Below are 112,839 nucleotides of genomic sequence, written 5' to 3' on the forward strand. Positions count from 1 at the left end.
TTGCTCCTGGGCGTGTGGGAATCTTAGTTCCCTGACCAGGGGTTGAATCCACATCATCTTGCATTGCAAGGTGGATTCTTAACCACTGGACCACCCGGGAAGTCCTGATTTCACTTACACTTCTGTCATGAGGTCTCAGACTGTTAGACCACAGTCCAGGGCTGCACACCTGTTGGGTTTTGCCTGCACAGTGTTCTTACATTTTTGTTAACTAGCTGCCAATACTTTTAAGTGAGGATTTCTATGTGCTTTTTTTTTTTTTAAAGAACTTTCAGTTTATTATTATTTTTTTTTTAGTGGCTATGTTTTATTTACAATTTACATTCTCTTTAGGATAGTGAAAAATCAAGCCCCGTAGCTCCTTAAACCAGTATGTATAGCATAACAAAACTTCTGGAAGAGCTTTCCCAGTATTAATAGTATATACATATATTCTTTTTTTTTTTAATCTTTAATTCTTACATGTGTTCTCAAACATGAACCCCCCTCCCACCTCCCTCCCCATAACATCTCTCTGGGTCATCCATGTGCTTTTAAAAATCTGATTTCTAACTTCTACTGAAAAACCAGACTACGTGGCACAGTCAAATGAAGCTGAGGGGTGGCCGTCGCTCTAGGTTGGGCCTCTGTTTGCCCCCAGCTCCACCAAACCCCCGAGGGCGATGATGTCATCAACTCCCTGTATCACATTTCTGATGTTCATATGGCTCTCCTCCTTGGGGAAACTGGAGGAACACGTCTACCCCCTTACACATGCCACCCATCTGTGTCAGTTTTCCATGGCTGCTATAACAAACAAGTTGGCTTAAGACAACAGAAGTTTTTTCTATCACATTTCTGGAGGCAGGAATCTGAAATCCAGGTGTCAGGAGGGCTGTGCTCCCCTCTGAAGACTCTAGGAAAGACTCCTTCCTCACCTCTTCCAGCTGCTGGTGGCTCTGGCGAGCCCTGGTGTCCTCAGCCTACAGCGGCTCCAGCCTCTGCCTCCATTGCACATTCCCTTCTCCCTGTGACTCTGTGTCTCCAGACCTAAACCTCCCTCTCTTTTGCCTTCGAGGGCACAAGTCATTAGATTAGAACTCCCTGCTCCCAATCCAGTGAGATCTCACCTTAACCTGATTGTTCGGTCACTAAGTCATGTCCGATGCGACCCATGGACTGCAGCATACCAGGCTCCCCTGTCCTTCACTATCTCCCAGAGTTTGCTCAAATCCACATCCACTGAGTCAGATGCTATTTAACCATCTCGTCTTCTGTTGTCCCCTTCTCCTTTTGCCTTCAATCTTTCCCAGCATCAGCATCTTTTCCAATGAGTCAACTCTTCACATCACGTGGCCAAAGTATTGGAGCTTCGGCTTCAGCATCAGTTCTTCCAATGAATATTCAGAGTTGACTGCATCTACAAAGACCCTATTTCCAAATAAGGCCACATTCATGAGTGCCAGGTGTTAGGACTCAGACATGTCTTTTCAGGTTAGTGCTCACCACTAATCACACTCCCCTCCACCTCAGTTCCTATCCTTCCCCTTGCCCATCCCAGTTGCCCACCACAACCCTCAGAAGCCCTGCTCTGTCCCTTGAACCTTCTCAGAGATGCTGTTCAGCATTCCTCCTCCTGGCCCCCATCTCAGTCCCAGCCCAGCCATCACTTCTCCTGGGAAGCCTTCTGACCCCCAGTCCCGCTTTAAGCGGCCCTTGTCTTTTCCCAAGTCACACACCATGTCTTGAGGTTGCGTTTCAGAGTCTCTCTCCTACCACAGTCTGTAAACTCCGAGGGAGTTTATCCACTATTTTCACTCTAGTGTGCAGCACTCTGTGAATGTGTAGCAGTTGCTCAGATGCTTGTTAAATGAATGAATAAGAAACAGAACGAATGGAAGGGAGAGCATGAGGAAGAAGAGGGGCTGACAGTAACATGTATCACAGCTCAGATTTACAAGGATGGATGCTGTGGCAAGAGAATCTTTAAATAAGATGCCTAGATTGTCAGGAGCTGCTCGGCACTTTTTATGTCCTCTCTTGATCAATACTGCCCCATCTCGGTGCTTGATCCTGTCTCATTAACATTTATCAACAAGCTCGATGATAACATGGGCTTTTGCAATTGTTTCCCGGCTCTGAATTTTAGTTCATTTTGCAGGCAGCCCATTTAGCATCAGGCGAGGACAAACGCTTCTTCTAATCTGTATCGCACAAGCGACATGGGATTTATCACTGTCATTCCCACCCCAGGCTGGCCCTCCCTCCTCCTTTGGAATTATATCGATCTGAAGAATCCTTCATAATCTAAGCTGACGCTCCATCTTACTCTGTCATACCACCTTTTTCGTTGAGAGAGGGAGGGTCCGCCTCCATCCTGCCTGGCAGTGATGTACAAGAGAGCGATTCCCGTTTCTTCTGTGGGACAGACATTGGCAGGTACTGAGTACATTTCAAAGAGCAGAAGGAGCTGCATTTGCAGAGGGGAGGCGGCGGGGGCGGGGGGGGGGGGGGCGGGCTCTGGAGACAATCCAGACGCCCCCAGGGGTTTCTTCCCCTGCAGTGCCATTAGTGGAGCTGTGAGCATCTGCCACAGGCCCAAAGGGGTCTCAGAATGACCATCTCGGCTTGCTCCCTGGCAACGACCTCATTACACTCAAGCTTTCGCTGAGAAGGATCTAGAGACCTCAGGGTGAGTGGCGTTTTGTGTCTAGCTGACCTTGACTTCTATATGGCTTGCTATCAAGTGTACCCCACGGCCCTGTGTGCACAAAGAGACTGCTTTTCTGCACAGGTGACTGGTAATTTGGTTCTTGGCACCTCACACCAGCTTCTCTGAGCCTCCTCCTGCAGAACTGAGACAGCATTTGTGTTGTTTCAGAGAGCCTCTGACATCTGGTAGATTCCCCCCCTAAAAAAAAAAAAAAAAAAAAAAATCACCACTTAAAATTCGTCTTCTCTCTGGGTTTTATCCCATCCAAGACTTATTTCCCTTGGCCTGCAGTCTGCGGAGCCACTGGGAAGAAGCACACGGGTGCTACTCTATCCCTGTGGTCCCAGCTGTTTCTCAACTGCCTCTCTGATCATGGCACCTCGTATTCCAACTCACGGCTGCGAGGTCTTAGATAGGGAGGGGGAGGGCTGGGGGGCGGCAGACACTGCATCAGGAGGAAGAGAGAAAAAAGACTCTAAACAACCAAGTCTTACCTTGGTCATGGCTGGATGGGAGACTGTAGCCCCAACAAAGCTGGACAAAGTTCTCACACTTCAGACAAAGTTCTCACACTTGCCTCTCAGCCTCCTCCATCCTAGCCCAACACCGGGCTCCCTCGAACTCTGGGAGGCACTTATCTGTTTTAATCCCTCCTCCCCGCCCCTGCCCACATCTGCTCATCTGGGAGGAAGGAAGCTGTGGTAGGCAGAATTCTAAGACGGCCCCAAGATTCCCACACTCTGGTGTCCATGGCCTGTATAATCTCTCCTTGAGTGTGGTCAGACTCTGCAATTAGGTTACATGGCAAAGGGGAAGGGATTTTCTGATGCAATTAAGGACCCTGATCAGTTGACCTGGAGCTAAAAGAGAGACCATGAATGGGTGGGCCTGACCTAATCAGGGAAGCCCGTTAGAGCAGGTGAAGTTTCAAAGAGATCCACCCCCTTGGCCTTCAAGGAGAAGCAGAGAGTGATGCTGCAAGCTGCCTGTGGAGAAAGGGGCAGCTTCTAGGAGCTGAGGGCCTCAGACCCACAACCACAAGAAACTGAATCTGGCGCACAAACTGAAAACACTTAGAGGAATAGCCCAGGCCTCAGATGAGACCCCTGCCTCAGCTGACACACTGACTGTAGCCCGTATGACCCAGTTAGGTCCTGCCCAGGCTCTTGACCCATGGAAACAGTACCGTAAAAAAAAAAAAAAAAAAAAAAAGTGCTATTTTAAGCTGCCGAGTTTGTGTTAATGTGTTGCCCAGTAATAGAAATTTAATACAGAAGTAAACTAACCCTTTTGACCATCGGTGGAAGTTACTTCCACTCCCTCTTTTTATCTCAGCTCTGAAAAATGGATGCTTTTAACTCCGTTTGTGGCAGATAAGTCTGAAGCCCAGGAAAGCGATGGAATTTACTGAAGGCCGCCTTGCTATCTGACACCTGAGCTAGAACTCAGCCCCAAGCCCAGCAAATAAAGTCCACAGTCTTCAAGACACCCACTAAGTTTTGCCCCTCCCCCTCAGCCTTGCTCTTCAGAAACCTGTTCCTTCAATGAGAAATCTCAACCAAGAGTTTCAAGGTATCGTACTCTTAATTCTGACAAAGTTGAGTAACCCCCAGATCAACAACAACAGTAATCAATAGTATTTTGAGCCCGTTTGTCTCCGTCACTGGGCCATTCCCTCAGGGATAGATGGTATTATTACTGTTCTTGTTGTTACCTCCACATTACTGATGATGCCTGAAAAGGTAAAGGAACTTGCCAGAGGTCACACAACCAACAAGCCGTGGAAATAGCACCTGAACCCAACCCGCCTTAACCATCACACCGGACTGTCCCCCCACAAACCTCTCAAGTCTGACATTCTGAACCAAGTGGGCGCCTGATCATAGCTTGGAAACACACATATCTTCTGAAGGCTAGTGGATGACAATTTGCTTCAAACGTGTAACTCTGCTCAGCCTTAACGTGACAGCCTGGATGGGAGAATGGATACAGGTATACGGATGACTGAGTCTCCCTGCTGTGCACCTGAAACTGTCGCGACTCTGCTCCAATATGAAATAAAAAGTTAAAGGAAAAAACTTGAGGGGAATCACAAATAAGGAACCATATGTAAGTGAGTTCTTCTGTGTAACTGAAGAGCAATGAGGCTGTTCACAAATATTTTGGCTCTCCTTCCAGGCACGTGGAAGTTGGGCGTGACGGTGTGATTTTTTCTTTTGTCCAATAAAACAAGAGCAGACGTAACGAGTGTTGTTTCCAAGCAGAAGACTGTGTGATTCCCCTGCACTAGTGATCAAGGAGACATACACAGATGCACCGTCCATCAGCCTGCAGCCCTGAGTGTCTAAGAATGGACGGATTACCCCCTAAAATGCCTAGATATACGCCAGACACATACCATGACCGAGAATAAAACTTGGGACACTGAGCCACTATGATCTGGGGATTGTTGTTACAGCAGCACAAACCACACCATCCTGCCTAATACACTGCCCTAACTAGGGCTTCTTGCCAAAGACTAAGACAATCTTTGAGTTGATGACAATGTGAATAACAGAGCAAATACCAATAAAATCTGCTACTTTGTCAGGCTAATGAACCCAAATGGAGCCAACAGACATAAAAGCAACAAATCATCAGATTGGAAACAGAACTGTCAAAAGAGGCACAACTGACTAATTAAGCTATTGGCGAAGAACATCAGGCAAGACACAGATGTTGTCATCATCATCATTTATTGTATCCCCAATTGCACATAATGTCTGACGAAGGAAAACACCAAGTGTTTAATCTCATTATCTATAGTTCAGAGAAGCAGCTCTCCATTTTATTTATTTATTTTTTTACCCCTTCACTCTAGATTTCTTTATCGGGCAACTATCGTGTGTCAAGCACTGTGCTGGGTGCTCTTGCTAAAACGCTGAACAAGGTAGGCATGCCCCCACCCTTGAGAAGCTTATGGGCTATTGGGGGAGACAAATGAAAAATAAGGAAGTCCATGCAGAGTAGCAAGAGGCTGAGGTGGAGAATAATAAGGAGTTCGCTTTATAAAGGGGGTCAGGAAAGACCTCTCTATGGAGTGGACATTTTTTTAAACATGTATTTACTTATTTGGCTGTGCTAGATTTTAGTTGCAGTACATGGGATCTTCGTTGCCACGTGTGGGATCTTTAGTTGTGACATGCAGGATCTAGTTCCTGGACCAGGAATTGAACGTGGGCACCCTGCATTAGAAGCATGGAGTCTTAACCACTGGATTGCCAGAGAAGCCCCTGGAGCAGATATTTAACCTAACACTGAAAGGATGATCAGAGACTAGTTTAGGGAGGAGCAGAGGAAAATCATTCCCGGCTTAAACAACAGGTCCTGGGGTAGGAAAAAGTTTGTTGGGTCCAAAGAACCAAAAGGTCAGTGTGACTGAGAAGAATAGGAAAAGGAGAGGAGGCAGGGGGAAGTGGGGAGCTGGGCAGGAGCCTGCAAGAGGCCCAAGGTCTGGATTTTATTCTCCACACAGTGGGAAGCCAAAGCAGGAACCCTAAGATCCTGTTAGCTTCCAAGTAGAAAATGGATTGCTGAGGGTTGAGAGCAGGGGCAGGAACACCGGTTCCAAGGCTTCTGCCATAGCCCAGCTGAGATATGATGTCCTGGGCTAAGACAATGGCAGCAAAGATGGAGAGAATGGAAAAGTTGAGATCAAGTTCAGAATCACAGGACTTGGGGATGGTGGGGAAAGGGGGAAAGAGGACAGTGCCTGGGTTACTGCCTTGAACAGTCTATGTGCTATTTAAGGAATGGGAGACACGACTGGGGCCCAGGGCACGAGGGGAGGAAGAGCGAGGGTCTAGCTTTGGTGACTTTGGACATGTTAAGCGTGAGATGTCGACGACTGACAAGGAGGGAAAAGGCAAGAAAAACAGTGGATGCATAAGCTGGTGATTAAAGGAGAAGTGTGAGCTAGAGATGGACCTTTAGGAGTCATCGGCCAAGGATTGGCAGATTAAGCAGTGGAGGTGGATGGACCCACCTAGGAGCAAGTCCAGAGGGAGAAGGAGAGAGTGTCTGGACTAGACTGTGAGAACAGCCAACAGGTGAGAGGTGATTATGTTGGACAAGCAAAGACGTGATCCGGTGCCATCCCCCTCCCTCCCAACCCTGAACATGCCAAGATGTGGCTCAGCCTCTGCGGACTTCCAACGAGCCCCCGGGTATCTCTCTTTCTTCTGAGACCTTTCCCAAAACCTCCCTTCCACACTTAGTGAAACAGGATTCTCAACATACCTGCCTTCTCCTCCCCCATCCAACCTAAGCAAAAACTTTTGAGTATGAGAGGAATAAAGAAGCCTTCAGCGTCTGTTCTGCACTGCTAATTCCATCAGATTTCTCGTTATTCACGCCTGGCAGTCTAATTTTCTTCATTCGACTCTCCCAGCACAGTCATCGCCTTAATTATTGACCTTTTCACTCTCCTCGCACCACCCCTTCCTTCGTCTTTGTTCTCAGAAAGTTCTGCTTACACAGTTATCTGCTGGTTCCTTACCTGGGGATAGAAACTGTTTTCTGTGGACAAGTCCTCCCCGCTTCCAATCTCAATCAGACAAGTCAGAAATCTCTGTACATCAGACATTAAGTTCATGCTCGACAGGCCATGCCCCTGGTTTCTTTCAGCCCATGGGTGAATAGGTTTACATCCTTCTCAGAGATGTCTCACCAAATTTTCACAAGGTTGGAGTGTCACCCTTACAAGGGTGACAGTCGCTCCTGCTCTCTTTCTCCTGCTCAAAACACAGCAGGAAAGAGTGTTACATCATCACATCTGTGGAGCACATGCCTTGTTCTCAGGGCCACATTTTAGGAGAGGTGGACAAACTAACAGGCATTCAGAATATGATTGCCACGATGGAGAAGAAAATCAAAGATACACCAAAGAAGCTCGAAAGAGTTAGAGATATTAAGTCTAGACAGAACATGCTGGTGAGGGGTCAGGAAAATTGCGAGCTACCATTTTTTTTTTTTTACAAATAAAATTTTATTGGAACTTAATAGCCACGTCCATTTGTTTACATATTGCCTATGGCTGCTTATCATGCTGCAGCGGCAGAACTGAGTAGTTGTGACAGAGATTGTCAGGCCTGCAGGGTCTATCTGGGTCATCACAGGAAAGGTTTGCCGACCCCTGCTCTGGAAAGAAAAGGGAATGAAAGAAGGAAGGAAGGAGGGAGGGAGGCAAGAGAGAAGAGACAGAATATGGCTGTATTCCAAACATCTACTGTAAGAAAGAGGAATTTGATTTCTTTAGCATGGCCCAAGATATCATAAAGAAAGCTGAGTGCCGAAGAATTGGTGCTTTCGAATTGTGGTACTGGACAGGGCTCTTGAGAGTCCCTTGGAGTGCAAGGAGATCCAACCAGTCAATCTTAAAGGAAATCAACCCTGAATATTCATTGGAAGGACTGATGCTGAAGCTGAAGCTCCAATACTGTGGCCACCTGATGCGAAGAACTGACTCACTGGAAAAGACCCTGATGCTGGGAAAGACTGAGGACAAAAGGAGGAAAGAGCAGCAGTGATGAGATGTGAGAGGGCATCACCGACTCAATGGACATGAGTCTGGGCAAACTCCAGGAGATAGTGAAGGACAGAGGAGCCTGGTGTGCTGTAATCCATGTGGTCGCAAAAAGTTGGGGTGACTTAGTGACTGAAAAACAACAACAACAACAAAGATATCAAACAAGGAGCAACAGATTCGAAGCTACAGGACAAGAGTTCAGCCTGTCCTTGCTCACAAGGATGAGCTCTCCAGCTGGCAGGATTCCACACCCGAAGGGCTGCCTGGAGCAGTGAAGATGATGTCACTGGGTGTGTCAAGTGGACTAAGGACCCGCAGAGGCATGCAGGTTTAGCTAGAGATTTTGCTAAAGGAAGCACGCAAGCTGAAGAGGTTTGGAAAGGCAGGGTGAGGTTGGAGAAAGGGCTGTGGCTACAGACAGCAGAAGGGAGAAATTATGGGGAGGAGGGAGAGTGAGGTAGCCATAGAGTGAGGAACTTTACGAAAGAGGCTTAACTGTGCGATGTAAGACATAATCTCTTTGGGACTTCCCTGGTGGTCCAGTGGTTAAGAACCCACCTTGCAATGCAGGGGATGAGGGTTTGATCCCTGGTCCAGGAACTAAGATCTCACAAGCCTTAAACCTGCATGCTCTAGAGTCCACAAGGCACAACTATGGCTCCCACATGGTCCAACAAAAGATCCTGCATGGTGCAGGAAAGATCCCACGTGCTGCAGCTAAGACCTGGCACAGCCAAATCAATTACCTGGTTTTTTTTTTTAATGACAATCTTTTCTATATTCTCCCAAAATCTTCTGTTAAAGGAATATTAATATTTTTTTCAGTGCTTCTGGGGTTGTATTTGTGAAGATTTCCAAGAGTGGATGAAATGTGGCATTTGTCTTAAGGAAACAGCATATTAACCCAAAGAGACCTGGGTCCCTTCCCGCTGAACCAACACTTGCAGGTAAGTCACAGATGCTGGGAGGCCATTCGAATCCTGCCAACCCTGAGGCTGAAGGAGTCTGAAAACATGATCTGGCTTAACACTAGCACTTCGCAAAACACTCAACGTGAACCTTGCCGAATGAAACCACAGGAATACCTTTTTTTTTTACCTTTTCTTTCATTTCAGATCCTTCTTTGGAATTTCCAGGGCTCAACAACATGTGAAAGATTCCAGAAAGCAAAATAATTTCTGAGCTTTGGAGTTTCCTTGAGGATAGTCCAAACCTGTGAAAATTTCACAGAAATTCACCCCAAACCCATACAATGGACAACACTAAGAGGGAACTGTAAAACTATAGACTCTGGGGGACTATGATGTGCCAGTGCAGGTCCATCAAGTAGAACAAATGCACCACTCGGTGGGGATGTTGGGCGTGGGGGAGGCGGTGCATTCGTGGAGCAGCGAGCATATGGGAAGTCTCTGTCCCTTCCTCCTGATTTTGCTGGGAGCCTAAAACTGCTCTAAAAATGTTGTCTTCAAAGAAAATTTTCATAAAACTTTCAAACAAAAAGGACATTGAGGACATAAGTTGGCTCTGAGTTGGATCCTAGGAACTCATAGATCTTCATCAGATGGGATCTGTGTACCCGACAAGTTCACACCCTCGTGGGCTATTTCTATAGCACCCAAAACTTAGTAACGTTGAACCACAACCATTTACTATCTCTTGTGATTCTGTGAGTTGGCTGGGCATTTCCTCTGCTGGTTTTATCAGGGCTCACTTGCAGCTGGAGGTCCAGCTGGGCTGGAAGGTCAATAATGGCCTCACAGATGTGATTGGCAGATGGTGCTGCTAGTGGCCGGGAACTTGGTTTTTCTTCATGTGCCCTCTCATCCTCCAGAGCCCGTCTCCACCTGGCCCCTTGAGCAGGAGAGTCAGGGCTTACTTGGTGCTGCCTGCCGCGAGAGCAAAAATAAGGGAAGCTTGAAGGGTTCTCAAGACGCAGGACCAAACGTCAGACACCATCAGTTCAGCTGCGTTCTGTTGATCAAAGCAAGTCGTAGGCCAGTGCAGGTTCAAGAAGAGGGAAATAAACTCCACCTCTTAATGAAGAATTTGCAATCAGAGTACAAAAAGGCATTTCTGGGGGGTTGCACTCATCTTTGGAAAATACCTAACAGACCCACACACTCCTTTATGTGCAACCATCCCTCCAGGTACATCTGTTGCCAGCCAGACCCTGAACTGGACAGTACTTGATGGAAGAAAGAGATGAGAGTGTCCTGCATGCCAGCTCTCCTCTTGCTTGACTTCAGCCCTATCGTAAGCAGACCCCATCAGAGTTTACTTCCCTTGAGAAGCATTGTAATTGATCTTTGGATCAGTTGGTAAGTATTTGAATCTGCAGCAACAGCCTGCCCATAGTAAACAGTTCAGCCCATGCTAGGTTTTTCCCTGCTGCTAAATCAAGCTGAGAGAACCACAGTGTGGTTTTATATCCAAATAAATGTTCAAAGCCCCAATCATCAACAGGTTTAACAGGATACATCTCCTAATCCTTTCCTTTCATCACAGATATCTCTCTCTCTCTCTTTTTTTTTTTTTCAGCCTACCACCCTCCCTTCTATTGAGATTTTCATCTCTTCCTACCATAGTCACATGGCTCTGGTGGGGTTCGCAAAGAGCTGGATAGGACTGAAGCAACTTAGCACACATGTTCCATGTTCTTACTTGACTCCACCCTCCCCCACCCCCTCACTTCCCAGCCCCCATGCAGTTGATTGGTCCAGGGATGGCAATCTGACTCAAACAGGCCAATCAGAGTTCTTCCCTCAGGTTTCTTTTTCCTAGCTGGAACTGGGAATACACAGTCATCCTCTGTGATGACAGGAACTATGGAGTGAGACAAAGAGGAACTTCTGTGGCCACACTCCTCACTTTTGGAGAAAGCCAGTCCCAAGCAAGAGGAAACTGAGGTGATATGCAGACAAAGTCAGACACAGAGATGGGGCGAGAGATCTGGGGTATGAGTCCCTGGAGCCAAGCTGCGACCCTGCCTTTCTGCAGAGTGACTTCCGTGACCTGGGAAATTACACCCAGAAAGGCCACATGCAGATGCCATGTCTGCAGCCCATGGGCACTAACTGCTCTAGACCTACATACACCCCAGGCTGAAACTCCCCACAATGGCCTTCTTCCCTGCCTCGAGTCACTTCCCCATTCCCCCGTGGGTACTCCCTTGGGGATGGGCCCAAATAAGCCACTTGCACTCCCATCCTTGTTTCAGGATCTGCTTTGAGAGAAAACGAGACTAAAGCATGGTCCCTTTTCTTACCTACCCTAGTAAGAGGTAGGTTTTTGTCATTTGCAACTAAGAGTTCTGACCATTACCTTCTGCTGGGATGATTTCTAAAATGTGTTTGGAAATTTCCTCATCTCCATTCCAGTGACTATGTCATAAATATATTTTATTCTTAACAAAGTTTAATGGGATTTCAACCAAAGTTTCACAAAATGCACTGCACTTCTGTACAAATTCCCAGTGACTGATACAAATGTCATGCAAAAGAAAGTAAGAGTCAAAGGTAGCTCTACTGGGCTAGCAAAAAAGAATCTAGTCCAAGACGGCACGGGTGGGAGATGTTTCCAGAACTGGAGAGCCCTCAAGCCTGCATGACCCACAGCTGAGTGCTAGAACAGCTTGAAAACATAGTGGCCAGGAGAGATTTGCCCTCTCCTCCATATCTCATCCTCCACCACATCCAAACTGCTCAACAGATATTTGCTAAAACAGATGATGGATTTACACCTTCCAAACTAGAGCTCAACAAAGAGAAAGCAAGATATCAGCGCTGTGACAATAAGCATCACAGTGGCCACCATTAGAATTCTCTCTAGCCAGCCTCCTCCACCAGTCTCTGCTGATTGCACCAAAGGTTGCACTTTGGGGAAGATTCAGGAGACATGGTGGGTTGTTGCATGACTGCTGGCTGTTTTGTATGTGTTTTCTGTATTTCCAGAATGTTAAGATGTATGTGGATTGTTCCTAAAAGGGCCTAAATGATTAACAAACAATTCTCAAAGGGCCAAACTACTTAGTACAAATATTCACATTCCCTCCAAGAATCTACACACCAAGGACTCAAGGTTCTCTTTGAACCAAAGAATGCCAGGCCTGGGACAGTCCTGATCCCAGCATCAACGGCAGCTCTCCTCCAGGCCTGGCTTTCCCAGAGCAGCATACGCTGTTCTTTGCCACCAAGGATATCCAGGGACACAAACTAAAGATAATGATGCTTTATTGGCCCTCAGTCATCTGTCCTTTCCATGTGCTGGAAGGAGTGCCAAGTCCAATTTGTCCAAGCACAGAATAGCATCATTGGCATCATTAGATCAGATATGGAAGCTATCAGTGGCAATTCATTATTGTATAAAAAGTAAACAACATTTAACCAGTACTTAACCAGTACTAAGGACCAATGTAAGTGCTTTACCTGCTGCATTAACAGGGTAGACTGTTATACCACAGTAACAAATTATCCCAAAATCTCAGTGGCTTGGCAACAGAGGCTGACCTCTCACATTGCACATCCACCATGGGTTAGCTTGGAACTATGATCTGTTTGATCACTCAGAAACCCAGCATGATGGAAATTCTGGCGTCTCAACCCAAGGCTTCCACAGTTCCTGTGGCAGCAACTGACAAGGTGAGGCGGTTATGCACCAGTCCTTGAGAGCTTTAGGCTGGAAGCCATACATGTGGCTTCCACGCAAAACACAAGGGCCATCATTACAAGGGGGATGGGGAGTGGCGGGGGTGCGGGTGGGGGCAGGTGGATATCCCATGAGCAGTAAGCAATCATGTCAACATACATCATTTCGTTGGCGGCTCATGACTTCAGGAAATATATCATTATTCCTTTTGTACGGAGAAGGGAAGAGAGGCACAGAGAGGTTATAATATTTTCCCCAAGTGTAAAATGTAAGCCCAGGGCAGAGCTGTGAGCCCAGCCTGCAGGCTGCAAAACACTCTCAGCTGCTTCGCTGCACACTCATCACAAAATTCTATAAAATTCCATCCTAGAGTAAAACACCATGCTAATTAATAAGAGAGGCCAAGTTACGCAAATACAGAGTGGAGCTCTCCTGATGCTCCACCTCCTCACCCCAAAAACTCAACCTAAGCAAATACCTGGATCAAAATTCTCAGGGAGTTTCAGGAAGAGGGAAATGGGTCACCTCATCTGGGTCTGATATCCTGCCTGCAGTCCACCCACATCAAGACAAAAACCTTCTGAAAACTTCACCCGAAAACCTGGGCAGACTGTCACCTCCTGTCACTGGAAAGTCCACTGGTGACAGCTTTATACAGCTCACAGATCCTTCAAAGCAGAAAAGGTAAATGTCATCCATGTACTTGTAGAAGGTGGCCACAGGCAGCTCTGTTAGGAGAGGGTTGTCACATCCAGATGAGCACCCAAAGTTAGATGTTACCAACAGGCTAATTCCTCCCAGCCTGCGAAACCCAAATCTAGTGCCACCTCCTCCAGGGAGCCCTTCTCTGTCTGGCTTCCCCAGGTGAGGACCCTCTCCCTGTGCTCCCAGCCCCAATGAGCACCTGTGGCAGGATTCCCCTTTATGTGTCTGCCTGTTCCCTGGACTCTGAGCCACACAGGCAAACTCTGCATCTAAGCTTCTGTGTATCTGGCACCTAGCATATATCACATGCGTTCTCAGTCACTAAGTCATGTTCGACGCTTTGCGACCCTATGGACTGTAACCCGCCAGGCTTCTCTGTCCATGGGATTTTTCCAGACTAGAATACTGGAGTGGGTTGCCATTTCCTCTTCCAGGGGATCTTCCTGACCCAGGGATTGAGCCCACGTCTTCTGTACCTCCTGCACTGGCAGGCAGATTCCTTGTCACTGAGTCACTGCGGAAGCCCATAGCACATGGAACATGCTCAGTAAATGTGGGGTGGAGGGATAGATGCTTAAGCCTGTTCACAGCCATTTGTTCCCTTGGGGAATTTTATATCCCTGTGTGCACCAAACATGTAGCCAAGTATTAAAAGGACAGTCACAGCCTCACTTCCGCTGGGTGGCCTTGGAGAGGTTCTATAGCCTCTCTGAGCTGCTTATTCAGCTACAAAGTAAAAACTGCCTCATAGATATGTTGTACAAATTAAATGGAAAGTGGGGAGTATTCAAACAAAAGCTCATATGCAAATGTTCACAGCAGCACTATTCACGACAGCCAAAACGTGGAAGCCAAATGCCCATTAGCTGGTGAACGGATGTATAAAATATGGAACATCCACACAATGGAATATTATTCGGCCATAAATGGAGTGAAGTACTGATGCATGCCACTGTGCCATGAAAGAACCTTGAAGACGCGGTGCTCGGCAAAAGAAGCCAGACACAGAAGCTCAGGTGCTGCATGACTCCACTTACATGAAGCGTCCAGAATAAGCAAATGCAGACAGACAGAAAGCAGATTAGTGGTTGCTGGGGCCTGGGGGAAGGGAAGAATAAGAGACCGCTAACATGCATGGATGAAAACAGCCTGAAACTAGAGAGTGGTGAATGTGAATGGCCTAAAGGTCAGCCCTGTGAATGTCGCTGAGACTGTCCACTTTCAAGTGGTTAGAATGGTAACCTTTATCTTTTGTGTATCGGACCACAGTGATTTTTTTTTTTAATTCTTATGGGTAATGTTCAACTTAATAACCTTTCTAGAATTTCAAAAAACAAATATTAAATGGGATAGAATAGATGATGTACGTACAGTTCCCAGACCTCGTGGGCACGCAGTCCACAGTGGCTGTTTTCATAAGGAACAGTCATTTGCTCTCCCTATAAAAACAGGCTATATCGAGTAAAGGAAAGCACCAACCTAATTTGTTCTCCAAGTGTTCGCAACAGTGGAATCTGTACGAGCCCAAACCATCTCACATGGCTGGCCTCTTCCCATCACGGTAAGATGCGCATAACCCTGAGCACTTTCACCATTTCAGAGCGCACGGGGCCGGGGCACTAAGCGCATCAGGTGTGCAACCCCCACCACCACCCGCCTCCAGAGCTCTTCCGTCATGTCAGACCTGGGCCATCTCATTAGGTTCCGGGTGTTCTGATCCACAGTCGAGCTGGGGCAGAATTATCAATGTGGACTTTGCTCAACCGCAGATAAAACAAGGCAGAAAACGGGAGCAGGCTGTGACCCCGGCGGTGAGAGCGTGGGAGGCGCTGGGACATGACAGGGCCCCAGGCCCTCGCACTGCTGCTGCTGCTGCTGCTGCCCATCCTGCTGGGCTGGGCCGGCGGCCACCCCGTCCCCAGGACGAAGAGCTTCCACAAGCTGCTGCTCATCTCCTTCGACGGCTTCCGCTGGGACTATGACCAGGACGTGGACACCCCCAACATGGACCGCCTGGCCCAGGAGGGGGTCAAGGCCAAGTACCTCACGCCGCCCTTCGTGACCATGACCTCCCCGTCCCACTTCACCACCATCTCGGGTAAGCTCTGCCCCGCAGCCAGGCCACTGTGCCGGCAGAAGCCTGGCATCCGCCGTTCCCTGAAACAGAGAGCAGCTTCTCTGGCACCTCTGGGGAGACTGAGGCAACCCACGCGACCTGGGATCACTTCCCTGGAGGAAGTGCTAGCTTAGCATGCCTGGGGATACACAGGGTTGTTTCTAGGACCCATGGCCTGCAGACAGGATGGGGACCACAGCTGCAGACTCCAAAGGCATCTCCCCGATGCCCTAGGCCCACCCTACCCTTCATCCTGCCTTTCATATCATGGCCGGTGATCTTGTATACAGTAAATCATTAAAAGAGTTTTATTGAGAATAATAAAATATTAAAGCCTAAAGTAATCAGTTAGATCAGGTAGGTCCCCTGCTTAATGCTGGTACACTGGAGGGACATGTATGATCTTTGAAGAGAAGTTAAATCTTGTCTTTCAATGACCCAGAAGGTCCCCACTGCCTGGCCCCTGACCTGCTCACTCCAAGCCTCTCTCATCTCTCTTCCTCTCACAAGCTTCCCTCCAGATCACGAAGGCCCCCTGCACGTGCCTCCAACCAGCCCCCACCTGCCTTGGGGTCTTGCCCAAGCTGGCCCCTCCAGCTCACCTGGGGCATGCAGGTCACTGGGAGAGACAGACATCAGAGCAGTAAACACAGGCATAGATGTCATTACAAGCCAGAGAGGCACCAAGACGGAAGAAGGCAGCCTCTCTGGGAGAAGACAGCAAGGGCAGAGGGACTTGACATCAGAGAGACAGGAAAGGGCTCCTTGGAGGAAGGTGAGCTGCCCATGAAGGAGATGTTGGGGGACTTTTTGGCCATCTGGTGGCTGAGACTCAGTGCTCCCAAAGCAAAAGGCCTGGCTTCATCCCTCGTCAGGGAATTAGATCCACATGCTGCGACTGAGAGCTTGTATGCCGCAATTAAAGATCCCCATGCTGCCAAAAAGATCAGAGATCCCATGTCCTTCCCTGGTGGCTCAGTGGTAAAAAGTCTGCCGGCCAATGCAGGAGACACGGGTTCAATCCTGGGTCCAGGAAGATCCCCCAGGCCGCAGAGCAGCTAAGCCCGTGCACCACAACTACTGAGCCTGTGCTCTAGAGTCAGGGGCCGCAACTCCTGCACCCACATGCTGCAACTACTAAAGCCCGTGTGCTCCAGAGCCCGTGCGCCACAGCAAGGAAAGCCACCACAATTAGCAGCCTGCGTAGCAGTGAAGACTCACCACAGCCAAACATGAATAAATAAAAAGAAAGAAACCTCGGGGGTCCAGAGGCAGGAAAAGTGTTCCAGGCAGAGGGAAGAGCATGTAAGAGGTCTCTGCGACAAGAAGGAATGTGATGGATCCAGAATGCCAGTTGCCACTAAGCAAAGAGATTCCAGTCTAAAGAGGCAGGGGAGGAGGCAGTCAGGATGCGAAGGGCTCGCCTGTAATTAGACTAACAGTAGCTTCCGTTTCAAATGTGAGCCTGATGTCAGGCTCTGTGCCACAGGCTTTGCCTTGGGTATCTTCAGGACAACACTGCAAAGCAAGTTTTCTCATCCACAGGTGAGAAAACAACAACTCCACAAGGCAGAGTAACTGACCAGCCACATGGTCAGAAAGTGGGGAGGGAGAAGCCAGACTAGGAACCAGGGTGGCCCTGGACACACGGAGCTGGTTCTGCTCGTTCTGAACTGGGAATCGGCAGACCCCTCTCGCAGGGCAGGGAGGGGCGCTAGTAATGTGAAACTCACCCACACACACACACCCAGAGAACCACTTGCTAGGGTCCAAGGGCAGCTCTGGGAACCTCTGACATAATGGGCAAACTGCTGGTGCCTTTTAGCTGGGACTTCCACCCAACTCTCAAAGGGACCCTTGAATCAGAAACTCGAAAAATAAAGCTAAGTAACCACTCAGAGGGAGATTTGCTGAGAGGGATTTTCCTACATGTAAACTCTTCCAGACGCAAGTCATTCGGGAACCATTAGTACCAGGAAGCAGGAATGAAAGAGCACTTTTCTCTACTCCCCAGCGGCATTAACTTCATAACACTTAAAGATCTCCCATGGGCAGATTCTGGGTCCTTGAGCGCTGAGAATACAAGGGGCACAAAATATTGTAAGGCATGCTCACCTTTTACTGATCCCCAGAAGTCTTTTGATGAGATGATACACACGGTGAGAGCAAATTTTTTTAAATTACAAAATCATGCCAACACTACTGCCAGCAGGAAATGGAAAACTTACAGCTTCAGTGGAAGGTAATTTGCAACATCTCATACATTACAAACACACAAACTTTCTTATTTGGCAATTCTACTTGTAGGACTCTATCCTACCATTACTAATTTGCTTGGTGGAAAATGACACACATACAAAGTCATGCATTACATTAGTTTGCAACAGTGAAAGAAAATAGAAACAACCTATCCATCCAGAGGGGAGTGGCTAAATAAAATACTGGACATGCATAGAATGGCATACTCTGTCACCTTTAAAAGAAAAACTGAGAGGGGTTTCCCCGGCGGTCCAGTGGCTGGGACTCTGTACTGCCGCTGCAAGGGGCACAGGTTCAATCCCTGGTCAGGGAACTAAGTATCCCACAGGCTGCACAGGATAGGCAAAAATATTCTTTTTTTTTTTTTAACTAAGAAAAACTGAGGAAGCTTTTTGTGTCTGGTAGGAAGTTATCTCCAAGATGGATTAAGTGACAAAAGCAAGATGCAAAGAATATGTGTAGCATGCATATGCGTGTGTATACGTGCATATAGTTGCTTATAGATGCACAGAGAAACTCTGAAGAAATAAACAAGGAATTGGTAACACTGATTCCTCCAGGAAGGAGACAGAGCAGAAGGGAGACTTTAGATTGTACATTCAGCGTACCTTTTGGATCTTGGACCATGTGTATGTATTGCCTATAAAGTACTATAGGTCTATAAAATGCCTATATACATAAATTCACCACTTTATAGAAAAAAGCATGTTTTTCTATCCTTCTTATTTATAACCAACCTGCCACTTTTTGAGGTGGTGAACAAGTCACTGCCTTAAAACAGGTTTTGCAGCCTCAGCACTGTTGGCATTTGGGACCAGAAGGCCCTCTGTGGTGGGGATGGTCCTGTGCAGTGTGGGATGTTGGGCAGACTCCTGGTGTGCATCATCTAGGTGCCAGGAGTGTCTCTTCCTCCCCGACAACCAAGAATGTCTCAGACATTGCCCAACACCCGCTGGGGGACAAACTGGCCCTCAGCTGAAAACCCCTGTCTTAAGTGACTTAACCACAACCTGGCTTACAAAAATGCTCAGTAAGTACCACAGTCACCATATCCTTCAATTCTCATAGCAGTGATAAAAAGTCAGAACAGATGAGATATCCAAGACCCATGAATGCACAAATCTTTCCTGAGGTCCCATAGCAGACCTTCTGCTGAATGGCAAAGCAGGACTTGAACTCAGCCCTGGATGGTCCCAGACACTGGTCCTCTCTCCCTACCTTTAGCACGCCTACAGCCGTTTGGTGTTCTTCCTTCTAATTAAGTCAGTCAGTCAGTCAGTTCAGTCGCTCAGTCATGTCCGACTCTTTGCGACCCCATGAATCACAGCACGCCAGGCCTCCCTATCCATCACCAACTCCCAGAGTTTACTCAGACTTATGTCCATCGAGTCCGTGATGCCATCCAGCCATCTCATCCTCTGTCGTCCCCTTCTCCTCCTGCCCCCAACCCCTCCTAGCATCAGAGTCTTTTCCAGTGAGTCAACTCTTCACATGAGGTAGTCATCCCAAACACCTTTGAATGTTGCACATACTCAGAGCTTCCGGGCAGCAGGGAGACATCCTGAATATGTCGTATTAATGACACAGAGGCCACCCTGGACCCAGCAAAAGCACCAGCATCTGTCTTCGTGAGCTGAGCTCAAGCCGACCTCTGTCTGACTCCACTGTGGAAAAGGATCATCCGTAATAGAAAAAAATAATGGATAAAAATTGGTGTTGCCAGCACCTGAAGACCTCTTCAGATTCCAGGGGGTAGGCCTGACACAAAGTATGATGAAAGGGGCTCTCTGGGCCCAACGACTAATTAACTGGAGTTCTTACAAACACCTCAGGGCCAGTTAAGTCAGGAGAGGGGTGGGGAGACGACGCTGCTGTCCTGCTGCTCAGCTCAGCTGCACCGGCGGCTGCTCCCACATGGGTTCCACGCAGCCCAGAAAGGCAAGCAACCACTCCTCCAAGCTTCCCAGACAGAGGCCAAGAGATTAGAGACCAGGCGGTCCCAGGCAAGGAGTGCAGCAGGGAGAGGCCGTGGCCCAGCCGTGAGACGTAGCTGACTTGTCTGGTGAGGTCGGAACTCTGAGCAGTAGGGCCTCTTCGTGCCTGGAGCTGTCAGGTGTGTGGTATCTGGGCCCTCATCCCAGACCTAGAATCCCTCATCGGTTGTCCTGATGCTGGTGGAGAAAGTCTTCCTGGAGAGTTTGTTAGGACTGTATTCATCCTGTCAACTGACGAATACTGTTGGAGCATCACTGTGGAGCCGAGCAGGGTAGACGACGGCCAGCTTCCCACTAACGTGTCTCCAGAGTCTGGCCCTCTTTGCAGGGCTTGACGCACACAGTCCCAGGCTCCCGCCCACTCTGTTCCCAAACTCCACACATCTTTTGGGAGGTTTCACTTCCTTCTCGCTGGAACTCCACCAGAGTCAAGGACAAGGAGCCCCCTCCTTGGCGATCCTTCTGCCTCTGGGCTTCCTTTCTCAGGGAACCAGACAGGAGGGATTTGTTCTTACTCCCGTGTGTCCCCCTCAAACTTTTCTCTACACCCCAACTCCTCCGTGTCTCCCATAAGAGGCTTATGTGAAACCCCAAAGCCAAAAGGAGTCTCTGATTTCTCCACTTTCTCCCATGGGATCCTTTCCTCGGGACATGAAAACAGAAATCCTGACTGCTTAAATGAAGGAAAGACTAAAGGAGAGAAGTTTGGTTTTTTTGTGTTTTTTTTTTTTAAATATTTATTTGACTGTGTCGGGTCTCAGTTGCAGCATGTGGGATCTTTGATACTCACTGAGGCATTGCAGGATCTTTTGTGGCAGCATGCGAACTCTTGGACACGACATGTGGGACCTAGTTCCCTAACCAGGGATTGAACTCAGGCCCCCTGAGCTGGGTGCATGGAGCCTTAGCCACTGGACCACCAGGCAAGCCCCAGGAGAGAGGATTTTAAAAACAAAGCTGGCTATTAATTTAAAATATCCCACCTCATTATCACTCCACGTCAGAAGATCTTTGCATCCTTACAAAGTGTGTGCTTTTCCTCCAAGTATTTCCGCCCAGCACCACCTGCAAGTGGGACTTCTGGGCAGGATGGAGGCTCCTAAGACCTGGGTAACATTCTTCCTCTAGTCCCGCAGGGCCGGGCACTGGGCAGGGCTGCATGTTGATCGAGCTGCTTCCCTCTCTCATTGGAAGGGCTATTACTTCCTCCAAGGTAGTTTTGTTCTTTCCACCTGGCTCCACCCTGCTCCTTTCATCAACCCCCACCTCCTTGAACACACACAGACACACACACACACCCAGTGGTCTTGGCCACAGCACCTAACCATTCCTTTAAATGGAATGCCACATTGGTTTTCTATGGCTGCATAACAGCCACACAAACTTAGCAGCTTAGGACTGCTGCTGCTACTGCTGCCAAGTCGCTTCAGTAGTATCCAACTCTGTGAGACCCCATAGACAGCAGTCCACCAGGCTCCCCAGTCCCTGGGATTCTCCAGGCAAGAACACTGGAGTGGGTTGCCATTTCCTTCTCCAATGCATGAAAGTGAAAAGGGAAAGTGAAGTCACTCAGTCGTGTCTGACTCTTAGCGACCCCATGGACTGCAGCCCCCCAGGCTCCTCCATCCGTGGGATTTTCCAGGCAAGAGTGCTGGAGTGGGGTGCCATCGCCTTGGACAACACCCATTTATTTTCTTTCAGGTCCTGTGGTCAGGACTCTGAGCACAGCTGACTTTAGTCCTCTGCTCAGGGTCTCACAAGGCTGCAGACAAGGTGCCGGCTGGGGTGGTCTCATCTGAGGCTCGGGGTCCTCTCCCAAGGTTATGCAGTTGTTACAAGACTTCCCTTCCCCACAGCTGCAGAACCCAGGCAGCTTGCTCCTTCAAGGCCAGTAGGAGAAGATCGCCTCCAGACTCTCTGCTAAGAGCGCACCTGCTGAGGTCAGGCCCAGCAAGGATAATCACCTCTGGATTAACTCAGAGTCAACTGGTTAGGGCCCTTAGTTATCTCTGCAAAATCCCTTCAACTTTTCCATGTCCACTGGTTAGAAGCCAGGCACAAGTACCACCCATGAGCAAGGGAAGGGAATTCTACAAGCGTGTATATCTGGGGCATCAATCCCAAGGCCATCTTAATTCTGCCTATCATGAGTAGGTCATGGTTGGGGCTCAGACAACCGGGGTGGGGGGGGGGGGGAAGCATCGGTCTTTGTGGAAAGGTGACAGGTAATAGGGGATGGTGCCCCAGCATGGAGCCCCAGAAAGCCCCAGAATTATAGTCTAATCCCTAATGCCAAAGGGCACACTGACTGACCATGGAGGCCGGACTACCCCATATCACAGTCTCCACATCCATAGGAGACCCTCTCTGTTGCTTAGACAAAAGTGATGATGATGATGGTGATTCTGAACAAGGAGAAGGAGGAAGACATCTAATTTGAAAGTACATATACTAATCTCCTAGGGCTGTCATAAAAAAGCACCACCAAACCATGTGGCTTAAAACAACAGAAAATTATTGCTTCATGGCTCTAGGGGCCAGAAGTTTGAAATCAAGGAGTCAGCAGAATAATAAAGTTATGGTTTTTTTCCAGTAGTCTTTTACATACATGAGAGTTGGACCATAAAGAAGATGGAGAGCCAAAGAATTGATGCTTTCAAACTATGGTGCTGGAGAAGACTCTTGAGAGTCCCTTGGTCTGCTAGGAGGTCAAGCCAGTCCATCCTAAAGGAAATCAACCCTGGATATTGACTGGAAGGACTGATGCTGAGCTGAAGCTCCAATATTTTGGCCGCCGGATGCAAAGAGCCAGCTCACTGGGAATGACCCTGATGCTGGGAAAGGTTGAAGGCAAAAACAGAAGGGGGACGGTTGCAGATGAGGTGGTTAGATATAGCATCACCAACTCAATGAACATGAATTTGAGCAAACTGGGTGATAGTGAAGGACAGGCATGCTGCAGCCCATAGGGTCGCAGAGAGTCAGACACAACTTCGCAACCGAACAACGAACAAGAGTGATACTCTGAAAGCTGTAGGAATCCTCTGTCTCCTCCAAGCTTCTCGTGGTTTTCCCATGATCTTTGGCATTCCTTGACTTGTAGGTACACCCCTCCAGCCCTCCATCCAGCCCGTGGAGTTCTTCCTACGTCTCTGTCTTCACGTGGCTGTCTTATTAGGACACCAGTCACCTGGACTAGGGGCATACCCTCCTCTCTAATGACCTCACCTCTGCAATGACCATTTCCAAATAAGGTCACATTCTGAAGCTCTGAGGTTTAGGACTCCAAAATATCTTTTTTGAGGAGCACAGTTCAAACCCATATTCCCAAGATTGACTCTCCAGGCACCAGTTTGCTTCTCAGAACCAATCTCTGTGGCCAGGGGGACGGAATGATGCTAATCACGTGCCCACACCCCGGTCAGGGTGGGGAATGGCAAGCCTGACACAAACCATGTCACCCGTGGGGGACTAATGGGTCCCAGGTGGAAAGTCATGGGCTGTCATCAGAGAAGCAACAGAAGAAGGACTGGCATGAACCTCAGGGATGTACCACCCAGCCTGGGCCCCGTGGTGTGGGGATGTGTGGTTGCAGTCGGTGACCCAAGACCGAGTCCCAAGAAATCCCAACTCCGTCCATGGGTCTGTCCACAGGGCAGGAGTGCCCAGTGGATTCAGTGACCACACCTCCCAGCTCTGTCCCTCTGTGTCCCTGAACTCTGTCATAGTTTCCCTCAGACCGTGCTGAAATGAAAAGCCATTCTCTGGGGGCAAGCAGCTCATTTCGCTAGTTTAAATCACACAATTCCCTCTCTCTCTCCAGAAGCCTGTACTTACTGCTCCATCACTGGTAATGACAATGAACATTTTCTGCAATCTCAGTTTTTATTGCAAAGTGATTGAGGACCAGCAAGATTAAGTTATGCTGCTGAAACTAAGGAAATCCCGCCAAGCAAATAGTGGGTGGATAGGAAGTCTTATGAAAGCATGCATTTCCTCCCCCAAGGAGCTGACTGAAAATAAGAAGCTAACACCACCACATTTCAGATGAAAGCCACAATACTGTAATCTGACAATTTTAGATCTAGTCAAATGGATATGGCCTGGGGGCGAAAGAAGATGCTCTATAATGAGATGAAAGTGAAAAAGTGAAAGTGTTAGTCTCTCAGTCATGTATGACTCTTTGCGACCCCATAGACATTAGCCCGCCAGACTCCTCTGTCCATGGAATTCTCCAGGAAAGAATACTGGAGTGGGCAGCCGTTCCCTTCTCCAGGGGATCTTCCTGACCCAAGGACTGAACCCACGTCCCCTGCATTGCAGGCAGTTTCTTTACCGTCTAAACCACCAGGGAATGAAGGTCTAGAATAAAGCAAGTGAGGTCCTCACAGTTCCACATTTCCTCTTTTCTTGAAAGGACACTCAACAGCATTCTTAGGGCCTCTGGCAGCCAGAATAAAAAGTCTCTCTCAGTCCCAGAAGCACCAGGGCAACCCCAAAACTGGAGCAACCACTTATGGCTTTGTGGACTCTGTGCTGCACAATTTTGAGGGGGTTGTTTTCATTAATATTATATGGACGGTGCCCCCTGGAAGTGTGCAAGGCACCACTTGCACAAATGAGCAATCACATTCTATCCCAAAATCAACCTATGAGTAAATATTCCTCATTGATACTCAGTCAGTCGTGAGTCCACCTCTCCTTCATGAGGCAAAGCAAAAAAGTGTGGCCAAAGGCACCTGGATGATTTCTTTTCTTTTTTTCTTTTTTTTTTTTTGGTGTGCAAAGTCTTTGCTGAGGCATGTAGTTCTCTGCACAGGGATTGAACCCAGGCGCCCTGCATTGGTAGTGCAGAATCTTAACAACTAGATCACCAAGAAAGTCCCCACTTGGATGATCTTTAAGACTTGATCAGGGTTTCTCATTGTCCTGCTATTGATATTTGAGGCTAGATCACTGTTTGTCTTGGGGGGTGGCCTGTACTGTGCATTGTAGAGGGTTTAGCAGCATCCCTGGCCTCTACTCACTAGATTCCAGCAGCATCCCTCTCCTAGTGCCTGATGTTCCTTAGGAGGTAAAACCACCCCCTCATTGAGAACCCCTGAACTAGAAGTATAATATGCAAATCACATGTAAATCAGAGACCTGAAGGTCATATACGTGACACTGTAGCCAGTGGACAAAAAAGACCGAATGAAAGAGGTAGGAGAGGTAGGGAAAGAGAAAGGAAATCAAATTCCTGCTGCTGGTAACAACATAAGCCCAGCAGATGTTGCTGGAAACCCAGTCAGATGATGCCATAAACCGTCATCAGCTCCCATCCTGCTCCCCTGGAAACAACACTCTGACGAAAACGTCCTGAAAGCCAACAAAACCCACAAACATGAAGACGCAAAGCAAAGAAAACCACAGACTGAGATAGAAGAGGTGTCCCTCCAACACCAGGCATTTCCACAAGAGGATAAAAGTGGGACTCATGGGGAAAAAACTAAAGATAAAGGATGGCTGGGAAAACAAGGCATTTCCTAACTTTTCATTGTGGAAATTTCCAACTTGTAGAAAAAGTAGAGAGAATCTCACAATGAAGCTCTTTGTACCCAGCACCGAACTGCAAAAATGTGTCCACATTCTGCCTCACCTGTCCTCCACTGTCCCCACCCAAGGCCCTGTCTTTCCTCCTTCCTTCTTTCCTTCCTTCTTTCCTTCCTTGAATCTTTTAAAGCAAGTTTCAGACATCAAGTCACTGCATGCATGACACATTGGCGTGCCATTCTATCCTAAGCATTTGGTTTGTAGCTACAAAGCTTCCACTTCATATTTAACAGATCTGATATGAAGAAACTAGAATCCTTGCAGGTAGAGAAGAGATCTGATTGTCACCATACAGTTTATCCTACTAGAGCTTCTCAAATTTGAACATGTATATGAATCATCTGCACTTCCCAGGTGGCTCAGTGGTAAAGAACACGCCTGCCAGTTCAGGAGACACAGTTTCAATCCCTGGGTCAAGAAGACTCCCCAGAGAAGTAAATGGCAACCCACTCCAGTACTCTTGCCTGGGAAATCCCATGGTCAGAGGAGCCTAGCAGGCTACAGCCCCTGGGGTCACAAAGAGTCAGACATGACTTAGCAACTACACAACAACAAGCTCCCAGATGCTCCCAGTGCCGCAGATCCATGCATCACACAGAGGAAGTGAAGTGAAGTCGCTCAGTCAGGTCCGACTCTTTGCAACCCCATGGACTGTAGCCTATCAGGCTCATCCGTCCATGGGATTTTCCAGGCAAGAGTGCTGGAGTTGATTGCCATTTCCTTCTCCAGGGGATCTTCCCGACCCAGGAACTGAACTCAGGTCTCCTGCATTGCAGGCAGATGCTTTACCATCGGAGCCCGAAGGGTTAACCCAAAACACCAGAGCAGTGAAGCAAAAAATCAGGACTGCTCGGGATCCCAAGGCCTTGAGTGAGAGAAGAAGCTGGGACCACTTGAGACTGAGGACTCAGGTGTATTGGTTACCTGCAGCTGCTGTAACAAAGAACTGTAAACTGGGTTGCTTAAAGCAACAGAAAGTCTGGAAGCCAGAAGTCCAAAATCAGGGTGCCAACGGGCCAGGCCCTCTCCAGAGGCTCTGAAGGAGGAGGCTTCCTCGCCTCTTCCACTTCTACTGGCTGCCTGCACTCCTGGTGTGTGGCCACATCACTCCAGTCTCTGCCTCTGTGGTCACATTGCTTCCTCCTCTTCTATCTGCGCCTTCTTCTCTTCTGCCTCTCATAAGGACACTTGCTCTTGCATTTAGAGCCCATGCAGATTGTTTTTGTTGTTCAGTCGCTAAGTCCTGCCCAACTCTTTTCAACACCATGGACTGTTCCATGCAGTCTTCCCTGTCCTTGGCTATCTCCCAGAGTTTGCTCAAACTCAAGTCCATTGAATCAGTGATGCCCTCCAACCATCTCATCCTCTGTTGCCCCCTTCTCCTCCTGCCCTCAATCTCTCCCAGCACCAGGGTCTTTTCCAGTGAGTTGGCTCTTCCCATTAGGTGGCCAAAGTATTGTAGCTTCAGCATCAGTCCTTTCAATGAATATTCAGGGTTGATTTCCCTTAAAATTGGCTAATTCGGGCTCTTTGCTGTCCAAGGGACTCTCAAGAGTCTTCTCCAGCACCACAATTAGAAAGCATCAACTTTTTGGTGCTCAGCCTTCTTTACGGTCCAACTTTCCCATCCGTACGTGACTACTGGAAAAACCATAGCTTTGACTATACAGACCTTTTTTGACAAAGTAATATCTCTGCTTTTTAATATGCTGTCTAGGTTTGTCATAGCTTCCCTTTCAAGGAGCATGCATCTTTTTAATTTTGTGGCTGCAGTTCACCATCCACAGTGATTTTGGAGCCCAAGAAAAGAAAATCTGCCACTCTTTCCACTTTTTACGTATCTATTTGCCATGAAGTGATGGGACCAGATGCCATGATATCAGTTTTTTGAATCTCCTCATCTCAAAATCCTAAACTGAATTACATCTGCAAAAACCCCGTTCCCAAATAAGGCAGCACGCCTAAGTTCTGAGAATAAGAATATGGACGTATCCTTGAGGAAGGGTGGGGGGACCATTCAGGCCACTCCACGAGTAAGAAGGGAAAATGAATTGAGGAAAAATGCAAAACAGAGGACAGATCCCATTTCTGTGACAGTGGCCGGTAAGGTAGGCCAAGGGTAGAACTGGGTGCTAACAGTTCCCAGACGGAACGCAAGTGCGGCTGTCCACTGCCAGCTTCTTGAAGAGAGAATGTTTCTGTTTCTGACAGAGGATGAAAGGAAGAGGTGGGGAGTGAGAAAGCTGTTCTCTGCTGGCCTAGTTACTGAGGAATTGGGCCTCTGCCTTCGGCCCATTCTCAAGTCCTGTTCAGGGATAGAATGATTTATTGATGGTCATAATTAAAAAGCAATGCCAAAAAAGAAGCAGTCAGCACTTTTCATCTGCACTTACACATGAGAAAGAGCAGTTTACTAAAATGGACGCTAGTGTCTTACTTCCCCGTCCAGAGAAAGGGCTGCCATTGTGGGGTGCCCTGCTGGGGTCAAGCCTCATGACTGCAGCAGTTGATGAGGTTTTAAATTTTGAATGGTACACTGAGCCACCTGTTCTTGTCCCCAGCAATTTTATTGCAGGTCCAGTGGATCATCCATGTGGCACTCTGAGTGTGTAGACTTCGGTTGAGTGTACTTTTGAGCCCCACTGTGGGTTGTTTACCCACCAAGGTCTTGGCTGTAGGTCTGACTGAGCTTGTCTGCTCCAGACTGGAGCATGGGTTGATTTAAGGTGGTTGACTGACTTCATTTAAAGGCTGTTCTTCCTCACTGATTTCATATCAGCTGGTTAAGAAGACCTTTCTTCTTTGGTTTGGGGAATGTGAACTTAATGAAGTACTGGACCCCACAAATCGGGAGGAAAATGAAGATATGCTTATAGCTTAATATGGTAGGTTGGTTCAGAGGAATTACTGACTGACACACAGTAGGTCCTTAAAGTGAAAGTCGCTCAGTCATATACGACTCTATGCAACCCCAATGGACTATACAGTCCGTGGAATTCTCCAGGCCAGAACACTGGAGTGGGTAGCCTTTCCCTTCTCCAAGGGATCTTCCCAACCCAGGTCTCCCACATTGCAGGCGGATTCTTTACCAGCTGAGCCACAAGGGAAGCCCAAGAATACTGGAGTGGGTAGCCTATCCCTTCTCCAGGGGATCTCCCCTACCCAGGAATCAAACCGGGGTCTCCTACATTGCAGGCAGATTCTTTACCAACTGAGCTATCCAGGGAAGCCCAGTAGGTCCCTAAAATATCGTTAAATAAATGAAAGCATGACAAAGTGTGTCTATGCCCATACAATCTATTGGCAGATAGTTACTGTTGCACCTGAAAATTTGTGGTAGGAACTGAGCAAATGTTTGGGGGCATGCGTGTATCATGAATCCCTACAGCTGTGTCCGACTCTTTGCAACTGTAGCCTGCCAGTCTCCTCTGTCCAGGGGATTCTCCAGGCAAGAATACTGGAGTAGGTTGCCATGCCCTCTTCCAGGGGATTTTCCTGACCCAGGGATTGAACTCACATCTCTTATGTCTCCTGCATTGGCAGGAGGGTTCTTCACCACTAGCGCCACCTGGGAAGCCCCCTGGGGGGCAGCGGGATGCTCTTATTGAATATACTAAGTTATGCATTTTATTTTAATTCCACTAAAGGTTTATTTTATAGGTTTATTTAGTGATTTTAACTATTCTTTATAGGCTTATTTTCATCCCGCTACAGTCATTTTTTTCCCAAATTGAGTTTGGACTAAATCAAGGTCTGCTTCCTACTTGTCCAGTTAGTACTGGCCATCTATGATTGGGGCAGAGGGTGGGAGGAAATTTGTTCAATTAAATCCAACAAACATTTGTTGACTGCCTACTGTGGGCAAAGGTCTACGCTTTGTGCCAGGGAGACACCAAAATGAATGAGGCACAGCCCTACTCTCAACCACATCAGGGAGTAACAACTGTAAGAAACAGAAATCCATTCATACTAGCACAAGGAAAAGGACCGCAAGGCGAGGCTCTTCATGGGCAAACTCGTGATCATGGGAACCAAATTAGAGGCAACCGGGAAACAGAAACTGCAGCTACAGAAACCAAACTTCCTCCTCTGGCTCTCAGAGGCCCTGTGGTCTCTTATCTGCCCCTTGGGCTTTCTTGTCTCTGCTTCCCTCACTTGTGACCACCTTTCTCTTTTCACTCCTGGTTCATCGTGGGAGACACCAGAGCCTACCACCAGCTGATTCGTTACTGTGTCTTTGGTTCAAATTTTAAGAAAAAGAGAATTGGGTTTCTGGCCATCCAACTGAACAAAGGGAGGAGACTTGGGGCAAACACGGTATACCTTGACATGTCTGTTAGCAGGGCCTATTAGTAGAGGAATTCCAAGAAAAAAAAATAGCTGTGAGTATTAGAAGCACCCAGAATACATTCTATTTTTAACTCTCTCCCGCCCCCTAGAGTATAAATACCATGAGACAGTCTGCCACAGTACTTGGTTCAAAATATCTGAGAAGGAGAGAAAAGAAGGGATAGAATTCAACTCTGGTTTCCTAAACCATATTTGAGAAATAAATACACATCAGTCCCTGAGAACCAGGCGAAGGAGTTGAATGTAGCTGGGTTCGCTCCGAGACCTGAAACGCTCAGCTGGGTGACTTACCTGCACCTTGCCGCAACGGATACAGTGTGGGAGTCTGCACTGTACCCTAATTAAAGTGTAATTAGCAAGCAGCAGGAATCCCATTCACTAGAAGAGCTCATCCTACTTCCTGTTTCACTTGCATAATTACCTTCCTCGCCAGACACTGAAATGACAGCGATGACAGACTCTCAGAATGATGGAGCCTGGAAGGCCCTTGGAAACCATTAACCCCGCTCGTTCTACAGACAGGAAAACTGAGGTCTGGAGAGAGATCAAGGGTTCACAAGCCCAGCCATCCGCCCCCCCACGCACACACACTCCGCTTGTGCAGCATCGTGGGAAACCAGCAGGCTCTGGAAGTCTAGGCACAGACAACGGCGTTTGCTGCCTTCACGCAGTATTCCCAGCCAGGCCCTCCTGATTGTCTCCAGAGAGTGTGCGTGCTCAGTCGCTCAGTCATGTCCAACGCGGCGACCCCATGGACTGTAGCCCACCAGACTCCTCTGCCCATAGGAGTCTCCAGGCAAGAATACTGGAGCAGGTTGCCATTTCCTACTCCAGGAGATCTTCCCAATCCAGGGATTGAACCTGTGTCTCTGTGTCTCCTGCATTAGCAGGTGGATTCTTTCCAACTGCGACACCTGGGAAGCCCCAGAGTATAAAGCAGAGAAAATGCAATTCAAGTAAAACTGGGGTGGCTGCTCCCGGCAGCTGTGTGTTTCCTAGTTTCCAATCTCCTCCGTCTTCTTTTGCTCACGTTCCATAATTGGCCTTTGACCAGGGTAAAGAGGCTTGAGCAGCGAGAAGGAGGAACCTATAGGGCAATGGAAACCTCCGCTGGGTGATGAGTGGTCCCCAGCCACTGGCTGGGTTGCCTTTAAGTGTCAGGGTGGGAATAACCCAACCACTGCAGAGCTGATTCCGTTTGTACAATTACTTGGAATGAGCCATGCCACAGAATGGAAGGGTCATCCTCCCTGAGCTCATTTTAGGTTAGTTGTTTGAAACTCAGGTAATATTATTTTGAGGGGGAAATGGATGCTATGATTGGTTAGCCTACTAAACTGATGTTCCAGGGCATGGAAGCCAGAATTTGTAGGGTGTGGGAGGAGACAAGTTTCTGTGCCTGCAGTGTGTGTGTGTGCATGCTAAGTCACTTCAGTCGTGTCCGACTCTATGGACCCTAGCCCGCCAGGTTCCTCTGTCCATGGGATTTTCCAGGCAAGAATACTGAAGTGGATTGCTGGGCTCTCCTCCAGGGAAATCTTCTTGACCCAGGGATCAACCCACGTCTCTTGCATCTCCTGCACTGACTTCCTCCAGTCCCTCCTCCCATGTCCTCCTCGTGGCTCTAGACACCCCACCCCCACATTTCCCCAGATACCAGAATGATCCAGGGTCCGAGGGCTCCCTGGTCCCTTAGGGAAGAGGGCGTGGGGCTACAGTCAACCCAGATTTTGGAGCAAGGGGCAGTCTGCTGGAACTAATCCACATGCCTGTGTGAAGGACTAACATCCCTGAACCAGTGGTTCCGACATGTCAGTGTGCACACAAACCACCCAGATAGGTTGTTAAAATGCAGACTCCTGGCCCCCACCCACAGCTCTATGTTCAGCAAGGATTAGAGTGGGGACCCAGGAATTTGTGTTTTTAACAAGCAACTCAATTGATTCGAACGTTGATGGTAGTCAATACCGTGGATAAACACTAGAATGGGTGAAATGGTAGGCATTCGTAATTCCACGTGATTTGCTCTTTCCTGGGTGAAGAATCACATAGAACAGGATTCAGGATATTATAGGTTTTTTAAAAAAAATAAAGGCAAAAGAGAGCTCCCTGGGTGTCTATGTCTGTGTTTCCATGTCGTCTGCTGCGATGACATGGCTCAGTCATCAGGAAGCTGTAACAAGAGGGCTCCTGGTAGATTTCAGAAGGCTTCCATTATTTATTTGTGAGGCTCCAAGGATTCTTGCCCATGTGACCTCTACCTGCTCCTAACAGAGTACTCTCACTCATGGTATTCACAGGCTGCAAAGCTCAACATCGTCAGGCATTCGGGAAATGCAATTCAGAACCACAGTGAGTTACTCACACCTGCTAGGCTGGACACCCACTCCAGTATTCTTGCCTGGAGAATCCCAAGGATGGGGGAGCCCGGTGGGCTGCCATCTCTGGGGTCGCACAGAGTCGGACATGACTGAAGCGACTTAGCAGCAGCAGCAGCAGCAGCAGCAGCAACTAGGCTGGACATAATCAAAAAGAGGAAAACAGCAAGTGTTGAACATTGCTAATGGGACAGTAAAATTATGCAGCCACTGTGGAAAATAGCTTGGTAGTTCCTCAAAAAGTTAAACATAGAGTTGTCATATGACCCAGCAATTGTACTCTTATGTATTTACCCAAGAGAATTGAGAGCAGGGACTCAAACAGATACTTGTACATGAATGTTCATAGCAGCATTATTCACAGCAGCCAGAAAGTGGAAACAACTCAAATGTCTCCCAACTGATGGATGGATGAATAAACAAATTCTGGTCTATCCAGACAATGGAATATTATGCAGCCGTAAAAAGGAATGGAGTATACATCCATGCTACAGTGGGGATGAAGCCAGGAAACATGAAGCTCAATGAAAGAAGCCAGACACAAAACACCACAGACTGAATGAGTCCATTTCTATGAAACGTCCAGAATAAGTACATCCATAGAGATAGAAAGCAGATTAGTGGCCACCAGGAGGTGTGGAGTGGAGTGCTGCAGAGTGACTGCTAATAGGCAGAGTCCCTTTCAGGGGTGATGAAAATGTACTAGAACCAGAAAGAGGTCTTGGTTGCACAGCATCATGAATGCACTAAATGCTGCAGAATTGGTCACTTTAAAATGTTAATAGTTTTATGTCACTGCTGCTGATGCTAAGTCGTTTCAGTTTTGTCAGATTCTTTGCAACCCCATGGACTGTAACCCACCAGGCTCGTCTGTCCATGGGATTCTCCAGGCAAGAATACTGGAGTGGGTTGCCATGTCCTCCTCCAGGGGATCTTCCTGATCTGGGAGGAATTCGACCCAGGGATCAACTTCGTGTCTCTTATCTCTCCTGCTTTGGCAGCCGGCTTCTTTACCACTGGCGTTTTATGTGAATTTTACCTGGGGGTAGGGGGAGCAGGGAGTTGTAATTAAACCTCGCAGGTTCCGCCCCCAGCTCTGCCACATGACCTTGAGCGAACTCTGTGCCTCCATTTCCAGCAAAGAGTGAAAGCGATATAATAGTTCCTACCTTGCAGGGCTATTGGGAGCTTCACATGAGCTAATGTTTCCAAAGTACTCGAAAAAAGTGTGTGTTGTATATGGCATTCTGAAGGAGATCAGGCCTGGGATTTCTTTAGAGAAAATGATGCTAAAGCTGAAACTCCAGTACTTTGGCCACCTCATGCGAAGAGTTGACTCATTGGAAAAGACTCTGATGCTGGGAGGGATTGGGGACAGAAGGAGAAGGGGACGACCGAGGATGAGATGGCTGGATGGCATCACTGACTCGATGGACGTGAATCTGAGTGAACTCCGGGAGTTGGTGATGGACAGGGAGGCCTGGCGTGCTGCGATTCATGGGGTCACAAAGAGTCAGACATGACTGAGAGACTGAACTGAACTGAAGTGATATGGCTTAATGGTGAACGTGTGCCATGATTCCCTCACACAGACCCTACCCCTGTTGCACATGCAAATCAAGGGTTTTTCACGAGCACACAGCAAGTTAAGAAGCCAAGTCAGGAGGGGAACTGAGCTCTCATGGATTCGAAGTCCATGCTCTTTACCTGTCAACTGTCTGACCTAATCCCTAACCAGGAATCTTGACATCTCCAGGCCCCAGTCCCTGGCAGCAGCACAACTTACTTCTGGTGACCCCACGCCTGGCTGGCTGTCAGGCCTGCCTGCAAGGCAGAAACAATAAAGCCACAACTGGTTTTGCTTCTTCCCCATTGAAAGCCTTGGCCTTGGCCACCCTAGGGGGACTTTACCCATCAGCAGTCTGGCAGTGACTCTGACCCAGCAGAGAGCATTTCCCTTCTCTGTGCTCAGGACCACAAGCCCCAGTCACAGCCTGTCTTTCTTAGTGTGGACATGGGAGGAATCATCACTGTCTTATGAACAGCAGGGTTACCCAGAGGCTTCATTGTCCCAGGAGGAGAGGGGCATGGACCCTCAGCTCTCCCCTTGAACCTTTCAGCTCCCCTTTAGACTGACCCTCACATGCAGTCCCCTTTTCCCTGGTACAATGTAACAGCACAGGGTTTTCTCCCCAAATCTGGTTCAGTCCCTATGTGTTCAACAACAACCTAGCTTACTCATATTCCCCAGTACCTGCCTTTCTCCCTTAAGCAGAGAGAAATAAGTCTGCCTCCATCTACTGACATGTCTAGAAACCCTTCCTGGGACCTCCCTGGTGGTTCAGTGGTTAAGACTCTGTGCTTCCAATGCAGGGGGCATGGGTCCAATTCCTGGTCAAGAAACTAAGATCCCACATGCCATGCAGCCCCCCAAAAAAAAATTTTTTTTTTTAACCAAAAAATTTAAATCCTTCCTGATTCCCTTGGTTCCCTCAAACAGCCAAGCCTGTGGGAATCCTGGGAGAAACCCTGGGATGTTTGCATGGACTCAAGCCCACTGGAGATTCCAGGTCATCCGATGAGGAAAACCATCCCACAGGAAATGTCCCATTCCCAGACTCTTAGCTTCTGGACACAGAACAACCTGAGGAACTTGGCCTTCCTGTGCCCTGCTTCCCACCTCCCTCATCAGCTTCCACAGCCAACACTAACTTCCCCCAGTACTGTGAGGTCTGTTCCAGGAAGCAAATCCAATCTGGCAAGTCTGAGATATAACGACACTTCCTTCGTGGCTGCCAACGTTTGCACCTCAGAAAAAACAAGTCTGAAGCCCATAGGGTCAGCCCTCAGATTAAGTAGGCCAACCGGAAGGATGTTGGGAGGGGCCATCTTAAGAACACGTGGACACTCCTGGCAGCAACATTCATAGAACTTACCAATACCTTCCCTCCTTTATTCACCCCCAAGGTCGCTGGATCGAAGATCACGGAGTCATTCACAACATGATGTTCAACACAGAGACACTCTGGAAGTACTCCTTCAAGACCACACAGAACAAGACTGAGTGGTGGGACAATGGCGTTCTCCCCCTCTGGATCACAGCCCAGAGACAGGTATCGCCAGAAACCCTGGGCTGACTTCCTGGGACGTCACCTCTCATTCCTAGGCGTGTTGTGGGCTGGGGGGTGGGGGGTGTTAGAAACTGCGTGGTCTTGGGCAGGGACTTAACCTTTCTAAGCTCCTGTTTCCCTCAATGTGGCACAGGCATCATCATAATGTGCTCATTTAATGGAGCTGGTGTAAGGATTGAATACAATGTGTACTTTATGCATAGCTCAGCAAGTTTCAGCTGTTATGGACGGATAAGTCCCCATGAGGGCAGAGTCGGCTGGATCTCAACTGTACCTCCAGTAGCTCATAGGGTCTGGACCCAGCCACTGTTTAATAAATATCTCTTCTCTTGCCTCTGGCTTAGGCATGAAAGCCCTCAGGAGTGAAGCTGACCACTTAGTGCATGAAAAGCTCTAATGAGAACATTCACTTGCAAGGAGTAATATCCCAGCACCCATTCACTATTGCTTCAAAAAGGCAAAAATCAGCTGTACTTTGAAATCCAAGCTCCAAGCCTATTGCCAGTTTTGTGTTTTCTCTGTGAGCTTCCAAAGTCATCACTTCAGAACAGATCCTTCTCCTCTTCCCCCAAGACACCAGCCTTGGCTCCAAGCTTCCCTTCCTCTCTGTGCTCCCAGCCCACGCCGTGCATGCTACATGGCAAAGGGGCGTGACTGCAGCAGCTCAGAACACAGGCTGTGGACTCTGACTCCCAGAGCAGATCCAGCCAGCCCCACCCTTCTCCTGCAGCCTCACCTCGGGCAATGACCTCTGCTCTCTGCTTCATTTGCTCCCACCCCTAGAATGAGGGTTGTCAGACTTCGTGCTTCACAGGCTCATTGGGAGGATTAACTGTGATAACGCACGTGAGTTGCTTAGTGCTCACTGCTCGAAATGATCAGTCACTATCATGAATGGAAGCTGAGGCACTTTAGCAGGACTTCATCTGGTCACTAGAGCTTTAGGCCAAGACTACCCAACAGAACATTCTGTGATGATGGACATGTTCTATTCTGCATGGTCCAATATGAAAGCCACGAGCCACAGGCGGTAATTGAGCCCTTGAAATGTGGTGAGTGAGACTGAGGGACTGAATGTTCATTTTCATTAGTTTCTATTTAAATCTAGGTACTACACAGGTGGGACTCCCACACAGGACAACACAGCTCTAGAAGAATCACAGGAGGCTGGCCATGACCCTTCTCTACCTCAGGTTCATTTTCTCCCCCTATTTGTTGTGCCCTAGCTTCCTTCCCCAGAGAAGGCAAGGGCACCACACTCCAGTACTGTTGCCTGGAAAATCCCATGGATGGAGGAGCCTGGTGGGCTGCAGTCCATGGGGTCGCTAAAAGTCAGACACAATGAGCAACTTCACTTTCCCTTTTCACTTTCATACACTAGAGAAGGAAATGGCAAGTGTTCTTGCCTAGAGAATCCCAGGGATGGGGGAGTCTGGTGGGCTGCCGTCTATGGGGTCGCACAGTCGGACACAACTGAAGAGACTTAGCAGCAGCAGCAGCTTCCTTCCCCAATTTGTCACATTTAAAAATTTTGAGGAATAGACCATGCAAATAAACCCTGTCCTTCTAATAAAAATAACATCTATAACACTCACTATGTGCCAGCAACTGATTTAAGTGCTTTACATATATTAATTTATCACAACCCTGAGGTGGTGCTAAGGTTATGCCCCTTTAACAGATGAGTAAACTGAGGCACCAAGTGACACCATAGCTTCTCAAAGTCACAAAACTAGTGAGAGGCAGGGCTGGGATTAGAACTCACTCTGGGTTCAGCAACTCTTTAACTCTAACCATGACATAATATTTCTTCTGTGGCCAAAGCATTTAGTCATGGACTTCAGAGTGATGCTTATATCTGCCAGGCTGCTAAGAATGTCTGTAAAGCCCTGATTAATTCACTATTCAAAACCCAGAGCCTCTCTCGCTATAGAATTTGTTCACTGGCACAAGGCTTCTGGTGGCATTCTCCCTTCCTGGCACTTTCTTATGCATGGTTCTTGTCTCCTTGTCGTTTATTTGCAGGACTTTTTTCCTCCTGCTCAATTCATAATCAGAGTGCTTTTCCTCTTTACTGAATTCATAAGTGGTTGTGCAAAATAAGGATCTGGTGCAGGGCCAGGCAGCTGACAACACACCACTCGTTTGGCAAGCAAATGTCAAGTTGGTGTATCTCATCCTGCCCAGGAAGGGCCATTCAGCCAACTCCCTGAGGAGCTGGCACAAAATCTCCTGTAATCAGAGCAAGCCTGTGGTCCCAGGTCAGCACCCCGCCCCTGCCGAAACAGGGTGACAGATGCCAGACGCCATGGGGCGGGCACATTTGCATTGCCAGTGGGGTTGCAGGAAGGCGGCCCGCCCTGTATCCATCACTGGGAAAATCCATCCTTCTTCTGAGTCTCTTCCAGGCAGGCTCTGTGGATACTGATGCATTAGCCTTTAATAGGACTAAAATGTTTTTCTTCAGTGACACTAACGCTGCCAGAGTCCATCAAGGTCCATAAGAATCAGCGACTCTTGGCAGATGATGCCTGTGAGATAGGATTCTCAACCACCTTTGCATCCAGTCTCCACAGTCCATGAGTGTATCCTCACACCACCCGGACTTCCCCAACAGTCAGGCTATGAAAGGAGAGGCTCCACTGAAAGCAAGTTGGGACTTTTTTTGGGCCTGCACTAGGTCTTAGTTGCAGAGAAGGCAATGGCACCCCACTCCAGTACTCTTGCCTGGAAAATCCCATGGACGGAGGAGCCTGGTGGGCTGCAGTCCATGGGGTCGCTAAGAGTCGGACACAACTGAGCAACTTCACCTTCCCTTTTCACTTTCATGCACTGGAGAAGGAAGTGGCAACCCACTCCAGTGTTCGTGCCTGGAGAATCCCAGGGACAGGGAAGCCTGGTGGGCTGCCGTCTATGGGGTCGCACAGAGTCGGACACGACTGAAGCGACTTAGCAGCAGCAGCAGCAGGGTCTTCGTCACAGCACGCGTGATCTTCACTGCCATGTGCAGGATCTGCTTTGAAGTATGTGGATCTTTAGTTGCAGCATGCTGGATCTAGCTCCCTGACCAGAGATCGAATCCAGGTCCTCCTGCACTGGGAACACAAAGTGTTAACCACTGGACCACCGGGGAAGTTCCAAAGAGCAGGCTGGAATTTCAAACAAGCTCCTAGGATAACTGAACCTGATCAACGACTAAGGTGTTTCACCAAGTTCAGAAGGCCTAATTCTCAGAGAAAGGCAGGCAGCTATGGATAGGAGACCCAGGAAAGTGAAAGTGTTAGTTACTCAGTCGTGTCCAACTCTTTGCAACCCCATGGCTGTAGTCCACCAGGCTCCTCTGTCCATGGGATTCTCCAGGCAAGAATACTGGAGTAGGTTGTCCTTCCCTTCTCCAGGGGATCTTCCTGACCCAGGGATCAAACCCGGGTCTCCTGCATTGCAGGTGGGTTCTTTACCACAGTACTACCTGGGAAGCCATGAAAACCTAGGGGCATGTTTCTCCTGTTATGGAGGAGACACAGAGAGTATTAAGTTGTGAAATGGTGTGGATGAGATACTCATGTCTGCCAAGAGTCTGTAACAGGACCGCAGTAGGCTGCCACCAGGAGGGGATTTGGAGAGATGGTGGGGAGGGCAGCTAAGATTCTCAGTGTCAGCCAGATCTCCTAGACAAAAGCTTCCGAACTTGGAAAAGCTGTGAGAAAGAGGGTGCCAGCAATTTTTGCTTAGAAGAGCATTAATAGAAACATAATGCATCCCAGTACTGGTACAAATTGTGTCTCCATCACGCATCATAAAGGTTCTAAGAATAATACTCCGACCTCCAAAAGGGCATGGGAGGGGGTAAAACACAGACTCTTGGCCCTCTCTATTCCTTCTGTTCAGTGACGCCTCCAGAACACAGAAGAGCAATGAAAACACTCAGAACCAACGTATGATTTCAAATATTGGATTGGTTAAAAAGTTTGTTCGGGTTTTTCCATAAGCTATTACAGAAAAACCCAAATTTTTTGGCCAGCCCAATACATGGAGTCCATATCTCTCCACTCAGTCATTCCCAAGAACGTGTAACTAACTCCTTTCCCTAAACCACTAAACATACTCTCCATCAAAGTACAATGGGATGAACACTTCAGGGACCTTCCTAAAACCTATGCACCTTGGTGACATTAATGCTGTCCACTAAAAGAAGAGACAAGACAAAACACAAAACCAAACTGAAACTCTTTCACTAATGATTGGTTCTGAAGAGTTCTATAAAGTATTTGTGGCTCAGTCGTACCCAACTCTTTGCGACCCTATGGCCTATAGTCTGCCAGGTTCCTCTGTTCATAGAAATCTCTAGACAAGAATACTGGAGTGGGTAGCCATTTCCTTTTCCAGGGGATCTTCCCAACCCAGGGATGGAACCCAGGTCTCCTGCATTACAGGCAGATTCTTTACTGTCTGAGCCACCAGGGAAGCCCCGAAGAGTTCTGTAGATTCTATACAAAAGCCAACACTCAGGCTTTGCCCTAAGAAGTATCAACTATTGTTTTAAAGCAGCAGCTTAAGAGTAATAGCCACACTGATGCAATAGTACACTAAGGAAGAATAATGCACCTAATAAAACTAGCGATTTTCCAATTGCTATTGCTTCTGGAAACACTGATTATGCTAATTAAAGGGTAGAATAGTAAATACCCACTCTTTTGCATCCAATTAAGTGCTCAGATTGCTTCTCAGAAGTATTTGTTGAAAATAGCACTTTTGATTATCGTAGATCCCAAATAAACAGAGTCAAGTGTGTGTGTATGTATGTGTGTGTGTACACATGCTCACATATATTTTTCTCTCTGGAGCTCATTTCACAAAGCATCATAAATCCTAAAATTTCTATGAGACCAAGTGAGAAAAACCATAGCTTCCTAAGACTACAGCTTGGATACCTTTAAAGAAAGAATATGTGTTAAGAATATAGCACGAGAAAACAATTTCAAGTTGGGAACATCTGAGATGTAACAGGCAAATACCTAGGAACTTAACTAATATGCAGTGCTGCCTAAGTCCCTCACAATGTCAATGTCAGCTTATTCTAAATAATAAAATAGCCAAACTGTGTTCTACAAAACGTTAGAAGTTTCATCCTTCCAGTCAATCCATACTTGAGAGCAAAGTCAATTTACACTTAGAGTTAAACAAACTACCATTGCTAAAAACTGAGAATTATGTCTAATGCCAATCAGAAATGCAATAAATAAATATTAGAGGATTTGCAAGTTAAAGCAACCATAGAAATTCTATTATCAGAAAGGAAAATGTGTTACCTGTAGAGGTTACAAATAAGATACTAGAACCCAAAAGAGAAAGCATTTCTGAAACTATTTCCATAAGTTAATCAAGAGAGAAGGTGGGTTTCCTGCCCCTAAAAGGAGATGTGATTCATGCATTCATTCAGCATGCACTTAATCAGCAGTCAGCACTTAAGTCTGAACCAGGCCTGTCCTAGGTCCCAGGAAAAATGCACTCAACGAGAACAGCCACACTTTCTAGAGGAGGGAATTAGATACTTTTCAAAGCAAGCAAATTAAGGTAATTTCAGGTTGGGGAAAGTGCTTTAGAGAAAATAAAACTGGATCCCAAAATAGGAAATGAATGCTGGAAGGCAGAAGGGACAATATTTCACCTACAGCTATGGACAGCAGAGTTTCTGGAACTGTGCAAAGCGCTTAGTGTTAGGACTTCTGTCTTGGGTCAAGCTTCCTAAAAGCAGAGCCTGAGGCAGGGACGTAGTGCACGTAACATATGGAGAGAGAGCTCTCAGGAGACGCGAGTAAGGAAAACTGCCGTGGCAGGAGAAAGAGCTAAGTGAGATGTGCCCTCTGCTGGACACCAGCTTCAGCCTGATCCCCCAGGAAGCACAGGAACATGAATTGCACCCCCACGTTATCCCACCCTGAAGCCAGGGAGCTGGCTTTATGTCCTGCTGCCGGTCACTGGCCGTGGGCTCCTGAGGATAAAGGAGCGGTATAGGCTACCAACTCAGGTGAGGCAGGTCTGGCCACTTGGCAACGGGATTTTTCCAGAACATGGAGGAACAGTGAGACATTAGCAGCTACCCTCACAGAAATTGATATGGGTGCACAGGCCCAATAAGAGGATCTGGATGGGGCCCCAACGGCATTCCCTACAACCTCCAAATAGCTTACCTGTCTCTCTCTCTCCAACGGTACATGGTAAGTTTGGCATTACGCTTGGTTATACTTTTCTGCCCAGTTGTATGCCACATAGCCATGACCCAGGTGCTAATACCCCACAGTTCTTCCCATAATTTATTCCCTGTACCAAATTGACACCATTACATCGGCACCCTCTCTTGGCTCTCAGTTCAGTTCAGTTGCTCAGTTGTGTCCGACTCTTTGAGACCCCATGAATCGCAGCACGCCAGGCCTCCCTGTCCATCACCAACTCCCAGAGTTCACTCAGACACATCCATTGAGTCAGTGATGCCATCCACCCATCTCATCCTCTGTCGTCCCCTTTTCCTCCTGCCCCCCATCCCTCCCAGCATCAGAGTCTTTTCCAGTGAGTCAACTCTTCACATGAGGTGGCCAAAGTACTGGAGTTTCAGCTTTAGCATCATTCCTTCCAAAGAAATCCCAGGGCTGATCTCCTTCAGAATGGACTGGTTGGATCTCCTTGCAGTCCAAGGGACTCTCAAGAGTCTTCTCCAACACCACAGTTCAAAAGCATCAATTCTTCAGTGCTCAGCTTTCTTCACAGTCCAACTCTCACATCCATACATGACCACTGGAAAAACCATAGCCTTGACTAAACGGACCTTTGTTGGCAAAGTAATGTCTCTGCTTTTCAATATGCTATCTAGGTTGGTCATAACTTTTCTTCCAAACTTTTTAGTAGAGCTCTTGGCTCTACTAAAGCCATTGAACTGTAGAGAGTCTTTCAGAATATCCATGTCTTGGGTAATACAAGAAGAGTCACAGAACAGCCCTCAAGTTAACAGCCAAGAAGGAAAGTAGTTGCTCCCCAAATAAGCAGGTCAGTCATTTATGGAACCAGAAATGTATCAAGTGCCTAGTATGTGCCCAGTCCTGGTTGAGGAGCTGCTTTACAACAACATATTTAGTGAGATGGGTCCATCTTACTGTTAACTAGTTGGTGAGTGTACATAAAATTATTTTATTTTCCTAACAATTTTACCAGGCTTTATCCAAAAAAATGTTTTTTAAACCTTTCTGCTGAGGAGAGTTATCACTTAATATTTTCATGACTTTGAAATTACTCGTGTTGCTAACACAGCCTCATTTTCGGTCTGAAGACTCAGTTCCACTCATGGTAAAACCTTGATCTCAGATATGAGTCAAAGCTCTGACCCCCAGCACACTCCCTACCCCACCACAGACTCTCTGGTGGCCCCAGCTGCCTGGGAAAGAAGGAGCGTGACCCATGGTCCACTCTCTCGAGCCCCCACCCCACCCCTCTTTCCCCGGTTTACCCACTGGAGACAAGGAGAGGGAAGAGACAAGCAGCTCTTCCCATGACGGCTTTGAAGGAGGCTTTGAAGCAGGCCAGGGCTCTTCTTCTGTTGGCTCTAATCTACTGCCCTGCCTGGTTTCCCACAGCGTGACAGACAGCATGAAGGTGGCTGGGCCACTGACAACCATTTCAAGGTCAAGCAGCAACCCCAGGCCCTGGTCAGGCCTTGCAAGATTCAGCCACATGTCATGGATGACTCACCACCTTCCTCGGACGTTAGGAATCCCACGCTCCCTGTTGCAGCCATTCCTTCCATGACCAGAGGCTCCAACCTCAACTTCCTTCTACAGACCCCAACCCTGGGGTCTACAGGCACATTTCAGTTCCACCTTCAGTGCCCCTCAGGAGACAGAAACTGGAGGAAATAATCATTGCCCCTCTTTACCTGACCGTGCGGTTGGGCCCAATGCTCTTTGTTCCTCACCAAAAGCTGAGCTCACTGAACGCTTACCCATGTGCTTCACGTGCATTTAGTCCCCGCAACCACCCCACGAGGTGGCATTAACATCCCCACTTTACAGATGAGGAGACAGAGGTGGAGAGCATTTGGGTAACACACATCCAAATGAAAGAGAAAAGATAAACCCAGGCAATCCAGCAATAAGCACACCTTTACCTGCTCTGTTGCCTGCCTCTGGGTCCAGCATCAAGCAGACATCTGCACAGGGAATAAGACGACAGCCTCCGCTTATGCAAACACCCCAAAGTCTATAAGCATTAGAGATGGGAACAGCTAGGCAGAGTCTTTCATCTCTAACAGCCCCAGAGCAAGTCCCCAGGTCTCATCTCATTGGCTCTGGCTGGGACACAGGCCCAAGGCTCAACCAACTGCTGTGGCCAGGAGACACAGTGTCCCCTGACTGGCCAGCCCAGAGCCACACCCCACCTCTGGAGCCTAATGTGGAACCAACATACCCTAAACCAGACATGGAGCAAGAGCAGGGAGGAGAGCCTCCAGGGGATGTCAGATGCTCCAAACCTGCAGACGGAGTGGGCGCTGGGCAGGCAAACATATTAACTGTCCACTGCACACACTGGACACACTGGGGAAGGCTTGTGGTGGCTTGTTAGGTCTAGAGACAATGAAAAGAGCACCTGCCAAGTGCCCACAATCCCCAACACTCTATCTTAAAGCTACCGGGATTAATCCTCAAGAAAGTCCCATCAGCTTCTTGGCATTTTACAGGTAGAAACACTGAAACACTGCGAGATTAAAGAACTCACTCACCATTGCCAGTTTAGAAAGTACCATTTCTCCCCCAATCTAAGGAACTTTTTTATTTTTCATTTTGCCATCCCAAATTGGAACACATCTTCTGGTCACTGAAGTGTCAGCGGTTTCACTGGCAGCATTTTTCTTCGCAGAAGTGCATGAAATAAGGGCACATCTCCCAATTATCAGTGTTTTAGATTCCAGGAGATCCTGGTAATGCCAGGAATGAAGCCCAGTCCCATCTTCCTCCAAAGCCCACATGTTTTCTATGCATGTTTCTGGACTGGGGCAGGGCTGCCGACAAGCTGGGCTTTGCACATGATGAGAAAGACAGAAGAAACGGCTCTAACAGGCTTTTATTCTTGCACTTCCAGGGGAGGAAAACAGCGTCATTCCACTATCCTGGGGGAGGCGCCAAGTACCAAGGGGAGGCTGTCCAGCGGTCCCTGGTGGAGTCGTACACCCACCCCAATGGCAACGAGACGGAGTGGAGACAGAACATTGACATCGTCATGAACTGGTTCACCAAGGAAGACTTTGACTTCGTGACCCTGTACTATGGAGAGCCGGATAACGTGGGACACCTCTACGGACCTGACACAGAGAAGAGGAGGGCGATGATTCAGCAAATCGACAGAACCATCGGGTATCTGTTGGAAGCCATTGGGAGGCACAGCTTGACTGAGCACCTCAATGTCATCATCACGTCAGACCACGGCATGACCACCATGAAAAAGAAACCCAACATCACCGAGATCCTCCTGAGCAACTACATCAGCCTCAAGGACTTGGTCCAGTTTGACATTGTGGACTATGGTGGCTTTGGGATGCTCCTGCCCAAACCGGGGCAAGAGGAAGCCGTTTACCAAGCACTGAAGAACGCTCATCCTCACCTCAATGTCTACAAGAAGGAGGATTTTCCAGAACGCTTCCATTTTGCCAAACATGAGCGGGTCCTGCCGATCGTGATGTACGCCGACTCTGGTTATAGCATCAGCGGGGTGAGTGGATTCTAAACCAGAGTCCATCTTGGGTGTGGAAGGCAGCCAGTAGGGAAGGACTGTTCTGAAAAAAATTAAAACATAAGGGCATGCATGATGAGTTAGTAGTAACCCACTAATCCAGCTCCCCACATCCCACCCTACCCACCCTGCTCCATGTTACCATTATGCAACGATAATGACATATATCTCTGACCAAGGTTGTGTCTATGGCTGTGTTAAAAATTTAACATGAGTTATTTCATGTCTGGGCTTCCCTGGTTGCTCAATTATCTACCTCAATGCAGGAATTATAGGAGATGTGGGTTGGATCCCTGGGTTAGGAAGATCCCCTGGAGGAGGAAATGGCAACCTACTTCAGTATTCTTGCCTGAAGAATCCCATGGACAGAGGAGCCTGGCAGGCTATAGTCCATAGGATCATAAAGAGTCAGAAACAACTGAGCGACTGAGCACACACACACACACACACACACATTTTATTTTTGTTTTCCTAACAACCCTAAAGGTTGATTCTCTTATCTTCCCTTTGTAATGAGGAAGAAACCAAAGCTGGAGAGGAGTGACTTGGTATTAGAAATGTAAGGCTGATGTACAAACCCAAGCCTATGTGTTGGATCAACAAGAGATTAACACCCCTCCCTCCCCCCAAAAAACACCTTCTAGTTCCTATTTGCATATAGTCAAAAGAAAAAAGGCAATCCTAATCACATAAAAATTTATACACAGATGCCCATGGCAGCTTTATTCATAATAAACAAAAGGTGGAAACAACCAAAATGCCCATCAGCTGATGAATGGATAAACAAAACAGGGTCTAGCCATACAGTGGAATACTATGTAGCCATTAAAAGGAACTGAAGTACTGAAACACATTATCATTTGAATGAACCTTGAGAACACAAGGCTCAGTGAAAGATGTCAGGTAGGAGAGACCACATATTGTATGATTCCATTTCAATGAAATGTCCAGAATACACAAATCTATAGATATGGAGCATCGATTGGTCGTTGTCTAGGACCAGAGGAAGTTGTAGGGAGATTGGGGAGTAACTGCTGAAGGGTATAGGCTGTCTTTTTGGGGTGATGGAAGTGTTCTAAAATTGATTGTGATGATAGTTTCACAACTCTGTGAATACACTAGATACCATTGAATCGTATACTTTAAATGAATACATTGCATTGTATATGAATTATATCTCAACACAGCTGTTATGAAAAAAAAGAAGTCTAAAGAAGAAAATACCAAAATCAATGCTAATTGTGAGACATACATGAGGTCTTTTTTTAAAAACTACCAACCAGTAATTCATGACAGAACAAAGTTTCAGTGATGTTTCAATATCACATGACAGAAGACTGTCTCAGGTACAACCTGAAGAATCCTTGTCTAAGGCTATGAACAGAAGCCAAACATCATAATTACATTTGCAATCTGTATACTCTTAGGTTGCTGAAAGTCCAGAGTATAACAGGTCTGGGAAAGCTCATAAGGTTATTGTTTAATATTGGTGGAAACATTTACAGTAAAATGCAAAACTTAACTGGTATTTTGCAAGCCCCCAAGTGGCCGGGGGCAAAGGCCCTGCCAAGAAGTTTCCATAGCACTGACCTCTTTGTAAACCTGGTTAATGATGTCACAGTTTGAGAGGGATGATAAGACATTTAATTGGACAGTCATATTCCTAGCATGACCAACCAGATAGTTTAAGGGATGGGATGCAGTGATCAGTTTAATCTTCTGGCAAACTGTCTGTTAGACTGAAAATCTTTTGTGTCTCAATGCTCTAATTGAGTCCACTGCTCATATTCCCACCCACCTGCCTGCCTTGATGTGCAGAGCAGAGTGGGTGTGACTCTTCTCTCTTAGGATTAGGGAGCTTGCAAAGAACATGAAGGCATTACTGGGATCACTTAACTGTTTTTAACAGGCTGCCCCATGGCATCAAGTTCTTCCCAGGTGGCACAGTGGTAAAGAATCTGCCTGCCAATGCAGGAGACACAAGACATGGATTTGATCCCTGGGTGGGGAAGATCCCCTGGAGTAGGAAATGGCAACCCTGCTCCAGTATTCTTGCCTGGGGAATCCCATGGACAGAGGAGCCTGGAAGGCTACATGGGGTTGCAGAGCTGGACATAACTGAGTGACTGAGCACAAGAGCACAGCATGGCCTCAAATGCCTTTGGACTGGTTTCTTTAGCCAGGTGAGGGAGCCTGAGCTGAGCAGACAGGCTCAAGACTATGAGACCAACTTTTCAATACCCAGAGATCACATGTCTGACATGCCAGAGTATCTGTTGGTCCCAAGAAAATAAGAAAATATAAACAGTGCTGTGGTGTGACTGATGTTACCTTGTCACTTGAAAAGGGGTCAGACAAAAGTCTATCTAGTACTCATTAAACAATTACCTACAGTCTTGATACCCTCTTCTTTAATCCTTCTCTCCCCACCTCCCACAAAAAAAAACATATACGCAATTTTGTGCCATAAGAAACAACATACTTGGGGACTTTCCTGTTGGTTCACTGGCTAAGACTCTGAGCTCCCGATGCAGGGGGCCCAAACTCAATCCTTGACCCCACAAGCCCCAACTAGAAGTGTGCCACAACTAAAACCTGGCGAAGCCAAATAAATAAATAAATATTTTTGAAAAAGAAAATAAATGCTCCTAGCTCTAGACCCAGTCTGGGTTCAAATACCTACTCCAACATTGGCTACTACATGACTCAGGGTAGGTTATTCATCTGTAAAATGGCAGTGACGAGGATAGAGCCTTCACTTTATAAAACATTCAGAACAGTTCTTGGTGCACAGCAAGCCCTCTATGTTTGCACCTATCAGGACCATCAGTATTACTATCTTATTACTGTTTCTACTGCTGCTACTGCTAAGTCACGTCAGTCGTGTCTGACTCTGTGAGACCCCATAGACAGCAGCCCACCAGGCTCCTCCATCCCTGGGATTCTCCAGGCAAGAATACTGGAGTGGGTTGCCATTTCCTTCTCCAATGCATGAAAGTGGAAAGAGAAAAGGAAGTCACTCAGTCTGTCCGACTCCTAGCGACCCCATGGACTGCAGCCTACCAGGCTCCTCCGTCCATGGGATTTTCCAGGCAAGAGTACTGGAGTGGCGTGCCATTGCCTTCTCCTTTACTGTTTCTAACAGGTGTGCTTTTCTTTGCAAAAGAAAGTGTTAGTCACTCAGTAGTGTCTGACTCCTTGTGACCCCACACACCAGGCTCCTCTGTCCACAGAATTCTCCAGGCAAGAATACTGGAGTGGGTTGCCATTTCCCACTCCAAGGTATCTTCCTGACCCAGGGACTGAACCCAGGAATCCCAAATTGTGGGCAGCTTCTTTACCATCTGAGCCACCAGGGCAGTTGTGAGCTTTATTCTCTTCCTTAAAGATCTTCCATTCCTGCTCCTCTCTGCCACTGCAGAGAGAAGTGTCCTTCCTTGTCATTTAAACGCTCAAAGATTTCCTGGATCTAACAACTATGGAATTAACTAAGGGGCAATTTTCTTTCAGAGGACTGGAATCTTAAATGACTGTTTCGTTGCTATTATTTTTCAGCGAATTATACTATATTTCAACAAAGGAGATCATGGTTTTGATAATGTCTACATGGACATGAAGACTATATTCAGAGCTTTTGGGCCTGATTTCAAGAAGAATCACCTGGCTGAGCCTTTTGACAGCATCCACATCTACCCCCTCATGTGTAAGCTCCTGGGGGTTACCCCTGAGCCCCACAATGGCTCCCTGACAGTCACCCAGGAAATGCTGGTAGACACTTACGACCAGCAAACAGGTGAGACACAAAAGCCACCACCAAGAGATTGGTAGTGTGGCCTGTTGTCCTAAGATAGAGAAGATTCCAAAAGGGGTTTTCTGAATGGGGGAAATATCAAGCAGAACAATCCTGTTTCCTGGCAGCTTCAGTGCCCCCAGCACAAGATTATCATCAGCAGCTGTGAACAGGTAGCAGATGAAGGAGGAAATCCCTCACTGTGTTGGTGACATTTTATACAGTGCCTACGGGGCAAAAAGGAAGGCTCTCCATAAAGGAAACAAGGCAATAATCCCTCTGAGCCTCAGAGTAGAGTCTGCCCCTCAGAGGCCCCTTGTAGATTCTGAAAAGTGGCCTTCCTTCAGCAACTCTGTGCATGCTGGTACCCAGAGGAAAGCTGCTCACAGGAGAGGAACAAGCTTTAGTGCTCTTCTCATGGCTAGAAATGGGGGCAGGGGTTCCTGTAAATGAGGTTGAGAATCCTTAAGACTTCAAAAAACTAAATCTCAGTGATATAAAGGAAGAAAGGAAGCATCTCTGGGAATTCGGCTGTTTACAAACACTCACCAGCATTTCTTCTGTGGGGAGACTTAGTGCCCAGTGATTTATCAGATGCTTAGAGCAGCCACACTCAATCGAAATGGAATACAAGGAACAGCTCCCTGCACTCTTCCCTTCCGCCAAGCCACTACCCACATCTTCCCTAGTGGCTCAGACGGTAAAGAATCTGCCCGATGCGGGAGACCTGGGTTTGGTTCCTGGGCTGGGAAGATTCCCCTGGAGAAGGAAATAGTTACCCGCTACAGTATTCTTGCCTGGAGAATACCATGGACAGAGAAGCCTTGCAGACTACAGTCCATGGGGGTCACAGAGTCGGGGACACAACTGAGCAACTTGAAACTAGACCCACAATCTTCATGTGAATGCAGGATGTTCTGCAGAAAACTAAATGAATGACAATTCTCTAAGTTATTGAGAATTTCTTTTTAAGTTTTAGAGTTTTGCTACAACTCTTTGGCCCCTACACCTGCCCCATATGTAATCCTGGGAGCCTGGGATGAGGTGTGTTTGATCATCCGTTATTGATAAGCAGGACATCCCACCAACTGATTTTCAGCAAATTGGCTTTTAGCAAATTGGTCATTTGGCAAAGTGGTCGTTAGGCAAATGGGTCATTTGGCGAATAGGTCATTTAGTAAATCGGCTTTCAATGACTTGTCCTATGAGATTTCTCTACAGTGAGCACTTTCTTGGGTTAAATGTACATTTCGTTTCCATAATTAATATTCACCAGTGCCTGGATAGGAAACTTCCCAGAGACCCAGGAGCAGCCTCTTAATCAGATCATTTAAAACTATCTGATTTTTTATTAACAGGAGCAGAGATGAAGAGGGCATCTGCTCTCCAAAACACAGCAATCGGTCTCACAGTTGTCACAGGAGTCCTTGTGGTTCTGTTTGTCGCTAGTGTGACATTCACAGTCTTTTGTCGGAAAAAGATGTGAGTAGTCTGAGAGTTTTCTGTGATTGATCAGTGCACACTGTAATAACCCATTTCAACCACTTTCTGAGTGTGTCAGGGTCCAGCACTTTGAGGACCCAACAACCAGGGATATCTTTGTGAACTTGCAGTCTGGGCAGTGGTACAGGGACCAGGACTCAGAAGAGTCCCCAGCTTGGTTTGATCTCAAAAATCTTGATTTTTAACAAAGACTCCATTTTCATTTTGCACTGGGCACCAAAAACTATGTTCCAGTTGCATTCGTTTCCCAGGACTGCCATAACAAAGCACCACATACTGGAGTGCCTTACAACAATAGAAACTTGTCTTGTGGAACTGGAGGCTAGAAGTCCGAGATCAAGATATTCACTTGATCCCTCTGAAATGTGTAGGGGAGAAGTCTTCCTGGCTTCTACTAGCTCCTGTTGGTTGCCAGCAATCCTTGGCATTCCTTAGCTTGTAGACACAATCTCTGCGTCCACCATCACGTGGCCAGCTTCTCTCTGAATCTGTCTTCATATGGCATTCTCTCTTCTTAAAAGGACTCCAATCATGGAATTCACAGCCACTTGTATTCCAGTATGATCTCCTAACTTAATTACACCTGCAGAGACCCTACTTCCAAATGAGGTCACATTCCTAAGTACCAAGGGTCATGACTTCCAACACATCCTTTCGGGGGAACACAGTTCAACCCATAGCACTGGTCCTGCCATCAACAAAAGCACTCGATGGCCCTGGTACACTGCTTTCTACATCTCCATAGTTACATCAGGAGACTGAGCCTCTCACATCCCATGTGACACTCAATCCTGACCATGCCTCTGCTTTCAAAGAGCTCCTGTCTCAACAGTGTGGAGGCCTCCTGAACACCATAAACAGCCTAAGGAAAGTCAGAACTTTACTTAACCTTAACTCCATTACAAAGCCCACATTTAATGTAATTTATATTTGAACTATAAAATTTTCCTATAAGTTGAAACATGACCTATAAAAGTCTCTATACCCTGAAGCAACATTTTAGAAAGAAATCAATTGGTCCTTTTCTGCAGAAACCATTAGCCATAGAAGAGAGAAAGGAAAAACCTCAAGGTACTGATTGAATGGTCATTCCCACAGCATAATTTCTAAAAGATAACCATTTCATATAGTTAAAATGTATCGGTTTTTCATCATCCACCATCACCATCATCATCATTATTAAAGAAAGTCTCAAATCCAGAAGTTGAATCTTTACTATAGTGTATGCATATATGCATGTCTTCTGCCACTGAAAGGACTGTTTAGATATACCCTAAAGCTTCTCTCCACATCAATACCACTGGAATTTTCACTTTCTATGTTCAATAGCAGACCTAATCTTCACTAACACCTCTACACACCACATCTGTGAGGTCCATAGGCCATTACAAATCCCTTCAGTGCCTTGATCCTTCCAAGCTCAGGTGTGAGATATATTACCTATGACCTTTGTCCCTTCCAAAAGCCCACAGACAAAGATACAGGTATCGTCTGTGTGCAGGTCAGTGGTGTGGCCCACTCAGGGGCCTTCCACAATCTGCCTCCCATCTATGGTGTCAGGGAGGCTAGACAAGCCTAGATTTATTAATATCTTAGTATAACATCATGCAGCATCACTTACTCTGGTATTGACCCTGTATGACCTTTGGTTCCTCAGAGGAAAGATAATTAATAGCTATTATGTGTGTTAATAGAAAGCTTGGTATTCATGAGTTTGACCCATTCCCATTGGTTTCCACTCTCCACTGCAGGCAGAGAGCTGACCAAAACAGCACAAGTGAGCCAGTATGCATGACTGGGCTCTAACATCATTCCTTCAGGACCAAGATCCAATCATCTTACATCAGATGTTTCTACCCCAGGATGCTGTGACTCAGGATTTATGCAATGTCTCAGACCCAGAAACCTTTAATTCCTTGTAAAAACACAGTGACAACCACAGTTCACACTCTTTACTTCAATCAACTGTTGATGGAATAAAAGACAATTTTTGTCAGATCCTGTGCTCACATGGTTCTTGTAGAAGAACAGATATAAGAGAACAAACGCATTCAGTTAGAATTAATTTTCCTCTCGTTCTCATAGCCGAGCAGGGCTCAAGTGTTTCTCATCTGAAAGGGGTAATAAGACTCATCTGTCCCCATCAACTGCATTGTGCAAGTATATTTAACAAATTAGCTCCCAAGATGCTTCCAAATAGTTATTTCAAGAGATTTATGAAGGTAAACTTATTAGATTCTGAACACAGTTCAAACTCCAGGGGCAGCACCAGTGCCTTTCACTGTCCTGCTTTTTACTCAAGACATAATAAGGTCAAATGGAAGTAACTTTTTTTTTCTTCCCCATCCCCACCTGTGTACCATTCTGACTCTTCTTCCAGATTCCTTTCCCTGCAAAGTCAAAGTTCCCACTGTAAGCCCCCATAGTTCCATGTGCTCACTGGCACTGTATATATTGCCATTGTGCTTCTATATTTATTTGTGTGATAAGTAGATCAATACCTATTTCCCCCATGAAACCCTGAGCCCCTGGATGGCAGGGAACCACTCCTGGTTCTTCTCACTGTTGCATCCTCAGTGCCTGATAGTACCAGGCACATGAGGTGAGGTATTAGTCGCTCAGTCATGTCCAGCTCTTTGCGACACCATGGACTATAGCCTGCCAGGCTCTTCTGTTCATGGAATTCTCCAGGCAAGAATAATGGAATGGGCTGCCATTCCCTTCTCCAGGGGATCTTCCCAACCCAGGAATCGAACCTGGGTCTCCTGCATGGTAGGCAGATTCTTTACTACTGAACCACCAGGGAAGCCCTACCAGGAACGTAGCTTATGCTTAAAAAGTATTTGGTGAATTAAAGACTCTGGGTTAGAGACAGATCCTAATTGGGGTCTCGGGGAGCAAGGGTTCCTATCTGTGTTGGGAGAAATCAATGTAATCAGAGTAATCATGGTTAAACCCATAACACCTATAGCCTGCCTCCACTGTTCAACTTCACTTTATTTGATGCTACAAATGATTTTCACATACCCCCAAGCCTAAACAATAAAATGTTCACCCAGGTTGTTTTCCAGGAAGTTGGAGTCAGCTGTGTCTAATTCAAGCCAGTTAAGACTGATTAGGACCATCAACCCTCCAACTGGGCATGGGGGAGCTTGGTGATCTTTGACGTCAAAGGGTCAAAAACTCCACCTTCAGAACCTGCTATTTTTTGAACAATGGTCTCATGAAGAAGCCTATAGTTTAGTTGCCCTTGCATGAAACAACTATGACCTCACCTTTTACTTATTTCCAATCACCTCACTCCACACCCACCTTGGTGCCAAACCACCCTGCTTCTTTAGTCCATAAACACCCCACAGCCCCTCCCCTGCCCGTCCACAGGGAGGCAGATTTGAGGTTTGTTTCCTCATATCGAGTTGCTGCCTCATGAATAAATCCCTTCTCTGCCTCAAATCTCAGCATCTGGCAAATGAGCCTGGTTGGGTAATGAGGTGAGCCTCCTAGCTGCACCCAGGGCCTCCTCATCCCTCTCCCGCCCTCAGAAATATGGCCTGCCCACGGTTCCCACAGTAGAAGTTGTTTCAGGAATGCAACCTTGAGAGAGCGAGGCGCTGAGGAGACACTGGACCACGTGCTGACTGGACCCTGTGAAGGCCCCCACATACACTGTTAGGGTTCTGTCAGGAGGCTGTGGGGGTCTATTCACCTTGGGTGCCCAACACAAGCCTCTTAAGCAAGCTCCCTCACGTATTAAAACTGCCACCCACCAACCTGGAGGGGCCTGCTGTCCTCTTCGGTCTCTCCTAGCCCTCCGTGTACGGGGCAGGGCTGAGGTAAATGTGCAAACCAACACCTTTACCTCAGCGCCCTTGGCCTAGGAGAGGAAAGGGCAGCGTCGGCCTGAGCCCACCCTCGCACCCGAGGCTGGGCTTGAGGCCGAAGTCCCAGAGGAGTCGGGGGAGGGATAAGATAAGGCTCAAGGGACGACGCTTCTGCCGTAGGGCCTTGCCAAAAAGACTGTCGAAAAAGTGCTGGAACAACGAGAAGGATTACCCGGCCCTCGGCTAGACTGAACGCTCTCCCGGGGAGCGCTCGCTGCCCCGCCCAGCGAAACTTGGCGCTAAATTCTGACTCCGCCCCACCGAAGCCATGGCCCCGCCCCTTCTGCCGTGGCCCCACCTCCAAGGCCCAGAGCCCGCCTCCAATTTCCCCTCGACGCCCCGCCCACCACATCACGAACCACCGGCTGAACTGCACCGCCTCCTGAACAGGTTCCTTCCTTAAGCCCCGCCTCCTGAGCTCTGCGCCCCGCCTCCCAGGGCCCCGGCGGTGCTTGGCCCCGCCCCGAGCCCCACCCCGGCCCCGTGCGCCCGTCTCGGGCCGCCTCGAATCACAGCCCTGCTCCCGCTCAGTCTCCCGGGCAACGCCGCGGCCCCGCCCCACCATGGCGCCGGAGGAGAGAGCGGATGCCGCGCGCCTGCTGCGGGGTTTCGAGCGCCGCTTCTTGGCGGCGCGCGACCTGCGCTCCTTTCCCTGGCAGGTGGGCGGCAAGGGGAAGGTGGGTTGGGAAGCACCGGGGGTGCGCGGTGAGCGGGGCTCCGGACTCACACCCCCGTCCTCCCTGCCACGTGATGGCCCCTGCTACCTCGCTGGTCCGAGCGGCACGTCCGGTCCCCCGGGATCGCCGGGGCCGCGCGGGCTGGTGGCGAGGGGGCAGGCGCTCCACCGGCTCGCCCTTGGGCCCACCCTGCGCTCAGCCCTCAACAGCCTCTTTCGCTGGACCCTCGCCGCCATTCACCGCCTTTGCAGACACAGCCCCACGAATTGGAGGAATGTGAGATTTCCTCCCAACTCCCCTTTTCTTTGGGTTTTTTAGGGTCATGGACAGTTGGTTAAAAAAAAAAAAAAAAAAGGTTTTTTAGCGTGTTACCCTGGCCATTGGGTAACAGTTGCTGCTGCTCGTTTAAACAGCCAGCATGCTCAGGACAGCGGGAGATCACGCTGTGTTGAGTTCAGTGACCAGGTCACAGGCCCTCTCGGGCCTCCAGCTTTTCATGTGTATCAGCAGCTTTGGACGAGTCCTCTCAGAGGCAGCTGATGGAAGAGGCAGGGAGGTACAAAACAGTCCTGAAGAGACAGAAGAGCTCACATCCCTGCCCTAGGGACCTGCCATTTGCACACAGGCTCAGGGCCGGGGTAGCAGCTTTATTCTGCCAAGGCAGGGGCTCTAATAACACTGCGTCCTTCATAATTCACGTGCGGTGAGCTCACTGGGATGACTCAGTTTGGACACAGAGTCCTCCCCAGGTCTGCCCCGTCTTAAGAGGGGAGGTCAGTCATCTGTGTTCTTTCACTGACATAAATCATTTGGCATCCTAGGAGATCATTTCCCGTTAGGAATATGTACGTTTTTTAACCCAAAATTTAAACCTTTGTAATTGCATCTGTGAGGCCCCATGTGTATCGCCTGTAATTGTTTACAGTGCTTAGTCTTCACCAGGCCCATGCTAAGTGCTGGCATAGCTCACCTACAGCACCCATGCGGTGGGGACTATTCTGTCATTGGTTTGACTAGAAAAGAAGTCAGAGCTCAGATCTGAGAGACAGCCTGCCAGCTCTGAATCCTGGGCCGACCCCACAAGCTGTGTGACCCTGGGCAAGTGACTTTGTCCAGGGACGCGACACAGGAGCTAGGACCTGCGCAGTAAAGCAGCCCGCCTGCCACGGGGAGGTCTCAGGGAGTCCATCAGGTGTTAAGGCCATGGCTCCCCCCATAATTCCTGGCCGACCAGTTTAGTCACAGAGCTGGTCTGTGAGACCCAGGTGAGACTAAGCTGTCGTGGCTAATGCAAACCAGCAGCCTGTCTTCTGACATTTTCTGTGACTCATCCGGGTGTAACTCGGGACTTCTCAAGGTCAGGCTTTCAGCTGCCTGTGGCTTCTGCATCATTTGGCCCCAGGTCCCTGGGGAGAGATCACTTAGCACTTTGCCAACATGTCCTGTTGCATGTTTAATGTTGCTGTGATAATGCCCTTGAGATTCGTTTCTCTCTTACTGCCTCTCTCTCTTTGGATAGAGCCTGGAAGAGAAACTAAGAGACTCGTCAGGCTCTGAGCTGCTGCTGGATATTTTGCAGAAGGTAAGAATCACAGAATCCCTGGAACGCATCGCTGGCCTGATTTCCTCGCGAAGAGGTAACAGAAGCACCCAGGGTGCGCATGTGACCTTTAAAAAGAAAGACGTTGCATCTGGCATGACCGGCTCAGACAACTTGGGCTGTTTTGTTTTCTTAGATAAAGACATCAGAATACACAATACACTGCATGAGAGGAGGGAATCTGGGGGATGTTTTTAAAACCGTCCACAGAGGAAATGGGGATGACAGCTGTAGGTACATCTAGCCTTTACTCGCTGCTCAGAGACTTTCTTCTTTGCGTTTAAAGGGAAAATAAACAGGCACGTCTTGCCCACCGGGTCTTTTTCTAGTTGTGGGTTAGCCCCTGCTTTTTGGAGGTGGGGTTTGGACATACCAAGGGGTATATCTTAGTCTTGGTGTGACAGAACATGACACACTGTTTGGCTTATAAACAATAGGAATTTCTCTCTCACAGTTCTGGAGCCTGGGAGGTCCAAGATCAAGACTCCAGCAGATTCAGTGTCTTGTGAGGGCCCACATCCTCATTCATGGAGGGCTGTCTTCTTGCCATGTCCTCATATGGCTCAGAGGGCAGAGGGAACTCTCTTGAGGTCTGTTTTATAAGGGCACTAATTCCACTTATGGAGGCTTTACCCTTATAGTATAATCACACCCCCAGATCACGCCCCTCCTGATAGCCTTGGGTTGTTGGAGCCAACATGTTGATCTGGGGTGGACACAGATATTCGGCCTGTAGCAGGGTATTAGCATGAATCCACGTGCTCCATGTTCCTGCCCAGAAGGGGCATTAGAAACACTGCCTGGACTGTGCCAGTGTTGTTCAGTCACTAAGTCGTGTCCAGCTCTGCAACTGCGTGGACTGCAGCGTGCCCGACTTCTCCTTCCTCCAGGATCTCCTGGAGTTTGCTTAAATTCATGTCCATCAAGTCAGTGATGCCATCCAGCCATCTCATCCTCTGTCGTCCCCTTCTCCTCCCGCCTTCAGTCTTCCCCAACATCAGGGTCTTTTCTGATGAGCCGGCTCTTTGCACCAGGTGGCCAAAGTATCGGAGCTTCAGCTTCAGCGTCAGTCTTTTCAGTGAATATTTGGGGTTGATTTCCTTTAGGATTGACTGGTTTTGATCTTGTGCCACTGTAGTGGAGAAATATTTTTAGGAAAGGGCTGATACCTAAAACTCTCTCCAATGCATGAGGATCACCCAGGGCCAGAAATCCAGGGATTGGGTAACTGGGGTTTGCCCCTGTATTCACTTGAAGCCCATGGGAGACTTAGGACGAAGTCTTACCCACAACCCACGCTGTGTTCCTTCTCATAGACCGTGAAGCACCCTCTGTGCGTGAAGCACCCACCATCAGTGAAGTATTCCCGGAGCTTTCTCTCCGAGCTCATCAGAAAGGTCAGTGATGGGCACTGTCCACCTGGTAACCAGGCAGCATCTGGAACCCAGCTGGCTCTTCAGAGGTGGACTTTGCCTGTTGGAGTTCAGATCCATCCTGTTCTCTTTTCCTGCTCTGCAGATCCCTGTAGAGCAGGGGGCTCCCATCAGTGAGACACTGAGGGGGGTGGGGCGGGAGAAAGGGAGAGGCCAGGGTCCCTCCTGTCTGCTTCCAGGGGTCTCCAGCAGTGGCAGCATCGCTGCTGTGGTCCTGCTCCCCCCCACCCTATGGAACCTTCCCAGTCCTACCAGGCAGCCCCTGAGTGTGGGAAACCCCACCTGCTCCCTGCTGCCCTACACTGCACCTCACCTGCACCCTCTCTACCCCTCTCGGAGGTCCCCCCAGCTCCCCCCAACCAAGTGACCTATATTAAGTCAATCACATCCCAAATCTCCCCTCCAAATGTGATGGAAATCCTCCAGCCATTTTTACAAGTCAGAGTAAAAGTGAAGAGGTGGAACCTTGGTTTGAATCACAAGGGTGGACTTAAGCCTCCTGTGAATGCTGTCTCCCTGCCCGCCCCCAGCATGAAGCTGTCCACACAGAGCCGTCGGACGAGCTGTACCAGGCGCTGGCCGAGGTCCTGACGGCCGAGGAGCCCACCCACTGCCACCGGAGCTATCTGCTGGTAGGAGACACGTGCCCTCCACACACACAGTTAATTCAGGGTCCCGTCAGCCTCATGTGGATTCAGTCCCTGGCTCTTCCGCTCTGTGGTCTTAGACGAGGTCAGTTAACCTTCCTGGGCCTTGGTTTCCCTACCTGTAAACCAAGCTCTTCTGCAGATAACACCTCTCTTCGGGGCGGCTGGGGTTAAGTTAGGTAACACACATGAATTGCACAGCAGTGACCTGTTGCTCAGACCTTAATAAATATTTGACGGATAGATGTGGGCTTCCCAGGTGGCTCAGTGGTGAAGAACGCGCCTGCCAGTGCAAGGGACATAAGAGACGCAGATTCGATTTCTGGGTCAGGAAGATCCCCTGGAGAAGGGCATGGCAACCCACTCCAGTATTCTTGCCTGGAGAGTCCCATGGACAGAGGAGCCTGGTGGGCTGAGACATAGCATGCATGCGTTCCTACCGCTATTGTAGGATGGCAGTCTCTCCTTGCTGTCCACTGCCACCATCACCAGCCTGATAAATGCTGTGGCCTCTTGACTGGTCATCTGGCTTCCTGCCCCACAGACATCCATTTTGCACACAACAGTTTTTGTTTTGCTTGTTGTTTAACCTTTTATTATAAAACACAGATACAAAAAGCCATGCAAAGAATTAGATTATCGAATTGCTGCAAGGCGGCCACCATGGTAACTGCCAGTCTAGCCGAGGACTTTGGCAGCCAGCCCACAAGGCCCCCATCTGACCCACCTCCATCCCAGCCCGCCCTCCCTCCCTTTCAGAGTCGTCACTCGGAGGTCTTATCGCTGCCCCGTGCACTCAGCTCCAGATGCCTGCACTTAGTCTTGTCCATTAACAAGGTCTGGCTCAAAACCTCCCTTCATCCACAATTCCCCCAGCCCCTTCTCCTCCTGGTGGTTTGGACTGGATGGCTCTGTGCAGGCTGGCTTTCGTGGCACACACGTGATGCTGTTCAACCTGTTCCTATGTCCTCTGTTCCCCACAAACTGGAGGCTGGATTCAGAGGCCCACTGGGACGCTTGTCTGTTTGATCCCTTAGCAAGAACAGTGCAAGGGCCCCGGAAGGTTCATCATCTGTTTTTAACTGCTTCCTGGTAGCACTTACGGATGCCTAAAGCTTAGACCCATTAATTCATTGGAGGATGTAAAAGAGTGGCTTTCTGAATCATTTTGTTTTCATTAGCTAGAGAGATTTTGTAAGGAAATGCCCCCTCTTGGCCGTACTTGGTTATGGAGGAAAGGCTGGATACAGCCTTGACTCTTCCCCTTTAAAGAGAGTGAACTGTGCTCCTGTCATTCCCTTAGGGCTTCAGTCCGCTGCAGGTCATGTCACTGTTGCTCAGTCGTTTCCCGACTCTTTGCAACCCCATGGACTGCAGCACGCCAGGCTTCCCTGTCCTTCACTCTCTCTCAGTTTGCTCAAACTCATGTCCACTGAGTCGATGATACCATCCAGCCATCTCCTCTGTCACCCCCTTCTCCTCCTGCCTTCAGTCTTTCCCAGCATCAGGGTCTTTTCTAGTGAGGTAGCTCTTCCCATCAGGTGGCCCAAGGATTGGAGCTTCAGCATCAGTCCTTCCAATGAATATTCAGGGTTGATTTCCTTTAGGACTGATTGGTTTGATCTTGCAGTCCAAGGGACTCTCAAGAGTCTTCTCCAGCACTGCAATCCAGAGGCATCAATTCTTCGGTGCTCAGCCTTCTTTATGGTCCAACTCTCACACCTGTACATGACCTCATGTCCATATAGTCAAAAGTCCGTATAGTCAAAGCTATTGGAGATACCATAGCTTTGACTAGATGCAGTTTGTTAGCAAAGTGATGTCTCTGCTTTTTAATATGCTGTCTAGGTTGGTCATAGCTCTCCTTCCAGGGAGCGTCTTTTAATTTCATGGCTGCAGTCACAGCTCTCAGTGATTTTGGACCCAAGAAAAAAATCTGTCACTGCTTCTACCTTTTCTCCTTCTATTTGCCATGAAGTGATGGGACCAGATGCCGTGATCTTAGTGTTTTGAATGTTGATCTGAAAGCTGTAAATCCAAAATCAGGGGTGTCAGCAGGGCTGATTCTGAGACTGCGAGTGAGGGGTGTGCTCCAGGCCTGTCTCCTTGGCCTCAGACGACCATCTTCTCCCTGCATGTGTGTCCTGATGTCCTCTTCTTACAGGGACCCAGTCAGATTGGAGTACGGTCCCTTTATGCCCACATTTTAACTTGATTCCCTCCGTAAAGACCCTATCTCCAGGAGTTCCCTGGCAGTCCAGCGGTTAAGACTCTGTGCTTTCACTGCCGAGGGCCCAGGGTTCGGTCCCCAGTCAGAGAACTTAAGATCCCATAAGTCACACAGCATGCCACCCCCTGCCAAAAAAAGGCCCCATCTCCAAAAAAAGGTCATATTCCGAGGTGCCAGGGGTTCGGACTTCACCATACAGATTTGCGGAGGAAACGATTGAACCCATGACAATCTTAATTTCTTTTTGATTTTTAAAATTTCACTCCTTTTCATGTTCTCTCTTAAGCGTTTCCCTGGTGGTTCAGACAGTAAAGAATCTGCCCACAATACAGGAGACCCAGGTTTGATCCCTGGGTTGGAAGGATCCCCTGGAGGAAGGAATGGCAGCCCACTCCAGTACCTTTGCCTGGAGAATCTCGTGGACAGAGGAGCCTGGCGGGCTACTATCCATGGGGTCACAAAGAGTCAGACGTGACTGAACGATTAAACTCAAGGGCTTATCTGCTTTTATGTTTTATTTTTATTCTTACGTTCCTTCGGGCAGCCTTTATTTCTGAAATGCTGTTTTCTGTCATTTATCACACATTTCTGAGTGTTTCTAGTGGACTTACAGGCCTCGCCCCAGAAGTCTCACTGCCCCCACTGTCAGAGCAGGCCGATTCCCTCCTAGGTGGGCGCCTGGGCTTTTCCAGCAAATGCCTGTTGGCTTGGGTCCTCCCCAAGCCCTGTTGCCTCTGTCTTCTGTCCACCGACACGCTGAGCACACAAGGGTTGTATCACCCGCTTGCTCAGAACCTGCCAGTGGCTCCCATCACATTTAGACTCCAACCCTACTTCCTTACATGGCCCCCGAGACCCCCCAGGCCCGCCCTGGCTGCTGGATTAGTAATTCTCTCTCCTGGTTTCCGCCCAGCCTTCGGGTGACTCGGTCACCCTCTGCGAGAGCACGGCCATTGTGTCTCATGGGACCACAGGCCTGGTCACGTGGAACGCCGCTCTCTACCTGGCCGAGTGGGCCGTGGAGAACCCAGCGGTCTTCACTCACAGGTGAGCTGGAGGCACAGGGCCAGGACCCCAGGAGGGTCTGCCACCGGGCACTTGTGGACACAGCACCTTCTCCCCATCTCCCAGGACGGCCTTAGAACTTGGCAGCGGAGCCGGCCTCACGGGCCTGGCCATTTGCAAGACATGCCGGCCCAGAGCGTATGTCTTCAGCGACTGTCACAGCCGCGTCCTGGAGCAGCTTCGAGGGAACGTCCTTCTCAACGGCTTCTCGCTGGAGCCAAGCATCGACGCCTGGGCGCAGCACCCGGGACCACATACCCCCGAGGCAGAGCGCCCCCGGGTGGCAGTGGCCCAGCTGGACTGGGACACGGTGACGGCACCGCAGCTCGCGGCCTTCCAGCCGGACGTCGTCCTTGCCGCAGGTACCGCCCAGCTCTCAGCAGGGACGCAGCAGTGGACGCCACCTGGTGGGAGGAATGGCGGGACCTGGGTTGCGTGGGCCTCTGGGGTGACGGCACAGCGCAGGGCGTGCCTCCTGGGGACCCCGAGGCCACAGCTGTCCTGTCCAAGACCGAGGCCACGTGTCCTCCCACGCGAATGGTCCCTCCTATGGAGGAGCCAGCTCTGCCCAGCAAGGCATGCGATGAACAGAACAGGCCCCAGGCACCAGACCAGCGGGGCCAGTCTTAGCCAGGCCACAGCCCAGCGGCCAGACTTCACATCCGTCTCCAGCAGCCTGAGGGAGGCCTCGCATCCAGAACAAAGATGAGAAAGCCAGAGTAGCCCCAGGGGGCTGGCCCCGCCTACACCCCTGTCTTCAAATGAGGACAGAAGTGGCCGTGGCAGCCTCGTCTTTACAGGACCACGGGCAACGACCTGATCCTGACTCCTCTGTGTGCCCTGGGCTGAGTCGGGGAAGGGGTTCTGGGGGCCCCACGTCTGCTCTGTGCACACCTGTCCATCTCTGAGGCCTAGGGCTCTGCCTATATGCCTCTGTCCTGGGTCCACAAAATGAGCCCCACAAGCAGGGCCCACCCACTTCTGGTGCCCTTGAAGGAAGTGGCATGTGGCCTGGCCACCGACAGGCCCATCCTGCTCCGCCGAGCTCACCCAGGCCGTCGGGCCAGTGGTGCTGCCCTCTGGCCCAGCCACAGCCCTGAGACCCAGGCTGGGGGCAGTGGAGCACGCAGTCTAAGCAGTGCACCCTGCAGGCCCAGCTGGCGGGCGGGAGGGGCCCTGTCCCCACAGGAAGGAAACCAGAAGGCTGGGGCAGAGTCAGGTCTGCTTCATGAAGCATCTTCTAAACGGGCCGCAGGCAAAGATTGAATTTTTTTCTTGTAAAGGAACGCCAGTGAGTCCTGGATATTTTTCACGTGTTGTAGTGTCTTTCAGCAGCCTTTTTGCTCTGCTAAGGTTTTCTGTTTTTACCCAACGTCATTTTCTTGCCGTCCAAGAGTACAAGCCTAATTAAACCGCTGCTTTCCGGCCTTCGTCTCCAGGCGTCGGCACGGAAGCCCCCATCCCGGGGGAGCCCTTCCAGTGACCTGGGTTTCCGTTACAGACGTGCTGTATTGCCCTGAAACAGTCCTCTCCCTGGTGGGGGTGCTGCGGAAGCTCTCCACCTGCCGGAAGGGCCAGCAGGCTCCTGATGCCTACGTTGCCTTCACCATCCGCAACCCGGAGACGTGCCAGCTGTTCACCACGGAGCTGGGTGAGCCCCAGGCCCCAGGCCAGGCTGCTGTCTCTGAGAGGCCTGCAGGGTCACTGCACTGGCCCCGCACAGGACTCCAGGGAGCACAGAAACCAGGAAAGTAAAAGAAGGGGGTGGTGACCTGGAGACAAACCAGGAAGACCCAGACCTCGGTGTGCAGGACTGACACCTCCACCCTCTGCCCAGGAGGTCAGCATGGGAGGAGGGGGGCAGCTTATGCAGTGACCTCAGAAGTCAGAGAGCAGCAGTCCTACTGTGTGTTTGGGGGTCCTGAGAGCCTTCAGTCTTTGTGACATGGGCAGGGGGGTGGGCGCCAGCTGGCATCAGGGTGGATGGGAGCTGGGCCACTGTCTCCGGGTCCTCACTGTACAGCAGAAACATCCCCCCTCGGAGGTGGGACAGGGCTGGCAGGCAGGGGCCATCGGGGAAACGGCGGCCACCATCACTGGATCAAGCACACAGCAAGAGTCAGGGGTGCCTTAGAGAAAGCAGGTCTGCCTGACTCGGCTGCGGGGCAGGGGGGTTGCTGTCCTTAGACCTGACCTGTGTCAACCCCTCTAGCACCTGGTGGGGGCATGGGGGTGCTGTCATCCTGTCTCACCCAGAAAAACACCGGGGTGCAGGGCGGCTAAGTAATCATCCAGGCACCCAGGGACTAGACCCAGGCACCCAGCTTGCTGTCTCCACCTGCCACCCCATGACACCCGCCCTGCAATCCCCAACCACGTGCCAGGCGTCGTCAGGGCTTCCCACACAGACCAGACAGCCACGCAGAGCCCTGCGCCAGCCCCAAGCCCACCCCCAAACCAAGCAAAGCCCTCCCGCGGCTCCCTCTGCCAAAAGAGATGACCAGTGCCCACCCCCATATACCATGTCCCACTGACGGGTGTTAGGCCTCAAAGAATAACGGAGTCCTTTTTCAGATGCTTACAAGAAAAAATATCCATGCTGTATTTTCTAATACAGTTTTTTTGTATGTATTTGGCTACTCCAGGTCCTAATTGCAGCACGCAGGCTCTCTAGTTGTGTGTGGGATCCAGTTCCCTGACCGGGGCGGGGGGGATCCTGGGCCCCCTGCATTGGGAGCGCAGAGTCTTAGCCACTGGACCACCAGGGAAGTCCCTTCCAGACTGTATTTTAAGTGAAGAAATCTGAGTACTCAACAGCATATGCAGTATATACCTACACTGTAGGTGCTGTGTGTGTGTATACATATGCGCAGCATATAGAAGGAAATGGCAACCCACTCCAGTGTTCTTGCCTGGAGAATTCCACGGACAGAGGAGCCTGGTGGGCTGCAGTCCATGGGGTCACAGAGAGTCAGACCCAACTGAGCGACTAACACACATGCAGCATATACAGCCCACTTTTATTTTTAAAAATAATACACACATGGGGAAATTTTATACATGCTAATTAACATGATTAACATGTTATACTTGGACAGCAGGATCATGAAACTTACACAGTCCATCTAGTATTTCATTTTTATAAATACTGATTTTTCATTCATAAAAAGCTGATGACAAAACCACCCTTGCCGGGGACTTGTCAAGACATCTGTGCTTACAGAGAGGATGTAATCCCCTCTGACACAGGCCCAGCCTCTGAAGGCACCAGGCTGAGCGGTCAGGCAGGCGTGGGTTCAGACCTCGGCTCCTACTGAGCTGTGCCCGGTGAGAGGGTAGAGCACAGAGGCAGAGGGCAATGGGGAACCAACAGGGCCGTGACCTCCAGGGGACGCACACAGCCCAGTGGGCACATGCACGAAACCTGGCTGCTGTGAGCTGCTTGCCAAGGGGATTCCTGGTCCCACCCTGGAGGCTGGTTCCGGGTGTCTGTCCCAAAGCCCCACCCTGATAGGATGGCGTCCCGCCCCCAAGCTCCAGCACCCTAAGATGTGTCTGTTCTGTTTCCAGGCCGGGCTGGGATCCCATGGGAAGAGGTACCTCATCACAACCAGAAACTGTTTCCCTACGAAGAGCACTCAGAGATGGCGATTCTGAAACTAACGCTGTAGCTTTTCCAGATGGTTCTGACGGACAGCCCGAAAATCAAATCACTGTCCTGGAAAGAATCTGATAAAACTTCCACTGGACTTGAATGTTTGAAGGATGTTAAATTCTGAATCCGGAACCGTAAAGTGTTCTAACAAAATATAAACTGCTCGACTGTGTGGGTACCCCTCTCTGCCAGATTTCTTATTTCTTAAGCAAATCACTGTAAGTCAGAAGTGAAATTTTTGGCTCAGACAGAAGCATTTCATTTGTGCAGATAAAAACATCCACCAAGTGTGTTTTCCCCAACCTGGACACACGTCCCTCACAGAGCCATGCTGCATGTGGGATACATCCTAGGGTCCCCTTGTTGGGGGGCGGGGGTGGCCTGCAGTGCCTGTTTTCAAGGCAGGAATCAAAATATTAGGGACACACCCGGGCAAACGCAGCAGGAGCCAGAACTGGGATCCTGAAGATGCTGCAAGCAAGTAACGGGAAGGTCACTTCCCTCCTCACAGACTGAGGGGGAAACACTCACAGAAGAACAAGGAATTCAGAGCCTCCCAAGAAGAAAGCCAGCTGAGCCAGCTTCCCGGGCCACCAGCCCCTGATTACCAACAGTGGCCTCATTCCCCAGGCGGTGCCCACTGCTGTCTTTCCAGCAGCCGTCCACCAGGCGGCGCAGCCGTGAGGACAGGAGCGAGCGGCTCCTGGGGAGGAAGGGGAAAGGCGAGGGGGTGGGCGTCCAAGGGTCCCGCACGGGACACCTCACTGGCCCGAGGGGTCACGTGTCCGAGATCAAAGGGAGCACTGTCCGCTCCCAGCTCTCATCCCAGCGGAGCTGCTCTGACTCCCGGAGGCTCTTGCGGAACTGGTGCAATTTGCCAGCAGGATCAGGAAACTTTGAGAAAAGCATCTAAAAGAGATGAGAACTTACCTCATTACCACTTCCCGTTCCCCACCCCAGGCCCCCCGACTCCGAGCTGCTGCTGCTCCCCCTTCCCAGCTGCACCCCAAACCCAGCTGCCAGACATCGCCCCCTCAAGCCTGTCATCCCACTGAAACCCGCCCTCATCCCCAACACCTGCAGAAACACCCATGTCCTGGGGTCTCCAGCTTCCCCACCAGGCCTGGCTGATAACCCTTCTCATCACCTCTGACCCCCATCGCCAACCCAGCAAGCCCCGCCTTCACCAGACTCAGGGGAGCCCTCCAGGCCCAGCTCACTCCACCCGCTGCGGTTCAGACCTGACAGCACAGCCAAGTGGCAGCATTCACATCCACACCATCCACATCCCGTGACCTGCGACAGCCCCCACCCCTGCTCCCGCCAGGCTCTGCTCCCGCCAGGAGCACCACCCCCTCGCCATCTGCCCAGCACTGTCCTGCCCATATGCTGAGATCCAGGCAACGCCTGTGTTCTTGCCAACCTTCCTAAACTAAAGTGTCTGCAAATGCCAGCCTGTGGGACATCTGCGGCCCTCTGCTTGTCTTTGTAAATAAAGTTTTACTGGAACATAGCCATACCCCTTCATTCACAGACGGGATGCTTTCACAACAGAGTTGAGATGTTTTGACAAGAGACTATGGCAAAGTCTAAAATACTTTCTTTCTGGGCCTTTCCAAGGTTTCTTGCCTTTGGGCTCCATTGTCAAGAATGATGTACTACTTTTTGTAATTTGTAGTAAGAAATAAGTACCCTTTGAAGACACCCACCCATCTTGCAAGGCTGGTCTAGGAAGCGCCCCTCACGCCTCCCTCTCCCTCCTCCAATCCAGTACCCCTCGAATGGCACACGGTCCACCCAGCTCTAGCATCACCTGTGTGGTATGAGCTCCGTAAACCCAGATGGCAGGCAGGGCGAGCCCTGATCCCCTCAGAGGCTGGGGCCCAGCCTCTGAGACTGCTACTCCCGCAGCAGACCCAGCCCAGGCCCACCCACCCAGCTGCAGGAACAACAAATCTCCGAATGCCTGCAAGCCCCCGAGTGGGGCAGACAACGCCACCTGTAGCTGAACTGCCAGCTCCTCCGAGTCCTCGAAGACCAGCCCATTCTCCTCGTGTTTCACAAGCTCGTGTAAGCTGTAGAGAGAATGGCAGCGGTGTGAGAGCTGTCGGGGCGGGCAGGGTGGGGAGAACGGAACCCACCCCACCCTCGGGCTAAGCTGGGGCTCAGGAACAGTCTGTCCATCCCTTCAGGGAGCTTGTCCTTAGACTTGGCGTCTGAACTGAAGCACGACCTGGAAGGACACGTGTTAGGAATTCAAACTGATCTGGGGAAGGAGAGGCAGTGAAGGGCATTCGGACTTTTGTGCCGTGTGCGCTCTTCTTGGTGAGTTCTGTGTTCTGTTTTTTTTCCTTAATTCTACAGCAGAGAAATCAGGTAAAGGGCAGCCGCACTGGAGGCAGGCTCAGAACTGATCAGGGGCTGACCCCAACATGATGTGACCCCGGAGTCTAACATCCTGGCTTTCCCATTTAGAAGCTGACCCCTCTGCTCACGGTGGGGCCACTGCACCTAAACCTCTTCTAACACTGACCTCTCCTGCCCATCTTTTCCAAGAAGAGCGGAGACAGAAATAGACACATCCAACTGACTCGAACCCAACTACATGAGCTGAGACAAAAGGGACAGAGAGAGAGATAAGTCCCCATCAGTCAGGCGGGCAATTCCGGCCACCATGCCACGCCGTGAGCACACACCCCCAGGGAGAGTATCTGATTCATCATTTTCACTCAACATCAAAGTGGAAGCCACCCCGTTTGGTGGGGGCACAGCCCACCCACGGGGACTATAGGGGCTCCTGTTCCCTAGGGGTGGCCGAGCTGCACAGATCAGAAGCGGCACCCTCTCACGAGGTTTCCCAGGCAATTCTAACCAGCCACCCAGGTGCTGATTTGAGAATATAACCCGGTGGGACTGGGTTTTTCACTCCTACCACTGAAATTTCACGGCACACACTGGCAGGCAGCATCCAAACATGTCCACCACCTTCATGGGCAGGTCCAGGCCGCTGGAGGACCGGTGCAGGCAGACGCCCAGGTCTGCAGACCCTGCAGGGCAAGGACGAGAGTGAAGGGGCTGTCAGCATCGGCCGTGTGCCCAGTGACCACGCATTCCGCAGGCCCGTGGACTGAGGCCTGCGGGGAGGAGAGGAAAGGGGCTAATCACACCCTCAACCCCGCGTACAGATGCCTGGAGCTGGCCGAGTGGCCTGGCCTGAGGCAAGGACGCGGGCGCTTCCCACCTGCTGCTCCCAGCTACTCCGCCCTTTCTGAGAACTCCCGGCCCATCACCAACGTTTTTATATAAACGGACCCTGTCAGCAGTTACTGCTTACTGAGTTCAGAGTTTCTCCTCGGGATAATGAAAACGTTTTGGCCAGACACAGTAGCGGTGACCACATAACACCGTGGACATAATTAGTGCCACTGAACTGAACACAATTACAAAGTGGGGAAATGGCACGTTTTTGTATTTTATCATGCTAATTACAGAAAGAACCCAAAGCAGACCCAACATAAAACCAGCTGTCACTGTGCAGACAGACCCAAGAAAGCACCCTCGAATCACTCAGCACCCTGGGAACTCCTGTCTGCAAAGGAACTTCCCGCCTGAGATGGATTATTTAGATGCTGAGATCGATCAGCACTGAGCCAACAAGCTCTCCCCGAGGGATCAAGACGGCAAGAGGCGGGCGGCTGTCCTCACTGCCTAACAGTCTGCACTGTTGAACTCTTGGTCTCTGCACCGCCCTGACTTGGGAAGTGGCCCTAACCCAGCCCAGCCCGGCTCTTCTGCCCATGGGAACAGCAGGACCGAGCTGGAGGGTGTGGAGCCCCAGAGCACTCAGACGTGACCTTGGCAAACAGACAGGGAGGAGCAGACACACTGGGAAACTGCCTCGTCTCCCGGAGTCCAGCCAGGACCCATCCCAGCCGGAGGCCTGCGTGGGGGGGCCCTGAGCAGAGAATGGCTTTAAATCTTTAAAGAGTTATAAAAACAGGGAATATGCAAAAGAACCTGGCAAAACATTTACCATCTGGCCCTTTTCAGAAAAACTGTTCCCTGCCCTCGGATTATTTGTTGCTGTTTAGTTGCTAAGTCGGGTCTCTTGTGATCCCATGGACTGCAGCCCGCCAAGCTCCTCTGGAAATGTCCATGGCACTTCCCAGGCAGGAATACTGGCGTGGGTTGCCGTTTCCTTCTCTAGGGGATCTTCCCGGATCAGGGATCGAACCTCTGTCTACTGCAATGGCAGGCGGGTTCTTTACCAAGGAGCCCCTGGGAGGCCCGCTGCCCTCGGGTATCCCCTGTAAAGCTCTCCCTCCTCCCGGAGGCCTCCCACCAGACACTCTCACCCAGAAGCAAGGGGTAGTCCTCAGCCTCCAGCCACGGGGTGCAGACCTGGATGTGCTGGAAGCACTTCTGACAGATGAGACGGCTGTAATAGTCCTTCAGAGGCCCTTTGCCTGGCAGGGGAAAGGCAGTCACCCACTGGGTACCCCTCCGCCCTGGCCCATGGCCCCAGGCCTGGGAAGCCCCTGCAAGGGCGTGAGCAGCAGGCCCACACTCAGCAGCTCCCATCAGGCCCCAGCCAGAAGCTCTCCAGAAACACCCGCCCGGGTGTGTGCACCCTGACACACACAGCCCTTCCCCCAGCAACCTGTGCCCACGGAACCTCAGGCTGGGAATGTGTCTGGGATAAACTCTAGCCAGTCACCAGAGTACCCACCAAGACAGATTCTCACACAGGTTGCCCCCGCGCCCTGCCCAGGACCCCCAGGCAGCACAGCCTGAGCGGTGGGCCCCTGCCACCCCTGGGAGTCTGGGGACCAGGAGAAGAGTGTCCAAAGCAGGGCTGCTGGCCCAGGGCCCTCCTCCTCCAACCAAACCTCCTCTGCTTCTCTCTCTTCACTGGGAAACAGTTTTACCCTGGACAGTGGACTCTCATTTAAAAAGAAAAAGAAAGAGGGTGTTCCTGGTGGCTCATGGTCAACAATCCACCTGCCAAAGCAGGAGACGTGGGTTAGATCCCTGGTCCAGGAAGTTCCCACGTGCTACGTAGCTACTAAGCCTGTGTGCCACAGCTACTGAGCTTGTGCCCTAGGGCCCAGGGGGGCGGAACTACTCAGCCCGCACACTGCAGCTACTGAAGCCCACGGGCCCCAGAGCCCGTGCTCTGCAACAAGAGAAGCCGCCACGAGAAGCCCGCACGCCGCAACTGGAGAGCGGCCCCCAGCCCCTGCAACCAGGGGAAAGCCTGCACAGCAACGCAGACCCACCACAGCCAGGAAGAAGTAAGTGAAACGATTTTTTTAAAAAAGAGGCTCAAAAGCCACTGTGCAGTGGAAAGGGCAGTATCTCTGAGGTCGCCCTCTCTGAGGTTCAAATCTAGACTCCGTGGCCTGCTGTGAAGTCCCTGTGAACTTCATTCAGCCTGCCCCTCCGTTAAGCTGGCAGAGAGAACCACGCATCGAAGAGTTAGGCTGAGGATCAACGAGACAGCAAACATCACAGGCCTGACGTGGGGAGGGCCTTCTGTCCCCTCTAGTGACCCATCTAATACAGAACAGGGATGCTCTCAGGTGGGTACCTGTTATGACACAGACCAGAGAAGGGAGGCTTTCTCCACTGTCAATCAAGTGTTCAAATTCTGCATTTAAAAAAAATAAACACGTGATAACCAAGATCAGGCAGTCGGGTGAGTAAGGGGCAATTGGGAGGGGTGGAGGGCAGGGCGCTGCTCCCAGCCACACAACCCTGGAGGGGATGCTTCAAAGCCGGGGGTCACTCACTGACCCAAATAGGGACCCAGGCCCGCCACCGCCACCCTGTGTCATCAGGCTGGCCCACCCAGTGGCCCTGGACACTCTGCCAAGCACACCACACGAGGCCTGTGAGCATCCCGCGGCTGAGGACACCCCGGCAAGCCCAGCTCCTGATCACAGCCACACACCTACTTTCTAATGCTGCCAGCAAGATGGAGAAGTCTTCGTCCTCTACGAGAAAAGAGAACTGAGTGTCACGGGTTGGTTTCTAGGTGCTTCCCCCACCAGCTCAGTGCGCTCTCCTTTCTCATCAGGGCCCCGAATACATGGGGGCGCAGGACTGACACTCGTAGGAGCCCCAAGTGCCCGGGAGGGTCCTGAGACCTGTCCAGCTCGTGCTGCTGACCAACAGGGCCGGCCGCCCGCAAAGACGGGTCACTGCTCCACTCAAGGCATCCCGCTCCGTGAAGGCTGACCTCTCCGTGTCCATGTCCGAAGATTCTGAGCTGAAGGAGTGGAGAGAGCCCGTGAGCTGCCACAGAGCAGGCTCTCAGGCCCCGCGACAGCCGTCTCCCGCTGGCGAGGCCCGCAGGCAGCGGTCGGGGTGCAGCCACAGCCGAGTCACCAGGTGATCCGACCACCTGGGGCCTGGGCGCTGACCTGCACCCACTTTCTCTCTTTATCCCTATTATTGACGTGTCAGCAGGCGCTGAGCCCACAACAGCAGACAAGACCGACTCAGCCCTGCCTTCAGGGGGCTTTCTGTTCTAATCACCCCGTCGACTTAAGATGAGGATGCTGTGACCCCCTCTAATGGCCCCCAGGTTCCTGAAGAAAGACCAGGTGTGCAGAGAGCCACTCACAGAGGCTCTCCTCACCCCTCAGGAGGTGCCCAGAGAACACACAGGGGCACAGACCCTGCCACAGGGTCAGGAACCCTGGCAGGTGGGTAAGGACACACACAGCCTAGTGCAGGGCAAAAACCTCCTTAAAGGGCCAAGGAGTAAACCCTGTAGGCTTTGGGGGCCATATGGTCTCTGTTGCCGAGCTCAGCTCTGCTCTTATAGTGCAGAACCAGCCACACACGATATGTAAATGAACCCATGCACTGCATTCCAATAAAACTTTACTTATAAAAATAAACAGAGCAGGCCTGCAGTCATAGTTTGCCAACCCCTGGTCTGATGGATCCCCAAGTCAGCAGCAAGCATAAAACAAGGCACCTGAAAGCCAGCTGAAGACGGCAGACTTACCGGGCCCTGAACACAGGGTAGGTGTGGCTCAGCTTCATAAAGAGCTGATGTTGCAGGTCCAAGGGCGTCTCTTTAAAGAACGATGCTGGCTTGTCATACACGGTCACGGCTCTGCAATGAGATCGTTAGGGTGGCTCTAGGGAGGGGCAGAGAAAAGGCCTAAAGAAGAAAAAACCCAGAAGGATCCAGAAGAAGGGTGCTTGGAGATCCAAGTCTCAACAGTAAACTTCAGAATGACTTGGAGAGGGACTTCCCCGGCAGCCCAGCGGTGAGGGCTCTGCACATCCAACGCAGGGGTCCTGCGTTCAATCCCTGGCTGGGGTACTAACATCCCACCTGTCACATAGCATGACCAGACAAAACAAAAAACCCAGATACACAGTTTTAAAAAGTCCAATTAAAAAAGAATCACTTGGGAGAAGCACAGAGAGAAGGTTCAACACCAAAACAGCCTGGACCACTTGGCTGGCTGGCAAAAAAAAACTCCAGCCTCCTCCCCGCTCAGCTCCCCCAAACCAGCAACCACTCCCCGGAGCCCCAGGAACTCCCAATGCCTCGCCAGCAGGACACAGCAGCTGGGAGTCACAGCGCTGGGAGGGACCCCTACTTGATGCCCCAGTTCTCAGCCAGGTCGTCCTGCATCGCGTTGGTCACACACAGGTTCAGGTGGGACAGGCGTCCGCAGAGCTTCTCGTACCTGAAGAGAAGTGTCAGTGTTCAACCTGGAGCCCTGAGCCGAGCACCACCACCCGCCACCAACCGGCACAGGACTCGACACCTTCTGATATCAAAGAGGCTGCAGAGCTGGGGTCTCTCAAATCAGGTCACTGGCAAGGTGCCTTCCCAGTGTTTTCACTGAGTTCCACCACCTATACTATTATTTCCTTCACACCTTTCCCTAAATCAGATTGCTTTTCAGCTTAAACGCAATTACTTTCGGGAGAAATCATATCATCACTAGGGAAGGGAAAATCTACTTTCTCCTGCCATAAAATGAAGGAGAAATACAATAAAGGCCTCATCATTAAATCTCAGCCACATTGCACTGTTCCCTGCAAAGACTGTGGGGCTGAGGCTCACTCCCACTGTGTCACAAAGGGAGCTGAGCAAATGTTGTGCGTGCAGGGTGCTAAGTCGCTTCAGTTGTGTCTGACTCTTCATGATGCTATGGACTGTAGCCCACCAGGCTCCTCTGTCCATGGAGATTCTCCAGTCAAGAATACTGGAGTGGGTTGCCATGCCCTCCTCCACGGGATCTTCCTGACCCAGGGATCAAACCCACGTCTCTTAACATCTCCTGCGTTGGCAGGCGGGTTCTTTACCACTAGCACCACCTGGGAAGCCCTATCAAAAGTCAGAAGGGCATTATCAACAGATTAGTTCCACACTGAGACATGAGCCCTGGTGACTGAGAACTGAAAAAGAACTGGGAATGAACAGGGTTATCGAATGCGTGTGTGAACCAAGGCCTGGCCCTCACTCAGGATGCAGAGAGAGCTCCGAAGTCCGTCCCTGGAATGGAAGTTTGGTGCTCGCACTTATCAGCTGTGTGGCTTGTGGCATATGGGCCCCCAGCCCCAGTTTCCTGGTTTGTAAAAGAAAAGCAATCACGGGACGCCCTCACTGGGTGGCAGTGGAGTCTGGATGGGAGAAAGGCTTGGGTTGAGGCCATGCAGCCAGTGCACGCTGATAGCCACCGTGACTACCACCCACGAATGACCCATCAGGGGAAAGGCCGCAGCCAGCTGATGGCTTGCGGCTGCAAGTCCACACCGAGGCAGGCAGTGTAACTCGGGCTCAGAACCCAGCACTGGCTCAGCCACCCTGGACCCTGTGCAAGCCTGCTGGGAACAGGACTTCTAACACAACCAATATGTCTGGCAGGCTCTGGTGGTCCAAGGCCATTTGTGCTGGCCATAAGCGGGGTCTACAGAACCAGAGGGAGCACACAGCTCTCCCCAAAAACTGAGGGTGTATGTCCTCAAGACGAGGCTGAATTCTATCCAGGCAAGAGATGTGCTTGTGTTTATAAAGCATAGAACAAGGACGCCTGGCAGAGAACCTCACAAAACCAGAGTAATCTGGGGAAAGACAACTCGCGCTCATGGAAACATGAGTGGCATGGTTTCTGCCAAATTCTGAAGCAAACTTCCTGCCAAGAACACGGGACACAGAATCCAAGTGACATTGTACCCTTTGAGGATTTAAACTTATTGCAAAGTAAGTAAATGAAAGTGTGGATTTGTTAAAGAAAAGAACATGGCATTGCTTCCTCCTGCAAGCGCAACCTGCTCCTGAGACCCTTCTTCCTTCCCCCAGCTCACAGACTGTGGCCCACCCCCAGCTGTCAACAGCAGCCCCCACTTTGCATCTGGGGATCTGGTCTGCGTGCCAGGGGCCCCAGCTCTCTAGCTGAGCACTTGTCCCAAGCCTGAGACAACAGGGTATTGAAGCACCCTGGGCTCAGTGGGGGTCAGAGGACACCAGGTGAGCAGAAGTCAGGCTTGCTCTCTCCACAGAGCTGGATGAGATGCGGATGGGAGCAAGGGGCTCCCAGAACCTGAGAAACACCTCCAGAGGGAAGTGTGGGAAGACACAGGTCCTGATGACACCCTTTCTGAGCTCAAAGTTGGCCCTTTCTCAAGACTTCTCAGTTTCATGGGCCAACAAATGCCCTCCTTTGCTCAGGCCTGTTTTTATCACTGGTCACGAGCGTCACGCCAACACCCAGCCTTGCCCTCGCCCCTACAGGGCACAGGGGACCAGCTTCCCCAGGTCTCTGCACTGGCCCTCCTTCCCATTACAGTCTGGAGTCAGTGACTGCATCCTCCTTCCAGACCCTCACCACTCGGCCAGCAGAACGAGGGGGTGGCTGGGGCCATGCATCAGACCCATAATGGAGTAGCCGTAGTTGTGCCAGTCGACGACAAGCTTGCTCCCGCAGAGGCAGCCTGCAAACCAGCAGACCGCAATGGCGGGCAGGCCCGGAGGGTTCTAGGAAAGAGAGAGACGAATGAAGCGGAGGAAGCCAGACCATGGTTGAGAATAAACCAAGTGAGAATAACGTACATGGCAAAGAGTCAATTCTGTTTACAGAGCTCTTGAAAATTGATAAACAGAAGACCCCTCTTCTCCACCAAAAAGTATGCTGCTGCTGCTAAGTCACTTCAGTCGTGTCCAACTCTGTGCGATCCCATAGACGGCAGCCCACCAGGCTCCCCCGTCCCTGGGATTCTCCAGGCAAGAACACTGGAGTGGGTTGCCATTTCCTTCTCCAGTGCATGAAAGCAAAAAGTGAAAGTGAAGCCACTCAGTCATGTCCGACTCTTAGCGACCCCATGGACTGTAGCCTACCAGGCTCTTCCATCCATGGGATTTTCCAGGCAAGAGTACTGGGGTCAGGTGCCATTGCCATCTCTGACCAAAAAGTATGAAAAGTCATAAAAAAGAAAGCTGATCAGATGCCCATGATGGTCCAGTGGCCAAGATTCTACATTCCAATGCAGGCAGCCTTGGTTTGATCCCTGGTCATGGAACTAGATCCTACACGCCACAAATAAGGCTCAGCACAGCCAAACAAATAATTAAAAAGAAAGAAAGGAAAGAAAATTGATGAATGTAAAAAGTCCAAGAGCACTGATACCCAAGGAGACAAAAAAATGGAACAAGGAGGTACCATTTTTCACCTGTCAGAATGGAAACAAAACACTTATGATACCTAGTGGTGGTGAGGATGAGGGGGGAAAAGGCCTCTCTGCTGGGTAGGGGGATAAAATGACCCAACCTTCTCTAGTACTATCCAGTAATCACATTTTAAAGTACATGGACTCTGACCAAACACTTCCCTTACTAGGAATTTATCCTAAGAGAGAAACTGGACCCATGCAAAAAACATATGTTCGCTGATGCTCTTTGCCACTTTGCCAGATATGTTTAAAAAAAAACAGGAACAATCTGAGTGTTTACTAAGATGATACTAAATTAACACATCAGAGAATATATCACATTGGGACACGATAGTCAGTTAAAAGAAGGAACTTTTCTGTTAAAAAGCAGTGCCAGTAAGAGGCTAAAACCATAACTTCAGAACTAGAATGAAGACCTAGTTCAAATCCTGACTCCAGCACTTCCCAGCTGTGTGATCTCTAAGTGTACATAACACGAGAACCTATTTCTTAGGATTGTTGTGAGGAATTAAATGAGATAGTGCATGTAAAACATTCAGATATGTGATGAGTAACTATCTGCAATGACACTGAAAAACAGAAAGGATGGGTATCATAAACAGGATGGACACAGACCACAGGCTCCTACTCAAGTGTTTAAAAATTTATATACACACACATGAATATGCAACTCATTTACCAGTTTGTACATTTTTAAGACTAGAAAGTAAAGAAAACTATTAACAGTGGTTCTTACAGCAGGAGGCGGGGCTGACACATACCTGGAGAAAGACGTAGGCTGCTGGCTTCGTGCACATCAACTTCCACAGCAAGTGCACTGCCTGGAATACAACTTTGACTCCGTACTGGAGAATATGAGGCCCAACTGCAAGACAGAAAACAGCTGTCACTAGTAAAGACTGTTGGTGTTTAGTCATTAAGTCGTGTCTGACTCTTTGTGACCCCATGGACTGTAGCCCACCAGGCTCCTCTGCCCATGGGATTTCCCAGGCAAGAATACTGGGGTGGGTTGCCATTTCCTTCCCTGTGGGATCCTCCCCAACCACGGACTGAACCCAGGTCTCCTGCCTTGGCAGGCAGATTCTTTACCAGTGAGCCACCAGGGAAGCCCCCCTAGTAAAGGAGTTCTTGGTAATTTGCAGATTCCCCCACCAAACACACACACACACACAGAATCTAGAGTTGAGTGCTTCCTACCTGCAAGTCTCTGAAGGTCCGTCAGTCTCACAATCTGAATTCTGTCGCTCTGCAAGAGCTCATCGTGGGGTTTAGAGTCTGAAAAGAATGTCCCCTTTAATGTGCTGGAAAAGACAATCTAATGTAAAGTCTGATGATCCCTGCCCCACTCCCCACCATCACCCTAGACTGAATAAAGAAGAGTGTTTTGGAAGGTAAGACTTCCCAAACCTCTCTGTTCCTCAGTAGCCAGAACAGAGAATGAAGCCAGTTCTTGTCCAGACTTCTCTAGACCAACCACAGAAGGGGGCCCGGAATCTTATCCACTTTCACTTAACACAATGCCAGGCACTCAAGCTGACCTAGGTTCCCTGGATGATAGAATTATCACATCCCAGGGAGACCTCTAGGAAGTCCCACTCCCGCCCCTCACCCTGGGGTAGCAGAATCTAAACAAGGACCTGAGGCAACCAGTGCTGTTTCATCTTTCCCCTGATACGGGCTCTGTTTAGAGCTACCTTCTGAAGATGTCAACGTGGCGGAAGATGAAGGAGCAGACACCCCTGCCCCCTCACACTAAGGGAAAAAGCTCAACATGCTGAGAAAACAAAACATCTCCTGCCTGCAGAGCTCTGCACTGAGGGTGAGGAATGGAGACAAGCTGCCCGTCGGCTCAGACACAGCCTCAGAGATGTGCTTACCAGCACTGGCCCTGGGGTCACACCCATCTGAATTCCAGTCCCATTTTTCCACTTACTAGGAAGAATAAGTAAGACTATGCACTGAGTTCATTTAGCTTAGCACAGTCCTGGCATGTGGCAGGCGCTCGGGTAATGCTGACTGTTCCTAGCTCTCTAGGAACATCCAGGCTGGGGCGGGGGTTGGGGTGCAGAAACCTGGCAACAGCTGTCCAGGCTAGAACAGTCTCGGAGGGCTGCCCGAGGGAGGAGAGAGAGAAAGCGGGCGCCCCCGCCGCGGCCATCCCCCCGCCCCGGAGTGGCCAAAGCCGAGGGTCAAAGGCTGACAGAGCAGCCTCCCTCCCGGAGCCGGGCACTCACTGCAGAACCCCAGGAGGGTCACGGAGAAGCCGCTCTTGGCCAGTGACAACGCGTGGTACTGCATGCGGGGGCTGCGGCCCACGTCGCCCAGCACCACGACAGTAACGTGGCGGGCCGCGCGCCCCCGCCGCCAGTGCTTCCACGCCACCAGCAGCAGCGGCGGCAGGAACAGGCACAGCGCCAGCAGGGCCACGTAGGAGGCGGCCATCTTGGCGGGTCGGCGCCCGTCACGTGACCGCGCTCCCCGCCGGCCGGGCTCGCAGTGCGCAGCCGCAGACCGAGCCTCCGATGTGGGCGGAGACAAGAGAGGCGGGAACCTAGTTTTGTAAGCGGGGGTCCGCGGAACCTCCGAGGAGCCCGTGGGAGCCAAGCTTTAGTGGTATTAAGGTAAAGTTGTTATTATGTAGGGAGCTAGGAACATTTTTTCTTTCTTCAAATTTCTAAGATAATTTACAATATAGTGAAATAACAGTTCGTTTGAACCGTGTATAATGTTAAGGAAAGGGGCAAGATGCCAGAATGCATAGCAGCTGGTTCTATCATATAAAAGTCAAAACGCCTCTTTATTGCACGAAGTCAGGGGGTGAGTTGGGGTGGGGGCAGTTGGGAGCTGGTGGGGAGGCATATCGTGGTCTGTTTCTCGATCTGAGTGCTTGTAAGGTGGGTGTGGTCCATTTGGGAACATTCGTCAAGCAGCGAACTTACCCATTTTTCAGGATGTATCTTGTGCTTGAGGTGGCGCTAGTGGTAAAGAGCCTGCCTGCCAATGCAGGGGTCTGTAGAGATGCAGATTCTATCCTTGGGTCGGGAAGATCCCCTAGAGGAGGGCAAGGCAACCCACTCCAGTATTCTTGCCTGTAGAATCCCATGGACAGTGCAGCCTGGTGGGCCACAGTCCATAGGGTCGCAAAGAGTAGGACATAACTGAAATGGCAGCACAGCACATGTTGTACTTGAATAAAATGTTTAAAATAGAGAAAAGGAATTCCTTGACGGTCCAGTGGTTGGGACTTTGCCCTTTTGCTGCTGAGAGCTGAGGGTTCAATCCCTGGTGGAGGAACTAAGATTCCACAAGCTGCATAACATAGCCAAAAAAAAAAAAAGAAGAAGAAAAATAAAATAAATATATATATAGAGAGAGAAAAAGGACAAGGAAGGAAGTAAAAACCATAATGATGTTCACTATCCATTGAAACGACCCTGATTCTGGGAAAGATTGAAGGCGGGAGGAGAAGGGGATGACAGGATGAGATGGTTGGATGGCATCACCGACTCAATGGACATGAGTTTGAGTAAACTCTGGGAGTGATGGATAGCGAGGCCTGGCGTGCTGCAGTTCATGAGGTCGCAAAGAGTCGAACAACAGAACTGATCCATTGTAACAAGGGAAAGTTTCGCTAACCCTCCTGTCTCACCCCCCATGGTAACCACACTAAAGAATTTTGTGTGGGTCTCTCTGACAGCGTTTTGATTTTAAACGGCATCCCCTTGAAGTCACCCCACTGCCCTCACCTTGGGAGCTGCCCCAGAACCCACAGAGTCAGGCGCAGGGACCACCTGCTCTAGGGGGTCCCCCCCTCCACCCACTCACATGTTGGACAAAAAATCAACACAGCACCTCCTCCCTCTATGAGAACCCAGACAGAGCAGCGCCAGGGACCCTAAAACCCAGCTCAGGATGTGGCACGTAGTTCATTTGCTTCTCGCAATAGCTCTGTGACTCCTGAAGGTCACATCCTTAGTGAGTGTGTGGCAGAGGCAGGGCTTGAAACCCAAGCAGAAGAGGGTGAGGAAGGAGGAGTAAATATGTGTAGATAGAGGGATGGGCTATCTGCGGGCAGCCTCAACCCCCCAGTTTCCAGGGAGGCCCCGCCTTCAGTTGTCTTGCTGGGGTCACGAGACCGGAACACAGACCCCGCCCCTCCAGGCACCATCTGTGGTAGGACCGGACTGGGATCCAGAGACCCCCGCCTCAGGGGCTCCTTGATGTTGAGCACATCCCTCTCTGTCGGCTGGCTTTCCTGACCTGTAAACTAAGGGAGGGGGACTTTACACCTGAGAGGCCCCCTCTTGTTCTTATGATCTAAGAGGTTAAGGACCAGGCACCCCAGCTGCAACAAACCAGGAGCAAACGCCTTGTCCTGGAAGATGAAACCCTGACTGGGGAAGGCGTTGGGATCGTTTCTCTGCAGAGAGAGGAACAAGATGCCACACCAACCCGGCCTGCTTGTCCTGCTTGCCCACTTGGCTGACATCACACGTGATATTCAATCCTTCCGTAGGTCAAGAGGGTATTGTTTCCCTTCCAGATACCGAAGCTGAACCCTGGCGGGATTTCCCAATGGTTACATGGACTCCGGCGTGAATCCCTGTACCACCCTAGCTGTGAGACAGTGGGTCATAAGAAGTCATTTACCCCCCAGAGCCTCAGACTTTATGGTATAAAAGAGGACAAGAATGGTACCCACGTCAGGAGTTTGTTGTAAGGATTAACAGAAGTGATGATGGTGACAAGCTTCTCCTGGAACAGTTGTGCTCAATGGCACAGCCAAGAAAGCAAATACTGGTTCTTGAGAAATAAAGAAAACCTTATGCTTTTTTTTTTTTTAAGCCATTTCTGCATGAAGCACAGATACAGGGATCTCCCTGATGGTCCAGTAGCTAAGACTCTAAGTTCCCAATGCAGGGGGCCCAGGTTCGATCCCTGGCCAGAGAACTAGAGCCCCCATGCCACAGCTAAGAGTTCACATGCAGCAACTAGAGATCCCATGTGCTGCAACCAAGACCTGGAACAGCCAGAAAAGTCAATAAATATGTGATGTGTGCGTGTTCAGTGGCTCCATCATGTCTGACTCTTTGCGAGCCCATGGACTGCAGCACGCCAGGCTTCCCTGCCCTTCACTATCTCCCAGAGTTTGCTCAAACTCATGTGCAGTGAGTCGATGATGCCATCCAACCATCTCATCCTCTGTCACCCTCTTCTCCTGCCTTCAGTCTTTCCCAGCATCAGGGTCTTTTCCAGTAAGTCGGCTCTTCAGATCAGGTGGCCAAAGTATTGGAGCTTCAGCTTCTGCATCAGTCCTTCCGATAAATATTCAGGGTTGATTTCCTTTAGGACTGACTGGTTCGATCTCCTTGCAGTCCAAAGAACTCTCAAGAGTCTTCTTCAACACCACATTTGGAAAGCATCAATTCTTCAGCATCAGCTTTCTTTATGGTCCAACTCTCACGTCCATACATGACTACTAGGAAAACCATAGGTATGACTCTATGAACCCATCACTTTGTCAGCAAAGTGATGTCTCTGCTTTTTAATACACTGTCTAGGTTTCTCAGGGATTCCCAGGTGGCACTAGTGTTAAAGAACCTGGCTGTCAATGAAGAAGATGTAAGAGACCCGGGTTCTATCCCTGGGTGGTGAAGATGCCCTGGAGAAGAAAACAGCAACCCACCCCAGTATTCTTCCCTGGAAAATCCCATGTAGCCTGGCAGGCTACAGTCCATGGGGTTGCAAAGAACTGGCTTTCCTTCCAAAGAGCAAACCTCTTTTCATTTCAAACTTATTTCAAACAAAGCAAAATAAAGCCAAACTAACTTTGCAGTTGCTCGATCAGAGATGTAGCCTGTGGGCCTAGAGAGTCAGGGGTGAGAGGAAAGGATGGTTCCTCTCCCCAGCCTGCAGACAGCTGGCTCCATGTGCAGGGCTGGCCTGACTGTGAGGCTCTGACCCCTGCCTCCCCGACCCCACCCCACCCCACCCCCATCCCCACAATCAGTCCTTGGCAGCCGCCCTTTTCCGAACCCTCTGCCCAGGCCATTCCAGGCTACAGGATCAGCCCCGCCTCTCCTCTGCTTCTCCCAGGGTGGAGGGGAAGGAGGCGGGAGGCGGGCGCATGGGGCGGGCCGGCCCGGAGCTGAAGCGCTCCAGCAGCCTCTCTCAGAAGACCAGCCATGGCCAGCCCAGGGCTCCCGCTCCTGCTCTTGCTGCTGGCGGCCCCACCACTGCAGCCCTCCTGGCTGCCACCGCCAGACACCCCAGAGGGCAAGGCCACCATCACGGGCTTCATCCTCTCTGCGCTGGACAGAGCCACGTCCTTCCTGAAAAAGAGGCTGCCCGAAATCAACCTGGACGGCGTGGTGGGGTTCCGGATGCTGGAAGGTGGGTGCACTCTGGTTGGCCTGGACTGGCTACCGAGAAGGCAGTTCTCAGCCTGTCACCTGCCTGCTCTGCACCCCGGGACCAGCCCACCTTCTGGTCCCCAAATACGATGCTCTGACTATAAGGAAAGAGGGGCAGAGGGCGGCTGGCCCCTTTTAGGGCGTCTAGAGACCCTATGCAATCAGTTAATTTTTTTTTTTTAGAAGCAGGAAGGATTCAGAGGCCACTCAAGAAAAGATTTGGAAATTATTATTTTCCAGGGAGGAATGATTCATTTGACAATCCCTCTCTCCTGACATGCCAGGGCTTCCCGATGGCTCAGTAGGTAAAGAATCCACCTGCCAATGCAGGAGACACAGGAGACGTGGGTTTGCTCCCTGGGTCGGGGAGATCCCCTAGAGAAGGAAGTGGCAACCCACTCCAGTATTCTTGCCTGGAGAATCCCGTAGACATAGGACTCTGGCGGGCTACAGTATTTGGGGTCACAACTGGGCTATTAAGCACACCCCCTCCAGACATGCCAGGACCAAGGCTAGTAGAAGGAGTGTGCCCTGTGAGTGTGCCCTCCCCAGCTCCCCCTACATCCAGCCAGAGCCGCCTGCAGGCTCCAAGAAAAGAGCCAAGTGTTTGTTCAGCTTTGAGGGATATAAGATCCCCGAGGAGGAGGCTGGAGACAGGCCAAGGCAAACAGGTAGCCACTCCCCACACTCACCAAGGGTTTCAGGGAGCCCCTCCCTGACCCCAGCGACAAATCCCGGGCTCTGGCTGGCCCCACTCCTGTGTCACCCCATCTGTGTTGCCACAGCAACTTTCCACACACCAAGACTCGGATCCCAGCAGGAGGTGGGGCTCTGGGACCTTCTGCACTGTGTCCTTGTGGCCTCCCCACACCACTGACCCCCACCCCCAGGCTGCATCCTGGAGACCCTTAAGACCCTGGTCCCCTCCCCTCCAGGCCAGGATGAGGGTGGGGTCTCCTTCATGTAACCCTGGTCCCGTCTTATAACTCCTCTGTTGTTGAGTCACTAAGTCCTGTCCGACACTTTGTGACCCTATGAACTGCAGCCCACCAGTCTCCTCTCTCCATGGAGTTTCCCAAGTAAAAGTACTGGAGTGGGTTGCATTTCCTTCTCCAGGGGATCTTCCCCACCCAGGGATCAAACCTGCATCTCTGGTGTCTCCTGCATTGGCATGTGTGCGTGCTAAGTCACGTCAGTCGTGTCCAACTCTTTGCAACCCTATGGACTGTAGCCCACCAGGCTCCTCTGTCCATGGGATTCTCCAGGCAGGAATACTGGAGTGGGTTGCTGTTTCCTACTACAGGGGATGTTCCCAACCCAGGGATCGAATCTGCATTTCCTGCATTGGCAGGTGGATTCTTTACCACTAGCACCACCTGGGAAGCCCCATTGCTGCACAAACTGCCCCAGGATTTAGCTGCTTGAAACAACAATTATCTCCTGGGTTATGTTTGTCAGGAATCCAGGAGCAGCTTGGCCGGGAGGTTCTGACTCGGGGTCTCGTGTGAGGTTCCCATCCAGATGGTGGCCAGCACTGTGATCATCTGAAGGCTTCGCTAGTGCTGGCAGACCTGCCCCATTCACACACAGGCCTGGTGGGTTGGTGCTGGCTGGCGGCCAGAGGCCCCTGTTCCCCACCACGTGGGCTCCTCCAGGGACTGCTTGAGCATCCTCATAGCTCAACAGCCACTTCACCCAGAGCAAGTGACCCAAGAGAGAGCTGGGCAGAAGCCTCAGTGTCTCTTACAACCTAATGTTGGAAGTCACAGGGGCTCCCCAGGTGGCTCAGTGGTAAAGAACCCGCCTGCCAAAGCAGGAGATGCAAGAGATGCAGATTGGATCCCTGGGTCAGGAAGATCCCCTAGAGGAGGGCATGGCAACCCACTCCAGTATTCTTGCCTGGAGAATCCCATGACAGAGGAACCTGGTGAAGAGTCAAAGACGACTGAGTGACTGAGCACATGCTTGGAAGTCGCATGTTGCCATTTCCCCGGTTTCATGTTGGTTTCACTGATTGGCCCCATTCCAAGCAGGAGGGGGCTGAAAGGATGGGCCCTCCTTCTAAGGATCCTGCGTGCATTCTCAGCCTTCCTGGGAGAGAGAGGGGGGTTCACATTCTGGGAGGGGTCCAGTGATAAGAGATTGCCCATCGACCTCCTGGGTCCTCTCTGCTTGGGCCTGGACAGGCAGACACTGATCTAGGAGAGCAAAGGGTCCCTCCAGCTGCTTCCAGCTGCCTCAAGGGGGTTCCAGAATGCGGCAGCAGCTGCCACACATGCAGGGAGAAACAGGAACAAGCCCAAGGACCTAGGATCACCACGAGGTCAGGTTGGGCTCACCTGGTCTCACTGATGATCAGCAACCCTCCTGGGACTCTCCATCCACAGGTTCAGCCAAACGATCTAGAACAAGGCTTCAGAACTAGACTGCCTGATTCAAGTTCAGAGCGGGAGCGGAGTTGGGGGAGGGGTGTTACGGAGCCCATCATCCCGCCAGACTTGCTCAGCACCCTCCTTAAAACTTGTCCACTCTGCTCCACGCAGTGCCCAACCTGACAGCAGCTGCCCTACCTCATCTCACTTCTCAGCTCTGCACTGAAGCTCCCCCTCACATCTCCTCTCTTTCTGGCTACCCCATGAACTTCTCTTCCAGCCACCCCATCCTCTCCCGCCCCTTCTGGGCCACTACTAGTCCACAGGGCACCTCTGTGAGAATTAGAAAAAGGTACCACCTTTCTCGAGTCACTTGACTGACATCTGCTGGAAAATTGTCTTAAAACATGTACAAACCCATGATAGGAATGTGTGTTGCACTTGTGCAGTGTACAACCTGCTCAACTGTACACAACAGTCCTCCACTCTGCAATCTGAGTCTCTCCCTCATTTTTTCCTCCTGGACCACAAAGCCTAAGTCTCCATAACAAATAGTAATAGGTAAACATTATTAAGTGCTTTTTTTTTTTTTTGCACTCTGGACAATGCTAAGTCCTCTATACACATTACTGCTAAGTTACTTCAGTCATGTCCAACTCTTTGCAACCCCATGGACCTCAGCCCACCAAGCTCCTCTGTCCATGGGATTTTCCAGGCAAGAGTGCTAGAGTGTGTTCCCATTCCCTTCTACAGGGGATCTTCCCAACTCAGGGATTGAACCCGCATCTCTTAACGTGTCCTGCACTGGCAGGCAGGTTCTTTACCACTAGTGCCATGCATTAGCTCATTTAATCTTTATAACCCCATCTCCAAGAAGTAAGGAATATCATTACTCCCATTTTGCAGATGGAGAAAGTGAAGCAGAGAGAAATTAAATGACTTCCTTAGGTCACCCAATGAGAAAGCATTAGAGACAGAATCTGAACCCTGCCCCCCCCCCCGAAATCAATCTCTTAGCCACCACCTTCCCTCATTCTGACCACCACTCCCCGCCCCGCCAGTACCCAGCTGAGCTCCACAGAGGCCTAATTTCCAATAAACTCAGCAAATATTTTCCCCTCAAGAGCTGGAAGAAGCAGAGAGGCTCAGTATGCATTATAACTGGGAGTATATTTTCCTGTCCATCTGGTTTGTCCAATGTCCAGATGAATGAACTCTGCTTCCCCTTGCAGTGCAGCTCAAAGGCGTTCAAGAGAAGTGGGCACAGGACTCCCAGCTGCAGCCACTCAGCCTGCGTGTGGGCAAGCTGGTGGAGAAGTTGGCTCCTCTCCTCCATGATTCCATCTTCTACCTCAACCTGAGTGACCCCGAGTACCTGAGACGTAAGAGCATGGGTGGGGTCCTGTTTCTTCAAGAGCACAGACAGCTTCTGGGGGCGTCCACTGAAACCGCCTGGTGTAGCTTCAGTCAGTGTCAGGGAGGCTCTGGGAGGACCTGTAACCAGCTGCCCCTGGGGGGGTTTGGTCATCCTTGACTTCAGCTTCAGACGGCCTCTCCCACCCACGGAGGGCAGGTGGAAGGTAGGGAGCGGCTATCCCTCATTTTTTCAGCTCAGGTCCAGGCTTGGGGGCAAAGGATCATCCCAGACCAGAGGAGAGGGAGGGTCGAGATCTGAAAGGTAATCTGGCCCTTTGCACGGCAAACTGTGCATCTTGCCAGTATCTTTCTTCTCACCCTAGAATGCAGAGCCTCTGTCTCCTTGTCAGCCTGGAGTCATCCTACCAAGGGGCCCCTCCCTATAAGCCCTGGCCTGAGTTGTTCCTGGGTGGGGGTGCTGGGGGGTATAAACTAGCTCCTTGTGTGGTCCAGCCCTGCCTCCCAGGCTTCCTCTCCCAGGTCCAGGAGAGTAGGTGGGGAGATAACTGGCCCTCCCGAGCATCGGCCTGCTTCTCTGTATGTGGGGTGCTCCACCCTCTCCCCTGGAGGAGGAAATGGCAACACGCCCCAGTATTCTTGCCCAGGAGATCCCATGGGCAGAGGAGCCTGGCGGGCTACAGTCCATAGGGTCTCAAAGAGTCGGACCCAACTTAGCAACTGAGCATACACCCTCTCCCAGGCCTGGTCCCTAAGACCATCCCAGCCTGGCTCATCCTGAGGTCAGTTCTGTAAGAGCTCCATGTTCTAATAGAACCAAAGGAGGCAACTAACCCTTCCTAGAAGCTTCCATGGGGTATGGTGGATTTACTCAGAGCCTGTCCCAACATGGTTCCTAGTGATTAAAAAAAAAATCAGATAAAAAGCTTTCTGAATATTTCAAATGCAGTGCTCAACCCTCAGGCAATGCTCAGAGCCCTGAAGGCACCCGAGTGCAGTCAGGGCTGCCAGGGGAGGGACAGCCAGTTCCTGGGCTCAGAACCACAGGAGCCTGGGGGTGGTTAACCATGGCATGGCTCACCACTCCTGTGTCTCCCCCTACTCCCTCCTCTCTACAGAGTTCCACCTTACCATCAAACCTGGGTTTTGGAAGCTTCCACGTGCCTGGACTCACACTGAGGCCTCCATGGTCTACCCCACTTTTGAGCAGGAGGACTCCTTCTCAGAGGAGCTCAGTGACTTGTGCCTGGTGCAGCTGCTGGGAACCGGGTGGGTCCCCTGGACCTGCCTCACTTCCTGAAGACCCCAAAGCACCTGCCTTCCGCCAGTCCTCCAGTCCCACTTGCTTCCCAAAGCCCCAGCGCTGTGCTGTGCCAAGTCACCTCAATCGTGTCCAACTCTTTGTGACGCTATGAACCGTAGCCCACCAGGCTCCTCTGTCCGTGGGATTCTCCAAGCAAGAACACTGGAGTGGATTGCCATGCCCTGCTCCAGGGGATTTTCCTAACCCAGGGATGGAACTTGCGTCTCTTATATTTTCTGCATTAACAGGCAGGTTCTTTACCATTAGCACCACCTGGGAAGCCCCCAAAACCCCAGGGGTGTGGGCAAAACTAGGTGCCAGCTTCCCTGAGAGCTGTTCCTTGTCCCACCCCCATCTCTGATTTGGCCCCCACCTCCATCTGAGGCTTCCAGCCCACTCCAGACACCCACCTCTATGCCTTGCACCTCCCAACTGACTGGTCTCCCCACACCAAAGGGGTCTTTCCAAAAAGTGCATCTGAACACCTCACCCCAGTGTGAAGCTTCCTTGTTCTCAGGTAAAGCCTCAACTCCTATGCCCTCCCCTGGTAGCTCAGATGGTAAAGAATCCGCTTGCAATGCAGGAGACCCAGGTTCAATCCCTGGGCCAGAAAGATCCCCTGGAGGAGGAAATGGCAACCCACTCCAGTATTCTTGCCTGGAGAATCCCATGGACAGAGGAGCCTTCTGGACTACAGTCCATGGGGGTTGCAGAGAACTGGACATGACTGAGCGACTAGCACTTCCTCTGCCCTCCCAGGTCCCCAGGGTCCTCTGGTCAAGCCCCTGGGGCCTCTTTTCAGACCCTCAGACGCACCTGTTCCCTCCCACTGCAGGCCTTTGCCCGTGCCCAGAAGTCGCCTCTGTGGGATCTCTTCCCCTCCCCACTACCTCACCCCAGCCCCTGTGCTTAAGTAACTGCTCACAATTAGGCCAGCTCCAGTATCCTGCTTCCAGAACCTTCCCTGACCCCATAGCAGGAAGCTGACCTCCCACGGCGGACCAGTTCTCCTTGCCAGGTGCAGTTCACGCTTGTTTTATGGTTCTGCAGAACAAATGCGAACTGCATCCGGCTAAGAGAACAGGTTCCAAAAAGCAGGACAGGGCTGTAAGTCCCAGAAAGAAGGACTCAACCTTGTTGAGCTCACCATTTTATCCTGCTGTGCAGAAGGCTTGGAGGAAACCCTCCAGGGCCAGCCCTAGGTGCAGGGACCCATGGACCCATGAGCAGAAGAGGCAGCAGGTGCCCAGGCCCCCGCCATCTCAGCATCCTTCAGAGAGGTGTTTAGGCCAGGACACAGTTGGGCTTGCAGAGTGGCTCTGCTGCAATGGGGGACCTGCCCCGTCCCTTCTATGGGGCAGGCCTGGCACACGGGGTGTGGGAGGGACAGCCCGGGCCCAGGGATCTGCTGTTTAGGGCAATTCTGGGAAAGATGGTACTGGGGAGTCCCACGGAGAAATGAGATGTCACAGCCCCTGGTGGCTCCCCCCAACCCAGGACAGCTCCAGTGTCACCTCACTGTGCCAGAGGGACCGATTCAGCTGGTCCAGAAAAGGACACGTGTTTATCTGGCTCAGCTGAGAGCCTGGACCCTGCTGGGGGCTGTAGTAACTAGAGGGGGAATCAGGACCTGGGAAGGCTCCAGGCCCCCAGGCTTTATTCAGGACGCTCTTAACAGCCTGGAACCACTTCTCCCGCAGGACAAACAGCAGCCAGCCCTGCCAGCTCTCCAATTTCTGCAGAAGCCTCATGACAAGGCCCGGCTGCTCTGGCTACTGCCTGTCCCACCAGCTACTCTTCTTTCTCTCAGCCAGAATGGTAAGTGCCCGGCATAGGCCCAGCCACAGCCAGAGGAGGAGAAAAGATGACCAGAAGGCACTCTCGACAGTGTGGTTTTTCACGTTCACACCAGGAAAATAAGTGGGTTTTAAACCTGTGCTTCAGACCTCAGGAGTGGGAAATTGCATGCCATTCATTGGGAGTGAGGTGGTAGTGTTAAGGTTCTGTTGGACAAAGAGCTTTGCATGCTGAACTGGATCACAGGGCATCAGCGAACCAGAGAAGGGCTGGGAGAGGAGCCGCACAAGTAACTCAGTAAACAACAGATGGAAAAGGTCTTATAACAAAGTCCGTCGCTAGCTGCTTCCAGAAAACCAAGCCAAGACCAGAAGAGATCCACCATCCCCTCCCTGTGCCCAACACTCTTCAACCCCAAGCACTCACATTTTGCTAAACACTCATTTTATTTTATTTTGGCCTCACCACATGACTTGCAGGATCTCAGTTCCCTGACCAGGGACTGAGCCCAGGTCACAGCAGTGAAATTACAGAATCCTAACCACTAGAATGCCAGGGAACTCTCGCTAAATACTCATTTTAAACATATATTTATTTACATACAAAGCAGAGCTTGCTATCTCTATTCAAAAATGTTACTCAATGCCCAGAAATTCTTAATCAAGAAAGATTGTTGATTTTAATAGCTTTTTTATTATTATTTATTTGCAAATTGTCACAGCCCAGTGTTTTTATAAATACAATAAAAGCCAAATTACAAGGAAAATTGTGATTATTAGATTCAGCGGATAGAAAATTAGTCTGACATATTGCTATAGCAGTTTTTAAAGCCTGTTCTCATCACCCATCCTTTTCCCCGTGTGGTGAGACCAATATGCAGCCTGGGCTCTTTTTTGTTTTGTTTTTTTTTTAATTGGAGGATAATTGCTCTACCATGTTGTGTTGGTTTCTGCTGTACAACACAAATCAGTCATAAATATATGTGTGTGTGTGTATATATATGTATGTCCCCTCCCTCTTGAGCCTTCCTCCCCTCCCCCATCCCACCCCTCTAGGTCATCACAGAGTACCAGGCTGGGCTTCCCACTAGCTGTTTATTTTACACACGATAGTGTATATATGTAAATGCTCCTTTCTCAGTTTGCCCACCCTCTCCTTCCCCGGCTGAGTACACAAGTCCCTTCTCTATGTCTGCATCTCCATTCCTCTCCTGCAAACAGGTTGATCAGTGTTATTTTTCTAGATTGCCATATGTATACATTAATATATGATATTTGTTTTTCTCTTTCTGACTTACTTCAATCTGTATAACAGGCTGTAGGTTCATCCACCTCACTACAACTGACTCACGTTCATTCCCTTTTTATGGCTGAGTAATATTCCATTGTATATTTTTACCACACCTTCTTCACCCATTCATCTGTCAATGGACGCCTAGGTTAATTCCATATCCTGGCTATTGTAAATAGTGCTACAGTGAATGCTGGGGCACATGTGCATTTTTCGGATTGTGGGTTTCTCAGGGTGTATGACCAAGTAGCGGGATTGCTGGGCCATATTGTAGTTCTATCCCTTGTGAAGCGCTGTAGCTGTCTGCTACAGCGTGGTTAGGCTGGAATCAGCTTGCAGTGACAGCAGCTAACAGCTTTAGAGAGCCCCCTGGTGTCTGGCACTCCCACCCACGCCAGCGCCCCTCTGGTGCAGCACCCAGCGGCCTCACTTTCTTCTCCCTATGAAGACCCTTGAGGATCATGATAGGTTAACTTAGGTGTAGAGGTCGCACAGCTCCTAAGTGGCTGAGTCAGGACTTGAACCCAGCTCTCTCCATCACCCGGTGACTAAGCCTCATGGCTGGGAGCGCAGATGGGGAAGAAATTTGGGGAAATAGGAGAAAGATCTGCTGTCAAAGGCAGCCACTTGCAAAACCATTTCAGAATAGCAGGTGTTTCCCTGTTACAGAGCACGCATCTGCTGCCCACTCTCCAACCTGTCTCTCTGTTTGTTCCCCCAGAGGGGGTGCACCAGAGGGCTGTTCCGCCAGAGCCAGCACTACATGAACGTCTTCTGTGCCAACATGATGGACCTGAACCGGAGAGCCGATGCCATCGGATATGCGTACCCAACCCGGGATATCTTCATGGAAAACAGTGGGCCCCGCATTCTACTCTAGGAACAGAGCTGCAGGGTGTCCCTGATTTCAGGCAAACACACACACACAACACAGCGCAGGGCTGCCAGGCTTGGCAAATGAAAATACAGGATACCCAGGCAAATTTGAACTTCAGATAAACAACGAATACATTCTTAGTATATCCCCAACATTGCATGGGCTATACTTAACTCTTTTGTTATTCATCATTTTTTTGAAACTCGAATTTAAGTGCACATTCTGTATTTTTTCTGCCACTGTTTTGACTGCTTCCTGCCCCCAAAAGCTGACCCAGGGGTGGAGCTCTGGACAGACTGACCAACTAGGTGACTGGCAAACGGACCCTTGAAGCCTGAGAGAGGAGACTGAAAGAGGAATCCCTGGTGGCTGCTCCTTTGCTTGGGTGTCCAGGCCCCCATACTGACCCTGACTCTTGGGCAGCCCTGACTGAGGCCCTAAGTGGAAGCAGGACTCGGGTCTGGGGGCCCCTGCTCACTAAGGCAGGCCCTCAGGGCTGCCCCCTTCCAGCCACTGTGCGGTTTGTTTGTGCACTGGGTCTTCATTGATTTTTTTTTGGCAAGGGCTTTCTCTAATTGCAGTCAGCTGGGGCTACTCTTCATTGCAGTTTGCAGGCTTCTTCTTGCAGTGGCTTCTCTTGTAGCAGAGCACAAGCTCTAGGGATGAGCTTCAGTAGTTGCAGCTTGCAGGCCTTCAAGCACAGGCTCAGTAGTTGTGGCACATGGGCTTGGCTGCTCCAAGGCATGTGGAATCTTCCTGGACCAGGGATCGAACTGGTGTCCCCCGCACTGGCAGGCGGATTCCGATCCACTGCACCACCGGGGAAGTCCCAGCCACGGTGTTGAGTGCCCACCTCCTGGTGCTGCTTCTCTCTAGCAGATGGCACCATGGTGGCCTTGGGAAGGGGGAAGAGGTGGGCCTGGGGCAGGGGGCAGGCCTGCAGAGGGTCCCCTGTCTTTGCTTCCAGTCGTGTTCTGTGGGATGAGTGGCTTCTCCGACTTCTACAAGCTCCGGTGGCTGCAGGCCATTCTCAGCTGGCAGAAGCCGCAGGAAGGATGCTATGGGGAGCCAGGTGAGCTGCACTTCCTCCCTGACTGGGAGCGGGGTTGGGGTGGGGGGGTGCTGGGCTTCTAGGCCAGGTGGGAAAAGGATGCAGTGGTGTTAGGAATGTGGAGAGAGACGTGCACCATGCATGTCCACGCACTCACGTGCACACAGACACACATAGGTGTTGGGGATGTGGCAGCAGACAGGTGCTCGCAGAAACTTCCGGTAGTACCTCCAGATTCAGGAGGCTTGTGTTGCTTGAGGTGTTGTGAAGAGGAGGGGGCTTAGCCAGTAGTTATTTCAGTGTTTATTTAGCTGCACCTGGTCTTATTTGCCACACATGGGATCTTAAGTTGCAGTGTGCAGGATCTTTTTTTAAGTTGTGGCAGGTGGGACCTAGTTCCCTGACCAGGGATGGAACCCAGGCCCCCTGCATTGGGAGCTCAGAGTCTTAGCCACTGGACCACCAGGGAAGTCCCAGCCAGTAACGTTTAAAAATCCATCGACTCCATTTTACACCAGAAACTAACACAACATTGGAAAGCCATTATACCCCAATTGAAAAAAAGAAAAACAGAAATACAAAAAAAATCCATCTTGAGACGTTCACCTTTTACTCTTCTCCCAGCTGCTGAAGATGAAGAATTACCTAAAGCCATTCAGTACCAACAGCAGTTTTTGAGAAGAGTGAAGAGGCGAGAGAAACAATTTGCAGGTAATGAAAATACCCAAGGGACCTTCTTGTCAAGAGGCCCTAGAAAAGATACACACAGCTCACACTCCAGGAAAACAGGCCCCCAGCACCACCGAGGGGCCAGACTGGAGGGTCTTTGTGTTTGGGAGCTGAAGGGAAGGGTAGGAATTGATGATGCTCTCCTCTTTGAAAGTGGGGAGTCCAGAGATGCTGTCTCCAGTGATGGGAACATAAAAGAGATGTTTAAGTGTATTTTACACTGAACGTCACGGAGGTAATCCCTCTTGATCAAAGTCTAATCAGGAAAACAGAACCTCATTGGGAACTTCAGCAGAGGAAATTGAATATAGGGAACTCATCTCAGAGGTACTGCAAGAGCTGAAAACAGACAAGGTAAGAGAACACAGAGGTTAGCCACTGCAGGATGCCCCTGTCCTCCCTGGATGCAGAGCTGGAGGGACTGTGGGAGGAGCAGAGCCTGTGGAGGCTGGATGCAGAGGAGAGGGGGCAGGGGCGGGGGGAGAGACACCTGGCTTCTCCCCTCATCCCACCTGTGCCTGCCGGTGGTGGGCAAGGCAGTCTGGTAAACGTATTGAATAGTTTGGAGGAGTTGGTGCACTGGGATTTGGAGCAAAGAAGGGCAGAAGGGGGATCTTTGAGCCAGTGGACAAGTGACAAGCACAGTCCTGGGGGCCACATGTCCTGGTGTTCCCAGTTTACACCTGCCATCCTGGAGCCCTTTTATTTATTTTTTGGCTGTGCCACATGGCTTATGGGATCTTAGTTCCCTGACCAGGGATCCAACCAGGGTTCCTGGCAGTGAAAGCCTACAGTCCTAACCACTGGACCTCCAGAGAATTTCCCTGGAGCAGTTATGAACAGCGCCCCCTTCCCTGGCAAATGTGTTCTAGCTGAGATAAGTTCGCTATGTAGTCAGTCCATCAATGTAGAGAAACAAAAAACAGGCTATGACTATTAATGCATTCCAGGTGGTGCTAGTGGTAAAGAACCTGCCTGCCAATTCAGGAGACAGAAGAGATGCAGGTTCAATCCCTGGGTCGGGAAGATCCCTGAAGAAGGGCATGGCAAGCCACTCTAGTGTGCTTGCCTGGAAAATCCCATGGACAGAGGAGCCTGGCGGACTACAGTCCATAGGCTCACAAAGAGTCGGACATGACTGAAGCCATTTAGCACAAAAAAAAAGATTTCTTTTATAATTATTAATAAAAAATAAAATAACTGCAAGGCAAGAGCAGGAAGGGAGGTGAGCTGGCCAGCACAGAGATGTCCAGCACACACTGGGGAATGATTCCAACAACTAAATGTCTCGCCAGGAACTCCACCACGGCTTCATCATCTACCTGCAAGTGACAAGAGAGCAGAGTGACGACGGGTTTGTTTTGTAGCTGCCACCAAAGGCTGGGCTGGTGGGGGGTAGAGTTCTCAGGAGACCTCCAGGGCCCCCTGCCTTGGCAAGGTGGTAGAGGACCCGCTGTGCACTTCTGGAGAGCTCGCTGCTCCCTGGAGACTGACAGCTAGACACTAGGACCGCCCTGAGGGCTGGAGAGCGAGCTGCAGAAATCCTACAGTCTGAGTTCCTTCCTGGGGCCCCTGCAGATTGACCAGCAGCCCAGGAAGCTGGGAGAGGCATGTTCCTGTTTTCACTTATGACATGCACACCTGTTGACTAAGGGCACGGGATTTGAAATCAGACTGTCTGGGTTCAAATCAGCTTTGGCCTTTCTTTGCTGTGGGAGTTGCTCAATCTCTCTGAGCCTCAGTTTCCTCATCTGTAAAATGGGAACCAAGCAGTGCCTCATTCATAGGGGATTTGGGGGGTCAATTTCAGATCATCATGCAACGTGCTTCCCACGACATTTGTCCTATGAAGGTTGCCAGTAAGCATGGATTGCAGGGCTAGTAATTAGGCTCCTTGAAGTCTGCATTCTCTTTCCCTCAGAGGGGCAGTCCCTTCTCCAGAAGAAAGTAAAGTCATGGCTGCCTTCAACCTGCTCAGAGAGTAAAGGTGGACAGCTCATTTTGAGCTCAGAAGACTCATAATAAGAGGCCATTATAAATAATGTCAAAGGAGCTCCTGGCCCAGGTTGCTGTTTGGACAAACATGGGACCAGGTAGGCCCCAGGCAGGACTGAGGGAGGCTGTCAAGTAGAAGAAATGAGCTATAGAGTCTCCAGGGTTGGGATTTCAGCTCTGCTCCCAGAGTGTCTGTTTCCCCATCTGTGAAATGGAGCCATTGGGTGCTGTTCTAGAAGGTCTCATGCAGGTCCTGAGCTTAGGGGAAGGTGGAAAGAACTAGACCAGGATGTGGCCTCCAGGAAGGGGCTCTGGAGCATGAATCACAACCTAGAGTCACCCCTGCCTGTGTAAGGAAGTCTTTCCGACAAGACATAACCTCCCAGATGAGGTTCCAACTGGCTGAAGACATTTCTTCCCAGAGGGGAGACTTTAGCAGCCAACATTCATGGAGGTTGGCAGGTGGGTGCCCAGCCCTGCAAGGGAGATCTGGGGACACCAGGCTGGCTGGGAGAAGGTCTGAGAAGTTCTCACAGTGGAGCAGTGGCTGCTTGCTGTGCCCCCCTCCCAGGACTCACAGCGGGACCTCTGTCTGTCTCCCCAGATGGCTGCTCCTCCCACAACACAGCCATGGCTGTTGCAGCCCTGGGTGGCTTCCTCTATGTCCTGGCGGAATACCCCCCGGCAGAGGGAAAGCTGCAGCCACCCACAATGACACCACCCAACCAGCACTGACACAGCTCCACGCCTGCCACCGCCAGGAAGATGAAGCCCACACCTTTAGTCCATCATATCCTGAAGTCCTGGGGTGCAGGGCACATCCTGAGGCAGAAGCAGCTGAAGCAAAGAACCCAGGGTCATCACTGTCCCCCTTGCCCTCGGGGAGCCGAGCCAGGGAGGTGGGGCCGGGAGGGACCCAGGTGTGGGAGCAGATCAATAAACGTAGAGTGCAGCTGAGCTGGGTGTTGGGTCTTGGTTCTCAGCCTTTCAGACTTCTAGGGCTCCGATTTGGACACACCTGAAGTGACTAGCACACGCACACATTACACTCATAACAACTTGGCAGGGGAGTGACAAACATCCAAGTAGGGAGAAGAGCAAAAGTCACCTGCAACTCCTGGTTGATTGAGAACGGGGGATTTCCCGGAAGTTGGCAGCAGACCAATGTTTGCTGGTGAATTTTTGGCACCTGAACACTTGTGCTGGCTTCTGTGTGGCTTGTGCATTACAGAGGCACCAAAAGGCCACCGTAACCCGGGACGCCGCCTTTGGCTAGCTATACAGGACATTATGTGGACAACTGGAAATATCTGAATGTGACCTGTGGATTAGTTAATAGAATTCTATCGGTATGAACCATCCTAATTTTACTTGACCCGTGCTTATGTAAGAAAATCCTCACAGAGGATACATAAAGTGTTAAGGTGCGATACATAAAAAGTGTCTAGGTGATGCTTCATGATGTCCACAGCTTGGCTTGAAATGGTTCCAAAAATGTGTATTATGAATGAAGCGCAAACGTTAACAATCGGTAAAGACAAGTAAAAAGTACACAGAGGTTCTTTATACTACTTTGTCAACTTTCTCGTAGACTTCAATATTACAACGTAGAATGTTCCCGCCATCCCAGAACCCCGCCCCCTCTAAAAAAATTAACACAGCAAGTTATCAGGAAGATATCTCGCGATATCCGAAGAGGTACAAATGCTTCAGAGCTAAGAGCTGCCACCCGAGCTTGGTCCTGGGTCACGTGGGGTGAGCTCACGTGACCGGAGGTCCGATTCCAACATGGCGCCCTCCATGGGTCGCTTCCTTTTCTTCATTGCGCTGCGCGGCTTCCTACTGGAAGCATCCGGCGACCTCGGCTCGGGGTGAGTACAGCACTCGCGGGGGCAAGTCCGGTTGTGGGGGGGGCGGTCCCCCAGACCGGGGCACAGCACTCCGAACTCTTGTGTGCCCCCCCCCAGTCCCCGCAGGGCCTCCCGCGACGACGACGTGCTCCTGCCCTACTCCCGCGCGCGCGCGCGCCTCGCCCGGGACTGCACAAGAGTGCACGCCGGCCGCCTGGAGCACGAGAGCTGGCCGCCGGCCGCCCAGGCCGCCAGCGCCCACCGCCCCTCCGTGCGCACCTTCGTCTCCTACTTCGCAGACCGCGCGGTGCCCGGTCACCTGACGCGAGCGCCCGAGCCCCTGCGCACCTTCTCGGTCCTGGAACCCGGCGGACCCGGCGGCTGCGCGTCGAGGCGCCGCGCTACTGTGGAGGAGACGGCGCGGCCATCCGGCTGCACCGTCGCCCAGAACGGCGGCTTCTTCGGCATGGAGACGGGCGAGTGCCTGGGCAACGTGGTGAGCGGCGGGCGGCGGGTGAGCAGCGCCGGGGGGCTGCAGAACGCGCAGTTCGGGATCCGCCGCGACGGGACTCTGGTCACCGGGTGAGGAGGCAGGGTGTCCGGTAACTGTTTAGGGCAGAGGGCCTGAGAATCGAGAGGTAGCCGTGCCGCTGTGTTCAAGTCGCCTAACCACGCTGAGCCTCCGTTTCCGCATCTCCAGGAAGGGGAAGGTAGTACCTTCCTTGTAGTTTATTCGTTTTCCAGTTTGGTATGCTGCTTGCTTTGTGTCGGTCTGTGTGCTGTGTACCGGGGATATGGCTGTGAACAAGCAAACAGTCTTTGTCTTCAAAAAAGAACACACATAGCCCCCAACCCCAGTGAAAAACTAAACAAAATCCAGAGAGATACTTAAGTTAATTTAAATTCTATATAAGCAGTGAAGCAGTGAACAGGATGAACTGACTGTAAATAAAGAGTTGAGTTTAGGGAAGGTAATCAGAAAAGACTGGTCTGAGAAGGTGACCTTAAGCACATGAGAAAATTAATGTGAAATTTAATCACAGGTCAACCAGGGTCAAAACTGGAGGAAGAGCATTGCTGCCAGAAGGGACAGCAGATGCTAAGGGTCAGAGGTGGAGAGGGGCTTGGTGTGTGAGAGACGGAAGGAAGGAGGAAACTATCAGAGGAGAACAGAACTGATTTTGGTCACTTAAAAGCTTGCTCTGACCCTGCCGGACACTAAGCAGGTTGAGCCATAGTGGAAGCAAGGAGGCCAGTTAAGAGGCTGTTGCAGGCATCAGATGGTAATTTGGCTGGGGTGACGGCCTGAGAGATTGAGGGCTACAGGTGGACTTGAGATCTATTGGGGTTGGTGGTTTCCATTAAGTGACGTGTAGACTGGGATATGTGGACTGTTTGCAAAGATTGCTTCTAGGACCAGGCAGGTTCCTGGACATCAGGAGGAATCTAGTAGCCAAGCAGGGGGTGGGGATGGGGAGCCCCACTATGCACAGTTTGCCACTGCTGTTGACTGAATCTCACTGCTTCCCTGTGTCCAGATATCTGTCTGAAGAGGAGGTGCTGGACACTGAGAATCCGTTTGTGCAGCTGCTGAGTGGGGTTGTGTGGCTGATTCGCAATGGCAGCATCTACATCAATGAGAGTCAGGCGGCTGAGTGTGAGGAGACCCAGGAGACAGGTGGGAAGGGGACACTGAGTACCATAAGATGTGGGTGATGAGTGGGGGTGTTGGCAATAAGTCTTTTGAAAACAAGGGTGGTAGGGGAAGTCTTTCCACAAGTACCATTTGGGGATCCCTGCTTCATGAAATGTATAAGAAAGGAAATATATAGTATACTAAAAAGAAGTGGTTAGTGCTAAGACAGAGGAAGTTGGAGGAATGGAGCTATGAACAAGGCAGTAGAGGAGTGTTCCCAAAATGTCTGTGGACCAGCAGCATCAGCGTCACCCAGGATCTTGGTATAAACACAGAACTTCATTCCCTCCCCCTCTGCCTTGAAGCTACAGAATCAGAATCCCTGGGGTGAGGCCCAAGAATGTGTGTTCTGAGGAGCTCCCTGGGTGATTCAGATTAACATTGGATTTTGAGAACCACTGAGATGTGAAATACTGGGGCAGGGAAGGTCTGCCATGGCCTAGGTGTTTAAATGGGCTGTTTCAGATTGTATGGTCAGGGAAGGCTTCGTGGAGGAGGTGGCTTAGCTCAGAAGGAGCAAGCTGTGAGAAGAGCTGGGGAGAAGCCCAGTCTGGCCAGAAGGAACAGAAGGTGTCTGCAGGGAATTGTGGGGAGACCGCCAGGAGATGGGGTAGAGCAAGCAGCCCAGGGAAGTCGCGCCAGGCATCCGTAAGGCATTTGGAGTTTGGACTTGGGACAGTGGAGGCCATTGGAGCATTTTCACCTGGAGGTTGATCTTGCTTGATTTACACTGAAGAACAGCCCTTTGCCTGCTCTGTGGAGATGGACTGGGGCGGGGTTCGGGGGTAGGCAGATAGCTGGGTACACAGACCTAGAGGTGCAGAGTGGTGTCAGACTGGCAGGAAGTGGCAGGCAGAGCCCAGAAGGACTCCCGAAGGGCCAGGCGATCAGCCAGGCTGCGTCTCCTTCAGGTTCCTTCAGCAGATTTGTGAACGTGATCTCAGCCAGGACAGCCGTGGGCCACGACCGGAAGGGGCAGCTGGTGCTCTTGCACGTGGATGGGCAGACGGAGCAGCGGGGGTGAGTCCTGCTCTGAGGAGCTTCAACCCACCATCAGCTGCCCTTCTGACCCTCAGATGTTCCCTGGGGATCTTCACACCCACCCGTCCCGTTTTCCCACCAGCAGAGGGTCCCTAGGTCTATCCCACTTCCACGAACTCATCACCTTCCACACATTTGCTCTCAGTCTCCTTGACTTAGGGCCTCATCTCCTGAGCTCTGATTGGGGTGAAAAGAAATCATCGCAAAGTGTCTACTCACAAAGCCAGGAGTGGACCTGGGTCCCCATTCTAGCTCTGCCGCGTGCTGGCTCTGTGGCCGTGGACAAGTTACTTGGCCCCTCTGAGCTCATTTCCTCCTCTGTAAAGTGAGTGGCTCTGCTGCTGCTGTGTAACGGGTTGGCACAGGCAGCTCTGATTTGTTAGGTTGGAGCTCTATAGGTCAGGAGTCGGCGGAGAGCGGCGGTGCTCAGCCAGGTTCTCTTGTTCAGGGTGTCCCACAGACAGCATCCAGTTCTTGGCCAAATAGGGGGCTTATCTGGAGCTTCTGGGAAAGAATTGTCTTGGCAGCTCACTCAGGTTGTTGGCAGAATGCAGTCCTTGGAGTTGTAGGACTGAGGTCTCTGCGTCATTCCTGTCTGGGGGCCCCCGCACTCATGAGGCCGCCCACGTTCCTCCTCATATGTATACTCTCCTGTTGTGTATCTTCAGGGTCCAGAGGTGTGTCAAATCCATCTAACCCCCTCGTATTTCCAGTCTCCCTCACTTCGTCTTTTGCCTTAGCCTGAGAAAGCTCTCTGTTTTTAAGGACTCCTGTGATTCTGTTGGGACCACCCAGATCATCCAGGACAGGGTCCCCACGTGTGGACAGTTGTGCTGTGTATCGTAACACGATCATGAGGCTGATCTCTGGATATAGTCATAGCTTCCAGAGATTTGGACAGGGCACCTTGGGCAGGGGGAGCACTTAGAAACTTGCCTGCCGTAGCGGGTGTGTGATACTGTCCACTGTGGAAAGTAAGATGCACTCACCCGGAAGCAGATGCCGCAAGGTCAGCAATGCTCATCTTGTGCCACAGCATTAACCTGTGGGAGATGGCAGAGTTCCTGCTGAAACAGGACGTGGTCAACGCCATCAACCTGGATGGAGGAGGCTCTGCCACCTTCGTGCTCAACGGGACCTTGGCCAGTTACCCTTCTGATCACTGGTAAGCCCACCAGAGCCGCCTTGCTGAGGTCCAAGGCCAGGCCTGTTCCCGGCTGTCTCATTCAACAAATACCGAGTGCCTGTAGTTTGCCAGGCTCTGGGGGTCCAGTAGAGAAGCCGAGATGTCAGCTTCCCGCTGCTTACAGGAAGTGGTATACATAGTGTACCAGCCCTGCCCGGGGCCAGTGGAAGGGGCAGGTGATGATCAGGGAAGAGCTGAGGATAGAGAATCATGAGCTGAGAGCTGGAGGGTATGGAGGTGACTGGGTCCAGGGCAGCGTGTGCAAAGGCGCTGGGGTGGGGAGCACCTATAAAAGGCTGGAGAAGAGATGAAGCGAGGCAGCCTCAGGCTCTGCAGCGGGTGGTCTGAGGGGTGGCCAGCACCTCAGCCTCTCTTCACACTCCTGTCCTCCTGCAGCCAGGACAACATGTGGCGCTGTCCCCGCCGCGTGTCCACCGTAGTGTGTGTGCACGCGCCCCGCTGCCAGCCGCCAGACTGCAGCGGCCATGGGACCTGTGTGGAGGGGCGCTGCCAGTGCACAGGGCGCTTCTGGCGGGGTGCTGCCTGCGACGAGCTGGACTGTGGCCCCGCCAACTGTAGCCAGCACGGGCTCTGCACGGAGAGTGAGTGGTGGCTCTGTGGGAGGCAGCTCTGGCCCGGGTGCCCTGCTCTCACGGCCCCGGCCCAGCCCAGCCCTCACCCGGCTTTCTTGGTCTTGTCTTGGCAGCTGGCTGCCGCTGTGAAGCTGGATGGACAGGGTCCAACTGCAGTGAGGGTAAGCGCCCCCAGGCCAGCCTCCTCCCTGGTACCTCTTGGGGCTCTCGGGCGGGGGTGATCGTGGGAGCTGCAAGCCTCAGCTGCCTTTATCCCCGCCTCCTGGTCTACTAGTCTCTTCGCTCTTGTCTCACGCTTTCGCCCCATGTGTAAATCACCATGTTAGTGACCTGCGGCTGCTGCAGCAAGAGTCCACTAACTCGGGATGGACACAGTCCTTTATTCTCCCACAGTTCTGGAGGCCAGCACTGCATAATCAAGGGCTCAGCGGGGCCGCGCTGGCCCTGAAAGGTCCGGGGGAGGGTCCTTCCTGCCTCTCGCAGCTCCCGGTGGCCCCAGCAGTCCTTGGCTGTGGCTGCCTCACTGCCTCTCGCAGCTCCCGGTGGCCCCAGCGCTCCTTGGCTGTGGCTGCCTCAGCCCAGTCTGTCTCTGACTTCACAGGCACAGCCTCCTCCCTTGTCCGGGGCCAGTCTTTCTCTCTGTTATCTTACATGGACCCAGGCCTCTGGGATTTGGGTCCATCTTAAATGCAGGAGGCTCCCCATTTTGAGATCCTTAATTGCACGTGCAGAGACAGTATTTTGAAATAAACTCACACTCACAGGTTCTGGAATTGGAAGCTGTCTCTGGGAGGACACAGTTCAGCTGTGTCCTGCAGGACTGCTGTCACCTGTGGCTTAAATCCTTAGCGGCTGTCTTTGGCACTGAGTGGAGAGTCTGCACTCCCCAGCATGGCCTGCCAGGCTGCGGGTGCTCTGGCCACGGCCCCCTGCATACCCCAGATCAGGCCCTCGGCAGCCCCTCCAGCCCGCCGCTTCAGTCCTCTGCTGCTGCTGCCCTCGGCCCCCTCCCTCCAGCGCACGCATCCCCACTCGTCCTGCAATGCGTGCCTTCTGGCTCACTGGCTGCCTAGACCAGAAGCCGCTGCCCAAGCAGAGCAAAGGCTCCACGAGGGCGTGGCCTCAGCCCTGCCACGTGGCACGTTCTCCAGAACTGCCTTTTGGGAGAACACGTGAACCAGCAGGGCCCCTGGGGGTGATGAAGATGCGTTTGCAATCTCCTGGGCCCCGGCCTGGGATGGGAGGGCAGGGCCAGTTCTGGCAGAGACGACTCCCTTCCCCACCCCAGCTTGCACCAGTGGCTTCTTTGGGGAAGACTGCGCCCAGAAGTGTCAGTGTCATAATGGAGCCACCTGTGACCCCGTGCAGGGGGCCTGCGCCTGTCCCCCCGGCTTCACTGGAGACACCTGTGTGCAGGGTAAGCAGGAAGGTGCCCTGAGTCAGCCAGGAGGGAGCCCCACCCAGGGGGTGCTCCTGCGTCAGCCTGGCTCTGCCCACACCCGGGCGCATCCTGACAGTGCAGAGAGAGGCCTGGCCACCGGGGCCCCACCGCTGTCCTCCTGGCTCCTCCCCGCAGAGTGTCCGCTCGGCTGGTACGGGCCAGGCTGCCAGAGCCCCTGCAAGTGTGAGCACCAGTGTCCTTGCGACCCCCAGACTGGCAACTGCAGTGTCAACTGGTCACCCACCCTGAGCAGCCTCTTCTCCCGAGGTACGGCCTCTCCCAGGGCCCCCCTGGGAGCAGGAGAGGGCAGACCCCTCTTCTCCCAGCCTTCAGCCTCCCCCTGGCCTCTTGCAGTGAAGGAGTGTTTCCCACCTCCTGAGGTCACTGTGCAGGCAGGAGAACTCTCCCTTCTCACCAGGTAGGTGCTTCAGTGGGACCTGGGGCAGGGGCGGGAAGAAAGCCCCCCGACCCCTCCGCCTTTGAGGTGTGGCCTCTGCTCAGGGCCCAGGCAGGGCTAGGAGGTGGCTGCTGGGCACCCAGGTGACAGTTCTCTGGCGTAAGTTCGGGGAGAGTCCCAGCTGATGCAGCCACCTGAGCCGTCCAGGGAGACGCTGAGCAGGACCCTGGCCACCTCCGCAGTGGAGTCAAGGGGGCTGGGTGTGGCCTTGTTTTCTCAGCTTTCGGTGCAGAAGCTCTGAGCAATTCACGTCATTTCTCTGGCACCTGGGGGTGTTCACCCCTTGTGTGGGGTCTTTATTTTCTAGCGCAGGTCTTCAACTTGACGTCCAGGTAGGGGGTGTGTATTAGAAGACAGAGCTGGGCTCAAGAACCAATGCTGTGGGTCTGGGAGCCCCCCTTGGAGAACCTCTCTTCATGATTGTCCCTCCCATAGCCCAGGGCAGTGCCTGGCCCGCCCCCTCGAGGTGGAAACCAGGTGTCAGTGTGAATGAAAAACCCCTTGGCCTGGAGGCAGAGCCTGGGAGCTCATCACAAAACTCAGAACCCCGGTCCTTCCTGGAGATCCTGACGTGGTGCTTGCATGAGGGCTGGGAGGAAAACCTGGGAGGTGTGCTGGAAAACACACCGGCGCAGGGACAGGGGCGCCCAGGAGCCCTGCACCCTGAGCTCGGGTCTCAGGTATGAGACCACGGGGTCCCACAGCAAGGGGAGGGGAGCTGTGGGGGCCTGAGGGACAGGCTGCAGGCCCCACCCTGGGCAGCCAGCTTATGTCTGCTGCTGCATGAGGATTTCAGACCACAATTCACATGAAGGAAGAAAGATCACTGAAGGACCGCCCCCACCCCGCCAGCTCCCTGCCTGGGAAGAAGGGATGTGGGTCCTTGCTGCTCTGTCTGCTTTGAGGATTCTGGAGAGCCCAGCGTCTGTTGCCAACATCCTCGGGAACCCAGGATGCAAACCGCTGTCTCTTGGGGTGGATTAGGTCCCCAGCTGTGTGTTCTGTGCCCTGTACAATGTAACATTTATTAGCAGCATCTGAAACTCAGGGAGGTGCATGTCACAATCTTTGTTTTTTCCTGCTGCTGCTGCTGCTGCTAAGCCACTTCAGTCGTGTCAGACTTTATGCGACCCCATAAACGGCAGCCCATCAGGCTCCCTGTCCCTGGGATTCTCCAGGCCAAGAACGCTGGAGTGGGTTGCCATTTCCTTCTCCAGTGCATGAAAGTGAAAGTGAAGTCGCTCAATTGTGTCCGACTCTTAGCGACCCCATGGACTGCAGCCCACCAGGCTCTTAAATAAGGGCTTCTCTGGTGGCTCAGACGGTAAAGCGTCTGCCTCCAATGTGGAAAAGCCGGGTTCGATCCCTGGGTCGGGAAGATCCTCTGGAGAAGGAAATGGCAACCCGCTCCAGTATTCTTGCCTGGAAAATCTCATGGATGGAGCCTGGTAGGCTACAGTCCACAGGGAGTTAGACACGATTGAGCGACTTCACTTCCTTCACTTCACTTGAAATACCAGGCAAGGTGGGAGCCTGATATCAGGCAAGGTTTGTCCCACATAATAACTGTCCGCGCTGCTTCCGAATGTGTGTGGAGTACGCTCCTCACCCCTGCAGGCCCATTTGCTTCCCCGTGTGGTCCCTGGAGGCACCTGATCCTGTGCTCCTGTTCTGGAAGAGTAAAGTGGGGGAGGGGGAGCCCCTTCAGCGCTGCCCCAGCCTGAATCGCATCCAGCATCCCTGTTCTGGGTTCTCTCCCACCCGCAGGACCACTTGGCTGGCCATCACCTTGGCCCTGGCGTTCCTCCTGCTGATCAGCACGGCGGCGAATGTGTCCTTGTTCCTGGGGTCGAGGGCCTCGCGGAGCCGGCACCTGGACGGGGCCTACGTCTACCACCCGCTGCAGGAGGTGAACGGGGAACACCTGGCCGCCGAGAAGGAGCAGCTGGGTGATTCCTGTAACCCCTTCAAGGACTGAAGCCTCCCACTGTCAGTCGTGTCCTATTCCCGAGGCTCATTTCCAGGAGCTCTGGCTTCTGCAAGAGGAAATCCCAAGGCCACCGACACATCTGGGTAGTCGTGACCTGGGTGCCAAGCCAGGCTTCCGACAACAACGTGCCTCAGCCCCGCGCCTGGCTGCCTGCCATGGCACACGCAATCCAGCGCTCCTGGAGGGCCTGCCTCCATCCCCGCCTGCCTGTGTCTGCTGCTCATGGGGCCTGTCCCCCCCAAGGGCCTGCCCGCTGCTGCCAAAGAGCCTCCGCCTCCTGGGGCAGGAGCCGCTGCCAACGGAACTCGTGATGACCGTGCCGCGGCCAAGTGGCAGGGTCCAGCCGTTCCCCTTGGGTGGACTGAAGAGACTATGGCCACATCACGGGACCCTTTTTAAACAGACCTCATCACCGAACTTGCCCACTGAAATGGTGTTTCCTGTCGCAGGAAGCTCCTTAGAAGAGAGGAGGGATGAAATCATGTTTATAGGCTCTCTATCTGGCCCTGCCACTGAGAGGGTTTTTTTTACCACTTGAATAAATTGATAAAAATAAATTGATATAATAAAAGAACCTCATCTGAATTAGCAGTCGTGGACTTGAGGGGGCTCCTAGGCCTTAACACGTGGGGGACTGCTTACCCAGAGTCTGAGTCATGGGCACATCCAGCTCCCTGATGCATTTTGTTTAATCCAGAGGTTTCCCAGGTGGTGCTAGTGGTAAAGAACCCGCCTGTCAATGCAGGAGACATAAGAGGTGTGGGTTCTGTCCCTGGGTCAGGAGGATCTCCTGGAGGAGGGCATGGCGACCCACTCCAGTATTCTTGCCTGGAGAATCCCATGGACAGGGAGCCTGGCGGCTACAGACCATGGGGCTGCAGAATCAGACACGACTGAAGCGACTTAGCACACACGGGCAGGTTCTCACTTTCAAGTGTACTTGAATCACCTGGTGGCTCAGCTGGTAAAGAACCTGCCTGCAGTGCGGGAGACCTGGGTTTGATCCCTGGGTTGGGAAGATCCCCTGGAGAAGGAAACAGCTACCCACTCCACTCTTCTGGCCTGGAGAGTTCCACGGACTGTATAGTCCATGGGGTTGCAAAGAGTCAGACACGACTGAGCGACTTTCACTGAGTCACCTGGAGAGCTTGTTATACATGTAGACTCTGACCTGGAGCCGAGCTCCAGACTCCAGGTCTCACCAAGCTCCCAGGTGATGGCTGTGAGCATCTGGACAGCACTCTGTGAGTTTGCACTGTGTGTTTTAGTAAAATTTAGTTACCAACAGTTACAAGTCAAGAGATTCACAACTCCAGATTTCTGGTTTCTCTTTGAAAAGAGTGAAAGAAAGACTTGCAGTGGTTAAGAATCCACCTTGCAATGCAGAGGGCGCAGGCTCAGTCCCCAGTCAGGGAACTAAGACCCTACAAGCCAAGGACCAGCTAAGCCCACAAGGAACAACTACCGAGCCCACACACCACAACGAAAACTCCCTCCTGACGGAGTGAAGCTTCCCCCGTGCCGCAACTAAGGCCAGATGCAGCCAGAGTAAGCAAGTAAGTAAGTATTTTTTAAAAAGCTTGACATCCCAGCATCAGAGGACGCCCTCAGAGGCAACAAGATATGTCATTCAAGCCAAGAGTGGCCGGTCCCCATCTGTGTCCTCTCCAGCTCATTGCAGCCCCAGCGGCTGGCTTCCCTTGACTGTGACCTGCATCCTTGTGAGATTAGAGCTTGTAACTTGTGGCCTCAGAGGGTCTTTAGGAAGTGCCTGGCGACACCCTGCCTCATAATACACCCCACTGTGTGCTTGGCAGCTTTATGCAGAGGGTACATGGAGGGTACCTGCTTCCAGCAGGTTCTCAAGTAGATCCAGGCACGTGGTGGATTCAATGTTTGCATCCCCTGAAGTTTGTATGTTGAAACCCTGACCTGCCGTGTAATGGAGTTAGGAGGTGGGGCGTTTGGTTTCATTAAATGAGGTTTAGATGAGGTCGTGAGGGTGGTGACCTTAAAAAAGGAGACTAGAGAGCACCCTCTGCAGCATGACACACACAAGAACGAGGCCACGTGAGCTCGTGGTCGAGGGCGGCCGTCGGCAAGCCAGGCAGCGGGCCCTCGCCAAACGTGCTGTCATCTCAGTCGTGTCCAACTCTTTGCAACCATGTGGACTATGGCCCTCCATGTTCCTCTGTCCGTGGGATTCTCCAGGCAAGAATACTGGAGTGGGTTGCCATACCCTCCAGAGGATCTTGCCAGGGATCAAACCTGTGTCTCCTGTGTCCTGCTTTGGCAGGTGGGTTCTTTACCACCTGGAAAGCCCCGTCAACTGTAGTGGCATTTAGTGCTGAACAGCAAGCCAGCCCCAAACTGGTGGCTTAAAATAACAACCAGTCATTGTTCCTCAGGAGAAATAGTAGATTTTCATGCTTCTAGGGTCACCTGGGGGATTCTCTTGACTTGGCCTAGAATCAGTGAGTCCAGCTGGGCTCACTCAGGTCTCGGCCATCCACTAATTGGGGCCTGGTCTGGAGTGACCACAGCTGCAGACATAGCTCTAATACCTCATCCTCCAGGGTCAGGTTCAGACTTGGGGTCAAGGTGGAGACAGGGATCCAGGCAGAGATGTGAAGCTGCTTCTTGAAGCTTCCCCCCTTGATGAAAAGCTGCAAAGGGGCATGAATGCGGGAAACTGACTGAGCCCATCGCTGCAGCTGAGTTGCTGTAATATGGGTCTACTTTCATTTTTTGTTGTTTTGTTTTGTTTTTGGACCATGCTACATAGCTTGCAGGATCTTAGTTCACCAGTCAGGGATTGAACTCTGGGCCCACAGTGGTGAAAGCACCCAGTCTTAACCATTGGACTACCAGGGAATTCTCTAGTTTCACTTTAGAAAGGAAGAGTTTGGTTCAGAGAAGTGGAATGTCAAGGCCAGCTCCCAACCTCTGAGTTCCTGCAGGGATGTGTCTGTGGGTCTGTGTCTTTGTCTCCCCACTGAAGACGGCAGGTGGACAGCCACCGTGCCAGCCTGTGATGTCCCCTACAGCGAACAGGAGGCTTGGGTCCTACAGTAGGTGCTGCAGGCCAAAGTGATAGAAGTTGGGGTGATGGAAGACCCCTGGGCACAGAACTTGGCAGGTGGACTAGAAGTCCTGGGGGTCTGACTGGGAACCTGGAGAGTGCTCTGTGCTGGGCAGTTGCCATGGTGACAGGTATCTCAGCCGCTGGGCTGCTCTGTATACAATCTGAGCATCTGGAGAGACCCCAGAAAAAGATTCTGATCCTGGAGTCGCTGGGTGGGCTCCGCAGTCCTGATGCAGCTGCTTTGGATTTTCGAGGGGTCTGTGTCCTGCCTCCAGAACTCTTAGGGGTTTCAAATGGTGCTTTTCGGGGACCCACATTTCTCAGCAGTGCCTTGGTGGGCACTGAAGGGAGGGGAGGGAAATGGCCTGGGGAGAAGTTAGAGAGCCACCCAGCGCCTTTCCTTCCAACTCTTTCCAGCTCATTCCAGGCTCTGCCCAAACTCTCACAGGAGCCCCTTGAACCATAAGGCCTACCTCTTCTGTGGAGGCCCCTGGCCTTGGAGGAAGAGTTGGTCCCAGAGGCAGCCCTCAGGCCACAGGGAGGCAAGTTGTGTTGCTCTCTGCTGTCTCCAGACCCAAACCCCAAGAGCCTTCCTGGGAGGAGACCAACGTCATCAGGGCCCGCGGCTCAGACCTGACCCCAGCTCGCCGGCCACAGGGAGCTCTTTCTGATCACCCACCAGGCCCACGGGCGGCTGGCTGTTCCTTGGAGACCCCTCACCCACAGCACCGGGACAGCATGGAGAAGCGGGAGGGATGAGTGCAGTGGGCCCGGCTGGTAACCGCAGCCAAGGTGGACAGGGGGCCCATCGGGGCCACAGGAAGCACACCTCTGCACCCTCAGCTGATGGCCCTTGGCCTCCTGCTCCAAAACAAGGGACCCTTCCCAGAATCCTGTGACACCTAGTGGCCGCCAGGACCCACCTCTGGCTCCCAGGGGAGCTCGCAGGAAGGATGGGGGGCACCCTAGACAGGCCCTGCCCACTCCTGACATCAGGACTCTGGTGCATCTCTGGGACTTGGGCAAAACCCAAGGGAGAGGGGAGAGCGGCCCAGGAAGGTGGATAGCAGGGCCCTTGCCTTCACCTGGACACCTGGCCAGGAGCCTCCTGCAGCCCACCCCCACAACTCAGGGTTGAGTGGGGCCCTGAGACCTGTATTTAATATTCTGATAAACGGCACGTGTCTCTTCTTGCACCGTATGTATATGCAGTGGGTTGAACAGTGTCACCCGAGAATTCATGTCCGCTCAGGACCTCAGAGTGTGACTTTATGTGGAAGTAGGGTCCTTGGTGGGTCGTGCCCATGTGCTTGCTTTAGGATCTTAAGAGGAAATCATTCTGGATTTAGACTGAGGCCTAAATGCAATGACTGGGGTCCTCGTCAAAGACACACAGAGGAGAAGCTGTGTAAAGACAGGCAAAGGGACTTCCCTGCTGGTCCAGTGGCTGAGACTCTGTGCTTCCAGCGTAGGGGGCCTGGGTTTGGTCCCTGGTCAGGGATCTAGATCCCATGTGCTGTAACTGAGTTCGCACACTGCAACTAAAGATCCCACACCAAAACTAAGACCCGGAGCAGCCAAAAAACTAAATACATATTTTTTTTTTTAATTGCAGAAGCAGAGACAGGAGTGAAGTGGCCACAAGCCAAGGAACACCAGGCATCCCCAGAAACTGAAAGGATCCTTCTCTACAGCCATGGGAGGGAGCCAACACATTGATCTCAGAGTTGTGGCCTCCAGACTGAGAGAGAATCCATTTCTGTTGTTTTAAGCTACCAAGTTTGCGGTAATTTGGTTTGTCAGCACTAGGAAACTGATACAGTATGTCTGTGCTTCTATATTAAACATGGGATTTTTTTGTGTTCCCCCTAATTTCTCCAAAAACCAATCTGCAACCCCTTGAGGGTGGTGTGGTCCCTGTTAAACACGCTCTTGAGTCTTTTAAACAACAGCTGAGTTATTCTTGAACAAACCCAGGGAAACCTCCTAGGCAACAGACAACAGAGGGGTATCCAAATCTAAAACGTTTAATGCTTCTGGTCGGAGCGAACACTCAGGTGCATTTAATGCTTCCAGTCGGAGCAAACGATCAGGTGAACAAGGAATGCCGTGTTTTCCTGGCTGAGACAGACTGTGTGACCAGTTCATTTTACAGGGGGAGAAATTCCAGACACAGGCTTGGGTGGGGTGGGAGGGAGCCTCAAATTCCCCTTATTTCAACCTGTGGGGAGACCATTGTATAGCCAACTGAGGGAAACACCACTCGGAATGAGGCCCTTCTAGACAAGTCAACGTGCCCAGAGAATGCAGTTTCTGCAAAGGGAAAGTCAGAAGGAAACAGCATCCATGCTTCTCTCCAAATGCATGGCGAGTATGATAGTGATGGGCATTCTCACAGGATGGAGTCGGGTCTTTGGATGAGAAGCATTAAACTATCAGAATAACCACCTACTTTTATTAAGAGCTTTCCGTGTGCTGGGCGCCGGGCCCAGGACTTCACATCCACTCTCAGTTCGTCCCACTGCAACCCAGAGAATGAGGTAGGCACTATTCTATCCCCATTTTACAGATGAGGATGTTGAGGCACAGAGAGGTTCAGTCACCTGCTGAAGGTCACACAGCTCGTGTGAAAGGATGGCTGGGCCTCGAATCCCACCTTGTTGAAATTTTAAGACTCAGGCTCCTAAACTCAGTGGCTGGGCAGGTCCTATTGCTAAAGGGTCATTTGTGTCCTGGCCACAATAGGCTAATGAACAAGATGGAGAAAGAAGCCATACCCAGGGGGCTTCCAGCCCTGAGGTTTGGGGAAATTGAGAAGCCAAGAGCTCAGCATCTCCTTCCTTGGATTTTTAATCCCAAGCCTCTGAAGGGTTAAGAAGGGTAGCTGTTGGTTGCTGATGCTCCAGCACAGGAGGGAAACTGTAGCAGATGCCAGTGTGGCCACCCGCTGCTCCTTGGCCCACCTCTCTTTCTCCATTGGGTGACTGGCCCTCCCCTACCCCTCTGTTGCTTCTGGAAGAAATGTCAATCCCAGGGCTCCCAGCTGCTCAGCCAATATGTCCACAGGAGTGACCACATGACTTGCTTAGGGCCAGTCAGAGCCTTCCCTGGGATTTGAGATGGAGAGTCTCTCTCTGCCTTAGAAACTGAGAGCCCTGTGGTTGTAGGCTAGGGGCTGCCAGCAGTCACCTTTCCCTCCAGCTGAGGAGAGGACAAGGTCAGCATGCAAACTGACACAGAGGCAAGAGGCCTAGGCGAGGCTGAGGATGGGCACAGGAGCCTAAGGCCACTGAGGGCTCCTGGATGCAGCCATACCTGAAGCAAGACGCGGCCTGCACATCCCAGCTACTGCTACCCTTTGGTGCTTAAGCCTGTTTGAGCTGGGGCTTTCCTGAGGGAGATGAGGAGAGCAGGCTCTCAAAAAGAGAGGCATAAGGCTCCTTACTGCTCCTTGTTAAGGCAAAAACCAAAAACACTAAAGGCAGTTCAGATCAGACTGCAGGATGCCAGTGATGACCTCTGACCTGTTACCTGTTTGCAGGCCCAGGGAATGAAAGGAGAAATGTCCTCAGACCCATGCCCCTCCCATGCAGGAACTTAAGGAGAGTCTTTCAATATTGCAGCTGGTACTGAGGATCAGATTTGCCCCCAGTGCATAAAAATAACCAGAACTGCTTCATCATTGCCTGGAATTCAGCAAAAACACTGGGCCTTCCACTGGGGTGGTCAGGATTAGACCTTCCAGCCACATGCTGTGAAAATGCATTTCATGTCCATGGTGGGTGGGCTCCCCACAGAGAGTGGAGCCTGTAACTTATATAACTGCTCACCAGCATATCCTGGGACCCAGGGCATCACTGTAGGCTTAGATGCTAGGGTGTACACCCATCATTTCTGCTTCTTAGGGAGGGGA

General features: G+C 51.0%; 5 protein-coding genes across 9 annotated transcripts; 4 read left to right on the forward strand and 1 right to left on the reverse strand.

Moving 5' to 3' along the window:
• Nucleotides 1–15,443: 15,443 nt before the first annotated feature.
• Nucleotides 15,444–52,300, forward strand: LOC128043939 (ectonucleotide pyrophosphatase/phosphodiesterase family member 7-like). The gene is made up of 6 exons (XM_052636372.1): nucleotides 15,444–15,705; nucleotides 35,264–35,409; nucleotides 44,554–45,180; nucleotides 48,757–48,994; nucleotides 50,350–50,473; nucleotides 52,246–52,300. Exons 1-6 carry the CDS (start codon nucleotides 15,444–15,446, stop codon nucleotides 52,298–52,300), a joined length of 1,452 nt encoding a protein of 483 aa, XP_052492332.1.
• A 2,603-nt stretch (nucleotides 52,301–54,903) lies between these two features.
• EEF2KMT (eukaryotic elongation factor 2 lysine methyltransferase) lies at nucleotides 54,904–65,853 on the forward strand. 2 transcript variants are annotated; one of them, XM_052657242.1, is made up of 8 exons: nucleotides 54,904–55,034; nucleotides 56,572–56,634; nucleotides 57,969–58,049; nucleotides 58,616–58,717; nucleotides 61,876–62,009; nucleotides 62,094–62,389; nucleotides 63,529–63,678; nucleotides 65,598–65,853. In XM_052657242.1, exons 1-8 carry the CDS (start codon nucleotides 54,939–54,941, stop codon nucleotides 65,696–65,698), a joined length of 1,023 nt encoding a protein of 340 aa, XP_052513202.1. In that variant the 5' UTR covers nucleotides 54,904–54,938; the 3' UTR covers nucleotides 65,699–65,853. The 2 variants fall into 2 exon arrangements, with proteins under 2 accessions (XP_052513202.1, XP_052513210.1); XM_052657250.1 differs by lacking the exons at nucleotides 57,969–58,049; nucleotides 58,616–58,717.
• ALG1 (ALG1 chitobiosyldiphosphodolichol beta-mannosyltransferase) lies at nucleotides 65,074–78,828 on the reverse strand. The gene is made up of 13 exons (XM_052657231.1): nucleotides 78,621–78,828; nucleotides 77,584–77,661; nucleotides 77,148–77,251; nucleotides 75,546–75,694; nucleotides 73,308–73,397; nucleotides 72,701–72,811; nucleotides 71,832–71,953; nucleotides 71,640–71,678; nucleotides 71,273–71,332; nucleotides 70,038–70,148; nucleotides 68,615–68,729; nucleotides 67,682–67,757; nucleotides 65,074–66,591 (listed from the first exon to the last, which is right to left on the reverse strand). The coding sequence occupies exons 1-13, from the start codon at nucleotides 78,826–78,828 to the stop codon at nucleotides 66,460–66,462; spliced, it is 1,395 nt and encodes a 464-aa protein (XP_052513191.1). The 3' UTR covers nucleotides 65,074–66,459.
• A 3,743-nt stretch (nucleotides 78,829–82,571) lies between these two features.
• Nucleotides 82,572–96,357, forward strand: C2H16orf89 (chromosome 2 C16orf89 homolog). The gene is made up of 8 exons (XM_052636100.1): nucleotides 82,572–82,779; nucleotides 86,404–86,553; nucleotides 87,664–87,814; nucleotides 89,549–89,666; nucleotides 91,657–91,792; nucleotides 92,780–92,884; nucleotides 93,488–93,574; nucleotides 96,192–96,357. Exons 1-8 carry the CDS (start codon nucleotides 82,572–82,574, stop codon nucleotides 96,320–96,322), a joined length of 1,086 nt encoding a protein of 361 aa, XP_052492060.1. The 3' UTR covers nucleotides 96,323–96,357.
• A 1,018-nt stretch (nucleotides 96,358–97,375) lies between these two features.
• Nucleotides 97,376–106,399, forward strand: NAGPA (N-acetylglucosamine-1-phosphodiester alpha-N-acetylglucosaminidase). 4 transcript variants are annotated; one of them, XM_052664186.1, is made up of 11 exons: nucleotides 97,376–97,458; nucleotides 97,564–98,019; nucleotides 98,976–99,115; nucleotides 100,045–100,153; nucleotides 101,211–101,339; nucleotides 101,757–101,962; nucleotides 102,067–102,114; nucleotides 103,242–103,370; nucleotides 103,530–103,661; nucleotides 103,749–103,812; nucleotides 105,619–106,399. In XM_052664186.1, the coding sequence occupies exons 1-11, from the start codon at nucleotides 97,376–97,378 to the stop codon at nucleotides 105,827–105,829; spliced, it is 1,707 nt and encodes a 568-aa protein (XP_052520146.1). In that variant the 3' UTR covers nucleotides 105,830–106,399. The 4 variants fall into 4 exon arrangements, with proteins under 4 accessions (XP_052520146.1, XP_052520138.1, XP_052520153.1 ...); XM_052664178.1 differs by having other exon boundaries at nucleotides 97,378–97,458; nucleotides 97,555–98,019; XM_052664193.1 differs by lacking the exon at nucleotides 103,242–103,370 and having other exon boundaries at nucleotides 97,378–97,458; nucleotides 97,555–98,019.
• Nucleotides 106,400–112,839: the final 6,440 nt, after the last annotated feature.

This window comes from Budorcas taxicolor, chromosome 2 (genome assembly GCF_023091745.1).
Source record: "Budorcas taxicolor isolate Tak-1 chromosome 2, Takin1.1, whole genome shotgun sequence".
NCBI lineage: Eukaryota > Metazoa > Chordata > Mammalia > Artiodactyla > Bovidae > Budorcas > Budorcas taxicolor.

What these genes read in the sequence shown, in the direction of transcription:
- LOC128043939 (XM_052636372.1), top strand. Translation starts at nt 15,444, where the DNA reads ATGACAGGGCCCCAGGCCCTCGCACTGCTGCTGCTGCTGCTGCTGCCC. An exon ending in CTGGTTATAGCATCAGCGGG is followed by an intron (nt 45,181 to 48,756) that starts GTGAGTGGATTC and finishes ATTATTTTTCAG; the next exon opens with CGAATTATACTATATTTCAA. An exon ending in CACTTACGACCAGCAAACAG is followed by an intron (nt 48,995 to 50,349) that starts GTGAGACACAAA and finishes TTTTATTAACAG; the next exon opens with GAGCAGAGATGAAGAGGGCA.
- EEF2KMT (XM_052657242.1), top strand. Translation starts at nt 54,939, where the DNA reads ATGGCGCCGGAGGAGAGAGCGGATGCCGCGCGCCTGCTGCGGGGTTTC. An exon ending in TGCTGGATATTTTGCAGAAG is followed by an intron (nt 56,635 to 57,968) that starts GTAAGAATCACA and finishes TCCTTCTCATAG; the next exon opens with ACCGTGAAGCACCCTCTGTG. An exon ending in GGACGTCGTCCTTGCCGCAG is followed by an intron (nt 62,390 to 63,528) that starts GTACCGCCCAGC and finishes TTTCCGTTACAG; the next exon opens with ACGTGCTGTATTGCCCTGAA.
- ALG1 (XM_052657231.1), bottom strand. Translation starts at nt 78,828, where the DNA reads ATGGCCGCCTCCTACGTGGCCCTGCTGGCGCTGTGCCTGTTCCTGCCG. An exon ending in CTTGCTGGCAGCATTAGAAA is followed by an intron (nt 71,333 to 71,639) that starts GTAGGTGTGTGG and finishes TTTTAAATGCAG; the next exon opens with AATTTGAACACTTGATTGAC. An exon ending in TCTGGTCTGTGTCATAACAG is followed by an intron (nt 70,149 to 71,272) that starts GTACCCACCTGA and finishes TTCCCCTGCCAG; the next exon opens with GCAAAGGGCCTCTGAAGGAC.
- C2H16orf89 (XM_052636100.1), top strand. Translation starts at nt 82,572, where the DNA reads ATGGCCAGCCCAGGGCTCCCGCTCCTGCTCTTGCTGCTGGCGGCCCCA. An exon ending in GGATATCTTCATGGAAAACA is followed by an intron (nt 91,793 to 92,779) that starts GTGGGCCCCGCA and finishes CTTTGCTTCCAG; the next exon opens with TCGTGTTCTGTGGGATGAGT. An exon ending in GCGAGAGAAACAATTTGCAG is followed by an intron (nt 93,575 to 96,191) that starts GTAATGAAAATA and finishes CTGTCTCCCCAG; the next exon opens with ATGGCTGCTCCTCCCACAAC.
- NAGPA (XM_052664186.1), top strand. Translation starts at nt 97,376, where the DNA reads ATGGCGCCCTCCATGGGTCGCTTCCTTTTCTTCATTGCGCTGCGCGGC. An exon ending in GGGCAGACGGAGCAGCGGGG is followed by an intron (nt 100,154 to 101,210) that starts GTGAGTCCTGCT and finishes CTTGTGCCACAG; the next exon opens with CATTAACCTGTGGGAGATGG. An exon ending in GAGCAGCCTCTTCTCCCGAG is followed by an intron (nt 103,662 to 103,748) that starts GTACGGCCTCTC and finishes GGCCTCTTGCAG; the next exon opens with TGAAGGAGTGTTTCCCACCT.